At 38.6% G+C, this 112,810-nt stretch overlaps 8 protein-coding genes across 15 annotated transcripts; 2 read left to right on the top strand and 6 right to left on the bottom strand.

Annotated features, from left to right (window-relative positions):
- Positions 1 to 856: 856 nt before the first annotated feature.
- On the bottom strand, positions 857 to 20,728 carry adar (adenosine deaminase RNA specific). 2 transcript variants are annotated; one of them, XM_044116782.1, is made up of 16 exons: positions 20,592 to 20,728; positions 15,773 to 17,495; positions 15,178 to 15,482; positions 14,272 to 14,467; positions 13,943 to 14,139; positions 12,249 to 12,384; positions 10,930 to 11,168; positions 10,611 to 10,767; positions 9,357 to 9,525; positions 9,066 to 9,159; positions 8,822 to 8,938; positions 8,594 to 8,721; positions 7,207 to 7,389; positions 6,985 to 7,097; positions 5,219 to 5,346; positions 857 to 4,377 (listed from the first exon to the last, which is right to left on the bottom strand). In XM_044116782.1, exons 2-16 carry the CDS (start codon positions 17,369 to 17,371, stop codon positions 4,053 to 4,055), a joined length of 4,086 nt encoding a protein of 1,361 aa, XP_043972717.1. In that variant the 5' UTR covers positions 17,372 to 17,495; positions 20,592 to 20,728; the 3' UTR covers positions 857 to 4,052. The 2 variants fall into 2 exon arrangements, with proteins under 2 accessions (XP_043972717.1, XP_043972718.1); XM_044116783.1 differs by lacking the exon at positions 20,592 to 20,728 and adding an exon at positions 18,487 to 18,887.
- A 1,724-nt stretch (positions 20,729 to 22,452) lies between these two features.
- LOC122830950 (neuronal acetylcholine receptor subunit alpha-7-like) lies at positions 22,453 to 40,398 on the top strand. The gene is made up of 10 exons (XM_044116781.1): positions 22,453 to 22,704; positions 24,612 to 24,751; positions 26,567 to 26,611; positions 27,019 to 27,128; positions 27,585 to 27,664; positions 27,899 to 28,066; positions 28,396 to 28,590; positions 29,467 to 29,553; positions 29,638 to 29,747; positions 36,721 to 40,398. Exons 1-10 carry the CDS (start codon positions 22,653 to 22,655, stop codon positions 37,594 to 37,596), a joined length of 1,863 nt encoding a protein of 620 aa, XP_043972716.1. The 5' UTR covers positions 22,453 to 22,652; the 3' UTR covers positions 37,597 to 40,398.
- An 11,298-nt stretch (positions 40,399 to 51,696) lies between these two features.
- snx27b (sorting nexin 27b) lies at positions 51,697 to 63,571 on the bottom strand. 2 transcript variants are annotated; one of them, XM_044116780.1, is made up of 13 exons: positions 63,078 to 63,571; positions 59,319 to 59,550; positions 57,920 to 58,112; positions 57,509 to 57,573; positions 57,312 to 57,416; positions 57,156 to 57,234; positions 55,505 to 55,668; positions 55,333 to 55,422; positions 53,347 to 53,496; positions 53,120 to 53,248; positions 52,812 to 52,871; positions 52,667 to 52,729; positions 51,697 to 52,586 (listed from the first exon to the last, which is right to left on the bottom strand). In XM_044116780.1, the coding sequence occupies exons 1-13, from the start codon at positions 63,407 to 63,409 to the stop codon at positions 52,542 to 52,544; spliced, it is 1,707 nt and encodes a 568-aa protein (XP_043972715.1). In that variant the 5' UTR covers positions 63,410 to 63,571; the 3' UTR covers positions 51,697 to 52,541. The 2 variants fall into 2 exon arrangements, with proteins under 2 accessions (XP_043972715.1, XP_043972714.1); XM_044116779.1 differs by having other exon boundaries at positions 52,681 to 52,729; positions 63,078 to 63,549.
- An 18,900-nt stretch (positions 63,572 to 82,471) lies between these two features.
- s100w (S100 calcium binding protein W) lies at positions 82,472 to 87,238 on the bottom strand. Its single transcript, XM_044116773.1, has 5 exons — positions 87,222 to 87,238; positions 86,933 to 87,091; positions 83,308 to 83,380; positions 82,933 to 83,081; positions 82,472 to 82,830 (listed from the first exon to the last, which is right to left on the bottom strand). The coding sequence occupies exons 2-5, from the start codon at positions 87,011 to 87,013 to the stop codon at positions 82,639 to 82,641; spliced, it is 495 nt and encodes a 164-aa protein (XP_043972708.1). The 5' UTR covers positions 87,014 to 87,091; positions 87,222 to 87,238; the 3' UTR covers positions 82,472 to 82,638.
- Positions 87,239 to 91,248: 4,010 nt separating this feature from the next.
- Positions 91,249 to 92,395, bottom strand: s100a10b (S100 calcium binding protein A10b). The gene is made up of 3 exons (XM_044116778.1): positions 92,264 to 92,395; positions 91,596 to 91,750; positions 91,249 to 91,497 (listed from the first exon to the last, which is right to left on the bottom strand). The coding sequence occupies exons 2-3, from the start codon at positions 91,731 to 91,733 to the stop codon at positions 91,336 to 91,338; spliced, it is 300 nt and encodes a 99-aa protein (XP_043972713.1). The 5' UTR covers positions 91,734 to 91,750; positions 92,264 to 92,395; the 3' UTR covers positions 91,249 to 91,335.
- A 573-nt stretch (positions 92,396 to 92,968) lies between these two features.
- On the bottom strand, positions 92,969 to 96,068 carry krtcap2 (keratinocyte associated protein 2). The gene is made up of 5 exons (XM_044116776.1): positions 95,935 to 96,068; positions 93,999 to 94,153; positions 93,769 to 93,832; positions 93,514 to 93,580; positions 92,969 to 93,424 (listed from the first exon to the last, which is right to left on the bottom strand). Exons 1-5 carry the CDS (start codon positions 95,936 to 95,938, stop codon positions 93,304 to 93,306), a joined length of 411 nt encoding a protein of 136 aa, XP_043972711.1. The 5' UTR covers positions 95,939 to 96,068; the 3' UTR covers positions 92,969 to 93,303.
- A 574-nt stretch (positions 96,069 to 96,642) lies between these two features.
- On the bottom strand, positions 96,643 to 99,461 carry tmem107l (transmembrane protein 107 like). Of its 2 annotated transcripts, none has more exons than XM_044116775.1 (5): positions 99,013 to 99,461; positions 97,862 to 97,929; positions 97,689 to 97,789; positions 97,237 to 97,333; positions 96,643 to 96,955 (listed from the first exon to the last, which is right to left on the bottom strand). In XM_044116775.1, exons 1-5 carry the CDS (start codon positions 99,097 to 99,099, stop codon positions 96,886 to 96,888), a joined length of 423 nt encoding a protein of 140 aa, XP_043972710.1. In that variant the 5' UTR covers positions 99,100 to 99,461; the 3' UTR covers positions 96,643 to 96,885. The 2 variants fall into 2 exon arrangements, with proteins under 2 accessions (XP_043972710.1, XP_043972709.1); XM_044116774.1 differs by lacking the exon at positions 97,237 to 97,333 and adding an exon at positions 97,080 to 97,176 and having other exon boundaries at positions 99,013 to 99,460.
- Positions 99,462 to 100,590: 1,129 nt separating this feature from the next.
- trim46a (tripartite motif containing 46a) lies at positions 100,591 to 112,289 on the top strand. Of its 5 annotated transcripts, XM_044116767.1 has the most exons (12): positions 100,591 to 100,817; positions 102,882 to 103,140; positions 103,545 to 103,695; positions 105,161 to 105,359; positions 105,457 to 105,603; positions 105,702 to 105,797; positions 106,496 to 106,749; positions 106,850 to 106,971; positions 107,087 to 107,407; positions 108,189 to 108,418; positions 108,526 to 108,593; positions 109,666 to 112,289. In XM_044116767.1, the coding sequence occupies exons 1-12, from the start codon at positions 100,758 to 100,760 to the stop codon at positions 110,108 to 110,110; spliced, it is 2,352 nt and encodes a 783-aa protein (XP_043972702.1). In that variant the 5' UTR covers positions 100,591 to 100,757; the 3' UTR covers positions 110,111 to 112,289. The 5 variants fall into 5 exon arrangements, 4 of the variants coding, with proteins under 4 accessions (XP_043972702.1, XP_043972706.1, XP_043972705.1 ...); XR_006370622.1 differs by lacking the exons at positions 108,526 to 108,593; positions 109,666 to 112,289 and adding an exon at positions 107,499 to 107,847 and having other exon boundaries at positions 100,619 to 100,817; positions 108,189 to 108,220; XM_044116771.1 differs by lacking the exons at positions 108,526 to 108,593; positions 109,666 to 112,289 and adding an exon at positions 107,763 to 107,847 and having other exon boundaries at positions 100,619 to 100,817; positions 108,189 to 108,326.
- The last annotated feature ends 521 nt before the right edge of the window (positions 112,290 to 112,810 follow it).

The raw sequence follows: 112,810 nt of genomic DNA, 5'->3' as shown, positions 1-112,810 counted from the left end.
GATTTTAAATGACTATAAAGACATATAAATGTACAAGCTGAATCTAAACTTATAAATGATTATCTACTCAGGAACGTTGCTCGATCTGCACTGAGTGTAATGGTTGCCTGGGCTTTATGTGTGCACGTATCTCCACCTGCTGATTCGTTAGAGCATTGTACTGAGATCTGGACTTATTACGAGTAAGAAACAAGGCACATTTTCCTTGAACTCCTGGAGAAACTTTGCGTGAGCCAAAGTTGTTTCTCAAGGTTTTTATGCTTAAGCAAATCATTCTTAGAGTGCTGAAAAAAAAATTAAAAATACTTGCCCACTTACAGATTTCTTCTTTCATTCCAAATCAAACAAACTTTAAAACCAGGCAAAAAATTACCCAAGTATATGAAAGAAGAATTGTTCCAGAGTATTCCACTCATCCAGCCAACCTGGATTTCTAAATGTTGGATGGTGAAACATCTTCAAGAAACAAAACATACAGTTACCTTCCACTTAAGCACTTAGGACTGTCCTGCTTTAGGAATTTTGGCTGACTGTTTTTGGATAAATTGAAAGCATCTTAAATTTAAATCCAGACTCTGACAAGGCTGTACTGAAGGCTTTTAGTTTCCTTTTGAAGTCGGTCAGAGTTGGAGTTGCTGCTGTGTTTTGAATCTCTGCCTGGCTGCATAGGTCAGACTGGTTTAGACGTCTTCTAAACCAGTTCAACAGCTTCATGCACTTTGCACACTTCAACAGTTTACATTTAATAATAAATGAGACAGATTTCCATTTTTATTATCTCAATTTCCCAAAGTCCAGTGTTCAAAAGAAAGATATAATTCACTTGAATCTAAAAAAAAAAACCAAATCATGAAAATAAACTGTAAAAAGCCATTTTATTTTATTTTTAGAAAATATATACAGTATAAACACAAATACATACACACACAGACATGCTGTGTGTACAACCACCAAACTCCAAGCATCTATTGTTGCATACAGTGGGATCCAGAGGTCTGAGTCCAATTCAAGGACCTACATCATCTGACATCAAAACTACTCGGATTTCTATTTCTTTTGTATTCTTGATATTATTTTATTTTACATAAATAGCATTGCTACATTGTGTTTAATTCACAAGTTATAGTCCCTCAGTTACAGCTGAAATATAAGAACCAAATTAAAAGTTGCAAAAAATAAAAAATAAAAAGGTGCTCTCTGTTTTAAAACAGAAACTTAAAGCTTCAGATAATTAAAAACAAAGAGAAGAATCTAATAGTTCTGTAGAGGCAGCAGACCAACACAAAACAGCCTGGAGTATCACTTAGTGCTTGCATAGCTCTTCCTTCCTGGAAAAAAAAAGAAAACCTCCAAGGCATATCTGCATATGAGTATTAGTTAAAGCAAATACTGAATAATCTGATTAACAAATTAAACGAGGTTCTGACACCAGGCTCAGGCTTCTGAAACCCACTGCATGTCTGTGTACTCATGTATTTGTGTACAGCTTATGTATATATATATTGCATCAGCAGTTGTATTTAAGAAAACAGCGCCCCTTACAGACAGTCACGTTTCCCGACTTTGCAGTCCTCCCGAGAGTCACGCTTCAAGATCTCCCATGCAGAAGCTAAAAGCAACATTTGAGGCTTTCAAAAACATTACGAGAGAACAATAATTACAGATTTAGAAGAAAAAAAAAAAAAAAAAAAAAAAACTAGAAAGACTCAAACCACATAAGCCATAGAAACAGTGATACTGTACTTGTTTCAGACTGAGACATGGTAATTTCTTTATAAATGTTTGAAGGACAAGACAGATGAGACCAATTAGAGGTTTTTACCTAAACTGAGGAAATGAAAACTATGAACACAAGTTGTCAAAGGATGTGCAGGGAACTAACAAGCTGGTAGAACTCCTATCAGCAAAAAAAAAAACAACAAAACAAAACAAAAAAAGCACAGAAGTTTCAACCACAATCTTAAAGTGTCTGATAAAACTTGATCCTATGTACAGTTAAAGTATGGGGACTTTACTGTAAGTTTAAAACAAGGATTTCTGTCCTTTAAACCAAATTAAGTCAATGCATTGTTCAAATCAAATGTAACTAAAATAATAAAACCCCAGCAGCTCAGCCTTAAAGGGAGATTAATGTAAATATATATTTACAAAGAACAATCTTTGTTTCTGCCGGTCAGAGCCAATGCAATGTATTCAGGTTTATACAGTGACTGAAAACATAAAAATACAAAGACGACCTGCTGTCAGTTTGCAGAGGTTTAAAAATAAAGACAAACACTTAACCATAAAATTATCTTTGGAAGTCAAACACTTGACTTTAAAAATAGGGAATTAAATCCTGCAAACCTCTATTGTAGATTCCCAACATATAATTATACTGTACTTTTATCTCCATATTCACTGACTGTCAGATGAATGACCAATGACGGAAAAGCAGTTTTAAAGTATATCTTCAACTTAATTAAAGTAGCGTATGCAGCAGGGTGAGCTACTAGTCCTAAGTTGGCATCTGATCTCAAAGGAACCAGACCTTCCAACTGGGAATGCACAGAGAAATTGACTTTTGGACTAAAACCGGTTGAGTCAGGCCTTCCTACTCACTCTTCTGTGGGCACACCATTACTGAGTGGAAAACACCTACCATCAGTAATGCATTTAAAATAATTTCACGGAAAAAAAATAATAAAAAGATGCAAGGAGCTATTTGAAAGGAATTATTGAGAGAGATACTTTCAACACGTTCAAAGGTGCTCTGTTTTTTTGTTTAGGTCTCTCAACCGTTCTCAACAGAACATACCACATTTGGAAACAGCTGGGTTTCGGAAACCTTAAATATGTGGTAAAGATCCACATTTTCTTGGAAAGCTATATGAAAAATATAATTTTTGTTAAGCCAGTCACATGTTGTCTTTTGGGGCAAAATCTACTTAGGAAAAATTCCACTGTATTTGTCTTGATTAACTTTGTTTTTATCTTATGTCGCTATAAAGCAGGGTTTTATATCAGTAAAGCCCTGCTTTACAGTGACAGTTACCTCCCAGATTGGTGTGATGTCCCATATATAAATAATTAACGATCCCTTAAAAGAGGTTTTTTTTTTCTTACATCAGATGTTACCAGTTGTAAAAAATATCTATATCAGTAGGTCAAAGCATTATAAAACCTGCACATCATAAATTGGCAAATTCTCATTGCAGATGAGTTGAGAGGATCACTTTTTCCTTAAATCTTTCCCAAAAGCTGCTTCTAAGCCACATTTTTGCCGAACTTTAGCCAGAGCAAATCACTAACTTTAATTTAACCATCCCTAGGTCGTTGGAGACAAGGTCTTTTGGACCAAACAGCACAAACGCGCCAAGATCGCGTGAGGGTTAATGCAAAACCACTATGCTGTTTTCTTTGTTACTTTTTTAAAAATGTTGTTTTACCTTCATTGCAATTATATTCACTGCTACAATGCAGTGACACTAGGCCAGATTTACTTTGTTTCTTTTGTTGCAAGAAACAATTTATAAAGCAGAAATAATCTTGGTCCAGATTGTTTTGCAGTTTCCACTTAAAGCAACAGAAAGCATACTTTACAAAAAAGTTCCAACAATACAAAAAGAAAACATACTATGGTCTGCACCAACAACAGAACTATTAACATTACAGGTCTGGAATATAATGCAAAGAACTGCCACAAACAGCTGAAGTTGAGCTGTGCAGCGCTGATAGAGATGGAGACTGACTGCAGAAAGTTCCTCTTGCATGTAGTGTTTACAGTGGTCTGTACAGCCCCCGGACCTCCACCCAGCTCTGTTCTGTCAACTGTGACCTCATTCATACTTCAGGCTTTGACCTTGACTCGTCCCGTCCCTTCCCATCAATCTCACTGCAGCCTTCAACCATGTTCCGTCAGAAGACACAGTTCTGGCCACTGGCTTTGTGCTGTTTGATTGTACTTTTACTTTATTACGTCTCCATCCCCCGCCCACTCTCCCTAATCTACCCTTTCTTTCCATTTCCCCACAGATGAATTAGATTTTTGAAGTTAAGCCCCCTGCATGGATCTACGCCTCCGCCTGCTTGTACTCCACTAGCCCTCCGTTTTTACTGTTCCCAACTCCCAGAGGGACGCTCCCACCATTGTTTCTGTTTCCCTCTGACACCTCAAAGCTCTTCTCCTCCAGCGGCTTGCCAATCCAGGCTCCGTAGCCGTGGACGCAGAGAGCTTCAAAGAACTGCTGCTTGGCAAGTTGGAAGGGTACGGCCGCTGTCTTGGCCTGAGCGTAGGACGGCAGGGAGAGGAGGTCTGTGCGGCCGCACCGCTGGCACAAAGAGCGAAACAGGCAGAAGAGGTTGGACTTGGACACGCGGGACATGGCCTGTTTGTTCCTGAAGGGAGAAACATTTGAGGATTCTTTAGCTTTGTACGGATGAAAAAAAAGAGAAAAAAAAAGAGACATGGTGGTTGTGGAAAACAATTTTTTTTTTTACAAAAACTACACATGATGGTTTTTTTTAAAGAGGACTAAGGCAAAGAAAGTCATACAGACAGATGACGTAAATACCAAAACAAATAAAAATCGTTTAAAGCAGTTATTATTTTGAATGTATGAATCCAGGGTACCTTCTAACAAACTATTGCTCTCCAATAATCATGTAAATAAGTAATTATAAGCATCATTATGAATAAGAAATAAATTAAAATGTATTCCAGCATGAGATTCTAATCCCAGTAATGCCACACGATGGTGGTGGTATGATGATTTGTCTAATTTTTTCTGTAAGTGGGCAATGTTGCACAAATATCTATAAAAATCTTAATAATACCAGTGACTTTTACACGTAAATAAAGAGAACATGTTTGGGACAATAGTATAAGAACGAACACATAATTATTTCTACCATAACAGCTGTTTAAAGTACAGATGGGATGGGCAATGATTGTATTATTTCATAGGTTATTGCAATAAGACAATAACCTATGCTAATGTCTTATTAGTCATCCCACACTGTTTATTACAATCTTTAAATGAGTTTTGCAAAATCCTAAAACAACTACACTCCTGAATGTAACTGGCCCAGAGAAAGATTCTGCCTTCATGATGCTCTGATTGTAAGCAGTGATATAATTTAGCTTTTCGCTAAAGAAAAAAAAGAACAAGGGAGGCTACGAGACAGTGAAGCACCAGGTGTGTACAACAATCGGGAGAGGTAACCGTGTGACACTTACCCATCTAGCTTCCCTTTAGTCCCATCCAGCACCTCCACGTTGTGCTGGTCTGGAAAGCTCCAGTTCACACTGGACTCCTTGGTCTTGCCTGTGTGCCTGGTGGAGTCGTACACACTCACTCTGCCCACCTTTCATTCAACAGTGAGATAAAAAAAGGTCTGGATGTAAACATTTAAAGCTAGTCAGGAATTTCTAACACTAATTCTTAGCCTCTTTTGTAGGGATACATTTCTTTCACTTCCAATAATGATATCTGAGGTTTGGTATCTGCTGATACCAGTCCAATACAGAAAAGCAGCGCAGAATTAACTTAAAATGCTTCTTTTATTTTTTTTAACACAGACATACATGCATTGAACTACAAATTTATCTGATAACTCTAAATCAGAACAGGTGCAACATTACCAAGTCTCCGAAATAATTAAGACACAATCTAGATGCCAACTGGTTGACTGGGAGTCATAACAGAGAAAACCATTTTCCATTCTACCATCACAAACATAAACATGCTAAGCACCAAAACTCAGCTTTTCCTCTCTAGGTGTCTCTAGCGAGAAACAATGGATGAACATGAGCTAAAGCCCCCCAGGGCATAGCGAGCCAAAGAGGAAAGTGTCAGAGAAGATTTGTGGAGATCGTGTTAAGAGGAATGGTCAGAAATCCCTCAGTGTGCATCTTCCAGCCTTATGAAAGGTTACAGGACAGGATGAAATTTTCTGCTATTGGCAAAATGCAGAACAAACTAAAATAAAATGTTAAAATATCCTTCAGAGTTCAACTTTAACTGACCCGAGAAAAAAAGCAGCCAACCAAGAAATTAATAAAAAAGTTAAAAAGTATTGATCAAAAAGCAATCATTTAAAATGCATATTTTAAATGATTGTTTCCAGTTCAGTCTCAATTTTGACATTCTGAATACACAGCGTGTTTTTCCTGACCTTTTTGAGAGGCAAGTTAAAATCTGTTTTCATTTCATTCCTAAATCCCATCTAGCTGCACTTTCTTTGGATTATCAAATTTGTTTACAATATTTTTATGTTTACTTTGAGTTTATAACTTCTTTCTTTTTCAAAAGAAGACTAAGCGTATAAAGAGATTTTAATTTAATTTCTAAAAATTTAATTATATTTATTTTCGTCACACTGGCGAGGGCTCTACATATAATTCAGACGTTAAAGGACAAAACCTTCTTCCCATCTTTTTCTGTGAGATGCAAACAAATAAAAATATTTTGTATAACTATTAACAGTAAACATTGATGAACAACGTTCATTCAAAAATGTAAAAAAAAAATGTTTAAAGGTATTTTTCCCTCAACTATTGAATAAATGAACTAAAATAAAAAAATAAAAATGTATATATTTTTTTCTCTCTAGGATTATATCACAGCAATAAAATATTTATTTATTTCGCTTTAAAAAATTCATGGCTGCCAATAAATGTGGGGTGATAGTTAATTGTTAATAGTGGTGCCCATTAGATCTTAATTGATATGTATGACAGGCTTAGCAAACAGAAGGATACAAGCGATGAGTTTTACTGCCAGCTACTGGATTTTGGACTTTTTTCCTGGCAGCACAACAGGAACCCTTCTGCTTTTTGTTAATTGATGGATGAGTCCCATTTACATACGACGAACAATGAAAAACAGCTGTGAAGGCACAAATAGGAGCGCTGGCCGCTTAATGAATTAATCTAGTGAGAATAACCTCCATGTTTCTGATTTATGTCTGCGTGCTGACTTTGAGAACAACTTGGATACTCACCTCAGGGTGGTTCAGGGTGAAGAGAGGAGGGAGATTCTGGGAGAAGGCTTCGCTGTCCCTGGCCAGCCGGCAGCAGACCGCACGTGTCAGGTGACCATGGCTGTACAGATAGCCTGTCATGATCGAAGACAAAAATCTGTCAGAGTGGGAGTAATCTGATTTACTGTTAAATCTTACAATTGTATGAGATGGTGACGATGGCCGTCCAGCAGCATGATTTACCCAGGGTGATGGACTTTAAGTAGATAGGGTGCAAGAAATGAGAGAGCAGTGCCCCCTGCAGGCCCAGCACGTTCCAGCGCAGAATCTTATCGCTGCAGCTCATGGTCCGCAGCCTTTCACCATGCTGGATGCCGTCCCAGGTGGGGACAATGGCACTCGACTCCACTGGGATGGTCCCCTCACCTGCAAACAACAAAAGAGAAGCTGTATCTCCTCCAAACAAACCCAGAAGCAGGACTTCGATGTGAATAAAATGTCTTACAGGAGATATGAAAGGGCTATAGCTGCATGTTTTTGTGATGTAAAATTTGAGACCTGGATACATTTTTCCACCTTTAATTTGACAAATGACCTGTACAACTGAAGTCAAACACAAACTGTAATCTTCTCAGGGTAAAACAAAAAGCTCAGCTAACGTGACAGCGTAAATTTAAACAGCCCCCGTGTTCAGAATAATCCAAAATAAACTTCAGCCGCTCTAGGTTTCCCTGACATTTCCTTTGTTGCACCTCTGAGAAAATGCTGCGATCTGGAAAGAGCCTCTTAAGCATCAAAGGGATTTTAATGTCAAAAAGCATCAGTCAGGAGAAAAGAATAACAGAATTTCCAAAGCATAATAGATAACACTGAACAAACTTAATGCAGTCATGAAGAAGAAAATATATGGGTAACAATCAAATTGCCAGGAGCTGGAGATCCAACCAAAACTGATGAAAAACTGCATTTCTGTGAAAAACATGTAACTGTATCTCGCAACAATATAGAAGACCTCTTTGAAACAAAAACATCCAAGCAAGACCAAATTCTGCAAAGACATATGGGAAATGTAGTATGATCTGACGAAACAAAGATAAAACATTTTGGCCGTGATTCTAAAAAAAAAAAGCATGTTTGGCACAAAAACAACACTGTTCATCTGCACAACAGCACACAACCACAAGTGAATCATGGAAGGGAAAGAATCGTGTTTCAGGGGTGATTTTCTGCAGCTAGAGCTGGAGCCTGTAATAAAGGTGAAACGAATCGTGAAAAGTTTTAAAAACCAACCGAAGGTCCAAACCTTCAGTATTGTACTTGGAAGCTGAAAATGGACTTCATCCTTCAGCAGAAAATCTAATTTAAAAAATGGCTACATCAGATTAACATTGAATATTTGGAACAGACCAGTCCAAGGTGAGGTCTTTTATTATGAGTGAAACTTGTAGAGTGATGAATACTGCAAACATACCGACACCAATAGAGGTCCACCCAAACAGGGAGTATTCAGGAATTATTTCTATTGGACTCATTTTTAAAATCACAAAACCTGGTAAGTTAACTAGAGCAGACTTTTTCTGTCCACTGTAGCTTTCCACGTAGCCTGCTTCATTTTACATTTTTGTCTCACCATTTTCCACTTTAGTACGAAGCTTGCCCTGCTTTGCATTCTCAAAAAGCGGCTTGTGGCCCTCGATTTCATCTCCTGCCTCACTGCATGACTTATCGAACAGAGCTCCGTCCCCACAAGGTGCCGTGCTGTTGGAATACAGGACAGAAAAAACATAAATCAAGGTAAGAGCCATTCAGGATGAAACACAAATGTGCCAGACTAAAAGGCTTTGGAAGATTTCCCAACCTGATGTAGAGGTGAAAGGTAATGTCAGGTTTGATCTTGAGTTTGTTCTCCTGTGCGGGCTCAAAAATGCTGTCGTCTGCTCCATCATAGTGCTTGAGCAGCTCGCTGTACAGAAACCTGAGAAGAAAGGAGATGGCGGGTTACATCTCAAAATAAAGTCACGCAGGCTGGTTCTGGGAGAGGAGAGCGTATTTTTAGAAATGAGGGAGAAACATCAATGAAGAAGCGTGGTATCAATTTCTACCGGATAAATCCTCTCCTGGAGATGATTTCAGCATGGCAGTCATTTACTGTCTCCCCTTTGAGGCTCAGCTCCTCCCCTTTGACACAACGATTTCCTGATGGAAAAAAACAAAAACAAAACACATTCAGTGTTAACCAACACAACAACCAAACGCCTCTCAGATCTTCTGTGACCCAGTTCTGTTTTATTTGTTACACTACACACCTCTAAGCAAAGAAGAAACAGACAAAAACGCAGGAACAACACTTTGTTTACATCCAACCTGATGATTGTTATGGGTCAGGGATTTACCAGTTCCAAGGCTGACAACAGTCCCCAGTCCTTCCCCTCTTCTCATGACGATGGTGGCCAGAATCTTCCTTCCCAGAAGGCTGTGCTGGATGCGGGTGGTCAGGGCGTTGAAACGCTGGTGGCTCAACATGGCTATCTGGTCGTGCAAAGTGCTGCCACTTACTGGCAGCTGGAAAGAAAGAAACTCAGCTATTTAAACTGTAGCTTTTTCTACATACGATTCATTTCTTGTGTACTGAAGATACACTGTGAATATGATTCGTTCACGTACAGTGCAGCCAAAGAGAATGAGATCAGGTAGGCTTCAAAAAAGTAGATGCAGCCTTTACTTGAATGGGCCACATCAGAAAATCTATTTACAGTATGTCAACAGGCATTACATCACTTTTGGTAACCTGTTGGAGGTAAAGGTCTCTTGTTTGATCATTTCTAGTGGTTCCACTTGAAGATGTAACCGCATTCATATGGTAAGGTTGTGCAATTAACAGTGATTTATTTTTGCAGTTTATGTGAGTTTTGAATGTAACTAAGAAGTACACTGTTCATCATTAATGAAGGAAAACAAGATCGATCCTAGCCAGACTTAAAGAGTCACAGTTGTGTTGAGCTACCCATTCTCCAGTGATGACTAATCCTTGGCATCCTTCTGATGTTAACTGGGTTATCGGTATGTGCAGTAGCCGAAGAAATAACTGCAGAACCAGATTAGCGATAAGCATTCTGAGTCATCAAAACGTTTAGCCTCAACTTCTAAGTTCAACCCTAATTACACTATAGCATGTTTGTTTCTGAAACAACACTGGTGAAAGTCATTGATAGTTTTCTCAGGGCCTCAGAGATAATGGACGTGTCTGCACTTGTCCTGTTGGATCATCTCAGCACCACTTTTTATAAAATCAGTCAAAGCATTAAGCTGCAAAGGCTCAAAGGTTACAGTGTGTTTATAATAACAAGCTTCAGTGTAAACCTGCGGAGTAGCACAGGGTCCAGTGTTTGGGTCAATTCTCTTTAAAGATGTAAAATTATCAAGTGTGTATACAGTTTAATTACTACAGTGGTTAAACTCATCCACATTTATCCATTAAGTGTACTTCTATATCAGATGATATGCTTATAACAGCTTCCAAGTTGAACAATTATAAACTATCCATTAAAGAACAAATGCCCCATGTTGACTCAATATCAACTCCTGTGAAGCCGGAGAATATGTTTTACTTTTGGGTTAAATAATTCATGTGTCTTAATCGTAGATACCTCAGTTGGGATAAGCTCTCCAGTGCGTGCTGCCCTCTCAGCTTCACCAATCAAAACCCGCAGCGCCGCGTCTGCTGCTTCCTGCTTTCCCTGTTTCTTGTTGGAGGCGCAAACTGGAGGAAACCACCGGCCGCCCAGCTTCGCTTGATAGGTAAACCTGTGCAGGGAGTAGAGGGAACAAGGAGAACCTTTCAAAGTCCTATAAAGAAATATGTACAGCTAAACCTACATCTAGGAAACAAAAAACCTACATTCTCTGATAGAATGTTTTTTTTTTTTAAAGCTTTTAATAATTGAAAACAAAAACGTTTGCTCTTACTTAGGATCATGTGGGGGTCCAGACTGGCTCACCAGACGGATCTCAGCAGCAAAGCCCCGAGCTCTGGCATATTCCAACAGACCTGACACGGCGTTGTTGTTCAGGTGATTGATGAGGTCTCCGACCCCTGCCTCATGGGCAGCTTGCAACTCACTCGCAGTTAGAGGAGGCAAAGAAGGACAGGTTGCTCTGAAAGCACCTCCGTCTCCTTCAAAGGACGGGCCGAGGGGCAACTGAGGCTGGAAGAAACCAGAGAGAAATGAGGGGCGAGGCAGGGGAGATGTGAAAGAGTCAGCAAGGAGAACAGATTTCACCATATCCTTAATAAATACAGTTTATTACATTGTTTGGTACCTTATAAAGCAAATATAGCCCTCAGAGTTTTCCATTGCACCGTCTAGAAATTTCCATGTATTTGACTGTGATTTTATGCAATAGACTCAGAAGAAGTAGTGCATAATTGCAAAGTGGAAGGAAATGACACAAGATTTTAAAGATCTGAGAAGTGTGGTGTGCATTTACATTAAGTATGAAGAGTGTAGAAGCCACTATCTCTGCCTCCAGGCATTTTTAGAGGCAGAGGTAGCGGCAAACAGGAGTCTCTATGGAAAGTCTCTGTTTGCATAGAGGCATTTACGTACCTCATATGTCTCTAGGAGGTATGCACATCTAGAGAATTGAGTTTTGTACCATTATTCCTTTAAAATACCGTATGGAAAGTGTCCTATGAAAGATTCTCAGCTTTTCAAAGCAGCTCTGGTTAAATGTTTAGGGATGTTGTCCTGGGCAAATGTGAACCTCAAAACCAGTTTATGGCAACATCTACCTGGTTTTCTCCCAGGATTTTTCTGGATTCAGCTCTATCTGGCCCTCCATCAGCTGTGATTACCTCCTACCATCATGTTTCACCTTGTGGAGGGAGTGTTCAAAAGGAACAAGATCTACTTTTCCACCACATTATTATTTTTTTTACATTTGGCGTGAGACGAAATGTAAACAAGAATTTCCAATTGATTTCCTCTTGCTACGTCTAGATTTGCATGAAGCACAACCAATAAATTGTCACATTGATACATTTTTCCACCAGAATGGGTGCTCTCTATAACTCTTCTTGTTATAGAGAGCACCCACAAAAATGCCCATGTAGGTTTGCAGTTGTTCCAATTCCCTTTTTTTTTTTATTTCAGATGGCAGATTGAACAGTGGTGTACGGAACATTCAAAACTTGGAAACTGTTTTATAAACCCACCCTGATTTGAACTTTTCTACAACTTTAAGTGAACAACAATATGAGCTCTTTAACGTCCTGCATTTGTTACCTTGCTGACTTGCAGTTTTCCGTCAGCCATTAACTCTTTAACCGCCTCCTCTGCTGCCAGCTGACGTGCTGCCTTCTTGCTTGGAGCTGAGGCCTCGGGAAACGTCGTGTCTCCGACTTTCACTCTGAACATGAACCTGGAAACAGGACAGAAAAGGATTAAAATGGGGTAATCAAGAACATACAAAACTCCTGTTTGAACCAAAAACTTAAACAGATGAGTTAGTCTCACGGTACCTCTACAGGTTATGATACCTTCATTTTGTTTTTGTTTTTTCTTTTAGATAGAAAAGGCAGCAAGCAAAGAGAGGATGAAATGTGGCATTCCATCTCAGCTTAGAGGGATGGATTAAACAGAAAAGACGAGATAGATAAAGATGGTATTGTCTTCATCAGATGACTAACATGTTAAGAACAGATTTAATAGATAGCTGCTTTTATGAGGCTGAAATGTGTGACTGCAAAGGAAGTTAACCTCCGGACTCGGCAGGAAGATCTGCTTCAAATTAGGGGTTGAACCAATTAGTCGACTAGTCGACTCTAGGACGTCTCGCGAGTTTTTACATTTCATGTCGACTAGTCGCAGTCATGTGATTGCCGGTGGTGACAGCCTATGCTGATCTGACAGCACAGTATACGTCACAAGACACAAGAAAAATAAGTTAATACATTAGTTTAAATGATAGTAGATGGATGCATATTTGTGGTTTTACAGTGTTTTTAAAAGGAGATGGAGTTGCAGCTGCAGTCAACTACAAAACACGAGCCCCCTTCCCGCTAAGGATGTCACTTAGCCGGCTCGGGAGTGTCTTTGTCACAACGATCTAACTAATACATTATGATGTTATGTTGCTGATTAAATAAAGATCTGTGGTAATGCCATCTAAAAGATGTGCGTTTCCTTTTGAATGTTGGTTTCCCAGCAACTTATTATTTATCATAAACTATCCCGATGTTTTGTTGTTTCACTTGTTGCTGTTCTGTGTAAATGCCGTATTTTTCCGTGAAAACGGGTAATAAAGCCTGTACGTTACTCCAAAGCTTTGCGTCTTGCGTTGCTATGACATCACAACGACTAGTCAACTCGACATCGACTCGACTTTCATCATGTTGACGTTGACTAGAAAATATCTTAAATCGTTCAATCTGCTGAGTCAGCAGAGCCTCCTGCCGCGCATCGGGCGGAGGAGAAGCAGGTGGTTTCGTTGAATTCAGCTGTAACCAAACGGGATCCGTTCATAACAAGTTTGGCTTGTGATGTTCCAAAAGCACCATGTAGTCAGTGTGATAATTTGACTCCTATAGTAACTATCCAGAGATCATCAGCATCAGCCGGTGTTTAGAAAAAAAAAGTCAGACCCGACTTTGTGCAACAAACTTTTCCCCGCTGCTCACGAAGAATGATCTGTTTATTGATCTTTAAATTCACCATAATAGAGTTAGTAAAAGCAGGAGAAGGGGAGTGTGTGTGTGTGTGTGTGTGTGTATGTGTGTGTGTGTGGGGGGGTGGTCAATATTTGCCGTGAAAATAGCTAATAAAGCCTCCAAGTAGTTGTGAAGGGTTTTTACGCTTACGTCACTATGACGTCACCGCGACTAGTCGACATCGACTCGACTATTATCATGATGTAGTCGACCTTAAAAAATATGTAGTCGTTCAACCCCTACTTCAAATAGAAATGAAGGAGCCAGAACCTTGGGTCATGTGGTGGGCCTGCCTGCCCAGTGTTGATGAATTCGATTGAGTTTCCACTGCGCTGGCTGTACTCCATCAGGACAGATACTGGATTCTTCCCACCAGGCAGAGACCGGGACAGCGGCTGTCGAGGTCCTTCCCCTGGTGCTTCGACACTGTTCGACCCAAAGGTTCCCGATATATTTTCAACTGAACTCTGGTGAAGAGATAGGGAAAAAGAACTTCAGACACAACATTTTAAGGACAGTTTTGAAAATATTTAGTATCCAGAACCCATAATAGATTTATACACCAGAAATTCTTTTAACAAAGTTAAAAAAAATCTCACGCTTGTCTCTGGAAGTATATCCAACATTTGGTCAACACCGGCAGCATTTCCCTCCTCCAGCGGACCTGGTCCTCCCTGAATCTCTCCGATAAGTATACGCAGCGCAGCGGCTGCAGCATCCTTCTTAGCGACCTTCTTACTGGAAGCTTCTGCAATGGGAAACAGCTTCCCATTCAACATCACCTGCATGCGAAATCTAACCAGAGCAGAAAAAAGAAAAATCACAAACACGTTAGACACCCAAGCTATCGACATGCAGAGTTGCTACACGTACAGCATTTAAATGCTTTTCCAGACTGAATGTTAGTAGTTTTTCCAAGATGTTTTCTCAAAATTATGAGATCAAAATGATCACCTTAATCTGCTTATATAGTAGATCCAAAACCAACAAGTTGCCGACTTTGGCTTCCGGCTTTTAAAACATGGTATTGCATCATTTCACAGTTCTGTTTGTTTGTGGAGTAACTTAAGACTAGCTTTCTTTCAAAATCGCAACTCTTTTATCTACCAAAATGGACTGGGATATCATGAGAGGCTAGTTTAAAAGTGCAAAATTTTTCTGACAGAAAAGTATAAACATGTTTCTTTATTTTTCATTCCAGACTATGCAAAATGATTAACTGAAGACATCGGCTCCTCTGATGAATAACAATTAAGTTATTTTCATTCTTAGCTGCACTTCTTGGAGGCAGGCTTTCCCTCCAAAGATTTTAAGAGGTACTTCAAAGCTATAAACAAACGCAGGTGCAAACACAAAACTAAAATGATGGATCTCACGTTGCTCCTGGTGATAACGAGCATCAATCCAGACTTTGCTTTTCCAACTCTAACTCAGGCATATCCAAGTAATTAACAAATTATTCCTGCAGAAGGCAACGTGATGACATGAAAGGTCGACTGACTAACCTTGGGTCATGAGAGGGTCCTGACTGGTCGAGGAGCTGGAACTCGCAGTTTTGGCCCAGATACTGGGCATACTCCATTAGGCCACTGACAGGGTTCTTCAGCCTCACTTCCTGTAATTTGGCCCACAGATTTTGAGGAGGTGGTGCAGCCACCGACACAGCGACGGTTCCCACAGCACCGCCCTGCTGTTCTGCCATTTTCTTTGCATCGGTTTCTCGCCGGATTGCATTGAGGTACTCTGGGATTTCATCAGAGGCCCACAGTTGCTCACCAGGAGCTTTGTCCTCACTCAACAATACAGGTAGCTATTGAAATGAGGAACAGAGGGTTAGGTTTTAGTTCATAAATTTACTAAAAATGAACTAAAATCTACTACTATGCAAAATTAAACAGCTATGACATAACTTGAAACTTGTTTTAAGAGGGAGAGGCAATATTTTACTTTGGCCTCTGACTAATTTTCCACAGGATCAACTTATCAACATTTGTTCCAAATGAAAACTCCAAAACAGATCTTAACTTTTCAACAGAGCCTCTGGAATATTCCTTGAAAGTAAAAATATAACAATATTAGAAAGGGTGAATCTTGTCGTACCTCAGTATGTTGATTTTGCTCTGGCAGCAAATCCTCCAACAGTGGCAAAGGCTCAAGTCCTGGTACAGGAGGTAAGGTCGATAGGAAATCAGCACTTGCAGTATCATCCTCTTTACAGATTTCCATTGCCATATGACTCCCAAAAACAGAGGCACTCTTTGCAATTTTTAAGCTCCTTTCCATCCTCTCTTTGCGGTGTGCAGAAAGCATCCATTTTGGAGGAGTAACGTCACTATCCCTATTGACTTCGCCTTGCTTCGCCAAAGCATAAAGGGTGGGGTTGATCTGCTTGGCATTTTTAAGACCCAGATTTTTGGCTATGACAAGAGCAGTTGCCTCTCCTACATCTAGAAGAAATTGTAAAATCCGCTCTTTGCAGTTTGCCATGATGGGAAAATTAGCCTCCTGATGGGCGGAGCTGGTCGTGTTTGGACAATCTTTTTCGTTCTGACTTTCTGCTGCTGACTGGGCTTTTTCAGAGTCAGAAGATTCTGAAGATGAGCTGTAAGAAGAATTTGATTCTGTATCAGAGTTCTCTTCTTTGACCTGCCCCTGGTTTTCCTTTTCTGGGTCGACCTCTGTTTCAGCTGTTTGTGGATGTTCTGGACCAAAACACAGATAGGAAGCTGGACTTTTGCTGTCAGAGACGTAATCTCCTTCTGCCCTGTACAAACTCCACAGAGGAGGTAGGACTTCTTGCTTAAAAGCTCTTTGTGACCGCTCCAAAGAGTAGAGAGCCTTGTTTACTGTCTTTTTGGGTAAATGGAGTTTTTTAGCTAATACTTTAGCAGAGATCCTCTCACCTGACTTCAAAGCAGCCAAAGCTCTGTGCACCTGCTCCTGTATGTCTGGCGTAAAGCTGATGTTAACTCTTTCAAACCTCGACTCTGTTGAGCTGCTGGGGAAAGGGTATCTGTCAAACCTCTCTCTACCTCGGCTAGACTGATCTTGTGGAAGAGACAGATTCTGAAAACGGTCACAGAGAGACTCTGTCTGGGGCCAAAATTGTCTGTTGGATGACTGATTATAGCTGGTTTTGCTTTGAAACTGGTTTTGATTTTGTAATCGAGGGCCCAGGGCCCCTCCAGTTGCTCTCGGACCTGAAGAGTATCGAAAAATCTGGTTAGGGCTGTAGCCCCCTCGACCTCTAGGACTGCTGCCTGGGTTTGAATATCTAATATAGCCTGATGGCGACTGGTATGTAGAACTAGGTGACCTGCTGAATGGTGCGCCCCCACCTCGTTGGCTGGATCTAAACTGTGGCGCCTCGGTGCTCTGTCCTCTTAGAAATTCTGCTTGTTTACAAAGGAAGGAATTTGGAGCTGGGCTGCCGCCCTGACCTTGGTTATGTCTGTAGTCAGAAGCAGCAGCCAATCTAGGGTGGCTTGGTAGAGGGGGAACCGATGGGAGGAGAGGAGGTGGCGGCTGAAGGGCCCCTCCAGGATAGTTGTAGTAATTTGGGTTTTGGATCAGATCTGGGTTGTCTCCATGAAAAAATCGGGCCTCAACTGGTCTGTGGTAGTTCTCCTTAGCCTGTGGGTGGGAAGGTGGGCGTCTGTTGAAATGTTCTTTGTAAGGCCCTCCTCTACCTCTGCTCATAGCGCAGGGGTTGAGCTAAAAAGGGGCGCCGGAGCAACTCTCTGTTCAGCTTAAGGATCACGCCAACCACTTGGATTCCAACAGAAACACAGAAGATGGAGCCTTGGCTCAGGATGGACACAGTCTGGAAGTGAAAAACAAAGTCAGAAAAGACAAAATAAGTAGACAGGTTAAAAGAAACTGTCACATCAGTGAGCAACCCTTCAGCCTGCTTAAGTGTCCTTGGACAAGTCGGACAACCTATACTCCAAGGACGCCACTGTTGTCCTGAAATGCACCACACAACAGAGTGGATAATCTGAGAAGGTTTAAACATAGACAGTTGAAAAGTATATGGAGAGATTAATCTGTGCTACATTTATTTTCATATTGTAACACAGTAAGTCAGCAAAGAGACTGCAGAGGGACGTGTCACGTTGAAAGGTAATCCCGAGGTAAAAGTGAGTGGTTTAATAATTCAAAACTGCCTGTAGCAGCTCTTTATTATTTCTAGCATTACAAACTAATATGGCTTGAAATCTCTCTAGTGGAGAGTCAAAGAAACGTAACGGATAACCCAGCAACTTTTCATTTTCTGTACAGACATTTCATTTCTCTGCCTCGAAACAAACACCGGGGATTATGATCTGAATTTAAAATTACACGGTTCGGATTTTTATAAATATCGATTCTGCGTCCAGTGTCATACCCGACAACACTCAATGATGTCTGCATCAGCCAGCGACAACAAGAGGACACCCAATACTGAGTCAGGTTTCATCGCCTGTGGTGTGGTCAGCACCGAGCCGAGCAGGCCCATGATAATGGAGCACAATGCGGTGTTGGTTCATCAGAGTAACAAGCAGCGACAGGGTGGGGGGGAGCGCGGCAGCCTGGGAGCCAAACATGGGCTGGAGCTGACTCACTTTGATCCTGATGCAAGGCAACATGTGACAGCCAAAAATACAACTATGTATTTTTCAGACAGAACATGTCTCTATGCTTGCAGCCAGGCCAAATTTGTGAACAAAGAGTGATGAACCAACATCTGAATACTCTATGCTGAATGGTTGTAGAAGCACAGCAGTCTCTGACCAAGGCCTCCCGCTACTAGTACACGTGATTATGAATCTCACCTTCAGACGATCAGAGGAAGAAGGTTGTTTTTTTTTTGGTCACGTTTAGGCTTGCTGATTTCGAAGTCTTCCAATGCTCAAGTTATTTACATTTTTTGACAAAAAAAAAAAAATAATACTAAGGTTACAGATAAAAACTAAGCGCAGCGCTAGGTAGCTTAAATGAAGAGTGAAACACGCTGGACCATCTCAGAGTTAGATCAGTAAAGTCCGCAGCCTTCCAAAGCCCGCTTGTAAATACTGCATGGATGACGGTAATGTTGCACCATGCGCTCCTGAGCTGCTATACACAGAACACGAGGAGAAATATGAAAAAGAAAGGAATAGGGGGCAACGTGGGAGACACTTAGTTTCGTTTTTTGTTCTTGGTAAAAGTTAGGTTTCTATTGCGGGTCATGTGACCACGCCGGTTTTCCCCCTACGGATATAAACACTGCTCACTCTCAGAGCGAGGCAGAGGACATTCACAGGCTGAGCTCAGGGTCTCACAATAAAATTAAACAATAAGGGGAAAAAAGATCGACTCTGATAATCAGGAAGCGTATTCTAAATGACATATTTCACATTCAGACTGGCATGCCTAGGCGTTTTGCCCCACCCAGCTCTTTTGATTTCCCGAAAGGTCGTGCGGTAAACAACAGAAGATACGAACTGAAATTCCAAACGCACATCGGAACATGCTCCTTTTATTTTGAAAATCCAGGTTTCAGTCCGGTCTGGAGAGGTCATTAACACAGAAAGCTCCGGGTCCATTTCTAACCGCACATCTAATTTTATTACACGTTTTATATAATTACAATAAAAATTAGTATTATCTGCTTATTTATCCTTGTGGATGGATTTTGTCATGAGTGATAGAAACAACGAGCCATAGTAAACCCTTACGTATAAATAGATTTTACACTTAAAAAAAAATTTATACATCACATTTGTGTTTATTTCGGCTCTGATTCATGTTTGGATCAATCTAAACGACCAGCACATGTCATGAAAACACTCTGAATGAAAGTGAGATATCCAGGCAGCAGGACACGTTGCCACTTCAGCATTTGTCCTAAGCTGAGACAGATGATGTTGTCTAAGATATTAGAGGCAGCAAAAATGCAATCCAGATTGCTTTATTTATAATAAAAAAATCTGGTGTCGTAGTCAAAGAGGTTTCAGCTTGTCGCCTACTAAAGCTCACAAGTTTTCCTATGCCAAATGCAACGATTTTTATTAGATTAGGACAAAGTTTACACACTCTAGACGTCATAGATTAGCCACGTGGTTGCGTCAAAGACAGACATTACACTTAAATGCCTTTAAAACAGGTGCTAGGCTGTTTCACTTTTGAGTATTTATGATTGTAATTATCAAGAAACATAATTCATTGGAATATTTCACAGCAACGTAACTGCAATGAATTGAAATGCATTGTTTTTCAACGAAACTGTTAGTTTTAGAATAAGTAAACATAAGAAGAGACGAAATGTGGGGTAGTTGACCTGGGACCAATAAACACAAATAACTTTTTCCACGTGGAACCTGTAAAATATCTGGATAAACTAACTTACAATCAACGTATGCCGATTTATTAGTTGCTGGCAATTTTATTCAAATACACTGAGAAAATATTCTTATTGGACAGGGGCAATTAAAATCTAACTTTATTTGTAGTTTGCATAACTTTAAAACGGAATCAAATTTAAATCTGAAATTCAAACTACATCTCTTAAAAAAAACCTGACAAATACATTATATAACACTAATTTTCCCTTTGATGTTTTCGTGTTGTACTAGACGCTTTTAAGCGCTAAGTGTGCATAAAGTTTTCAGTTTAATGCTTGAAGGTCACACGCGCCTCCGTTTAAAACTATCAAGACACAATAAACTGTCTGAATAAGAAAGATGAATAGGTTTTAAATTATGGCAAAAGCTCGCAGCTGCTAAATGAACATCGGTCCTTCACCAAGCTAACGTTAGCCATCCTGCTAGCTCCGAATTCTGCACCATTTCCATCCCCCGCCTGCTGCCTGTTCTCTCTTAAATGTTTGGAAGCCCCCAAAAAGCGAACTACTTCTCAACAAGTCATTTGCAAACATAAACCATCTTTAAACATTTACCTGAGCTCCCCTCACTCCTCTCACTGCGGCTTGTTGTTTCAGTGAACTCAGTGACAAAAACAATCAAACAAGCGATCCACGGAGATGCGATGCTCTAGTTTGCAACTGGAGCGAACGGTAACACCGTCGCATGTGAGTGACGTAACTGTACGGAGCAAGGTTCCAATAATTTTCTACTGCGTCCTCAGCAGGCATCTCAGCCCCTCGTGATGCTCCAAGCAATATTAGAAGAATGTATAGAAACAACAACAATAATAATAATAATAATAATAATAATAATAATAATAATAATAATAATAATAATAATAATAATAATAATAATAATAATAATAATAATAATAATAATAATAATAATATATGCATTAAGTTTGATTACTTGAGCTGTCTTAGATTTTAATTGAAACGTGCAGGAAGCACACACTCTGTAAAAAAAAAAGTATACAACTTGAGCCACTAACACGCTTTGAGAGTAGCTTTTGAAAAGACTAAAAGTGAGACAACCATAAATAAAATTCTTGGGAATTACATATTAATTGATAACATCAACCACATTGCTTAATATTTCCACACACATATAAAACATGTAGTGAATTCTTTTGTTTGCTATAATCCAACATCCAAAGTGAAAAGCCACAGACACAACAGGGGCATATTTTGTATGCAGCTGAAGAAGTCTGTTGTCCAAGTAAGAAGACTCCTTTTGATGGTTTATTAATCCACTGAGGCAACCCAGAATAACAATACTCTCTCACTGTTTTCCGGTACTGCTACTGCTCTGGGTCAAATTTAAGCGCAGCCTGGTGTGTGCCAGTCCTTCACCTGTTTAGGTACTTTTTAAATATTGAATTATATATTTTTATGATAGGTACATATAAAATAAGTACAGAAAGTGTATTCATACTTTTGAAAACCATCTTTTGCACATATTAAAATCAATGTGAAATTTATACTGATTTCTTCATTCCAATAAACTGACCAATTCAAGAGACATGCACTATCCTGCATGCATGACAATCTATGCCTTCTTCTTCTACAAGAAGTGAAAAAAATGACAGAAAGTTATGTGTTTATCAAACTGATATAATTACTGCCAAAAACAACATGAATATTACAATTATATATAGTACTATAAATTAACTTACATCAACATACATCTGCCTCATTTCTTGATGGACCCCAACCTTCTCTAAAATCTTGGGAAATGAAGGAGCCTTGTGATTTAGGTGGACGGCAATCTTAACTTTTGCTTGAGAGCTCCTTTAATGGATTATGCATTGCAATTAAAAATTGTAGGTGCATCATGAAATTTAACGTGCTATTCTAGGTCTGTCATAGAATTTAAAAAGAAAGTCAAAGATTCAGTGGAAAAGATGAACTTCAAATATTTTACAGACTGTACTTACTGCCTTATCCAGTTGGGGTCAGTGTTGTGTTCTGAATGTAGTGATGTCAGTTTACTCTTTTTCAAAATGATTTTAATTACCACTCACTACTTGCAATTATTGATTCCTGCAGTAAATGTAAAGCACTGGAACAAACTCACAATACCATATATCTAAATGTATTTAAGAAGCTGTTAAGTGAAAACAGAAATTCATTATCTGAACTGATCTGGATGGTTACTTAAAAAAGTTAAGCAGTTTAGGAGATAGTCAACAAAGGGCTTCAAGATTGAGGATCATTGGCATTCAGTTGCAGATACAGTAACTGCCATGAAGTCTGCAGAAATGAAAGCTCATGGAAGCACAAAGGATGAGTTTGACCACAGGCTAAGGTTTGCCCATCTTTGAATTTGATCGACTCCCACACAGCATCTCCCTCTTTACTGGAGTGTTCATTTCACTGCATGTCTCACCCACTCTGTGTCTGCTGCTCCCTCTTCCTTTTCTCCTCATTTTTTCTTCCTCTGCCACTGCTGACAGTACTACAAATCTCTGCCTATTTTCAGCAGGCTTTCTTTTCTCCACAGATGCCCATTTTTACACTAGTTTACCATTTATTTCCCTCCATCTCTATTTCTCCCTCTGCAAGTCTTTCTGTGCTCATATTGAGGAATGCAGCATGAGGCAAGCGGTGGCTTTTTGGCTGTTGATACTTGCGACTCTGCTCCGAGGTGAGTGACTTCGACGGGTGCTTTTGAGCGGGACTGTGCTTGAACAAGAATAAGTGGGTCTTTTGAATGTAAATTTTGTATGTTTCTGTATTTGCACATGAAAATACAGTGCAAATATATATATATCTACATATATATATAGATGATATCTCTATAAAATCAGTGGATAAACGTGCTGTTAACAATTTATATGCTGTATAAATGTATTTTGTATTGATTTACCATTGTCTTAAAATATTGTTGTAGGTGCAGCAATTTTGTGACAACAGTATTTGCCACAACAATTTTTGTCCCAAGCTTTTACTGTCACATCGTGCTGTCAGCCCATACTTTAGTGGGAAAGGTTCCCACTAAATCTTTCCCACTAATTTTTGTTTTTCTTAAACTGCACTCACATTTGCTACCGTTTTTTGCATATGAGTTAACATGGAGTTTCTACAGTGAGTTTACAGCTTTACTTGGACTCAGGGGTTTGTTTGTGAATATTAATGAAGAGGAGGATGCATCATGAAGATTAAGGAACATAGAAAACAAGTCAGGGATAAAGTTGTGGAAAAACTGAAAGCAGTGTTGGACAATAAAACAATTCCCAAGCTTAAAACGTTTGACAGAGCAATGCTGATTCCATGATCTGAAATTCAAAATTGAACAGCACAATTGCCCACTTTCCAAAATGTGATTTGATTCTTGCTTAAATTGAGAGGTAGGTGAAAGAGAACATAAACCAGAGAAGCAGCTAGAAAGGCCCATATTGACTCTGCAGGAGCTGCAGAGATCTACAGCTCAGGTGGGATGGATCTGTTGACAGTTGGTTACCTATTTCGAGTAATACAGCAGGAAACATGGCTTGCTAAGTATAACTAAATACTCTGATAAAATAAAATAGTAATGGGTGAACAATTACTTATTTAATAAGAATTGTTTGCAGTGCCAGTAATTGTAACAGCAATGACAAATATTTCAGTCAAATTTGTTTCCAGCTGAATGAATATGTTAAAATTGAAGGTTCCTTTTTATTTTTTTAATATAATTTCCAGTGTGAGGTTAACCACCGCAACAAAGATCAAAACATTTTAAGGCTGTTAACGCATCATTACAAGGTGTGGTGAAAAATGTGAAATGCACTGCGGATGTGAAAGGTAAAGGAAATGGTAATTACCTAAAGAGGAACATTATGAACACAGAGAGACTATTAACCTGCATAAAGGCATTCCATCTGTGAAGTCAGAGTCATATTCAAGGTTCTGTTAGTGAATATAGATTTGACACCCCACAGTGAGAGAATTAATCATACACTGTTTCCAGGAGCTCTCCCACTGTGAAGTCTGGCTACAGAACAGACATTGTACAACTACTCCTTGCTCTCTGCAGTTGTTTTTAGCATATTTAGTGCACCTCTTACGCCCACCTTTAACACATCTCCCCAAATCAACTGGGATTACACAGCAGAGTTTGAATCGAGAGTGATTTTAGGCTCTTAGCTTAGTTTCGTGGCAAAGAGAGAGCGCTTCCTAAGCCCTCATTGTTGTGAGTGCTGTGTGTGTCTGTCTGGGGTGTTTCAGTGTTTAATGGCCTCACTATTTCCTGAATAAAATGAAGCTGACGCTTTTATGGCAGAGGGAAGACTCCGACTGGGTGCTTGTGATCAATCAAAGACGTAATTGATTAAGAAGAGCGGGACTATTTCTGTCTTCCTACTCGTATTTTTTTTTTCCCTGCCTGGGGCACACTCTCACATTTCTATCCTCTAACGTCCTTCACCAATGATTGTGTAGTGTTTTTTTTTTTGCCTTCCTTCCCTTATTTTCATAAATCCATCACTATAATTGCAGTACTTGCCTTCTTTTGTCAATTTGCCTTTATTTTGTGATCTGACAGACATTTTCTCCCCACCACCCTCTGTCCAGGATCAGTGCAGGGTCCACACCAGCGTTATCTTCTCAAAGAACTGCTGAGGGACTACAACCCGATGGAGAGACCAGTGGCCAACGACTCCCAGGCCCTCACTGTTCACTTCTCCTTCACTCTAATACAGGTCATGGATGTGGTATGCCTCAGTAGTCCTAATTATTATTATTAACTCAGAAAATACTGTTAACCAAGAAAAATCTAGAGGAAAAGTCAGAGATGTTTATATGGTTACCCAAACATTTTATTTAATTTTACGTTAGATCTTTCAGGCGTTTGATCTGTTCATTATGTAAAGGGTTTGTGTTTTTTTTTTTTTTTTAGTAGTATTTCATCCATTTTCAATCCACACAGCCTATCCATTACCTGAAAAACCTTCACACAAACAAGCCTAGTTAAACTGCTGGATAAAAGGTATTTCCTTTAATAAATACCTGATTATTTTTTCACATACTTGGACTTCTTCCAAAAATGTGTCCTTGGTGGCAAAGAGCCCACTCTTCTTGAATGAAAATTGAAGCTTCTTGAGCTTTAATGCTCTTCTTGTGGATCATGCCATAGCATCTTAGTAGGGTATTAACCCAGACTTTGAGTAGGCCACTTGAAGATCTTTATTTTGATATAATTGATCTGTTTGGAGCTGAGATTGCTGCCGCGCTTTGGAGTATTGTCCTGATGGATAACCCAAGTGCTCTTCAGTTTGGGGATGTTCTCCATCATGATCTTCTGCCAGAAATGTTCTCCATGAGTGAGTTCTTGATTCTAGAGGTCAGGCAGAACTACTAGTGAAAATAAACCAAATAACAGAACAGAAGAACAGTTCATTCACCGTATAACCAATTAAATTATACAATCTTTAAATTAAATAATGAAATTATTATATTTTTATGTTTACAATAAGTCCCACTTAGTTAATAAACTTGCTTCCAAGGGAGCCAGTCACAACAATGGCAGAACAGATCGTAATTATGCAAAAAAGAAATTATACATATATATGAAGAGCAAAAAAAAAGCAAAATAGAAGGAAGAATAGATCTGTAAAGGTGTGAAGACTTTTAGCATCTCTGTAGCTTAAAAGAGGTCGCACTTTGTTGAGCCCAGAGGATTTTTCTCATGGTTGGAGAACATTTCAAGTGCTTCTGGCATTTTCTCAACAAGCTGCCTTGTGCTTCAGGGCAAAGCAACTGCTTTTTTTGGCCACCTTATGATGAAAGACTGATTGGTGAAGTGTTGCTTTGATTAGTGCCCTTATGTAAAGTGTTCCCACCTTGCAGAGCTCTCTTTTGTAGGTGGAATTAGCTTGTGAGCCATGCGTCAATGCAAAAACTTTTTTTACTCTTGATTTCTAAGTAAGGCAGCTGTTGGGAAGAACATTTGGAGAAGGTTATAGACTTCTTCCACATACAGAATACGGAAAGAAATTGTTTGACAGCTTTAATGATGAAGACATTTTTAGCTTGCTGCCTCAAGTTGTGACTTGGATGCAGTAATGCCTCTCAAGTCATGGTTTAACCCTAACTGAACAGCGCATCAAAACTGGAGGTGTCAAAACAAAGGTTCTAAGATCTTCAGTAGCTGCACTTTTTATACATCCACGTCATGAATCTCAAACATTGGGTGAAGAAAATTGCCTAACCCTAAAAAATCATGCTGAAATTGCCTTATTCACTTAGTTGTAACAGAAAAGTATTCTGATGGTGTCTCTGGGTGAATGAGTATGAGAAATTTTTTGTTGTTTTGAATGCTTTATTTTTATTCTTTGCTTTTTAAAATGCAAAGAATAAAGAAGAGCATGTAAATTACCAACACTACTACTGTATGATGAAGTCTAAATGCAAAGTGTAGGCAAAACCAACAAATGTAACATTTTAAGGCAGTCTTAAAAAAGTGGAAAAATTATTTTTTTTTCAATTGCAAAGTCCTTTATTATATTATTTGCTTTGTGTCATGTAAGGATGAGAAGAATCAGATCCTCACCACAAATGCCTGGCTGCAGATGGTGAGTATAATAGATAACATTAATAATGTGGTATCGATCTGTGTTGCAGAAAGCTTTTTTGCGGGCTGCTGCCCATTGCAGTAGTATGCGCAGTGTCATCCCGGGTGCTGTTTGGCTTTCATTATCATGATAATGGCTTGCTCACAAGGATGACAGCTTCTTTTTCCTCCCCTAAACATGGCCTTATGAGAGCTCAATGAATCTATTTTTACTTTATTATTATAGCTCAAAATTCTAATATGCACCATGAGACTTTCTAAGCATGAGCTTAAATGAAGACGATGCCCCAGTACAGAGTGTGAGCTGACAAGAAACATGTTTCCCTCAGGAACAAAAGGATGTAGTATGTACATAATTTAGCAATGTCCTTTCACTTGTTTATATCATTTTGTGCTTGTGCCTCATAGCAGTGGTATGACCACTATCTCCAGTGGAACCAGTCAGAGTATCCTGGAGTCAAGAACCTGCGTTTTACCCCTGACCAGGTCTGGACCCCTGACATATTGCTCTACAACAGGTGTGGGACTCATGCATTCACAAAAACCCATTTAAGGCTCCTGCAGCTTGGAAATGTATGAAAATTTCTTTTATTGTCATGCAAATGAGAAAAACATAATACCGAGCATGTTTTTTTTTTCCCCAAAAAAACTTGATGCCTTGGTGCATTATCTTAAAGACAAACAACTAAACAAGACAAGAGATCTTTGGGGTTTGAAAGGGATTTTGCACAGGACCTTAATCAGATTCAAGTATGGATGTTGATTTCATTATTTGAAAACCCTGTCCTTTTTTCACATTGGACTTTTCACATCGACTTATTTGTAATTTTTCTTAACATTTTTTAAAATAATTTCTAATATCCAGAATGTCACAAAAATGAACAAGTCCAATTACTTGACTTTAATAAAGGTTGCAATTCAACCCAAATTTCTGCTGCTGCTTAAGCCTTCATCACTTTACTGTCCTTTTTCAGTGCTCATGATAAGTTCGATGCCACGTTTAAGACCAACGTTCTGGTTAACTCAAGTGGCTTCTGTGAGTATCTGCCTCCAGGTAGGTCTGCACAGCTGGAGCCTCTGAATTTAACTTGTTTATTCATTCACAAAATATACTCATCCGGCAGAAAATTAATTTAGAACGTCTGCTGCGTTCAGATATTTTTAATTTTCCCCTTCTTCCACATGACTGCCGTGAGAGTAAATTATTAATCACATTCTCTCTGTGTCACATATTGGGGGTGTTACTGTGCTGTAAAATAAATTTTCCTTCTTGTCTCTGAATCTTAAGGGATATTTGTCAGCACATGTAATGTGGATGTGAGATGGTTTCCATTTGACATCCAGCACTGTGAGCTGAAGTTCGGCTCATGGACTTTTGATGGCTGGCTGCTGGACATCCAGATGAGGGAGGCAGATGTGTCGGGGTACATGCCCAATGGAGAGTGGGACCTTATGGGTATGACTGCATAGAAACTGGGCTGGAATATAATGCATCTGTAAATATTCACAAATTAATTAAACCTGTCAGAATTCAGAGTATCTTCCCTCAGTTTTGCATTAATTACAAAAGGCAGCATCTTAAATCCTGCTGCATGCACGGCATTTTAATAAAAAATTTATATTCAGCCATATTTTTTGATAAATTCCGCTCCTGCGCCACATTTTTTCTCATGCCTCGCCTGTAACCGCACAAAACACAAAACATTTTATTAGTTGCATCAGTCACGTTCTGCTGCAGAACAATAAAATGTTGCGCCGCATCTTTTTATTTCCGTGTCTTTTCAGAGGTCCCCGGAGGTCGTAATGAGGTTTTCTATGACTGCTGTGCAGAGCCGTACCCCGATGTGACATTTGTGGTAACGCTAAGAAGAAGAACTCTGTTCTATGCTCTCAACCTGCTCATCCCATGCGTACTGCTGTCCTCCATGACCCTGCTGGTCTTCCTTCTCCCCGCCAACTCGGGGGAGAAGATCAGCCTCGGTGAGATACCACAACTGAAAAGAGGCGGTGGGATGGAGTGATGAAATGAAAAGGACACACTGTGTGTGAGAGCATGGATCTAATGTCTAATCTCTTCATGTCTAGCTGTGCGTACAGTGCCTTGTAAATGTATTTATATCCACGAGCTTTGTCACAGTAAACCTATAAACCTAATATATTTTACTGGGATTTTATGTGAACAACATAAAGTAGTGCAAAAATGGTGAAGGTAAAAATAATGCTTTTTTTCCCTCAAATTTTAGTCACTAAAAAAATTAAAACGTCTGGTGTGCATTTATATATATTTCTCTTTACTCCAAAACAAACATGCACTCAGAAGTTAAGATAAAACTGAAAGCACAATACAGTTTTGTTTCTAGATAATTCTGCAGTAGTATAGAATAACTTCAAGCCCACCAAGACATGACCATCTATCTAGAGTAGCAGGTTGAGCAGAAGGGGGCATGTTTTACGTTCGAAAAAACACAACAACACACCACTTTGTGTTGGCTTAAGAATAAAAAGCCCAAATAAATATACTCATGTTTTTGATTGCAACCAAATGGGAATGAATGCAAGGAACATGGATACCTTTGAACTATTTTAAATTGTTTTTGTTCTAATCTTTCCCCAGTAACATTAAATCAGAACTTTGTACCAGTACTTCATTAAAGCATAATGAACCAACAGAAGGAAAGTGGAAAGGTTAAAAAGATGAGCTAAGTACAACCTTTCGAGTGTCAGGAAGATGGATAATTGAGGCAGATAATCAAACACATAATAAATATTTCACTGTGGTCCATTCCTGTACCTCCATACTTAAAGGATGGTATTCTTTCTCACTATGACTCCCTGGTGTCCTGTGTCTGCCTTCAGGCATCACCGTTCTGCTTTCTCTAACGGTCTTCATGCTGATGGTCGCAGAGATAATGCCCGCCACTTCCGACTCTGTGCCGCTGATCGGTTAGTTGTTTCTGTTTTTATGATTACCGGTGCATCATATCCGGATGTTGTTGTCTTTTGTGGTTACTAACATGTGTGCTTCAGGTCAGTACTTTGCCAGCACCATGGTGATTGTTGGCATGTCCGTGGTAGCCACAGTCATTGTCCTCCAGTTTCATCATCACAGTCTGAACAGTGGACAAATGCCACGCTGGGTGAGTTTTTCCACAACATCAGCTCGTTAGATGGATGTCTCCACTAACATGGAGGAATTTTCAAGTCAAAAATTTGAATATTTTTGCAAGACTTTTGCTTGTTTACTTGTTACTGCAGAAATAAGACAGTGCACCACCACTGCAAAGTCTGCTAAATCATCAGGAGGACTATTTCCTGTAAACTCTGAGTTTAATTTGCCTCATCCTATAAGAGCAGTTTTCTCATAAAGGGCTTTTGCTCTTTCATTGACCTCAATGGTTCCTATTAACTGCAATTTCTTAATTACATTAAAAACTCTGAAAATGGCCACTTGAAAACACTTATTATCCTGGTATGATGGACATCAATTACGCCATTTTACTGTGCCAGCCTGGGCAATGGTTAAAAGGAACTCATAAATGCTGACTGATAAATATAGCTGATGTTGTATTTTGTAGGTTTTAAAATCACGAGCCCTTCTTTGATGGAAATAGTGGACAAATCATACCCAACTACTTAGGTGCCCAACTTTATTTATGTGGCTTCTTTCTGTTTTGTAATTTGCAATGGACAAATATAAAAAAACAAAATGTTTCTTATTCAATGATAGACATAGGCAGTTTTTATATAAATCCCTTTCTAATGACCTAAGGCAACATTAGAAAGAGGTCCAGAAAAAGGAAATATGTTATTTATTTGTTAGTTGTGCCATGAACAAGTTTTCTTTTGCTTGTATACATAACACACTATGGTGGGTGTTAGGATGGCCCTTAGCGGCTGGTTTACAGAGGAGTCTTGAGGCAGAGAAATAGTGCAGACCAACCAGGTGTTTATTTTCCAACATTTAACATAGAGACAATCCTGCTTACAATGGCCCTGGGTCTTAGCAGCAGCCACACCAACTAACTTGCAATGTGGCCAACATACAGGTTTTTATAGTCCCTGGCTGCTCCCATTAACAACCCCACCAAGAAACAGGGTAGGACAAAATACCTATATACAGACAATCTTAACAAAACAACTAAATCTTCAACATAATCATAACAACACTCTTCATTTTTAAGCTGCCCTTTCATTTCTAAAATACCTTTCTATAAATATAAATTCAATCATTACACTTCTAAAATACATAGTTTCATCGCTCCCCCTCTTCCATCTGCATTTGGTCTCTTCCGGAACCTTTATAAGGTGTTCAGGCCCCCGGGGAATCTTTTAGCCTGAACACCCTGCAGAGGAAGAGACAGAGGTAAGCCATTTCTACAAACATTTCAGTTTATTTCAGACAGTTACAAAACCCATCCATTTGTTTGTTTTATTTTAACAGGACACCATCAGTTCCAGCTGAGGTGCCACTGGACAAAACACAAACAATAAAATACTTCAATTTGTATTTGTCTCCTCATTCAACCCCTTTTAAGTGTTTTTATACAAGTAATGAATACCTTCATTACATTTCCTCCCCCCTCTCCAGAAGCTCACAGTACCTCAACTTTCAGGAATCCTAGACAAACAGTCAGCTGCAGTGTTGGTTTTCCCAGCCTTGTAATGTACAGTGAAGTTATATGGTTGCAGAGCGAGGTACCATCCCGCAATCCGTGCATTTGCATCTTTCATCCGATGCAACCACTGGAGGGCCCGGTGGTCTGTTTCCAGAAAGAAATGACGCCCCAGCAGGTAGTATCTCAATGACTCGATGGCCCACTTCATTGCTAGACATTCTTTCTCCACCGTTGAATATCTGGTTTCTCTGTCCAGAAGCTTGCGACTCAGAAACACGACTGGCTTCATCTCTCCATCCACTTCCTGCAACAAAACTGCCCCAAGACCCACCCCTGAAGCATCTGTTTGCAGTGTAAAGGACTTCTCAAAATCTGGGGTGTGCAACATAGACTCTGTGCAGATTGCGTTTTTAAGATCTTCAAAAGCTGTGTTGCATTCCTCAGTCCATTGGATCTTATTTGGGGACTTACCCTTCGTCAAATTGTTTAACACAACTGAGCGTTCTGCAAACTGAGGAATAAACTTCCTGTACCATCCAACCAGGCCCAAGAAGCTCCTCACTTTCTTCTTAGTTGTAGGTACAGGGAAATTATGAACAGCATCCACCTTCCCCACCTGTGGTCTAATCTTGCCAAAACCAATAATATAGCCTAAATAGGCCACCTCCCTCTGGGCAATGGCACATTTCTGGGGGTTGATGGTTAGCCCAGCTGCTCTGATGCATCCCAACACTTGTTGTAAATGGAACATGTGGTCCTTCCATGTTTGACTGAACACGACCACATCATCCAAATAGGCTGCTGAAAAGTCTGACACATCCCTCAAAACATGGTCCATAAGTCTTTGAAAAGTGGCAGGCGCTCCCTGCAGACCAAATGGCATCACTTTAAAATGATACATACCAAATGGTGTCCTGAATGCAGTCAGCTTGCGGGCCTGTGGTGCGAGTGCCACCTGCCAGTAACCTTTACTTAAGTCCAGTGTAGTAATGTATCTTGCACCTCCAACTCTTTCCAACAGGTCATCTATTCTGGGCATAGGATATGGATCAAATTGAGACAGAGAATTCAGATAACGAAAGTCAATACAAAATCTCAGTGAACCATCTTTTTTAGGTACCAGAACCACAGGGCTGCACCATTCACTGGTTGATATTTCAATGATGCCAAGTTCCAACATAAAGCTTATCTCTTTCTTTAACTGTGGCACCAACCGCTCTGGAATCCTGTAACTCTTCTGCCGAGCTGGTGCATCCTTCTTGAGACAGATGTCATGTTGTACCAGGTCTGTAAAACCTGGAGTCTCTGAAAAGAGTTCATGATCCAGCAGAGCAGCAACCTCATCCTGTTGGGCTGCTGACAGATGAGACAGATCAACCACACTGAGTTGTGTTTCATTGGAGGGCAAAAACTTCTCCTTCACCTCCTCGTCTTGAACCTCACAAATCAAGAGCTGCGGCACTGGTCTCTGACGTACCTGAAATTCTTTCAGCAAATTCACATGAAATGTCTGATGTTTTTTCACTCTGTCAGGCATAAACAGTTCATATGTGACCTTACCCACTTGTCGAATCACTTCATATGGGCCATGCCACTTGGCAAGCAACTTGTTATCTGAGGTTGGTAACAGCAATAGGACCTGCTGGCCTGGTTTCAGGACCCTCTCTTTAGATTTCTGGTCATACCACCTTTTCTGGCTTTGTTGTGCTGTCTTCATGCTCTCCTGTGCCAGAGCTGTCATTTCTTCCAACCTCTGTGTCATCTTAACCACATATGCCACGATGTTCTCCTCCGCTGATTCAGGGTGTTCCCAGTAGTCCTTCAGGAGGTCCAATGGTCCTCTCACTTGGCGTCCATAGAGAAGTTCAAAAGGTGAAAATCCAGTTGAAGCCTGTGGGACCTCTCTGTAGGCAAACAGCAAATAGGGCAACCACTGGTCCCAATCTGCTCCTGTAGTGGAAACAAACTTGCGCAGCATGTTCTTTAAAGTCTGGTTGTATCTCTCAACAAGCCCGTCCGTTTGAGGATGATAGGGGGTGGTCTTAATTCCCTTCACTCCTAGCAACTTGTAGACTTGTTGCAACAGCTTAGACATGAAGTTTGTTCCACAGTCTGTCAAAACCTCTTTAGGTATCCCTACTCTGGAGAACAGTTGTATCAAACAGTTAGCCACATTTCTGGCTTTCACACACCTCAGGGGAAAAACTTCAGGATACCGAGTTGCATAATCACATATAACTAAGATGTACTTGTTGCCTGCTGAGCTTCTCTCTAAGGGACCCACTACATCCATCCTATTCTCTCAAAGGAGTGCCAATAATGGGTAGCACTGAAGATGGGCCTGAGAAATGTTTTTCCCTGAAGTGAGTTGACATTTAACACAGGACTTACAGAAATGTGATATTTGCGTATACATTCCTGGCCACACAAATCTTCTGGCAATTCTACACAGTGTTTTCTGAAATCCCATATGTCCAGCCCATGGAACTGTGTGTCCCAGATCCATTACTCTCTCTCTGAACTGTTGTGGTAAGGCCAAGGCCTCTACATCCCCTTTACACTGATACAAAATTCCCCGTTTTACTACATAAGTAGCTTCATCAAGAAATCCTGCTGTGCCCTGTGTGTTTCCTTCCACCTCTATGACTTTCTCAAACCAACCTTTTAAAGTTGGGTCCTGTCTCTGAAGCTCACCCACATTAGCTGGAAGATTGATATCTAGCAGCTGCAATGGTTTGAAAGTGTTATCTGTTTGCCCAGCAGAACCTCTCATCTTGTCCCTCCTTCTCTCAGCCTTGGTTTTATAAGGTTTCATTGGTCCCATTTCCCATACTTCCTCAAAAAATGGTAACTCCCTCAAGGTGTTTTGAGCACTTTGAGCCCTTGTAGTGACCATGTTGTGTCCTGCAGATGACACTTTACATGGGTACTCTATGGTTTGGGCTAAAAGAGCATCAGTTACTTCCTGTGATGGAAAGTTTTCTGGGTGTGTGGGCATCAGTAGTTTGTGAGGATGTAATTCTGCTTGCTGAATGAGGTCTGCAATAATGGGGACATCATTACCCAGAACAACAGTATAAGGCAGCTTTTCTGCAAGAGCCACTGACATAAAAAATGTGTGCCCTCCCACAGTCAGATATATGTCAGCCATTGGATATTCATGTTTATCGCCATGTATGCAACTTATGTAACATTTCTCTTCCGTCCACCTTTCTCTAGGTACTAAGGAAGATAAAACCACAGTCTGAAACCCCCCAGTATCTAGCAAGGCTGTCTGTCGCTGCCCATTAACCAGAACTGGTGCAGTACAAGCAGCATCATGAAAAACACCTGTAGTGGGTCTGGGGACTGTGCAAAACAGGGATGGCTTAGATTGATTAGTAAGGGGGCAGAAGTACTGAGTGTGGCCCAGTCCATTACATAAATAACACCTTATGTCTTGCCTGCCAGAACGAAAAGGGCATTCTTAGCAGAATCAGGTTTATATTTACTAGAGGAAAGTTGCCTACCACTAGAAAATGTCCTGTTCTCCAAATGACCACCACCCCGTTCATCCCCAAAGGACTTACTTTTGTGGGCAAAGTTGGAGTCTCGGCCAAAAGAGCGGTGTTTCGTCCCTCGCCTAGCTGCCGTGAAGACATCAGCCAGTTGTGCTGCTTTTTCTGCTGTCTTTGGGTCATGCTCACAAGCCACACCTCCAGTTCAGGGTTAACCATCCTCAGGAACTGTTCCAGGATCATTGTCTCTGCAATTTCTTTTATTGTTGCCTTTTCCGGTTTAACCCACTTGAAAAACATTTCTTTGAGGCACATACAGTTCTTGTGGAGTCTCTCCAGGAAGAATGTCCAAAGAACGGAAACGCCGACGATAGGTTTCAGCTGTAATCTCATACTTTTGCAATATGGCTGCCTTCACTTTGTCATAGTCTTCTGAGTCTGCAAAATCCATCAGAACATAAGCACTTCGTGCCTTGCCAGTCAATAGGGAATTAGCGGATAGCCCATTCTTCCCTTGGCCATCGACAAACCTGGGCCATTCTTTCAAAAGTGGTCAAGAAATGTTCGATGTCATCATCAGGTAGTAGAGGATGTAGCTTAGGTTCTCTGTGCATGCTGAAATCCCTCTCAGGTCCAGCATCCGAAGACAGTTGACTTGTCCCCTCTCCTGGATCCTCTCTGTCCTCTTGAGGTCAGTGCACCTGACTGTAGCTGGTCACCTCCAGAATCTTGCCTCAGATCATACACTTGTTGCTGTATTTGATGAAACTGATGCTGCATAGATTTCCATCTATGGTCTTGACGAGCAGCTTCTTTTGCCAGCTGTTGGTCTCTCACTGATTGAGACTCAATGAGCGATTTCACCAAATCTGCAAGCTCCTCAATCTTCTCAGGGTTGCTGGGTGCCACGCCCACCTGATCAGCAGATGATTTTGCTCCCTCATCAGGCTCCACCTGTTGGTCTTGCTTCCTCTTTTCTCTGTCTTTCGTCATCCTCAACTCCACTTTGTGACTCCGCACAGCTTCTGACACCACTTGTTAGGATGGCCCTTAGCGGCTGGTTTACAGAGGAGTCTTGAGGCAGAGAAATAGTGCAGACCAACCAGGTGTTTATTTTCCAACATTTAACATAGAGACAATCCTGCTTACAATGGCCCTGGGTCTTAGCAGCAGCCACACCAACTAACTTGCAATGTGGCCAACATACAGGTTTTTATAGTCCCTGGCTGCTCCCATTAACAACCCCACCAAGAAACAGGGTAGGACAAAATACCTATATACAGACAATCTTAACAAAACAACTAAATCTTCAACATAATCATAACAACACTCTTCATTTTTAAGCTGCCCTTTCATTTCTAAAATACCTTTCTATAAATATAAATTCAATCATTACACTTCTAAAATACATAGTTTCATCGCTCCCCCTCTTCCATCTGCATTTGGTCTCTTCCGGAACCTTTATAAGGTGTTCAGGCCCCCGGGGAATCTTTTAGCCTGAACACCCTGCAGAGGAAGAGACAGAGGTAAGCCATTTCTACAAACATTTCAGTTTATTTCAGACAGTTACAAAACCCATCCATTTGTTTGTTTTATTTTAACAGGACACCATCAGTTCCAGCTGAGGTGCCACTGGACAAAACACAAACAATAAAATACTTCAATTTGTATTTGTCTCCTCATTCAACCCCTTTTAAGTGTTTTTATACAAGTAATGAATACCTTCATTACAGTGGGAGACAGCATTTCTGTGTGCTGAGTAGGTGTCTCTTGCTTGCAATCGAAAATTGGAAGTTTTTTTGCAGGACTGTGCTACAATTTTCCCCTCATCCAATTTTTGCATCTTAATTAGTTTTGGGGCAGCAAAAGGAGTGTCTCATTTATGCAGGATCCACCAAACTAGAGATCATGCAAATTTAGGCAGTTGCTTAAATTTGTGATTGTACTTGTCAATCACATATGTATTGTGATTGTGTTGTGGTGTCATTGACCTTCAGGTGCACTTGGTTCTGCTGCAGTGGGTTCCTTGGTTTCTGCGCATGAAGCGACCAGGAGAGGGAGCAGAACCCACTCTATCCTGCAGCCAAGCAGACTCTCGCAGCAAGACTCTTTCCTCTCCGACGACCACCACCACCACCACGATCCCCATCCCTATCCCAGCTCCTTCCATCCTGCCACAAAGTCTCGGTGCCCTGCAGGTGAGCTTGGCACAGCTCAGCCACCCTCTGTCCCACCAACTTCCTCAACGCCCCCAGGTTAATATCCAGCCTAACCCTAGCTCCAATCCACCACCTCAGCCCAATGGTCATCTGCCTTACATGGGCTTTCAGACCTTCCAGACCACTGCTGAACTAGAACCTGTTCAGAGGTGCCGGACTACCAGCCATGGGCGGGCCAACAGAGGATCCAGTGGAGGAGGAGAAGGAGATGAAGGGGCAGCAGTAGGAGGAGGTGCGGTGGGAATGATTGGAGATATATCAATACATCAGCACCTCCAGTCTTCAAAGTTTGTGAGCCCCCCACTGGAAACGCTTGTATCTCCTGACCCTGAGCATACAGGCGCAGCCACTGGACCCTGTGGCTTAGATCCTGGGGGTGGGAGATCAGCTGCCCTACAGAGTCACAGTGGGATTATTCGATCTGTTGCTGTGGACAACCAGCTACAGGCTCTTCTAACGGAGGTGCAGTTCTTAGTGGAGCGCGTTCGAGAGCAGGACCGTCAGCTGAGTTTAGCAGAGCAGTGGCAGTTTGCTGCTGCCGTCATCGACCGCCTGTGCCTGGTCGGATTCAGCGTTTTCAACATCATCTGCACAATTGCTATCCTCATGGCTGCTCCTAACTTTGGGATAGCTCTATCAAAAGACTTCCTCTGAGAGACAAAGAAGCAAGTCTGAGAAAGAGGGTGGTGCGATGAGACGCAGATGGAAGCACAATTTTGATTTTAAAAGCGGGAAAGGACTATTATCAGTGACTCAGAAACTTTAGGGTTAATTTTCTTATGGGACATATACAGAACTCATAATGTAGCATATGTGAAAATAATCAAATCAATTAAACTTGTATAAAGGCTAGCATTTGTAAGATGATGCCCAGTTGAGAGCAGTACAGGGTTACATTTATTCTTGTGTGCATTCATTTCAACTATAAATTGTGACATTTTGTAATTATGTAGTTGGTTTGCCTGCTTCCACTGGGCTTTGAACTTTCTGAAGGTTTTGGTTTAATCTCTACGTCGAGGCCTGCCAACAGCAGCCGTCAGCTCTTACTCATTAAGCTAACTTGCTGAACATGGCAATCAGCCACCCATCAGTTAAAGCCAATGCTACATGTGCTAATGAACAGCAAAACTTTGATCCATCAAGATGGAAAACCTGGATAACTTGTGTCAAACTGTAGAGATTGAGGAATGTTTCCTTGCATCTGGTATAATGAAGAAATAAACACATATCCACTGCCTTAATGACTATTAAGATACTGTTTCAAAAATAGGTGTTGAACTCATCTTTATTTTGTTGCCACTCTGTTATAGCGCTGTCCTAGAGTCACAGACCACATACAGAGAAGCTTAGAAACACATGGAATCGTGTAGGTGTAGCTTTTCTGTGAAAATGACAGGTAAAGCCCTCAACTGCAGTGGTATCTATACATGCTCACTGTACACAACTCCATTGGTGAAAAAAGCATGTTGATGCTTGTTGGAGTATATTTAATATTTTCTAGGAACATATTTTAGTAATGAAAGTGTCTTGATGTCTCTTGTAAGTAGAAACTAGCTGCATAAACTGTTCAGGTGTGTTTTTGAGCAGTTCTTCAATATACCGGTAAATGTTCTTCATAACTTGGAGCTTATGGAGAGCTCTTCGATGCACTCTAATTTTCAATTGAGTTTAATTCAAGTGATTGATTGGGCCACTCTTTCAGTTTTAGTTTTTTTCTCTGAGACCAATTGATGGTTTTGTTGGTTGTGTGTTTGGGATTACCTGACTGGTAAAGTATCTGTCCCTATTTAATATTATCTGACCTTCTTATTAATAATGTCTGTGTACAATTACACCTTTTATCCTTATAAGCATCTTTTAGTTCCATAGGCTGAAAAACAGTCCCACACTATGATTTCATCACCTACCAACATTAATATTGCTATGGTGTTTTTGGGGGACTAATGTGGGGTGCCACTCCTTCCCCAAATTAGGTATATCAGATTTTATCTGACCAGACTATAATTTTCCAGTATTTCAAAGACTTATCCAAATATTATACAGCAAACAAAAATGCTTCAGAATGCTTTTCCTTCAACAGTGGAGTCTTGCACAGAGTGGACAAACAGTCTGTGACTGATTTTTGATTGTTGGACAGCTTGGCTGATAATTGTTTTTGACTCTGATTAAATTATATTGTTTCCACGTTCAGATTATGCTTGCTCTGCTCACAGGAACATTCGGATGTTCAGATGTATGTTTTGATTGCTATTTGTTTGCTCTGCAACTAAGGTGAAGGGACAAAGAGAGAGCTTTTCTCTCAACAAAGCATGACTTTTGTGCAATAACTGAGTGATGACGACCTGTGAAACACTCAATTAAAAATACAAAAGTTAAGATTCAGTAGTTCTGACAGAAGCAGGGCTGCTTTTTAAATACTGACATAGTTCCGATTGTTTCTTGGCGTCCTGTTGTGTTCTGCTGTTCATTTTCTTCATGTTTTTAACACCTACACCCTGTTTCACTCTATTTTTTTTATACAATCTAATTTATGGCAGTTTTTGTTTTTATCTATTTGCAGGTGTGGGTAACGTCAGTTGCTAATGCCATATGTTGAGAACATATCTATTATGAAAAAAATGGAAGTGTTCAGTGGGTGTTTTCACATAAGCTGGCAATTTGAATGACTGACCCACGGGTTCATCCATAAATGGCCAGGGAAGCTATTACAGCATTTGAATCTTGGTCAAAAGTTTGGTGTCTGTATGCCAAGAGAGGATTGGGATGTTGGCTGCTAGAAAAATGCTCTCTTGCACTATTTTTCACCACTTTTTACATAAATATGAGGGTATAAGCAGACATGGGTAAACATCTTTTCATAAGCTGTGCTTCTAATAACAAAAGTAAAAGCATCGTCTACATTTTTTCTATACAAAGAAGGGAAAAATTAGACTACGCTCAGCACTCTGGGTGTGCAATTATAATCTGTTGAAAGCAGGTCTTCTATGCTAACGGGGTCTGTAGTGCTAACTAAATTATTAAATTACAGTTCATATTTGTATTAGTACATAATACATTAAGTATTTAAGCCTAGCTCTGGCCTTGACTCATTTATTTAAAAAAAAGCTTTACAGAGGAGTTTATATGTTAAAAAGCTTTACTGTGAACCTACATATAAAGTTTGATCAAAACAACAAATAAAAGTGCTTAAAATTACCATATTGATTTATTGTTGGGACGTGTTTTGGTGCTTTCTTTACTTAAAAAGTGATCTAAAAGAAGGGGGAATGTGACCAATTTAAGTCTGTCTTGTTGCTTTCAGTTTGTGAATGATAATAGCAGTACTTCTAACAAATGGGCAACATTTAGAACGTTTGGCCTCCAAGTCACTAAAATTAGCTCTTTTAAATACCAGATCTCTCTGTGCTAAAGCTCTATTAATCAATGATTTCATCACTGAACATAATATTGATGTTATGTTTCTGACAGAAACATGGTTGAATGACAATAATGAACCGATCGTACTAATTGAATCTGCGCCTCCTAACTACAATTTCTTAAGTGAGAATAGAAAACATAAAAAAGGAGGAGGCGTGGCTTCAATATTTAAGAATACCGTAAATAGTAGTAAAATTTCTTTGGGTCACTTTACTTCTTTTGAGTATCTTGGAATTGAGATTAAAGGCCTCAAACGGACTTTAACACTAACTTTATACAAAACTCCAACATATGTGGAAAATTTCTTTACTGAGTTGAATGAACTTCTATCTCTCGTATGTATTAATTATGAATGCTTAATAGTTGTTGGTGATTTTAACGTTCATGTTGACAACCCCCAAGACAGAGGGGCTAAAAAGCTCTCTAATATCTTAGAGACTTTTGGTCTAACACAACATGTCAAACAAGCAACACACACTCAAGGACACACACTGGACCTGGTTATCAGTAAGGGTGTGAATATTTCCAATGTTTCTGTAACTGATGTCGTCCTGTCGGATCACTTCGCTGTTATCTTTGAAAGTTCTTTATCCTTTAATCCACTTGGACAAACAGCAACCATCACAAAACGTTCTCTCACTGAAAGCACAGCAGAAACATTTAATCAAATCTACTCTTCTTCCTCACCCTTAAGCTGTAATGACGTAGATAAGTTGGTAAATGATTTTCAGTCTAAAGTTTCAGATATCATTGATTCCATTGCCCCAATTAAAATGAAGGTTGTGTCTGGTAAGAAGAAATCTCCATGGAGAAATGCACAAACAGTTAGATCTGCAAGACAACTCTGCCGTAGGGCAGAACGAAAATGGCGTAAAACTCAACTTCACGTTCATTATGACATCTATAAAGAAAAACTACGTTACTATCATTTAACACTCAAACATGCAAGACAGGCCTTCTTTGCAGATGTCATAAACAAAAACATTAACAATGCTCGAGCTTTATTTGCAACAGTTGACAGGCTCACAAATCCTCCTATCACGTTACCACCTGAATTTCAGTCTATTGCTGCCTGCAACCAGTTTTCCAGTTTCTTTTCAGAGAAAATTCAAAAAATCAGAGGATTAATCTGCACATCCACTATAAAGTCAGAACCAACACTGAACCCAAACAAAACAAATACAGAAAAAATGACCCAATTTCAACTACTTAATTATAAAACCCTAGAGGAAATTATAAGTCAACTCAGCTCCAGTTCCTGCTGTCTGGATGTTCTACCCACACATTTCTTTAAGAAAGTTCTGCCTGTTGTTGCTACTGATCTGATCCAAATAGTAAACTCATCGCTCTCATCAGGCGTTTTCCCCCAGGCTTTGAAAACGGCAGTAATCAAACCACTGATAAAAAAGAACAATCTAGACAAATCACTACTGCAGAATTACAGGCCGATCTCCAACCTCCCATTCATCAGCAAAGTTATTGAAAAAGTTGTGTGTAAACAGTTAAATAGCTTCCTAACGATAACCAACCGCTTTGACTCCTTCCAATCTGGTTTCCGGTCTCACCACAGCACAGAAACTGCCCTCGTAAAAGTGTTCAATGACATCCATATAAATACGGACTGTGGGAGAACCACAGTGCTGGTTCTGTTGGACCTCAGTGCAGCTTTTGACACTGTTGACCATGACATATTACTGAATCGACTGAGAGTTGGGTCGGACTCTCCGGTCCAGTGCTTAACTGGTTTGAATCGTACATAAAGAACAGGGATTTCTTTGTTTCAATTGGAAACTTCTCATCAAAGAGGTCAAAGGTCACATGTGGGGTACCCCAAGGTTCAATCCTAGGACCCCTCTTATTCAATATCTATATGCTCCCACTAGCTCAGGTTATAACAGGAAATAATATTAGCTACCATAACTATGCAGATGATACACAGCTCTACATTACGATGTCACCAGGAGACTCAGAACCCATCCAATCACTGAACAGATGCTTAGAACAGATAAATGTGTGGATGTGCCAAAACTTTCTCCAGCTGAACAAAAACAAAACTGAAGTTATTATTTTTGGACCTAAAGAGGAACGATCTAGAGTCAGTGCACAGCTTCAGTTATTACAACTGAAAACCAGCGATCAGGCCAGAAACCTGGGAGTAGTGATGGACTCTGACCTGAACCTTCAGAGCCACGTAAAGACAGTCACAAAGACGGCCTTCTATCACCTGAAGAACATTTCCAGGATTAAAGGACTAATGTCTCAGCCAGATCTAGAGAAACTCATCCATGCGTTTATCTTCAGTCGTATTGATTATTGTAACGGCGTCTTCACAGGTCTGTCCAACAAATCAATCAAACAGCTGCAGCTGATCCAGAATGCTGCTGCTCGTGTTCTCACTAAAACCAGGAAGATAGAGCACATAACACCAGTTTTAAAGTCCCTCCACTGGCTCCCTGTAGCTCAAAGAATAGACTTTAAAATACTGTTGTTAGTTTATAAATCACTGAATGGTTTAGCACCACAATACATTAAAGATCTGCTGCTGTTGTATCAACCTTCCAGAACTCTCAGGTCTTCTGGTTCTGGTCTGCTCTGCATCCCCAGAACCAGAACCAAACGAGGAGAAGCGGCATTTAGCATCTATGCACCAAAAATCTGGAACAAACTTCCAGAAAACTGTAAAACAGCTGAAACACTGACTTCCTTTAAATCTCAACTAAAAACCCACCTGTTTAGAGTTGTATTCGAAACGTAATCAATTGCAAATTTATTGATGTTGTGTTTTTATTGTTGATTCTATGTTGCATTGTATTTTGTGTTTGATTTGATGTAAAGCACTTTGAAATGCCTTGCTGCTGAAATGTGCTATACAAATAAAGTTTGATTGATTGATTGATTGATTTACCAAATACAGTCCAGCCGCAGGTCTGTATGTACTGAAATATCCAGTCAAGATACCCAGAACTCTGAGTTTGGCTCCATGTGCTGTAAATAATTTTTCAGGATGCGTATCAGATTGTATAAATCCCTGAAGTTATTAATGTGAATGTAAAGGGCAGAGGAGATGAGACTAGAACACATTTTAGTTGGTTTTGGTGCAGGAGTCTCATTTCTGTGGAGTAAAAAGCAAAGAGATGCTTCCTCTAAAATGTTCAGTATGCTGCTATGGAAGGTGTTGTTTATTCTATTCATTAATGTGAGTCAGCGCCAGACACTATTACTGGCATGCCGGGAAAAGATGCGTGCAAAAGCCTTAAACTAAAATAGTGTCATGAAGACGTTGTGAAGCAAATCTTTGCTGTGGTGATGTCAGAAGACTACACCGCACAAAGTGAGTGTCAAACTTTGGTTGTCTCCCAGTCTTACTTTTCACAGTTTAGGTTGTTTTCAGATTTGATAGTTGTGGATCTGTAGGTATCGGTCAGTTTCCTGTAGATCAACATGTCTATGGCCTATTTATGTCAATTTTTTGCTTGTTTTTTTCATCTTGAAGAGTAGTAAAGGCTAGCTTTTGTAACATAATACACCTTAAGGAAACAGGAAGTGATCGATGGCCTGTTGAACTTTCCTATCAACTTAATAAAGTTAACAGGAAGTGTATAACAAACAAACCCATGGTTTCACTTGTAATTATTATATTATCAGTGGTATAAATGAGATGGACATTGTCAAGTCAATTTATTTGTATAACACATTTAGCAAACAGACATTTCAAAGTGCTTTTCACTTAAAAAAAACATAATTAACTCATTATGAAACAACATAATCGGTTACATTTTGTCAAATACCATCGTCAAAATAATCAAGGAAATCAAATATGTTGATCAATCTACTACTATCAATCAATTACTATTAGTCGCAGGCCACTCTAAACATGTTTTGCAGTTTTCTGGAAGTTTGTTTCCAATTAGTGCAGCATAGAAGCTGAATGCTGAATGGGGGTGATTTTGTAAAAAAAACAAAGAAAAATAAAACACAAAATTTCAGGTTGGGACCAATAAAGTATTTGCAAATGTATGATACCAAAAGAAAATAAAATATTTATAACATAACTAAGGCTTTATACACTCTTGGCAAAGATGTATAAAGATGCATCTTGAAACATATAAGGATACATCTTTGCCAATAGTGTCAATGCTTGTTGTAGAAGGTGCTATATGTAAAAATAAGATCTAATAAAGATTTCAGTTTAGCTCAGGGGTGTCAAAGTCAAATGGACGGAGGGCCAAATAAAAAATTTAGCTACAAGCCGAGGGCCGGACTGATCGAAGATTTTTTTAAATGACGCATTTGGTCTAGTGCAGCGGACCGGCCCAAGCCTTCGTAAATTTCCTGCGGACCGAAGTGCGCGAGGATCGAGCTGAGGCGCGTGTTGTGAGGATCGTACGGAGGGGGGGGGGGGTGCGCGCGTGTTGTGAGGATCGTACGGGGGGGGTGGGCGAGTGTTGTGAGGATCGAACGGGGGGGGGGGGTGGGCGAGTGTTGTGAGGATCGAACGGGGGGTGGGGGGGGGGGGGTGCGTGCATCTCGCATTTTTTTTCAGACGGCTTGCTGCGGGCCGGTTCTAATAATAAATCAAGATCATCCCAGGGGCCGTAGAAAATCTTCTCGCGGGCCGGATGTGGCCCGCGGGCCTTGACTCTGACATATGTGGTTTAGCTTATGATAAATGCTAATAATCGTTAGCTTAGACTATCATTTGAAATCACTCTTCCTCTAGACTCTGGGTGTCATGGTGGGTGGTAATTTTCTGACCCAAATGTAATATAAAAATTTGAAATATTTCACTCAATGGTAGAATATTCATAGAATAGAATATTTTGTGAATGGAAATAGAATATTTTATTAATATCCTGTTCATACAATATGTGAATTTCACTTTCTGAAATGGGAGAAATTTCTTTTTAAACTTTTTTTTTTTTAGGTATTTACATTTTTGAGACGTACCTGTAGAGCATATTTAAGTGGTGGAAGGGCTCAGAAAAGTTTGGCCACAAATCAGTTTAAGCTGTCCATTCCATTCGACAGCTTGAGCAGTTTTGGGACAGGGACACACATGCATTTAAAAAGCTGGTAGACATTTCTTCCAGTTCACACTTAAGGAAACCTCTTGGTGCTGGTCTATCACAGAAGATTGCAATGAAATTAATTGAAGTTTGCAGTTTTAAGGTGATAAACTGTGAAAAAGTTTGGAAAAGATTATTACTTTGGTAAATGCTTAGACACGGTGCAGAAGTATTCAAATACAGACTGAGATGTGAATATTCCAAAGTACTGTCTCCTCAGTTTCATTTTCTAACTTGGCTTCCCCATGAGCAAAATTTTGAAAGAGGATGCAGAATTGGGACAGCGGTAGTGAGGGAGAGGAACATGAGGCTGAGAGGAAAGGAAGGACAGAGGAAATGAAGCGCAGCAATAAAGGAAAGGCAGAAGGAAGAAAGAGCTTTGCAGAGATGGACGGAGACGATGCAGAATGAAAGGAGGGAACGAGGTGTCTTCATGGGTTGGTTGATAGAAAGAGACGAGGGAGCAAAAAAATGTGCTGATGGAGCAGGTTGGGACCAATAAAGTTTTTAACTGATTGGTCATTAATGAGAGAGAGAGAGGAGCGGAGAGGTTGAAAGGAAAAGGAGAGACTCCGCCTTCCCTCCTCCCCTGTCTCCTTGTAGATGCTGCAGCTGCTAAACTGCGCTTAGACCAGCATTTAGGGGTGACTGGACATATATTCAGAACTGATAGAGGCTGTCTTTAACAAGATTTATGCATTGGACACTGGCAAAAATTCCAGTTTTAAAATGATTGACTGTGAAATGATGCAAACACTTTATGATAAAAGAATTTGGCTAATTGACGTCTTGGCAGAGCCACATTCATACCTTTGACTTTGATGCCATTAATTTGACTTTAAACCTCTTCATTTCAAGCATGCTGTGTAAGAGATACCCCGGGGGAAGTCAGTGGCCTACTGAACTCCTTTTGACTGCATACGACAAGTGCGGCTGCTGAGAATTGCACCACAGCAGAGGTAATAAATTTTCAGAGGCTCTCCTCCTCCACAGACTCAGTCATCCACCTGCTCTGTGTCGACAGCTCATGCAGAGCTCTTTGTTCAGAGGAGTAGTGAGCCGAGTCGTGCAACACAGTCCAACAAGCAGGAGGGCGGGACGCAGAACATCTGTCTTTGGTGTCGGTGGCCCACTGCGATCTGTGGCTGCAGATGTCGCACTCATTTGCACAAATAAAAAGCAGAAACTAAATCCCAGAGTTGGTGTTGAGAGTGTGGGGCCCCTGCTGCAGGCTCAATGCGGTAATCACTAAAACTCCTGAAGCCGACTCCAGATTTTATGCACACAACCTGTTAACACACTGCTGTTGCTGCTGTACAGCCCTGTCAGTTCTGGTGCCGCTGCTGATGCTCATGTGGAGAAAATAAACACAGAGAAGAAATTTAAAAATATACAACAAATGGTCCAAGGTGCAAACAGCACATTTATAAACGCCTTGTTTTCTTCATTCCATACAAAATCATTTTGACCCACTGTGTGTCTGTTCAGCAGTGTCTTTATTCTTGACTGAACCATTTCTTAAAGAAAGCACCTTTTGCTCAGTCTTTGTGTTTAGTTTTGTGTCTTTGCTAGATATAACTTTAGCGTTGGACAATAAATCGGTAACACTATAAATCGCGCATCGTGTGATTGATATCATAGTCAAAAGAAGGACGTCCTTTCAGCACTGTACGGATTATGGCCCCTGGACACAATTCTCAAAATCTAGAGTTGTTAAATCTTATATAAACAGTTTTATTCATCATGGAAAGCAGCTAAATTTTAGAAATCCAAGTTGGCAGCGAACTCAATTCGCTTACATGACACCTCACAGTACAGGACCCACGTATCTGAAATGTTTGCTGATCAATATTCAGATCTTCAGGGATAATATCCCACACCAACAACAGTCAATAGCTATTAATTACCGGGTGCAGACACTTGATGCAGATCGATGTGGAACAACCATTTTGCGGCCTGTTGGGTAATTGTCTCCCAGATCTCATTAAAAGTCGGCAGGATTGGGAGAAATTAAGGAGGGGCAATGTGATGAAAGGAAAAGAGAAAACAGATGTGGGCACACAAAGTAGAGCAGAGAATCTGCATAAAATCAACTAACTGCACGCCAGGTGAAAACTGTGCATAACTTTGGGATTATGGCAGTGCTTCTCTGCCAACCTACTGGTTTTCTCTCGAGCTTCAACGCAAAAAAAAAGAAAAAAAAGAATAACATTTGCATCAATAAATCAGTTTATTTAAAAGAATATGTTACAATTTATTTCAATAACTGATGCCTCTTTTTAAACTTTACATTTCAGCATGTCAAAAGATTTGCAGGTTGATCTCCATACCTAATTACCTCAATTTAACACTGCCGTAGTATAAATAAAGTAACATTGTTTTGTATACAGAACAACAGAGAGGAGAACGTAGAGAGTGCACACTTGAAGGTGTCAGACAATTGACTATGTCAGACTTGGTTCAGTGAACAGACAAGAAGCCAACGAAATGTTTTCGGCCTTCAGGGCTGCACATTCAATCTTTCAATTGGAGGAGGCGCACTCTAAATTAAAGCCCCTGTACGAACCCACAGAGGTCTGCTTAAACTCATTAATCACCTAGAAAGGCTTTTGTGAACAGCATTATCACTATAACAAACAAACTTAACAAAAGCCACTGATGTGGATTGTATAAATGCTTGTAGAGAACCAAAACAATTCTTACGTCCTGATTAGCTGATGAAGTCGGGTTTGGGCAGATCATCAACTGTTTATTAGCGTTTAACCTTATTTAGTGGACTGAGAATTAGTTTCAACAACAAAATCACAAACGACAGACAGAGCGGAAGTGGCAATACAAATTTAACCCCGATTGGTGAACAGTGACCTCTGCATTATTAATATGATCCTCTTAATGTGATCTAATCATATACACCAACAAAGATGCATTGATCAGGCTTTTACTGGTCACTACAAATCTGACCCACCATAGTTGATTTTTTAGTTATTATTTTAAAGGCTATAACACATGAAATAGAAAATAAGATGTGCTGCAGGTTATTTGGTAGAGGTAGTAGTTTTGAATCCAACAGAGCATGAGGGAATAACAAGACAAAATGATCCCTACTCATTTATTGCAGCATACAGGTCTAAGCTGTTAGATAATGTGTTCATAGACTCCTAAAGGTGGGACTCATATTTTCAGTATTTAACCTCCCAATCACTGACCAGCGTAGATCTGATCCCAATCTTGGGTCAACTGATTCATCTTTCTTCAGTACTATGCAAAAATAAAATCCATAAATCATCTCTTCAGTTCAGTTCGATCAGCCAGGCTTTCCTGTAGTCCTCCAAAGTTTTTTTAATTAATAATTTTCCAGACTTTCTGAAGGTCATTCAATGTTTTTCCTTTGGATTTTGGCTACTTTGTGTCATTTAGAGTTTAGCTCTTGTACCCAATCATTGTGCAAAAAGGAAATGAGTAAAGTGGACAAACAAAAGTCTTGGAAAAACAAAGCTTGAGAAAAGATAAACATGTACTACAACATCACAAAACAATGTTCTTTCTCTTGTTTGTTTAAAAAGCACAGAAACAAAATATCAAAAGATGTTACACAGAACATGAAAGATTCATCCTACGTCCATCAATCATTTAGTGAATAAAAAAAAAACAAATACTGTCAATAAAGGTGTTTTCCAAACAAATCTATGAAAAAAATCTATTACCTGATCAATCACTAAGGTAGTATCTGTTCATGAAACATCTATGTTTACTAGGACTATGATTAGAGATGCATTGTTCATAATCTTTTGGTTGATCACCAGTTTTTGTAAAGATTTGAGTTGCAGACATTCTGGATGATTAAGCACTTGTAATAACACTTAAGAACAGTGTACAAAATGTCTCTTTAGTATTCCTGCCATGAATAGTTATTAAGTATTTACATATGAAGCAAAGAGTTAGGGTGAGAGCAGTCAGTATAACTCAGGGTTTATATTTTTAAAACATGGACAAAATTACTATGGAATTGATATTTTCTACTGTTTTAAGCATCTCATATCAGCAGTTAGCATGTTTAGTGTTACTAAAGCAGAAGTCACCCTGATTATTCCTTACAAAATGTTGAGCTGGGACGTTTCCAAAAGACAGCAAGCATTTCCAAATCCAATGTGTAACATTTAAGACAGAGGTAGACATCAAAGCAGAGTATCTTCATTATACTACTTCCAGCCTTCCTGTTATCTGTTTAAACTCTTACACTTTCTTGCAGATGGTAAAATATAAACATTTCTCAACATATAGCTAATTCAGTAACAGTTTTATTTGGTGATAATTTTCACACTTAAAGAGTAACCTGGTAGCGGCTGCATATGATGTGTTTAATAAAAATAAAAAAAAATGCTTGGAATTTTTAGGTTTTAACAGTCAACTGAGCAATAACACTGAAACCCATAAGATACATGTCACATGTCATGTCGATGCATCTTAATTCAAAATGTTAACATAATTCCAACAGCTGTCTAAGGTAGAGGTAAAAGACAGAGACAATCAATGTGAAGATTTCTGGTTGCACATACTTATTTTGGGAAAATCTGATATTTTGCTAAAAAGTATTGAGTCTGGTAATATAAATATTTGCTATACTTGTATTTCTTTTTCCATGGCGTAAACTACAAAATTACATTCCACGGATTTTGAGAGTGCTTTGGAACCCTGTATATGTTTCAGTCTCTTATCTTTGGTATTCAATTAATTCAGTCACAGAAGGTGGGACAATACTTTACACACTGTGAAATGACATTTTATCTGAATTATTCTGAGGTGGAAATTAAGTTGCTTAACCATCTAATAAATATCTGAATGGTTGGACACAAGACTGAAAACTTACAAAAAGCAGTCAACATTCAAAGAAAATCTCTTGGGGAAGCACCAAAGAATTACAATATCTCTAAAAGACTTAAACAAAATCTGACTCATTGAAAGTACAATGTAAAAAAAAAAAAAAAAAGTGACGATGGAAAAACTCACAAAACTAGTGCCAAATGACTGGAAACTTTTCAAATAAGATGAACATGTCAAAAGGATTTTTAGTTGCAATTAAAGTCAATAAGATTAGATTAAAATACAACACAAACAGACCGACATTAGACTGGGGAGACAAAACTTAAAAACCAGCAAATACTATCAGCTTCTTACAGAGTTAAACAAAAAAACAAAACAAAAAAAATTACATTCCAGTTTAGTTTTCAAGTTGATATCTGTACTGGAGGATCCCATTATTAGCTTTTACTTGATATTAAAGTTCATATTTCCATTATTAGATTTCAGCAATAAGATCAGTTGCAAGAAAGCCTTAATTGATGGAGCCTATTTGCCTTATTGTTTATAGATGAAAACATTTCCTTCTGATAAGAGACTGTCGCATAACTAAGCCTGAATTCTGCTGTGAATGGGTGGCTGACCGTCCACAGAGGTCAACACTGTGGTGTGGAAAAGCCGCTTGAATTTCAAGCTTAATATAAATCCTGTGGGAGCGCCCAGAGACAAAGTAATCACTGTGAACCAGAGGGCAGGAAAGAGCAGAAGGACCCCTGCTGCTTGTTCTAGGTAATGCACCCTGAATATAATTTTCTACAGTACCATAAACCTAAAACATTCTGGCATGGATGTTTCTCCTAATACTGTAGGTACAGGGTCATCTAAATAAAATAGAGTCTCCTCAGGACGAAACATGTATTTCAGTAATTCACTTGAAAGGATGAAGACTCATTACACGCAGAGTTATATCTTTCAAGCATTTATTTTAGTTAATTTTGATGATTATGGCTTAGAACTACTAAAAAAATCTAAAATTACGTTTCTCAAAACATTTTATTATGCTATAAGACAAATAAACCGGGAGTTTTTAAACAAAGAAATGTTATTTTATGTGTTCCACTGATATTTCTGAAGAAGCTTCACAGTGCATATCCAAGCATATTAGGAATATTGTGACTTCATCCGCTGCTTCACAAGCTAACACACATGTCAAGATAATGTCTTCCTTCCACTCAATGATCCTATATGCTCGCACAGCGTCGAAAGCATTAAATTCAACACTCAGAACAGCCAACGTCATCTATGACTCTGCAGGCCGTGATTTGAAATGTCTGATACAAAAACTTTTTTTTAAAACAGAATTTAGAGTCTTCAAGCCACCGTCATTAGAATTGACAGAAACTTTTTATTTTTTTTAACTGAAATACTTTCATAAAAGAACTATTTCAAGATATTCTACTTTATTGAGAAGAACCTGCACACAAAAGTTTAAGTCATGGCTTTAACACCAGTTGGGAAATCAGTTTATAATTCAGTCGGTCAAAATGTCACATCCAGCCTAAGCTGATTCCAGTATTGAAGCCATGTGTAATGTCTGAGGTTTCAATCTGTACATCTTGAAGCTTTATGAATACAGTTTGATAAAGTGCAACGTTAGTGTAAATCCAAGTTCCAGCTCCATGTGCATCCCCAAAAATAAAACTGACAAATGCATTTGTTTTACCTGCTACGTTCAGGCTTTTTGATTCTTTCTAGAGGCAAATTCAGAGTAAAATGTGTGAAAATTGTCGACATGTAACCTGATTTGACTGTAAGTTACATTCCAGGATCTTTGACTCTTCTCCACCAGATGTGGATATCATGCACCCACAACGGATAAGAATAGCAAATTATTCTTGTCTTTGCTCCTTCCTCTGAATGCTTTCAGTTGTCCTTGTTTTTGCACCGATTATTCACTTCAATAGTTTCTCTTCAGCTCAAAAACCAGAACAAAACAAAATGTTTAAATCATCTTGCTTACAATCCACTTCTGACCAGGAAGAACACCTTGAATGAATCCTTCACTTTAGGCCTGCCAAAGCTCTAGTTGAACACATGTTCATAAAGTTCTGGCTCGTGAGTCATGTAGTTTCTTTGTTTGTTTGTTTTTTTTAATGCTTGTGTTTTCATGTTTTTCAGCAGATGGTTGTTGGTTAACATGTAGGGAGCAGCGTACTGTGTTGTAGCTAATGGAGTGTAAATGATGACCATGTAAGTTCTTGGCTGAGTGAGACTGGGTCAGGGTAAACACTCAGCTGAGTCGGTGACAATGTTCTCCCCCTACGTGCCCCCATCTCTTCTGTGCCTCAACAGCTGGAAAATATTCTGAAACACAAACGTGGGTCAGGGCCGAGTCTCGCCAGCTTGTACGATACAAAAATGCTTTTGTAGATTCAAAGCCTTACCTTTCCGCACATACCATCTTTACTGCAGTTTTTGTTGTCCTTGTCTGTGGCCTCCTCTTCCACCTGAAAGCACATGGGCGAGATATGAGTGAAGGACCTAGAGCAAAGTCTGTGACCGAGGTAGTTGCAAGTGGGCTGTGGTTACCTCTTTCCTCCACTTCAGCTCACAGAAGACTCTCTCGAAGCACTCATGCATGTAGTTAAACTGAACATCATCCATGGAAAGCAAACACAGAGAGAAACAGATTCATGTGGAGGAGGCTTCAAAAGTTTTTGTGTCACATTTAAGTACATGGAAATCCTGGAAGAAAATTTAATAATAAATTATTAAATTTTCTTCCAGGATTTCCATGCACTTAGCTCAATCTGTAAAACTCTGTCCAGCCTTCATCATTTAAGAAAGGTATCTCAGCAACAAGGACATTTAAAAAAAACAAGCCTTCTAAAACTTACATAAGGAGTAAAAATCTTCACCCAGCGCGGCTTCTTCTCTCCCCGTGCATATTCAAAACAGAAAGCCATGCCCTCTTCATCTGTGTCCCATCTCTGCATCTCCCCCCATTCGAAAGCAATCACCTGGTTCTGTAGCGACAAGGAGTCTTTGTTTTGCTCGCCTTCAACACACGGGAAACAAATACACAGAAATAACAGAACGGGAACTAAGAAGCAGCTGCACTTACCTCAAGAGTGCCTTCTTCTGTACAGGCGTGCAGCTTAAAGTTGTGTATACTGATGGCTGTGATCACATGGCCTTTACGTCTGGAGTCACAGGAACAATGAGGGAACACGATCTCATTGTAGCCCTCACAGCTCCGTAACAAACTCAAGTACTGAGAAGAAATACACAGCAAACAGAAGTAGTGAGCTGGATAGCATTCACAGACCTCGTTAAGTACCAATGCCTGCAAGTGACTTTTATTTTTAAATTTCAGAGGAGACACAACAATGTTTTTAATCTGCTTAAACTTTTAGATGGGATGACAATAACCATATTTTTCCTGCAGACAAACAGGCAGAGATAGAAGAGATTTAAACTCCACTCTACCCAGTCTTGCCCGATCACAAAACAGAACTACTGACGGCCCATAGATTTGCAGCAGAAGTCTTCTGATGCAGTTCAACCTCTGCAGAGCGCGACAGAGAACGGCAATCAGGAGAACAATGAAGCGAAACTGAGAAGTAAAACATTTTCTCGTTGTTTCACAACAGTTACATTCTCAAGCACAAATCAGAGAGTTCACACCTCAGCAAAATCCTGCAGGGAGATGCCAGTTTCTGTGTGAAAACGATTGAAGTTAATTCTCCTCTTCCAACTTTGGGCTCGCTGCTGTGTCTCAGCCCTGCAGATCAGACTCACACCTGCTAAATCTCTGCAAGCACTGGGCCATGAACAAAACAGCTGAAGAACTTTTAAAGTTCCTTAAATTACTGCCTTTACTTTAAGCTCCCAGTAAGTCAACACATATTATTACTGAAGCAATTTTGTCTGGGACTCGTTCAAGACATTTTTTAACACAATAACACCAGGGATGTTTTGCCGAAAGTGCAGATGGATAGGATAGCCTGAGTTTTTTAAAGTTGCTCTTCACACATGTGTGTCACAGGAGGATATTTTCAGCAGAAGATAAGCTCCCACTTCTAGAGATGTGAATAAGAAAGTCCCAGACTACCCGTCTCCAGAGTACAAGAGGCAGAATAAACCTAGTTATGCTGTGTTGTTAATACCGCCTACTTCTGAAAATGTTCAGGGAGTGAAATATAACATAGAGTAAGAACAGAATGAAAGAAAAGTATGAATAATAAAGGCAGTGAAGGGTGCAGTTTGAGCTCCTGCAACCTTTATTAGGTGAACATAGTTTTAATGTCGCTCACAGCACAGCATTTTCATAAGCTACCTTTTGACATCACACCTACATTTGGTACAGATGACCTCAGTATCTCCATACACACACTGTGGCATTAGAGATATCTTCCCCAGATCACTTAGAACTAATTGTCATGCTCCTTCATGTGGCGAAAGCTGTAGACAAATGTAAATTTGCAATAGAGCTCTAATATGGAGAGGCATAAACTACCTCTCCATATTAAAGAGATTTCAACTCTTGCTGTTTTTAAATCTCATTTTATAACTTATCTGTATTTATTGGCTTTTATTTCAGCAGAAGAGAAGAAAATGTCCATTTTTATTGTATTTTTTCAGCTTACTTAAATCTCGTAATTATATTTTGTTAACCTTTATATATATTTTGTCTTTCATAATTTATTGTACAGCACGTGTTTTTAATGTGCTTCCATCTTTTTTTTAGTTCTCACGTGTTCACATTCAACCATTTTTGTTTGAAAAAGTATACGGCCTTTCTTGACACTATGTGAAGGTGACAGGAAATGTCCTCATGAATTTTTTAAGAAAAGTATGTAGAGACTTTGTTTTACATGCTAAATACCACCAGAAGTATCTAGAGTGTTTAAAAGTATTTCAGCACTAATGAGCATGGATAATATGGTGCAAGGGGAGCCGATGGTGAGCATTATGCAGCATCTTTTACAGTTTCTACTTTATCAGATAATAAACAAGCCACCTACATAATCCAAATCTGTCAATGTAGAGAGACTGAGCATTGAACTGTGATCAGTAATTATATTGAGATGTTTTGTGTGGTACTAACCATGGACATCTTCTTCTGCTCTGTCAGTTTTTGGAGCTGGTAAGACTTCTGCTCAACTTTAATGAAGCCTTTCTTCACATCATCAGCTGCCTGAAAAAGGTTCACACACATGGTAATATTTAACGAAAAAAAGAAAAAGAGGAAAATACACGTTATACAAGTATGTACTGACCTGGTGAAAGAAGTAGCTGACAGCAAGTTGGTTGTCATTGAGCAAGATCTCTTCTTCTGTGGTGAAGAGCCACTTTCGCAAAGTGAGGCAGGTCCCTGGGATGGCTGAGGTATAGTTCTGTACATAAAGTTTGTGGGGGAACTCGTTGGGGGCCAGTTTACGCACTGAGGAATGAGGTCCAATGGCAGAAAGAGGGAGAAACAAAACCTGTTACTACAATGCAACAAAACCTGATTTTGACTGAAACTGTTGGAACACAGCAAATCAAAAGTGGATGTTGCTGCTGCTGGTGGCAGATGTGAAATAGGAACAAGGGTATGTTTACCACCGTGTTGCATCATCTGTTCTTTTAATGAAGCTGCTTTTGAAGCTCATGAGACTATTTGCTGGCATTTGACACATGAAATGTTTTATTTTTTTTGTTTGTGTTTTGCTTGATTTAAGATTGCGGTTGCTCATTTTTGTCATGTTTTTTGAGGAAAATATCTCTAATTAGTCAAAGATCTAAACAAAACAAAATAGCTTTAATTATTAATAGATAACTTCAAAATCAAATATCTTGTGTTCTCCATCACTCAGGTGCTCTTCAATTTTAAAGTACTAGTACAATAGGATTAATTAAACACAATGAATTACTAAAGGTTGACTATTAAATTACTACAGACAATTCTAGAGGAGTCGGGTTTTAAATTACCATGCAAAAACCATCTGCTGCTGACATGTTGTTCTCTTATTAAAAAGAAACATGTTTGGATGGAAACATTGAGACAGCAGTAATGATTAAATCAACACCTCCTAATTACAATTTCCTAAAGGAGAGCAGAAAACATAAGGACAATGGAGCTGCTAAATTATTCTCTCATTCACTAAAATGTAACAATGTTTTCCTGGGAAAATTTGACTCTTGAATATTTTAGAATCGAGGTAAAAGTCCATAAGCGAGCTCCGCCTCTACAATTGCACAAAACTCCACAATATGTGGTCAACTTTTACACTGATTTCAGCCACCTTCAATCTGTGAAAACTCACCACTTACGTTTCAAGTTTTGCGCCACGCAAATGGCAGAGAACTCAACTGAAGGTACTAAAAACTGGTGGTTGATCACATTTTGGTGCAGCGGAAAAACGTTTTCTCAATGCGTGCTTCATTCAGCACTGAAGCATGCATAGTTTCATGTTTTTATTGTGCAAAGTAATTTTAACTGTCTTTTTGCTGACATGTGCTATACGAATCAACTGGATTGGACATAAAATACTATTTGACATAAATAAAAGATTGCATACTGTGTGCCTGACAGCAACAAGTCTGAACTTTCTGAGCTACATATTCAATTAAACAAAACACTGCAGACTTCTTTGCAGAAAAAGACATCACATAACCATGCTGAGTACATGTTTTAGAGCTGCAGTTTACTGTCTAGTACAATTTTAGTCAATTATTTTTCCATTCCGAAACCCCCTGAAATCTGACTCATTTTAAAGCAGTTGTGGAAGTGAAACCAGCCAGAGTGACTCTCCTTTAAAAGAGGGCGTTTTTCTCCTTTAATATAAGCAGAAGTGGAAAAACTGACATGGACATTTTAATTAAAAATCAACATGCCAGTGTCGGGAAAGAAAGGCGCAACTGCAGTTTGTTTGAGTCCTTACTCACCGAAGGTATGGTTGATGACCTCAAACAGAGCAAAGTAGCTAGCAGTTATACTGTCCATGCCAAGCTTCATGACCACGGCCTGGAAAGGGAAGAGCAGATGGAAAGGGAGTGTAACAAGGAACAAGAACACATGGATGAACGCATGTGTGTGTTTACCTGATAAACCTGGTCTGTAGTGGAGTTTTTGCGAACTCTAACAGTGAGGGTAGTATTATCTGGCATGGCTATTCTCAACTCCACGTCTGAAACGCCGTTATAGTTCTAGGTTGCAAGAAGGAGACAGAGACCGTCACAAACAGGAGCAGCAAATTATTTGTTGGAACGCAAGTTTTAACGTGCTTTATTCTTTTTACCTCATCCGATTCAGACAAGAACTCCTGCATGATGTCGCTTTCTCCAATTACCCGTACTGAACAGACTGCAGATAAGAGACACAAACATCAAGAGTTAGGTTCTGTGGGAAAGTAAAGCATAATAGCACACTTTGATATACACAGCGTCTCTGCTAAACTTTCCCACACACTATGTTCTCAGGCTTGTTTTAGGAGGACAAAAAAAAGTTAGATTTGCCCTGCAGGGCTTTTGGCACTGGAGGATGAGCAACCAGGTAAGTAGTCATTATAAAAATATGTGACTCTGCCCGACATAAAAGAAACCTTCCAACCATAAGACATTAAACTCCCGACTGCTTTACAGTTGTGTGGAGGTGAGAATAAAACTTTTCTGGATGCAGAAAACACTGCAGAACTTGAGCTGTCCTTCACCTTTTTCGAGGTATTCCTCCAGGCCTCGGCGCCGTGCATCTAGCTGCTGCTCAGAGAGGGAAAAAGGCCACTTCCCAGGAAGTTTGGGGAACGTAAAGTTGGCAAATTCCCTCTTAAGGTTTTGGTGTAAAATCACAAACTCCCGATAACGCTTGGAGCACAGCTGCCTTCCAGCCATATAGACATTATATACCTGGAAAGGACAGGGAACCAAAAACAGAACATGTTAACGTTCTAAAACATAAATTCTTAAAACTTTAGTTATTGAGAACTGATTATGATTTTTAAAGTTTGAGTTCATTTCTTTATGTGTAACTCCTTTATTCTAGTTAACAATTTAATTTTAATCCATCATTAGAACGTGTGCAGTTCCTTGCAAAGGTTTCACCTTTTGCTGTACAGGATACACACTGCAAAGCTTGGAAGAGTGCAATTATGAGTTTCATCACAAGGAGCGCCAGGAACGAACACGTTGACTTTTGGAGCGGCATGACCGTGATCTCACAAGGAGCGCCAGGAATGAACACGCTAACCTTTGGAGCGGCATGACTGTGATTTCACAGACCTGCCAGCAGAACGTCTCTCTGACGAACGGGCAGCACTGAAGAAGAGAGAAACGGTGCAGCTCTGGTCAGCGTTCTGAGTTTCAGCATTGCAGGGGACGGTTCAAAACACCAAAACTACATGAAATGTTTTATAGTTTGGTGTGAGGTGCTTTTTATTTTTTGTACGGGATCATTTTTTTCTTTTAAGTAAAGTTTATGAGTTGATATTGGTTTCTATCTATTGACTGTATTACCTAAATTCAAAATGTTGCACATTTAAAAAAAATAAAGTATTAGAATATAGATATATTTATATGTACGGCAAAATAATCACCTGATCTAATTTTTTTTTCATTATGTTTGGGCCAGTAATTAAATCCCATAAGACAAAATGTAATATCTGGGTTTGAGTCCATCAAAACCAGAAAATCTAGGTCCTAAAAAGGACAGGTAGTGTTTTTTGGGGGATTTTATGTGATAAAGAGAAACCATTAATAAAAGTCTGGAAATTGTGGCCTGTGTATGTATTCTCCCTATTGATAATTTGCAGAACCACCATTTGGCTCTCCCAGCTTTCCACAAAGAGATGGATAGTTTTGCTTCTTCTTTCTTGTAAAATACTTCCAATGTATTCTGACTAATTCAAGAGCACAAATGAACATCAGTTTTCAATTTTCAAGTCTTACGGTAAATTAACTGGATTTTGATCTTGTTTGGTGCCATTTTCACTAATTATTGTATTTTAATGTAAATGATTCCCTATATCTCTAGCTGCACGTTTAGATTTTCTGCTTATCCATGAAGGCCAGATGAGACCGAGGGGCATTCATTTGTTTGCGAGGCTCTGCACCTACCACAAACTTTTCACTATTGAGTTCAGTGTGTTTGTAGCTCGGAATGGAGATCGGGACGGCCTGCTTGTCAGAGTAGTCGTAACAGCACAGGGCCGACACGTCGTCACCAGGATCCAGGCAGTCGGCTTCCTGCGGTGGGACGGACAGAACTGCCAGCACCAGCTCCTTCTCGCCAGCTCGGATCAGGTCCACCACCTGCTTGTGTGTGGCTCCCTCCACATTTACACCATTGCTGTAGGGAGAAGAAAAGAATGTTGTCACTGGGGAACTGGTACCGTTGTGAGTGCTGCACCTTTCTAGAGATCCGAAGAGACATGCAAAATCAAGCTCAGACCAGTAGTTTCAGTTTCTCACTATTTGAGCCGGCACACATCCCAAGCGGCAAGTGAACCACAAAATGAGTCCAGAATTAATAGTAGCATGAACGATAATAAAGTAAACAGATGAAAGTTTCTCATTTTGATATAAAAACATTGTAATCCTCTTCAGTAAGTATTTGTTGATTGCATTTAGCCCTCAAGTAGTAACTGCCTGGATCTGCTGAGAGTAGAGCTGAACAAGAGCAACGTTGGGTGTGCACACTTTGGCAGTAATGTGTAAGAGGAGAAGCAGTTCTAATGACAGAGCTGCAGCAACTTCTCCTGTAGTTAAGCTGACTGAGAGCAGCCACAGTGTCTCCTCTACAAGGTCTCAGCATCACCTACGGTTATTTCTGACACTTTTAAAACCGAGCCCAGGTTTTATAGACACCCCGACAGTGAAGACGAAACATTCACTGCATTTATTCAGCACTTAAAAAAAATAAAAATCTTTGTGCAAAAGGTTGAGGTTATCTGAGCCATAACTTGCATACATTAGCAAAACATATGTTCTGAGCACTTTTCCAAAGTTTACAGAAGCTACTCCTGTAAAACTCATGAGCAAAATATTATCTCATTTATTACTTATTTAACCAGGGCTTCTACAAACTTCAGCATGTTAAATGTAAGAGTTTAAAATATAATTGAAATTTAAATATAAGACCAATTAAATTACGTAAACGGAACTAAATATCTAACACCAACTCAGCCCTCAGAGCTCAGTTGTTCTCTTAAAAAATGTTATTGTAAACTTTATGAGGACATCAAATATAACTTTGGAAACTTAACTTGGAGGGGTTTTTTTAGTTCCTGCATGTGACTCCTGTAATACATTGGTTATTGTCGTTCAATCCATTTTTGGAAGGCACTGAACCCAAATTTAAGCCAGCAAGTCAGTTTCAAAAGCAGACTTTCAAAAGCTGAATGTCTAGGAATAAACTACTTTAACCTCTTGTTTCGCTCCATCGTGGAGTTTGCAGGTATCTCACTGCATGATGACATTACCTCAGATATAATCATATACCACAAAAAAATTTGCCTTCAAGAACAAAAAGTTGATGGAAGAAGAAATGAATGAATATTTATTAAATCTTTCCACATTTAAGACTACGGCCTAAAAGACATTTTATTAAATTTAACACTATTTAATTATAAGTCGTTGCTTAACGACTCCATCTACATAAAATCAAGTTAAAAACTATATTTTACATATTACATAAGATCAGGAATTAATTTTAATTGGTGAAATTGGGATTGGCTTTTTTATTATTTTATTGTCTGATTGATTATCAGCATATGATATTTTTTTTATTAATTAAATTAACCAAAAATTAAAACTCATTTTTTATCTCTAAACACATAAACCAGTAATGTTTACTTTGATGTACTTTATCAGAGTTTAATAATCCTAAGATAAAGGTTTTTTCAACAACCTCTAGCAAGTTGGTCAATGTTGTAATTGACATGTGACACATCAGAGAAAACGGGAAATCAATTTGTGAATCACGTGACTGGTGCAGCTCTAATTCTTTAGGCAATGATAAATAAAACTTTATGACGATGCAATATATTTAATATTCTACTTTTACTGTAAAATATTTCCAGAGATCTTTAAACGTTTTACCCCGTCGTCATGACAACGGCTATTGTTCTGAAAGCAGGAAAAAACATGAATTTCCACATTTTCAGATAATATGCGACTGATAAGATCACATTGTGTTACTGAAAATAAAATAGAAATAAAAACAGCTGTTAGGCTTGCTGTTCTCTGTGATAGGACTTTGACAGGGAAGAGGACTTTTTTTTTTTAAGAAGGTTGTCGATTAGGAGAGAAGTACAAATACTTAACTATAAACTGTCAGGAAACTTAATGACAGCTACACACAAAAAATAATCGCGTAATGCTCCTCTAACAGCCCTAAGACACATAGAAAGCTTCAACTACATAAGCCGCAGAAGATAAAACATGTATGGGAATGAGTAAGCAGAAGATTAATAGGACTGAACCATATGCAAACATCTTCCAGGTGTGCTGGGAGCAGTCTCCAACAACACAAAAATGCAGACCGAGCATTTTGGCAATGCTTTCTTTACTGCAGCTCTATGATGATATAATAAGCATCAGTGTGGCCTTTGCACTCACACTGTCAGCACTTTTGATAGTGATGGAACAAGCTGTAAAACACACTTTATGTGTGTCTCATCTTCCTTCGTTTTGATTTAATGAATAAATGTGCTATTTATTAATTTGAGAAATTAAATGCATGAATATAACCAATCAAAAAGTAACAGGATCACAAAAAGAGTATAAGGAATATGATTGAAGCCGTTAGTGTAGCTTAGAATGTTTTGCCTGCAAAGTACAATTTCAGTAATAAACACTAAAAATATTAATACGGTAAGATTTTTAAGAAATATCTGTATCAGTTATCTAGTAAAAATATCTTCAAAGAAAATAGTTCTTTACAAATGTACACATAACTTAGCATAAAGAGTTAAAGTAACAATGATTTCCTCTTGGCACACACACTGTTTTGACAGGGAGGTTATACACTGCACAGGAGCAAACTTTAAATCAAGGAGTGGAAGCTATATAAGCTTGAGGGTACAGTGAGGGAGAATAATCAATAAGAAGCAATCAAATGCTGATGTTGACCTAAGTAACAGGCACACAGATGAGTTAGAAGGGTATGCCAGGATGTCTAATGGCAAATCAGACTGCATGCTTGCACACAGCAATAATGGGGTCAACCAACTGCCAGGTTACCGCAGGCCACCCTTTCACAAAGCAGCGTGCAAAAAAAAGAAATAACCAATCAGACTGAGCATTTTTGAGTGGCAAGCCTATCACAGCTGAACCTAGAGCATGTCGTCTGTGCATCGCCTTATACCATACACAGAAACACTGAAGAGGCTTTGCTTATGCTGAGCTCTAGGATGTGTGCTCTTCTCCATAGCAACAGAGTCTAACATCAGCATGCACACAGGCTATTGAGGATGGCGACTTCTATCCAAAAAGTAGCAGAAACCTCACTGCTCTAAACTAAAAACAAGAACATGTGATCAATGTAGCCAATACTGCAACAGTGCTGGTACTTAATATTGTTATAATTTTTTTGAATTAACTGGGAATTGCTTTGCATTTCACATGTAGAAGGGACGATTCAAGGAGTATCTGTCTGACATCAGTGTGAGAGGAATTTCTAATGATTCCTGACGCACACAAACACTCCTTTCATTTGGATAATTCTGCATTCAAGATCAGCCAGGTTGGTGGTGATCCCCTGCCAAAGGGCAGTGGAAAAGGCTTAAATAGAGAGCGCATTTTGTCCTAATTACAGTGCAAGCCAATTACAGTTGAAAACATTTTTCACTTACGTAGAAACATTTTTCCACTTACACTTCCAGGATCCTATCCCCCTTTGAGATACCGGCTCTGTCTGCAGCTCCCCCGGGGAGAACAGCACTCACATGCTGCAGAGGAGCGTACAGTTCCCCGTTGATGCTCCGCAGCTGCCCGCCTTCGCTTACTTGCCCCCGAACGTTGAAGCCGTAGCCCGAGTCAGACTTCACTATCCGCACCAGCCTGGGGCCTGAAGTAACGGTGGTTGACGTCTGCCAGCTGCCGCCGGTGTCTGGCGTAACGCTGCCGCAACCGGAGCCGTTACGAGAGGAAGGGCGAGGTAACGGAGGGACCGAGGAGCAAACTCCTTGTCCCTTTACGTCCGCCATCTTTCTACACTGTTTGTATCATTCAGCCTAATTCCCCGAACGTTAAATTTCCTACAAACATTAGCTGTAGTAGCCTGGCTAATCAGCCTGGCTAGCTAAATGACTGGTATACGCCGGAAAAAGACGAGCAATGCCGATGATTGCCGAAACCAAAGTCTGGGGAGCATTCCATTTCTAACTCCTCTGTTTATCCCTGAGCGCGACAAAACAATAATTGCTTCCTGAAACTCATTTAAACCTTAGATTAAACCATAATGCTAATTAGAATTTAGGAAATATTTGAAGAAGGAGCCACACGGTTATCTGTTTCAACAAATTAGTTTAATTAGATTAATAAATGCATTATTAATCAAATAAGTCACTATTATTGCATTAAAAGGAAGATTTTCAACAGTCAAAACAAATAGGTTTGACAAAAACGTGTATGACAGAAAACACTTTCTGTATGAGTTTGGATAGTTTTTTTCACTCGTTTTGATTGGTTAACATTTTTGTGTGGAAATTATTAAGCATGGTGAAACTACCCAAACCTAAAACAAACAATTTAACATGTTTAAAAACTTAATCCTGCAATATACATTGTAACTTCAAGATAAATACATGAGCAACCAGATACTTTTTTTTACTCTTCTAAGCATAAGTTAATCCATCTACAAGTGACATAAAAATCATGACAAGTAACAATGAGATATATAAAATTCTCACAATTTTGTTAATGTACAAAATAAACCTAAATCTTTGCAGTCAATCATTTTCAGCATTTTGACATACAAATACAGAGCATGTATTCCAGTCATCCAGTCACAAGGGGGCAGCATGGTAGAAGATTGTTTTTCAGTGGAAATTTGAAGTAGCGCTTCCTTTATAACTAAGGGCATTATTGTTTTGGGAAATCAAAACCAAAAGTCATATATTGCATAGGGAATAAAACTAATCGGACCTGAAGAAATTCAGAGGAACAACAATATTGTAATAGAAAATGTATTATATTATGCTGAACAGAGAATCTTTGACCACAAATTACCACAGATGCTAGCATGTTTATTAATAGTAATAATAAGTTGACAAATTTCCATCAAATTTAACATAAGTATTCTAATAAATATGGCAATAACGTTTTTTTTAGATTTTTTTTTCTTTTTCTTTTTCTTTTTTTTTTTTTTTTTTTTTACAATATTTGCAACATTGCTTGATTTTCTGCAAGCTAATTGTTTTTCTGCCAAGGTGGATGACATTGTCATTGTCATCAATGGAAGAACTAATAAATTTGATTCCTGTTATAAATACTTACCAGAAACCCACTGGATAAAGTAACCCCATAATAGTTTGCTGTTTATTGCAAACTCTTAGAGACTGCAAAACATTTCAGACAAGAATGGATGTTCACCTTTCAGCAGAAAATTACCCTAAACCAAGTGACAACATAGTAGTTTAGATCAAATGTATCAGAATAGGTCAATTAATGTCCAAAACTAGATCCAATTAGGAATCTGTGGCAAGACAGCAAAAATCTGGAAGTGATGTTTTCAGATCCTGTCCATAACACACTAGAACAATATTTTGACTCAAAGAGTGGAAATATTTTGATAATTTTTAGACGCATTACTTTGTAGTCATGTTATTTCACAGAACTTTCTACATTTGGATATTCCACAACAACAAAGTGTGATTCTGGTTTGTTGCTCTTCCCCTCCCCCCAGGTGTCAGTGTGCTCTGCATGTAACAAGAAGAGAACACTTTCTGAAGCAATCAGAAATCTTGATTGATTCAGGATCTCTGACCAATTCATTTTTTTCTTACTACTTGTGGAACAAACCAGGATAATTCTGGTTTATAAAATTAATTTGTAAACAAAAAAGGTTAAAAAACAATCAATACTTAGTATAGTGCATAAATGTTTGCATGAATGGGTGAATGACTGAATGTAGAGTGAAATGCTTTCGGATTCTTCTGGACTTGATGAAGCTCAGTACAGGCCATTTAATAGTGACAGATGTCAAACTACAGGCTCCGGATCCTGGAACTTTCACGAGTCTTAGCTCCAACACACCTGAATCAAGTGTTTCATTAGCAGGACTCTATGGAACTTCACAGTAGAGTTTGACACATTTACATTTTTTTTCTCTTGTGGTCTTTAATGTTATGTTATAAAGTAATCACTGGCTTTAATCCGCTTGAGCTGCTTGCAATATAAATATGTTTCAGAAGGAAGCAGGTTAAAGCTTTTCCGAAAGTTTGACACTGAAATTATTAAAGCCAAAAAAAATCCATCTTTTATCGAACATGCTTATCCCAGGGGTGCTAGTGCCTATCTCCAGGGGTCAAGTGGCGAGAGCAGCAGTTCTCCCTGAACAGGTCGTCAGTCGATTGCAGTCAAAAAATCCAAAACACAAATATGTGAATTTAATTCTAAATTATTTCTACCCCCCAAAAAATATGCTGCAACACAAACTATAAGCAGGAAATGTTTCCTCTGTTTTCTCAGTTGTATTATTTAGTACAGAAAAGATTTTATGTACTGAAAAATGTTCACCAGGGGGCAGCATTGAAGAAGCTGCATGGAAATTCTGAGCATCTTAAACGTTTTAGTTCCCAATTCACATCTGGAAATACCTTTAAAAACGGTCCTCATTTGATAAAGGTTTACAAAAAAATTTTATAAAAATAAAAATAAAAGCTTGTAGGCCTACCATTCCATTTTAAATTCCATTCCATTCTAAAGAAAAAAAAAGAAAGAAAACACACCCTGACCCCAAACAAAGCTCATTTAGCAAGAACATTTGCATAATGAAACAAAACTAGAATACTTTCTATTTAGATGCAAGATCTCCGAATTTCATGTGTCGAATTGTCCAAGTAACCAGTCTTGGCTTTTTACATTGGTCAGCATTTTCCTCTGCTTGGCTGCAAATCGCCATTTGCTTTTTGACAATGCAGTCGAGATGTGATTAGTTTAAAATTCTTAGTCTTGCAATCTTAAAATCTGAAGAAAGCATTTGTGGCAAATCATGGGATACAAATTATCCAGCCATAGCAATATTTTTCACTCCAGTGCCTTCACCTTTTAACAATTCTGTCTTGTGGTCCCCATCTAGTTCTGCCATCCTGGGCAAAGAACCACATTGCCCATTTGTCTTGAGAGATTTAAAATTTCTAGCAACACTTCCAAAAATTCTTGATTTCATGTGTAGCCAGTTCAGAGCCCGATTCTCTGAAGTCAGAACACAGTTGTGTTCCAGAGGTTTATAAAAGGCAGTCATATGCAGCCATTTTTTCTTGTCCCAGGCATATAAACAGAAACTTGCTAGTTAAGGTTTGAACTAGTTTTATGAGAACGAGGCATTTCAAGCTCATTCCCATTTCTGGCACAAATGTTTGGTTTTATTAATTCTACTTGGTTCAAAAATGGACAAGACATTTAGGTGTGAAAAAGGTTTTATTTTCCTTGTTTTAACACAATTGACATCACATTCACTTAAGCTTTTTTTAAAACCACAGACAGTGCAATTGGACAAGTAGAATCCATTACATATCCTGAAGCATCATAGCAAGGGTGGCAACAAAAACGATGTACTCATTGAAATTGACTACACCATTGCCATCATTATCCAGCATCTTGAAAAATTCATCCACTTCTGCCTGTTTATCACCCTGTGGGAAGAAAGGCTGATTTTAGAGAAACTTGAAGAATTCACAGCTTTTCCTGAAAAGCAATTTGTGCTTTACTTACTCCTGCTCCAGGAATCTCAGTTTTTAGCATGGCTGCGAGTTCCTTCTTGGATAGGGTGGTCTTGTCGCCATCTGTTCCGGCATACTTGTCGAAAGTCTTCTTAAGACTGGCAATTGCGCTCAATAGTCCTCCAGACATGGTGACTGAAATGAAGGAGAGATTTTTTAGGTGTTTGAAGTAAATTTTTATATTGTAGAAATAGAAACAGCATACTCTAGGCCAGTTTGCCCTCTACTCCCAAACGTGGTCCTCAAGGCACACTGCCCTGCATGTTTAAGAAGTTTCCCTTTAATACATCTAATCTAGCACAAGCCTGGTTGAAATGTGTGCTGAAGTACAGGTACACCTAAAAACATAGTGGACACTGTGCTTTGGAGACCAAAGTAGAACAGCGCTCTAAGGGCGTTGGCTGTTCCATTTAAAAAAAAAAAAAAAAAAAAAAAAGCCACACCCACACAAGCTGCTTTGTGTCTGAGTCAGAGCAGGAAAAGAATTGCACTGGAATACACAACTCCCTTGTTTAGCGTGCCATGCTTCCTTCCTACAGGGGCAGTATTGACTAAGGCACACAACTGTTGGTTTTAATCAGGGCACAAACTAGTGGGCGGAACAGCAAACTTCAAACTCTCCCCAGCAATAAATACAAATAATAAATTTTGTTGCATGTATAACCCTCGTTTCAAGATGGCATTTCAAACAGTCCTTTCACAATATGAACTTCTCTCGTTGCCTGGCTATTTTACAAACAAATTGTGCAGCTTTCTATAAAAAGCTACATCACCTTAAAGGACTTGAGTTTCACTCAATTCGCTTATAAAACTCATGAAGTTCTACAAGCGTGTTGGAGACACACACATGAATGGCATATAAATTTGCGTAAGACTTAAAATCCCCTCCCGACTAGATGTAACTTGCAATATGAACAAAGTCTAAGAAAAAATTATTCCTCTTACCGGTACGTGCGAAGGAGTTGTTGCACTTCAGCAAGAAAAAGAGACGGATGTGAGAGGACTACACGGACACAGCCCTTTTTAAACAAAAGTCCGACACACCCATCTTCAAAGTACCAACCCCTTCATCGCCCCTTTTCCGTGATATGCCGTTGTTTTTTTTTCTTTTCGTTGTGTGCAAAGACACGAGGCCTATTTTTGTACCAGTAAGACCAGTTGAGAGAATATTTTAGTCACTTCTAGGAGAATAATGGCCCTGAATGTAGTGATACGTTGGTGTTATGAAACCCGGTGCTTAATTAGTGGAGTAGGAGGTAATGTGAATGATGACTGAGCCTCAGGTGGAGCCAAGCAGGGTGATGACAGTCAGGGCGATAGGGGTTTAATAGGCTCCGAAAAGACAAATAAAGAAAAAAAAAGAAAGATAAGAGAAGAAAAGAAACAAAGTGAAATGCATAAAACAAGAGTGGGCTTCAGTTTTTATACGAAAGATCAGGAGCGCGTAGACAGAGCGCGCGTTCACCCCGCAGCTCACCACACCCTCGGTCTATTGGACTTTGGAGACTCTGACGGTGGCAGCTGACTCAAACTGCCATATACGTATTCATCAGCACACTCTGTAGAAGCTCTCTGCACATTTTTTATGATTGTTATAAAGTGTGTTCATGTGTGAAAAATAATAAATGGAGCATAAATTTAAGCTAAAAACTTGGAGATCACTTTAAGAATTTGGTATCCCTAACCAGATTCCTAAACATCAGTGCTTTTATATGTAGGAATAAAAAAAACTTTTATTTTATTCTCCCACATATTTCTTGCTATATAGTTCTGCCAATGTACAAGATTTTTATGTGCCATTTGTGCAGCTCCAAGAATAATCTTATTGTAATAATCTGTCAGTGCACTACACTACTAGTAGTCTTTGTGGAAACACTGGTATGCAAGTATTTTATAACTTTTTGTGTTGTTGTTTGTCATGTCTTATTTTTTATGTCTATGTAGACCTGATGAATAAGTCAATCATCAATTATTCTGAAACGCTTTTTTCTTGGTCTTTTCCTCATCACTCTGATAGTTACAAGGTGGTGAATTGGTATCACATGCAGCACCATCCATTTCATTGCATGTAATGCTCAAAACACCACTACCTTTCCCACATACAATTTGCAACAACTATTTGTTGCAAATTGGCATTGAAATAAAAATCAGTGCTTCAAAATAACAAAATTACCTTTTATTCCTGGAGGGTTGGTCAGCCAATCACATGACAGTAACACATTGTGTTACAGGGCAGACGACTTGCTGAAGTTCAAACCTTGTATCAGAATGGAGAAGAAAAGGATGAAAGCTGGGCAAATTGTACAAAGATTAAGTTTGGGTGAGGGAGTTGAATGCTGCCTTTACCCAGTGGGTGAAAAGTGTATTTTAGTTTTTATTAAAGAAGAAATACCAAACATACATTTGGTTGTGGAAGACACTTTTTTTTGCAGGTGAGTGATTTCCTTCTTGAGTTTTCTCAAATCCCTCTCGTCTTGATAACATTAGAAAAGTTGACGCAAGAACTAAAATTGCTGTTAAACGGTCAAGACACAGTACCTGAAATGAGAAGGGATTACATTTCAATCACTACCCTTGATCTTGGAAGCATAGTTCTTTGGCCTGCGTAAAAGACACATGGGTGTTGGCTGTTGCTCTCTATTCTGGTCTCAAGCCAAACCTAGCCATCTTGTTTGTTTAGCAATCGATCTGTCTCCAAGGCCAACTATGACTTAGCCATCCTTGCAACTGCTGGTTTTAATCATGAGACAAGCTGCAGATGGTATAATAGACCAGGAACTTGTTTTGCTGTTGCATGCAAATACCATTATTATTTTTAAGAGAATGCGGTTCGTGCCGGAGGAAAGTAAGGGGAAACACTCAAATACCAAGGATACTTAAAGCAGAATGAGGATTCTTGCCTTGTGCAATAACCGAGTCTGAGTCCTGAAACTTAAGTAATCAGATTTGTTGTGGAGAACAACTTGAACGAAGCTGTTTAATACAGGACTCCCACCAGCATTCAAGAATCAATGCTGTTGTGTGCCAAAGAACTAAGAGGGATAAATTCCTCCAAGTTGATGTGCAAGGCTGATCCACAATTACTGGAAACGGTTCAGCTGTGGTTAATCTTGCCCATGGGTGGAACATCAAATGCAGTGAACAACATTCACACAGAGATGACTCACACACACATGTGCAACTATTATTTATCAATATTTAATTGAACAAGTATACTATTTTTATGTTATTAAATAAGCAAACTCTTCTGTGTCCTGCTTTTGGATTTGTGCGAATAATTGTAAGATGCAACAGAAAAAAATATTTGTGGTTTTCTGCAACAAGCTTGAGCATGCAGTGGCCCTCAGTGGCATTCAGAGATAATTACACAATGTTGACAATTCAGGCTTTATTATGTGGTGCTCTGCAGAACTCTGTCTGGACTTGGTGAATAAAAACTGCTTTAACAGAAGTCTAACCCACAGGAAAACACATGAGGCTTAATTACGATTGACTAAACAGGATGTTAGAATCCAAGATTTTGATTCCAGCAGGGAACTAAAAGAAGTCTAGAAGATTAACATGGAGTGGGGAAACTGTACTAAAACCTTTTTACTATTATGCAAGTTACTTTTTATTGGTAGATGGAATGGTTATAGTGCTTCAAAAGAAGAATGTGGATCCTGATAGATTTAGATTTTTTGATTTTTCCTGCTTTTAGCCTTCTTTCAATGAATTCAGGCCAGTTTCCCTCTCATGCCAAAAGCATGGCACTGCCACAATGTTTCATTCTTGTAAAGCACTTTAAACAAACAATTTCTTGCCTTTCACAAAGGCCAGATATTTTGAAGTACTGCCAACAAATTCTCCTCCTGAAACCTTTAAACTTGGCTCATAATTAATGGTCTCCTTATCCAAACTGTCAATTTAGCCAGACAGCTATAGCAACATAGGTACAGTTTAGGTATGCTAATTCATTTCTTTGGATGATGGATTAAACTAAACTCTATAAAATCTTATGATATCAAGTTGTTGTTTTATAACCTAAGCCTGATCTAAATTTCTCCACACCTTTCTCTCTATGTACTTTGGCGTACATGATGCTGTTTGCTCGACAGCGTTCTCTAGCAAACCTCTGAGGTCTTCTTCTTCTTCTTGGTTTTACTGGCAGTTGGCAACAGACCTTTAATAGCATTACCGCCACTTACTGGTATGGACTGTGGTTCATGTATATATATATATATATATATATATATATATATATATATATATATATATATATATATATATATATATATATATATATATATATATATATATATATATAGTTGTTCCCATATCTCAATTACTATACATTCAAATTCTTTCCCTTTCCCTAATACCTGATGTTGTATCCCTTGCTTTATAAATATTCCACACCCTACTCCACCTCCCTCCTGCCGATCTTTTCTTACACTATCATATTCTTTAATCACAAAATCTAATGTTGTTTTTAACCATGTCTCCTGAACACAAATAATTAGACTTAGACTTAGACAGACTTTATTGTCATTTTGTATGCACAGGGTGTATACATAACGAAATTTCGTTGCATACGGCTCAGGACAATGTTTTGAGGTTCCAGTGAGGTTACTCCAGAAAAAATAAAATGCAATATAAAATATAAATATAAATATTAAATATAAAGTGCAGGAATGACAGTAAAATAGAAGTTATTTAGCTATGTACATGAAGAGAGACCAGTTTTCGAGTGCAGTCCAGTTTTCAAGTGTAGTCCAGTTATGAGTTTAGCAGTCTGATGGCAAGTGGGAAAAAGCTGTTCCAGAACCTGGTGGACCTGCACCGGATGCTGCGGAACCTCTTTCCAGAGGGCAGCAGGAAGAACAGTCCATGGTGGGGGTGTGAAGGGTCAGTGGCTATGTTTCGGCCTCAGGACACAGCGCTGAGATGAAATGTCCTAAATGGAGGGAAGGGGGGCCCCGATGATCCTCTCTGCTGTCCGCACCACTCTCCTCACGTTCTTCCAGTCGGAGGCGCTGCAGCCTCCACACCACACAGAGAGGCAGCTGGTCAGAATGCTCTCTATGGTGCTTCTGTAGAACGTCTTGAGGATGGGCGGGGGAATGTGTGCTCTTCTTATCCTCCGCAGGAAATACAAATGTTTCTGTGCTCTCTTGACCAGAGATGTGGTGTTCACAGTCCAGGTGAGGTCATTTGTGATTTGCACCCCCAGGAATTTGGTGCTACTGACCACCTCCACAGCCGAGCTGTTGATGAGCAGTGGAGCGTGGCTGGGCCGGTTCTTCCTGAAGTCGACAATCATCTCCTTCGTCTTGTCAACGTTCAGGATCAGGCTGTTGTCTCTGCACCAGTCCACCAGCTGCTCCACCTCCTCTCTGTAGTCCAGGTCGTTATCATCTCTGATGAGGCCCACCACCGTTGTGTCGTCCGCGAACTTCACGATGTGATTGGTGGCGAACCTGGGGGTGCAGTTGTGTGTCATCATCAGAGTGAACAGCAGAGGGCTCAGGACGCAGCCCTGAGGGGAGCCTGTGCTGAGGGTGATGACATCAGAGGTGTGTTGTCCGATCCGGACTGACTGAGTCTGGTTGTTCTTCAAGGCTATCAGTATAAGTTATCAATATAGTTCCTGTCCGTTAGCAATTCAACTTCTTGTAATATTAACATGTACTACTTTCACTGTTGTCATGACAGCATGGTATGAGATAGATAATCTGAGAAAAAAATCAAACTCCTTATCTTCCTGCCGGAGGTACAGTTGCCATTTGTAGCAACGCACCACTGCCGGTCAAAAGTAACCATGAGTGACTAACAGTGTGAATGTATCTCTGAAGTTAGTCCTGGGAGCACTGGGAAGAAGTCATAAGAGCTAAAATTTTTTATAGATTATTTGTCTTATACTGTCATGACATAATCACAACTTTAACAGATATGTAAAAAAAAAGAAAAAAAAAGAAAAAAAGAAACATTGTTCTACAGCTTTAAGAACAGACTCCATTTGGAGTCTGTTTGGAGTCCATTTGGAGTCTGGTGGAAAATGCTCCAGCTGGTTTTTATCCATTTACATAGATTTAAATTTACAAAACAAATACTGGCCAAAATATTTGCAAAGTAAAAGAACTGTGTGCCGCGGGGAATAGCTACTACTTAACTGAAGAGGCATAATTTTGTTGTTGCCTACAATGTAATTATAGTTTGTAGGCAAGTAATTGCTGCGATATCCACGCTTTCTCTGATGCTCAGTAATTTAAAAGTGAGGTTTAATTTTTGGCGTCAAGCAGCAAAAAGTTACGTGATGATAATGTCTAGTGAAGTAGCCCTAAATGTTCTTTTTCATCTATGTGTTTTAGGTATTCGTATCTTAGTCAATAGGGGTAAAAGCTTCAATTTCCTGTACACCAATGCCTTTATATATATATATATATATATATATATATATATATATATATATATATATATATATATATATATATATATATATATATATATATATATATATATATATATATATATATATATATATAATTTATAGTTTGGTGTGGAGTTTCATGATTTCTCCTGCAGCCACACAGAGCCAAACATTTCAAGAGCCAAACATGGCAACTACAGTATTTATTGTTGCAAAAAAACGTAGTGTAAGCCATGTATTCAAATTGTTGCTCATGGACACCTACAACAGGGAGGGATTTAATTTGAATATGTGAGCCTGAGATAGACCACAACTTTGAGAGAGAATGACGTCTGAATAACATAGCTTTTTTTTTTGGCTGAATTGGTAGCTGATACACTGTCAGGGTAGGCGGTTCTCGGTGGGGGTCAGCCTCACTGTGAGAACTTTCATCTCATTATTTTAAACTTGTAGGGCGGTAAGTATTATCAACCTGAATTGAATAACTCAGGTTATTGCTTTTTTTTTATTGCATGTACTGAGTAGCTAAACATAAAGTTATATTTTCATTTTTATTTTGGGAAAACAAATATAAATGGAAGGAGTCATGGGTTGGGGGGTGTGGTTTGACAATACTGTCTGTGAACAGGAGCTAGTCATTTTGCCATTTTACGATTTTGTACAGATTCTACGACTTCCTGCCAAACTTTTTCAGATACAAAATGGTGCCACCTGCCACTGGATGGTTCTATTTAGTCTGTCAATAAAGGTGCGTTGCACCTCTATGAACTCTATTTTCATTCTTGTTCAACATGTGCTCTCACCTTTTTATGTTCAGAATAACAAAAAAGTAAATATATGTTTGTCTTTCACTGGATCCCAAATGTCACTGATGTCAATGCAAGGTCAAGAAAGCCTGAAATGTGCATGTAAAGCAATAAGTAATGATTTGTGCTCTGGAGTGTAACCCAGTGCACAAGTTCCACCTGTCCTTTCTCTGTACCACTATTTAAACACTGTATGTGTGTTTTTATCTCATCAAACAAGATTTTTGTTTACTCAGTGTGCGTTCCTGTGAGACAGCACAGAGACAAACAGAAGAGGGAAATTCCTTTTGCTTGGGAGAAGCTTTAAGGTGGAGCTAGTTGTAAAGAAAACCAAGTGTGAGTCACTGGGTACCCAACAAACATGACGAATAAAAGCCACTTCTCCATTGCTGTGCTTATGCGCAGCTTAACTCTATGAATGACAGCTGCAGCATAGCAGGAAAATTCTCGAGTAATTCCCTGCAAGCAGGTTGCTTAAAATTATTTGTTTGTTTTTTAATAAAACCGAGAAGGTTGCCAAACAAGAAAATTGAAAGCTAAACTCCCAAACTGCTGGCATGATGTCAACGAAACAGACTTGAACAAAAACACACATAGAAACAAAACACATGAAGCTGAATTGGTTTGCACTAAGCAGAGTAAACTGATTAGATTACTCATGGATTTAATAAGATGTTTTTAAAGCTTATGTTAAAATGAAATGCATGTGATTTGAGTAATACTCCTGTTATGCTGATTTCAGTTTGTGGTTCTCAAAATATTTAATTATGAATCAGACTGAGCTTTTGTAAATGATTATTTTATTAATTGAGTAATTTATTGAGAATTCTGATGGTTAATCAAATAATAGAATGAAATATCTGATAAAGTAAGATGTTGGTAAATACTGCAATAACAGCAGCATTAATATAACCCATTGGGGGTGAAAACGTTTTTGTGCACTCCTAACAATTCGGTCATTTAGAAAATTAACCTATAACAATAGTAGTTCCCTTTTTAAGTTAGACTAAAAAAAGGTTATGCAAAAATTTTAAATTATGTTCAATTGAGTGTCTGTGAGCAGGCTCACAAAGACACTTATAGAAAATGTCTAGTTTTTAGTCTTTAGCCATTTGGAGCTTTTGTGTCCATGTTAGCGTTTAGATACGGCACCTTCTTCACACGCAGAAAAACGGTGGGCCACTTGTTGCGACCGAGATGGTAGGAAGTTTATTTTCCGGTTTGTCCGTAAAGCTATGCTGAACATGAGCTACAGCAGCTCACTGTGTTCCAACTATCTACATGAGTCTCTGCTCCACCTGCATACATACATCTGCCACGGATCTCGCCCCATTTGCATGATTCAGCCACTATTCAGCAGCTGCTTGAGGAGAAAGACTGTCGTATGGGTATTATAATGGGTATTATAAGCATATTGCTATGGTTATCACTGTTGTTTGTGCATCTTTTACTATCACACTTTTTTTCTTCCACTTAATTTTCCAAAAATATGGAGGGATCCAGCTTTCTCTGAGAAGTCAAATCTTTAGCAATGCCTTTGAGTTTTACCTTTCAGTGGCTATCTACTGGTCAAATGTTAAATCAGCAGACTTTGACATGATTACATTTCTGTAATAAAAATCCACATTTGTTTGAATTTATTGAATATTCTAAAATACAAAAGTAATAGGGTTAGGGTGAGGGTTTTGAATAACAGAAAAAAAATGGAATACCCTGTATTCTATCTAACTATTGTCTGCAGCTTCTTATCATTGCAGGGACACAGGAAGTGTGGTACTTATTCCCAGCAGTTACTGGGAGAGAAAGTGAGCACAGGGTCACAGGTCCATCATAGAGACAAACTGGACAAACAACCATGTCCACACATAGTCAGACTGAAGAGCCATTTAGAATAACCCATAAACCCAACAGCATTTTTTGTCTGGACCGTGATAGGAAGCCTGGTGCAAACCTAGATTCAAACTATAAGTAAACTCCATACACAAAGAAAAGGCAACGGTTCTCCCGGATGAGCCTCTTTTCAGCCCATCAAACTACTTGTTTGTCCTGAAAATGTCTTTTCAGCGATATTTTCATGTATTGAGACTCACCTGCTCATTCTTTATTTCCTTCTCTTCTTTCAGGATTTTGTTTTTAAAAGTGTTTGTGTTCCCGGTCGATTGATTAGTTTTGCTTTCTGCTTTCTGCTTCCTATTATCTGCCTTGCTCACATATGAAAATTCCTCTTGCCCTGACTAAAAACAACAAATTCAAAACAAGACACAAACAGCTCCATAACAACAAGACAGAAATGCATTCATTTACAAATGCCAGAGGGAAACATAGTTTTGTCATTTGATTAACTGCTTATAATGGTCAGCAACTTTTTGTTAAGCAGTCTGTTTCTGCAGTTGCCAGAAACAGAAGAAACAGAAGAAATGAATTTATGTTTATCCCAAGAAATAAAAACGTCTACTGGATGTTGCCCATTTTGTTGTGTATGAAAAACCTTGTGCTTAGTGGTGCCTCCATGTTTACCGGAGTTACCGAAGGCAGCAGACACATTTACCATAATCATATCTTCACCTCAAAACAGTCTAAAATGCCAAGCAAGCATGTAGAGACAGCGGGGAGGAATGGCTCGACCTGCAGAACCAGCAGCGATAATGGCCACATGCCCAAACCGGTTGGAAATCAGGAGGATAAGAAAGAAAACCGTTGAACATTGATGCCATTGGCACAGAATATTTCCCAAGAAAAATGTATTATTTACGCAAAACAGCCACTCGTGTGGCAACAACTTTGTACATTTAGATTTCATGTACATGTTTTGTAAATGAGATGAGAGGAGACGTCTGTCACTTTGAATGTGGTATGGTTGTTGCATTTTACTGTCAAGTAAAGTGTATTTGTATAGCAACAAGGCAGTTCAAAGTGCTTTCATAACAATATACAATTACCAATTATGAAACAAGCAACAAACATTATGTTTAAACAAGTGTCAAGTAAATACACAAATATGTTGGTCAACATTCCACTTACTTCTCATTAAAGTCAAGTCCAGTGGGATTTTAATGCACAATAGTTTCTCAGGTTTACAGAAATTGTTTTCTAAGATAAAAATATTCAGTAAGTTGTTAATCACAGAAGTGAGAAGAGAATAGGCAGACATTTTGTGAAAATGTAGCTTGGTCAAACAAATCTCAATGGATGATATTGTCAGAATTGGGCAAAAACAACATGAAAGCATGGTCCACCATATACTGTAATGCTTTGTCGCTTTTTGTGCTGTCTTTAAATATAGTTGTTTTTTTTTTTTAACAAAACAAATATGTTAAGCCTGATCTTGAAAATAGACAGGAGTCTGTTTCACAAACAAAACGTAGGAGTAGGGTGTGCTGCGGAAGAGCTTGATAACCGGAATCTCTTCATCTTTTTGGCAGACATGAACGAAATTCTTAACAGTAAATCAACACCCCTGTCCTATGCTTTTATTACTTTTTGCCTTCCAGCTAAACTGTAAAACAAGTTTACAGTTTTACATTTGATCTAGTTATTCCCACTAACAAACAACCCAAAAATGAAACTACCTTCATTCAAGCGTCACTGAAAAAAGAAGAGCACTCGCACAGTTGTGGCAGAAGGGAGGCTGCCCAAGGCCTGCTGTACCTCTGGTGGTTGCTAAAGAAACAGACACTCACCCTTGAGAGAAACTCTGTTTTTAAAAGTAATTTGATTGTAACTTGAATTTCTTTGTTATTGCTGAAATTTCCTACTCTAATTTTTTCGTTTGAGTGACAAATTGAGAGTACATCTAACAGAACCAAAATGAATCTGCTCGATGTTGCTGCTTACCATTAAGCTAGAGTTGGAACTGCAGCAAAGCTATCTGCTGCAGGAAGTTAGAAGGATAAGACAACTGCATCAGACTGAGACTTATGATAAAATGTAATGATTACTGGTTTTTGCCATGTGGCAAAAAGGCAAGTAGTTTAGATAAAGTAGGGTCTATGTTTTAAAATGTTCACTTTCTACTTACCATATGCCACTCACTAACAGGTGCCATGACAATGAGGTAATTATTAATTTCATAATGCCACACCTTCTATTCTAATAGAATAGAAGTGTAAGTTTTTTAAATCAGATGGTTTTGTCTGTGAATATGAATAAGGAAGTCATTGTTTCCTCTTCTGATTCCTTTGTCTTTACATGTGAGCAAGCTTTCATAAATGTTTTCAGTGGAGCTTTTTCACGGGACAAAATTAGTGTAATAAAAGACGGTGACCTATTTTATTACATGACTTCACTTGCTCCTGTGCAAGTGAAGTCATATTACAGCGGGTTTAAAAGCTGACCTGAATGAGATTATTATAACCTGCTGATTTAGGTTTTTAGTTTTAACTATATGACAATTATTCATATGGATGAATTTATTTTCACTTGGCATTAAAACAGAACTCAGGTGAGATTGATGGCTCAGGTGCCATTTCACTTTGAATAAGATGTCTGTGTTGTAGTTTTTCTTTCCTATTTAAATTTGAATACTAACTATTAATTATGATGAATACTTATTACGTTTGTTTCTTATTATGCAAACAATCTTTTGGTTTCCTAAACACACGGTAGTAAGCAAGTGACTCTTCTTTCAAAAGGTTGTTAGCTTTGGGTTAACCTGCCAAACGTGCCAAACCTGTACTCGTACAATGTGTTTCCACGAAAAGATAAACAGCTATTCAAATGTCAAATGTCTTTTGTTTGCATTTTAAAATATGAAAAGAGCATGTAGAAATGCCTCCCATTTTGTGGAACTCAAAACCTGTTTCTGGATTTCCTGGTATTTTTTCTGTTAAAGAAGAATAGAATATATTAATCTTTTAATCACAATTTGCTCTTGCTTCGGGAGATGGTGGTTGAAATTGCACATCTGATGGGAGAGCGATCATTAATCCAGGTGTAGCTTATCTGTACAGCTTCCACGTTTTCATTAAGCTCAAGCAATTAAATGCAAATAGGCCTTTTGATGACTTTACAGCAAAAGCTGCATAGTATTTCCACAAATTAATGGAATGAGTTGTCATTTTATGTATTCCTTGGATTAAATACCTGAATAAAATGAAATAGATTGCAAATATACAAAAGTTGGCAATAATTTAAGAAACAATGAGTATATGCTTTTTTTTTTATCAGCTTTTGTTTTTCCTTGTAATTTTATCATGAGATTTAGTTGTAGACATGTCTCACATTTGTGACACCACAAGTGGATCTTCTGTAGTACTTGCAGCAGTTTAATTTAGCAGATGAGTGAAGACATTATTCTACTAATTACTGTCCTACATTGTTCTGATAAGTACCAAGATTGTATAGCTTTCATTTTGCACTAATTTACTAAGGATCTTGAACATGGTTTCACTGTGTTACACATTAACTACAAATTTCAAACAAAATAGATACAAACTTTAGAAGAATTATATGAATCTTTTACATATGGGTGAACAAAGAAAGAGGGAGAAAGAGTAAATGTTCTGCTATATTTGCTTTCAGATCTTACACACTTAAATGCAGCTCTCACACCATCACACCCACAACAACACACAGGTTGTAAAATCCCCACTCGCACTCTGCTGCTTACCAGCTTGGTGTAAAAATGTGGCCTTTAAGAGGCAGGAAGCATACGGGCTTTGTGGGACTTACAAACTGACCCATATTATTAGACTAAATTTGGACTAAAACTCTTATTCTACGATCCATTTATTCTGAAACTACTCTTGGGGCCCTATTGCGTAAGTCTCTTACTTTTAAAGAACACAATACATTTAATGCAACTTAGGCCTGTGCATTGGAGCAACCATTTTGAACCTGTGTTCTTCGTACTGAGCAGCTTCTTACCTGACTTCAAGTTTTCTTGCAATAAATGTTGATTTCTGAGAAATGTTACAACTAATAAACAATCTTAGATAAGCAACATATAAAATCAGTAATACCTGGACATGTTTTATGACACCACTACCAACTGATAAAGCTGTCAAACGAGTATTGTTGTTAGATTAGTTTTTAATTAATTCCACTGCTTAAACTACTGTGTATAATGGCAAAACCAGTTCTGCATACAACACTGCCTCCACCTGGCAGGCAGGATGGAAAATGCAGTTACAAACCAGGAGAAAATTCTTTCTATAGATGAAGGTAATGGACTTCTCATGTTTTGTGCAAGTCTACATAAAATACCAGACAAGTCTTAACCTAAAATACAGATACATAGGTTTACATAAAAGTTTCAGAAGTGTTAAAAATATGCAAAAACAAAAACCAAATGTAACAAGACTAACAATTACAATAATATTAATAATAGACTGTACAGGATTATAACATGGAATATTCTGCACAGTTGTTAGAAGCAGAAATGTATTAAAGATCCAAATATGCAGCTGAGCAGGATGACTTGTTTTAATGTAAATAATGTGCATTAATATTTAACATTAAAATGACAAAAGACTTTAAAACACAGTGTATCAGTGTAGTGTGGAAAACAGATAAGCAATAGCAGCAGAAATGTTACTTAAAAGTGAGTAAGACTAGTTTGGATAAATGTGCATCAGGAGTGTAAAGATCTAGACTTTTTTTGAGCAGTGAGGGTTATAAAGTCTTACAGTCGCAGTTAGGAAGGATCTCCTTTAATATTCCTTTGCACATCTAGGGACTTGTACAGTGTATCTATCTACTTAGGATGCAGAAGTCTGTCAGTGAAGCAACAGCTGAGCAACAGCTTCATGCATGGAGTGGGGGACACTGTCCAATTATAGCCAGAGTTCTTCTGTCTCCCACCATCTGAACCTCCTAGAACTGAACTAGCCTTCCTCGTGAGCTTAGCTAACCATAAAGAAGGAGACATATTGTGAAGCTGGATTAGATTATGAACCAACTGGAATGGACACCAAAAGACAGTGATGCCTGGACAACACCTTAGCTCTGCAAAGTATTCATACCAATTCAAAGCTACAACCTGTTTTGTTGGTTTCTTTTATGAAAGACAAAAACAACATAGCCTTTGATTTAAGAGCAGAAATAAAAGCATACAAAATTTTAAGATTATTTTTATTCATATAATCCATTTGGTGTATTAAGCAATTCTATTCATCTCATAAGCCCTTTAATTAGTCAGCATCTATCTATCTATCTATCTATCTATCTATCTATCTATCTATCTATCTATCTATCTATCTATCTATCTATCTATCTATCTATCTATCTATCTATCTATCTATCTATCTATCTATCTATCTATCTATCTATCTATCTATCTATCTATCTATCTATCTATCTATCTATCTATCTATCTATCTATCTATCTATCTATCTATCTATCTATCTATCTATCTATCTATCTATCTATCTATCTATCTATCTATCTATCTATCTATCTATCTATCTATCTATCTATCTATCTATCTATCTATCTGTCTATCTATCTGTCTATCTATCTGTCTATCTGTCTGTCTGTCTGTCTGTCTGTCTGTCTGTCTGTCTGTCTGTCTGTCTGTCTGTCTGTCTGTCTGTCTGTCTGTCTGTCTATCTATCTATCTATCTATCTATCTATCTATCTATCTATCTATCTATCTATCTATCTATCTATCTATCTATCTATCTATCTATCTATCTATCTATCTATCTATCTATCTATCTATCTATCTATCTATCTATCTATCTATGGTTGCTAATTACCAAAAATAAAACGTGTATAAACATGTGAAAACAGTCTGTGATCATCTTCAGTCCTAACAGCTTGCAGCACACATACCTGCTCAACCTGTTCAGACTTTTGCCTTTATTTGTTTTCCTCTGTTCAAACAGACAGTAAAAGCTTGTAGTCTTTGAGAAGACTGAAGTTAAGATTTCTTGATCAAACTTTCAAAAAGGGGTGTTTTTCACTCTTTGAAAAACACATTGACCAGGTTCCAAAGCAAGGCATTTTTCAGGACAACGTCCTTCCAGAGATTTGAAAGAAATAAGAATAGATCCAGCTTAAGCCTGTGAGGAGGGGCAGACAGTGATGTGTGCACAACAATGCCCTGTCAAGGTGTCCTGTTGAATAAATGCTGGACGAGCTTCTCTTTAAACACGACAGAGTCAGACTTCATAGCTATAATTTATTTTCACACATTATGCACGTTTGTTTGGAAACCAGTATACAAGGAATCTTTTTTTTTTCAGCAGCTTGAAGAGTCAGCAGTACCACCTTTGAGGAAAACATTACATCTAGACAACATTTTTCTGTTATTTGGTCGGACCTTTTAGTTTCGTCAGCCTTCTCCCTCCTCCCCCTCCTGGCCTTTCCCCTTGCCTCTCTTTCCTCCCCTTCCTGTCTTCTTGTGGTAGTAGCATTTAGCGAGGTCGCACACACACCGACAGAACTCGCGGAAGTTCACCTCTCCATCGTGGTTCTTGTCCAATATCTCCATTGCTTCCTCAATGTCACCTGCACTGATTTTATCCTGGAGAGCATTCAAATGTAACGGCGTTAACAGCAGCAGGAACAATGAAAACAATGATGTGCACAAATGGTTGCACATATTTTCTTAATTAAGCTGCTTCACCTTTAAGTCGGGACTCTGGATTTCCTGTTCGAAGAGCTTTTTGAGCTCCTCCTTGTTCAGCTGACGTTTCTTGCCGCCGTCATCAGCATACTCCATAAAAATGTCCACAATGTTTGTGATGACCTGGTCCAGGCGGGCCATGGTTGAGACTGGACAAACATTTAAGGTTGCAAGAAATGTAAGGAAAAGAGTGAAATACCTTTTAAATGTATTCTAGCAATGTTAGATCATGCATGCAAGCATGGGAACAATAATAGATAATTAAAGGCAATACTATAAGATTAAGTAACTTTTTATAATCAGCATTAAATAATTTTCATGCGTTTGTTTCATTGTCTTTTTTTCTTCTCCATAAAGCTTTCTCTGAGTACTCACCTGACAGTTTGTGTCCGCCAGGTGAAGAGTGTGTTTGTGTCAGCAGCGTGGTCCCAACTGAGACTGCCGCAGGCTTGAAAGGAAAGATGTTCTCTTAAACAGTGGGTCCACTGTGTGTGTCTCACACAAACACACACGAATGGAAATAGCCATACACACACCGTGAGTGATTCATGCATGTAAAATGTGCCTCACTCCACCCCTGCCAGCACCACAAGCTCTGTCTTTTATGTGTATAGAACACCCCAGCAGAAACTGGCAAATATTTATGTCTGTGTACAGAAATAACTTACAGGCTTTTTTTTCTTTCTTATAGGCAGATCATTTTGAGTGTATTGCTCTTAAACTGCTGCATGAGTTCTGCTACAAACTGAGTTGATCACCTAAGGCTGGAAAATTCCTTTTTTAATGAAAACCAGCTCAGTGTAATCTTGAAGAAACGAATGGGAGCTTGTTGTTCAGGGTTTATATCAGTGCAGAACCTTTGTGTGTGCATGCATGTGATGAGTACATTTCTTTCTGATTTAGACCGGAGATTTACTAATAAATCAGGGTTGTGTTTTATTTCAGGTTTGCTGCTTCCAAGAAATTGTAGTTCTGACTGTGATTCTTTGTGCATTGGTCTCTGGTGGTTTTTATTCATTTCCTCGTGATCGTTTCACAAGAATTGGATCGTTGTAACAAGCGACACATCCAGGCCTCAAAAAAGGATTTGAAACTTAAAGTAGGCTCATTGAGCAAGGCTATTTTTACAGTGATTTAGAAGAGTATGCATATCCTTTTCATTTTTCTACTGTTTATTATTAAAAAAATTCTGAAAACAATGTGTAATTTTTTTACGGACTGCGTTATCTTGGCCAGGCAAAAACATTAAATAAGTTGAAGCTTGTGGCTTTAACATATTCCTAAGTGAAAGTAGGGATTAGGAGACTTTGCAGAAAGGTGTATGTGTTTTGCTGCAAGTAGCCTGCAAAAATACAATTTTGTTACAATAATTTTAAAAAATGAGACAGTTCAACACATGCATCACTGTCATGGTGGTTCTCAAATAACTGTAAACAGATAAACTTACATATGAATAATAATCTGAAGGACAATGCATCTCAGCTCCTGTGTCATTGGTTTGCTAGATTTTATTCCTGTTTCTAAAAGACAGACTTTTAAACACAGTTTTATGCTCCTTATTCCATGTACACACTTCTTCTTTTGGTAGGCTTCTGCACACTTATGACTTTTAAAAACATCCTTTGCATATACGTAGTTAAGGTTTGAGGAAAAGCAAAGCTGTACCCATTGTGACTATTTTAAGAAAATGGGGCTGATTGGAAGCATAAAGTAAAGAAAAGGAGAATGGTTTAATACCTTTTCACAAAACTGTAACTCAGAAGTATTAAGAAAAATACTTCTTTAAAATACAGCTTTCATGTTACAAAATCTGCCATACATGAGTGTCCTGACTATGGCCGTCTGCATGTATGATTCTGATCTGAGTCTTTTTGCTTTCTTCTGCTTGGTGTGACTCATTCTTGTTTTTCCACTCCTCTGTTCCAAGGCAGTGGGCTGGAAGCACTTTTCACTTCAATTTAACCCCCACCAAGTTCCCTCTGTGGATCAGTTCACTCTTTAACCAGACCGTATTACCTTCACCTATTGTGGACTGATCACATTTCCCATGCAGGAGAGGGTAAGGAAACTAAGCCTTCATATCGTATGTTGCTGAAGACAAAAACATTAAACTTTTTAGCACCATATTGTGCAGGAGATGCTTTACAGTTTCACTGGAGTAGGACTCCTGCACCTCCTCAGGGTTAAATCCACAACCTGAACTTGTAAGAGTTTTTATCTTTATGTGATTCAGAATTTAGGATTACACTTATCAGGGCAGTAATTTATATATATATATATATATATATATATATATATATATATAAATATATATATATATATATATATATATATATATATATATATATATATATATATATATATATTTATTTTTTACTGCGACAGACTGGCGACCTGTCCAGGGTGAACCCCGCCTCTCGCCTGGAACGTTAGCTGGGGATAGGAACCAGCAACCCTCCCGACCCCATTAGGGACAAAGGGTGATTAGAAAATGGATGGATGAATATATATATATATATATATATATATATATATATATATATTTATTTTTTTTCAAAAAGTGATGCTGTTGTTATGCTAGCACAAATGCATCATGTTACATTACATACTCGTTTCCCCTCAGTGATTCACAGGTTAAACTTCATTTCTCTGTTGATGAGTTCTGGCTGCAGCCAAAGGAGCAGGTCTATTTTAAATGAGTTAAAGCCTGATTTCATTGGTTTGGGCTTTAGTTTGGGTTGAAGCCATCTAGTGGAGAGCATCGCTTTTTTGTTCAGTGACCGCTTAATTTAACAGCACTGGCAACTTATCAGACTTCTCCAGTATTTTAAAAGCCCCTGAACCAAGCACAAGCGATGCAGGAGAGCTGGAACATAACCCTATTTTTATATGTGGATTACTCAGTTATTACCAGGAAAGGCAGCAGGTTTATATCCAGAGCTGTAGTTTTAAAAATGACAATACTGTTGTCTGGTAAACTAAATAAGATTTTAATTCATAGGAGTTTTCCTAGTAGATCTTGAAATACATTAAAACTGTGTATGTGAATATTTAACAACATATTATTTAAAAAAATAACGTGTTTGCTTTTATCTAAAATCTTTTTGTTTAATAAAGCTAGTTTTACTTGGGTATGAGTTTAAAGCCCTTCGGCCTCCAGGTTCTGTTTTAAGTCCCTGCCTGTGAGAGGGGCCACCTTCCCACAGGCAGGGATTGCAATATTATTGTGGTCAGGGGGTTTGGTGCCTCAGTGACCCTAAGAACAATACAGCAGGAGCGTCAGGTTCAGATGGACTCCCAGGCTGGACAAGTGTTGGGGGAGAGGCCTGATAAAACGCAATCAACTTTTGTGTTGTTGGACACAGTTTACAGCACAGATGTCAAACTCCAGTCCTCAAGGGCCACTGCCCTGCAACTCTTAGATGTGCCTCTACTGCACCACACCTGAATAGAATAATTAAGTTGTTAGCAAGGCTCTGGAGAACTGATCAACACAATGAGGAGGTAATTAAGCCATTTGATTCCAGTGTTTTGTGCCTGTGGCACATCTAAAAACTGCAGGACAGCAGCCCTTGAGGACTGGAGTTTGACATTCCTGGTTTACACCAATACCATAAAAACTTCCCATGAATAAAACACTACTCAACAATAACAATACATAATGTGTAGGCTTATGCATGTTCCCTTTACAGTTCTTCCTGCCCCCATAGAAGTTGCTGGAGGGACAATTTTGTTTTAAGACTACACAATCAGGTATAAACCCACTCCCACAGAGGGTGAGTCATCAGGAAACACCTTAGGGAACGTTGTCATTCTGCCTGAACATGAATTGCATTCCATGTCTGAAACTGAACAGTATGGAAACATTGCATGACAGCAAATCACACCACTGATTTGATTAAAATTCAAGTATACTTTTTTGATCCTGAAGGGAAATGAAATCTAATAACTTCCTGGTACAATTTTGTCCCACCTCAGGATTAACATACCTAGCACTTACATGTTTCAAATGGTTGATTCTTTGGTATTTTCTGGAGAACATCGGTCTGTAAAGTGAAGCTTCGAGAGTAAAAACAGACATCAAAGGTGTGGAGGTTGTTACCAGAAGGAAATGGTAAGTGAAAAAAGGTTCTCCAGTAATCTCCAGTCACGTTCAGACCTAAACCATTACACCAAAACAAAAATTAGAAGGAACTACTAAAGCATAAATCTTTCTGAAGTCCCTCCATGTAAAGACTGTGGAGCAACTTATATAATAAAGTGAAATGCATTTTAATTTAACTTCTTACTTGAAGCTTAGAGGTTGAAGAAGCTTTGATTTGTGATGATGCAAATCTGACAGGCTCTTTATTTGGCATGCTTTGTTACCGAAGGTAAAGACTTCAACACTTGAAGTGCTAGAAAACAGGTTTATTAGTCGAACACATGTTTCACCTTGTTGCCTTCACCAGGGACCTGTTAGGTATGTCACAATTTAAAAAGAAACAAAAACAATAAAGTGAGCACAGTCTTTCCTTGAAGTGAAATTGAAGTTGCTGAAGTTGGTGCACAAAAAAATTGCCTGAACAACTTTTAGGAATTACCTGCCATCTAGTGGAGAAAATTAGCTACAAAACATCTTGCTACCGAGGATTAATGCTTTTATTAACTAACATCTGAATTGCTTAGCTTCCACAAAACCTGTTTGATGGCCCACATAGTAGAGTCAGACATTTTCCAACTTCTTAGAAAATAAATTAATATTAGGTTTTGCAAACAGAAGCTAATTTTTTTGTACCACATAGCAAAAGTAGGAGCAAAGACGTTCTAGATAAATGCAGCACAAGTGGCTAAAAACTGATTCCTATTATTTTAAAAAAGAAAAGCTAACATATTACATAGATCCATCGCATATAGAGTGGAACATTTCAAACATCTTGTAGTTTTGATGAACATAGCCTATATGTAATGAAAACTAAAATTTCTGTTTTACAGAAAGTTATAATAATTTTAATATATGTTTTTTAAAAATTATAGCATATTAATAGAAGTAATAAAATTATAGTGGAACCAGCCACAGGGATAACCTCACCCTTAAGAAGATTGTCATACAAAATCCATTCAAGAAACTAGGAGGGCTTCTAAAGAAGTGGACTGAAGCTGCAGTCAGTGCATCAAGAGTCGTCACCCTGCGATGAATCCCACCTGGAACCAGAAACAGAGCCAGGAAAGTATCAGGAGTACTTTATGCTTTCTTCTGCTGATAAACTTTAAGGAGTTGCTGATATCATTTTCCTGCAGGACTTGGCACCTGTCCATACTGCAAAGGCTGACTTAATGATCTTAGTGTTCCTGTTTTCGGTTGACCTGAACTTCCCTGACCTGAACGCCATAGAGAACCTACAGAGTATTGTCAAGAGGAATCTGAGAGACACCAGACCCAACATTGCAGACGACCTGGAGATAGCTGTCAAAGCAGCCTGGGCTTCCACCACACCTTTGCAAAACCACGGCCTTATCCTCTCTGTCGCACTGCATAATGAAACCAACCAATAATTGATTGCATAGGAATGAACCTTCTTCTCAGAAGACTGACATGTTGATTGCAAATATAATTTTTTTTAAGATCCCATGTAACATTCACATTATATTTGAAACACTGAATTTTGGGGTTTTGTGATTGGCCTTCCAAAGGCCTAATCATGAACATTACAAAAACAAGCCAGGGTTTGAAATATTTCACTCTATTTGTAATGAGCTTATCAAAATAAGAGGTTCACTTTCTGAAATGAAACAGTTAACTTTTAGATATTACATTCTTTGAGCTGCACTTTATACTTAAGCATTTCCTCTGCACTTTATAACTTTATTTTGAAAATCCCACCCCCACCACTGTATGGTTCTATTGACAGAAAATATTTCTTTATTTTTACAGCGTAGTTGTCTACGTTTTCTTTTACATGTTTGGACACACCTGTAGCTAAACGCTAGGCTGTTTAAACCTTTGGCCAAACATTTTCTTTGTTTTTCTTACGTGTTTCTTTATTTATGTTACTTCTTAAAGTGAAAATATAAGCACACAGTTCAACACCTCTTTATTTCTTTCTGTTCTTTTTGGGCGGTGGAGGAGTTTCATTTTCATTTGTATGAATTTGACTGATTCATGCCAATGAAATCAGTCAAATTCCTGTTAAGAATTAATTATTTAAGCAAATCTAACAGTTTCTTTAACTAATAGGTATTTTTACTTCCATAATCAAACACCTCAAAAGCCATTGCCCCCGAAAGACTGAATACTTCACTTTTTTTATTTAACCTTTATTCTACCAGGATAAAAACACCAGTTGAGATTAAAAACCTATTTTTCAAGGGAGTCCTGACCAAGACGCAGAAACAAACATAACAGTAATTTATACCGTTTCTACAGGTGTCTGTTTCCTTCTCCAAGTTTTGTGGCACCATCTTCTGGCCTAAATAAGAATATTTAAACCACAAGATATTAATCAGGGTTTCTATTCCATAACAGCTGGAAAATGTAGAAACTTGAATCCAGGTTTTGGTTTAAAGCTTCCTGAGTTGTCTCTTTCAGTCTGTGCTGAGCAAAGAATCATCTGCACAGAAAACCTGAACAAGTCTTTGCTTTCACGGTTCTCAAACAGGTGTGAAAGTTCCCCTGGTGGTATTTGGGCTACGTTTTGATATTATATACGTAAATACAAGGTAAATACAAATGGATAACCTGTAGTACTGAGTTTGTTAGAACAAATTGACAATGTGAAAAACTTCAAGAATATTTTACCAATACGTAAAAGCTGCCGGCTACATAGGATGTTTAGTTTATATTCCCACCTTCTGGGAAATATATCCTCCACCTTCACTATGGTGAAACTTGGTCACTGAGGATGAACTGTGAATTCTACAGCAACAGAAGCTTTGGCTTCCCTTTTCAACAACAAAAATAAAAATGGCAATATGATTAATGAAAATGATTGAAAAATAATGCAAAGCAAACTAATAAAAATGTATTTTTTGCATTTTATGCTAACACTGTGGCAGATTTACTAAAAGAGGGTATGCGGTACAACACTTTCAAAAATGCAAATGCCATTTTGTTTTAATGTGACCATCAAATCTATGAATGCAGGAATCTATAGAGTCTTGGATTAGGTGAGAAAACGGCCTCTTTTCTGAGTTCTGACTTAAGGGGAACTTTCTATAAAGTTAACCAACTGTGTTTGAAATATATGATCAAACAAGATCCTTTAACCAAATGCACAGCTTAAATAAATACAAACTTTTTGCCAATTTCTGTCTTTTACTTTTAACACGCAACACATGAATGAAAATGTTTGCAATTGTTTGTAGAATGGTTTGACGTGTCTATCAGCTTTGTAATACTTGGACATGTAATATTTACAGAGGAGTTTCTTTGAGAACCACTACTGACATGTGCTGAACAATGTTCTTTCAGTTTAAAATGACTAAAAATGTCTTCTTTTTAGCCATCTGGGTTAATCCAATTCAGTTTATTTATATACAGCGCAAATTCACAAAGAATGTCGTCTTGTTATTAAATAATGGAGTTAGGTTCCGTTTATTATTGAAGTCAGTAAAAAGGTTTTCTGTCTAAGGAAACCCAGCAGGCTGCATCACGTCACTGACTTTGCACCAATTCCTCCCACTGGACAAGCATGTTGCAACGATGGACAGGCGACTGCATTGAGTCATGTGTTTTGCAATAATCCATCACTGAGAATGAATTTGGCGACAGTGGAGAAAACGAATCCCCTTTAATCGGGCAGAAAAAAAAAACTCTCCACCAGAACCGGCCTCATGGTGAACCGCCATCTGCTGCAATCAATTGGAGAATTGAGAAAACAGAGTAGAAACTGAACAAGTATTTTCTACATTAAAGAAAAAAAACCATCTTTCTTTCTCACTATTGGGATAACATATTCTGGATTTACATACCCGTCTTCCATCTTGCTGTGTCCTGACACAACACCCAGAAAAAGCTCCATGGTTTATATGTTCCTTGTTAAAACTCAAGCATGTAAGGTTTTTATTGGCCTACTAGAATTTAAGCCTTTTGAGCCCTCAATAAGTAAATTCCTGCAGCTTAATAAAGAGCTGCCTCAGCTAAAGACTGAAGACGGATTTATGCGTAAGATGAGTATCAGATGTGAACTTGTCAAAGCCCCAAGTTCTTTCAAAAGTATTTTTCAGCACTGGGAGAAGTTATCCATCCTAAAATGATAGCACGTGCCATTGCGTAAAGCTACAGCAAGATGCAGGCAAAAAACGCAAAGTAAATAGAGTAATCAAGCAAACAGTAAATATTTTTCAAAGGTTACGTTTTAATATGTCATACAACTCAGAAAAATACTCTTAGTCTTAAACAATCATTGGTCTTTTGTTAGCCCTTCACTTCTTGCCCTTCTTTTCGTGGTGCAAAGCGTAATGCTTTTCACAGGCGATTGTCAGTCCAGCGACGAAGGGAACAAATTCCTCAAAGTCCAGCTCATCGTCCTTGTTCTGGTCCAAATCCTTGATGATGCATGACACTGTGTCGGGGTTTTTCTGGGTCTGAAACAGAGTCAAGCAGAAAAGCAAGAAGTTACATGCATCCACTGATTCATCATATTGACAGATCCTAGCCCTCATGAGAGACAAAAGAGCCTTACTGTTAAGAAGTTGGGCAACTCATTCTCAATCAGCTTTTTCAGCTCCTTCTTGCTCAGGGTCGTTTTATTCCCACCTTCCTTGGCATAACGGTGAAACACCGTGATCAGGGACTCCATGGATTTCTCCAACTCAGTCATGGCTGCAGCACAGAGATCTGAAAGGAGGGGACAAAAAGGAGTGGAGTCAAATTTCAGCTTTCTGAACTTATCTGCACTTCTGTGTCAAAGAGTTTATTTCAAGCTTGAAAACACATTAATCAAACCCATTCTAGTAACTTTAAACTTTATTTAGCATGCCTTTAAAGCAGAGTGAGCATCTATATTTAATTTGGCTATAAAAGCGAGGTTGCAATAAGCTTTTAGTGCTTTCCCTAAAACCAACATACTTCAGTGAGGATGTGGGTGTTGGTTCAACTGGCACTCAAACCAAATTCCTCTGGACCGATATCATTTCTGGCACATAAAGTTAAACTTTCTTCCTTCATTCTCCTTCTTCGTTTTATTTATTCAAGATTATTTAATATAAAATTAAAGGTGAAAACTAGACAAACAACAAAAGCACTATAAACTGAGACTATTACTATTGTCAGTCTCTACATAAAAGTCTGAAACTACTGGAAGAAAAAGGTACTGACATTTTTATGTTTGAATAATTATAAAGGCCTTACCAGATCAGGATGGAGCAGAAACGTTGCAGTGCAGTGTGCTTGAGGTTTGTGATAGTTTATACAAGGAGTTACAGTCATCCAGGAAACGCCTAACATGATGAGGGAGAGGGAGGGGATACCGGAGGCAGAGAATGGAAAAATTGTAGGAAGCACCATCCTTGTTCGTGTTTTTCCACCCAAATGCAACAGCAGGAATGAAATCTTTAAAGTAACTCTGATATTTTAATATGTTCATTCTGATTCAATAAAATAAAATCCAGTGAAACAAATAAGTCCTTGGTTCTTATTTGTTACGCCTAAAGTAACGAAATATAGCTAGCTTTAAGAGTAATTCTTTGTAGCTGTAATTGAAATACAAGCACAGGTAACACTTATTTTAAGGTTTGCTCACTAATTTTCATGTTAATATTTCAAACTAATCAAGTGAAAAGCTGGTGTTTTTCATTTTGTTATGGAGAAACCTCACATTCCTGTATCAACCCTGCTGACTAGATCAACACATTCCAAATGGAAAAGAATGTTTGAACAAGAAAGTATTCAAAGACAGAAGATCTCTGACAGTGGGAAGGGCAGGAAACATGTGCAGAGTGGTCATACATGCAGGAAAGTCTGCAGATTAAGACCAGACTTATCCTGCTACATATCCTCTGTACGTCCCACCCAGCTCCATCCACACACCACCAACCCCGTGACAGAAGAACAACATTTTCATCGTTTTTCACAATGTTTAATTACAAAATATGACAAAACAGCAGCTTGAGGTGCTGAGAAGTGAACAGGAAACCTGACGGGTTGTGTTAATCACTTCATAGCCGCCAGCACATGGAAAAAGCAGATGAATGGAATGCAGAGAGACACTTTTAGATTTACTCTCAGGCCTTTCGTTTGACCTAGGGACACTTTCAATATGTGTGAAAAGAATTGGGGAATTCCAAGAGAACCTACAGAGAATTATTTCTTGAATTATTTTTCTGATTTAAATCTCCAAAAGCAAACATCAGCACCAGATCTATTTTAATTGGCTTCTTTCTTCAGATTCATTAGTTCTTCCTTTTGCTCTTGCTGGCAGACTTGGCCGGTGTTACAACAGGAACGGCTGCTTGGTAGAGGGCGGCAGATATCTTATTGATGTAATACAAGGCAAACAGGGAGAATATCAAGCTAAAAATAGAAAAAGGGCACAAGATTAGGTGGTAACTGGTATAAACGTGATATAAAGAAGTAAAACAATTGAACAGAAAGCCACTCACCAAGTGGTGACACAGACCCGATGCACTAAACCAGAGGCGAACAGTGAGAGAAACAGGCACAGCAGGACTGAAAGCAGAAGAAAAGAGAAGTGAATTTTGATATAAATATCAAAATACATCATTTGTTATGTAATTTTAAACTTAACTCTTATTCAAAGGAAGTTGAAACATAGCAAAGCCACAAATCACATTACGAAGAAAAAACATAAACCCAGTCCTGATTATGAGTCAAGCTTTAATTCTTTCATCACTTACTCTCTGGGAAAATCTTGGCTTGGAATCCCTTCCCAAACATCAGGTTTTCTAGATTGTTGAATGCCTGGAAGTGAAGTTAAGTTGAAAAAGCCCCAAGGAATTTGTGCATTCATATGCTCCAAAAAACAAAACAAAACAAAAAAAAAACAGGAAGTAAGTTACAGAACCACTGTGAAAATTTGAAATTCACAAAAAGATGCATTTAAAACTTGCTTTCACCATAAGGATACAGTGAGAGAGCAGATGAAAAGGACAGAGCCCAGGAACCCTCCCAGGATGGTGAGCCACTCTGTGGATCCCAGCTGTTTACTGAACATCTGCATCCCAGCAAAGACCAGCACTGAGAGCAGACTGGACAGCACCAGAGAAGTGCCTGTGTTCACCGCTATAAAAGAAACACAACAGATGAGGAAATAATAGCACTCCAATTCAAACCTTATGCATAAAATTTATTAAGTATAGGAGGGGATGAGCCAAAATGTGAAACTTAGGTTTTGATATTATTGTGTGTCGTATCTCTGAGGATGAAAAACATCTGTTGACTGCAACACCTTTCACTGTGCACGTTCTACATTTAATTTCTCAGTGATCTTTGGTGGAAGGTATAGAGAAGTAAGCACAAAAAAGTTACATATATATATATTTTTTTTTTCTTTAAAAAAAAAAGACTAAATATTTGGCTATGTCAATTGTCAAAATATACATACACCTTTGCTATGCAACTGATCAGCAAAAAATATGTAACTATTTCCCCCAATAATCATTACTGGGGAACATGATAACAGAGTGAAAACACTATTAAACTTCAATGGAGCAACGTATAAATTATGCAATGAAAAGAAACAATGGTAATTTATTAATGCTTCATTCAGCTACAAATAGAGATCTGTTCTCATGAAATAGAGGGGATAGATTAGTCTCAATTAAAGCACAGTGTATGATCATTTATTTTAATGTATGTTTTCATCCTCCCGCAGTTATTGACAAAAAACATAAAAGATCAAACAAACAGCATTGTAGCACAGGTCAAAATGAGATTTACATTATTACAACATTATTAAAACGACTTCCACAAACTAGGAAAGGTAATGAGCGAAAGACAAATACAATTAACCTACAATTAGTACAAAAACAAGAAACGGTAAGGGGTACATTAACTGATACAGTCAATAAAAAAGACACATTTGCTACTCTTTTTTTACCTTGTTGTAAAGGCAATATAAAGGGATCACAAAAGAGTTACATTCAGTGGAAAAAGACAGAAAATTCAGGGTAAGTCAGCAAAATTGTGTATTTGTATCTACTTTGAGTTATAATATATAGGAATCCTACATATTTTAACACCAAATATATATTTGTAAGATTCCTTAGTAATATATGGCAGGGGTATCTGTAGTGACTAGACTTTTAATAAGGACCCTCCAAAAGCAGACATAAATTGACATAAGGTAACTAGATGGATTGATTTAGACTACATGATATGTAAAAGTCTGGAATTACAAACATTAATACTCAGCTTTCAATTTTAATCCTAATTTAGACACGCAAAATATCTAATTGAATCCCAAACTTTTTCCGATTTCTGCAGTCTGGAACTAAACATAGTATGTTTAGATCATACTATGACTGAACACCAAATCTAAATTTTATGAATAGAAAAATAGCTGCTAATTAGAAAGTTAAAGGAAGATTGGTATATTTTCGTCCAGACCTTATAGCCAAGTACGTTTTTTTTAAAAAAAAAAAACAGTCGTCACAATAAAAATCAAATATATTGTTTCATTACATCGTCTGGGTAGTACAGTTTAATTTTAATTTCACTGCTCGTTCTTGCGCCACGTCAGTGTTCGCACACAAACGTCTCCGACGTAGCAGCTAGCTTCAAGCAAGGATACAGCTTTGTTCAAACTAGAATTTGAACAAAGCTATATCCTTTTACCACAACTCTGTATACACAAAGCAGCACAAACACACACTTTATTTCTTATGTAGAAACGTTGATTAATTAAAATAAACACTGCGGGTTGTTCTATGAGCCATTTTAGTTAGCATAAAATATTAGCATTAGCTAGCTTTACTGTTGCAGCACCCACTATTTACAAACCTTTGAAAGACTGCACATCTACAAAACTATTTTGTCGATTAATATCAAGTTTAAATACATACCCATGGCTACAAGTTAATTATAAATTCTTGAGATGAAAGAGGAGTGGGAAGATTTACTCTCGCAAAGCCAAATAATTTAACCGGCACTAGGAACTGAACTAATCCGGAATATAAAACAGGACGGACCTGTGGGCGGAGGACTGATTTTGATCATACTGCTTTTTAACCTCATAACTAGAGTTTTAGCATAATGCAGTACAGTATATCAACGGTGCAAAACTTACGCTTGATTTTTTATTACTTTTGATGCATTATAAAACATGGTATTTTTGTTAGCCTTATTTCTACACAAGATAATTTGAAGTCCTAAATAAAAAAGAAAGGTGCATGAATACATCATTCTATGGGTTTGAGAACAAAAATATTTAAACATTAAATTATCCAGTTACAGATTTTTTTTTTCTTTTAAAGTTGAAAGTTATGAGATTACGTATTCCCTCCAAGAATCATAATTTCAATGCATCAGACAGCAACCTAACTTATTAAAGTCTTTGGCCATGGATGTTTTCCTTCTCCAACACATCTTCATCAAATTAATGGGCTGTTACTAGACCTCTGCAGAGCGGATGTGGGAATCCAGCCATTTGATTTAGTAGCGCTGGAGACGAAAAGCTGCAAGATGGTCAATCTCTAGGACTGCACTTAGGCACCCCATCTCCGGGAATAAAAATAAAAATAAAATAATAATAATAATAAATAAACAATATATTGAAAGCAGCTGTTTCCAATTTTATTCAAAATATACAAAATATGTACAAAAATAGCTCCTGTAATGTAATCTACTACAATTTGCTAAGAGCAGTGATTTTTAACATGAGTACAATTCATTTTTATCAGACCATTATTCTTTACATCAATTATATATCATCTGCCAACTGCAAATGTTATCACACTGAAACTTGTCTATTCCCACACTAATGTTACTTTTTCAATGTCACAAACAATTTTTTTTTATAAGGGTTTCTTCTTCAGTCCAACAACTGCTATAAACAGAAGGATCTCCACGAAGGCCGGTACGACGCTGCAAACAAAGATAGGGACATCAATGTAAGCCAAGAGCACTGCAGAACCACATGGCTTGCATTCATTCAAAATTAGACTCAAAACTGAACCATTAGTTCACTACAACTCAAAGCCACACCAACCTGCAGCAGGCAAAGATCACCCAATAAGTCCAGCATTCCCACTTCTCAAACACAAAGAAGGACAAGGACACAGATGCACAGCAATGGGCAGCCAGTGCTTGGGGGAAACATTTGTCAGGGAAAAACTCTCCTTCAAACATACATCTGACACACTAACCTGCAAATGGCAAGGATCCACCAGTAGATGTCACAATTCCACTGCTCAAATAGAAAGAAAAGTAGAGCCACTGAGCCACTGGCATGGACTCCTGTTGCTATTGTAGACAAAACGTCAAACAGAAGCAAGATGATAGTCATGGATTTTAACTTGCTCATAAAATGACTGAAAAATATTTAAAGTTGTATTTGTTTTGCTTTATTTCTAAGGAGATGCTTTACTTTATTGTATCCCTGCTGGTTCTAGATTAACCCATCGAGGCAATGAGTTTTACTGGACATAAAATTTTAAAAAGTCACTAATAATCACAAGCTGTGCCAGGTTGAGAGTTGTTGAGAAAATAGAGCAACTAACAGAAGACACATTATTCCAAAAATATATTTACTTATGAGTATGAGTTTTACGACTACAACAAAGGTAAAAGTGGAGCCAACTATCAAAGTAAAGGATACAAAGAAGACTTTGGCTGGAGTTAAACATGGACACTCCTGAAAAGAAACCAGTCAGCTCTATTGCAAACAGACCGAGGGTGACTGCCAGCCCCACCACCAACCTAAAAAAAGAGGAATATATTAAAAGATGTGTATTTAATTGTGTAAAGTTTGTTTGTTTAACTTTTACTTACTTTTTGTCCTCAGTGTCATACTGCTCTTGGGTAAAATCCAAAGGTAAACAAGCTTTCACATTATATTCCTGCAAGGAAAACATTCAAATAAAAATACGTTGAATTAACAAATTGTGCTTTAGTAATAAACTTGCCTTGTCTAAAAGCTAAATGAACATTTCTAAAAAGTAGTTAATACAATGGGGGGATTAAGTTAATGTGCCTCTGTATTTCAAACATTTCTCTCATACCCTGTTTTAAATTCCAACATAAAAGACATTTTGTGACAAGCTGCATTGTTTTTTATTCTCTACAGATTAATTCTGCTTTTTTGTTTGTTTGTTTTTTGTTGTTGTTTTTTTGCTTCAATTTACATTATTTTCATTGCTTTTATATTGGATAGATTTTTACTGTAATATGAAGTTTGTTATTGCTTTAACATTTTTAAAACTATTTATTTCATTTTTTTTATTAAGGATGTTGGTCAATAGAAATACACACAAGCTGATGTGGTTAAATCAGCTACTGTATGTGAGAAAATAGAAAAAATATCTCAGGATGGTCTTAGGAGCTTGAGACAAGGTTAGAGTGCACATTCCCAATATCTCAAATCAATTAAGCATCACTGGGAAGTACAGAATAACTTAATCCACAGAGGCATCACTTCATATGTTAAATAATTTAAAGAATCTGCTGCCACATATCACAGTAGACATGTAATGTGTCCACTCTTAGCAGGGCCCTTTTGCTAGCAAAAAAGGGGCCAACACATTATTAAAAGAGTGGGTGTCATATTATAGATGGCCATTAATTGACGGTGGGACAAAATGCTTCCACTTCTGAGTATATTTATTAAGCAAAAACGTGTTTTGCTCATTCGCTGAAAACCTTTAAAGGAGAATGTGGGTCTATGAACTTGTTCTGTAATGAAATCGAACATGCAATATATATAAACCAATCAAGCCAACAGCACAACAGAACAGCATACACAGATTTTTACTAAGTATTTTAAAAATACTTTGTCAATGCCAAAGGGAAATTAATTCATACTAGATAGTAGTATTTTACATTTTAAAAACATATTTAGCAGTTTTGTTTAGTTTTACTGGTAAGATATACATAATAGATCGTAAATAAAAACAACAACAACAACAAAAAGGTTTCTTACTAACCCTTGACCAAAAGATGGTAATAACGATGACAAGGTGAGCTATGAGGGTGAGAAACCGGGCAGGGACAAGACTGCTGACAGCCGACATACTAGCACTGTTGGCTTCAATTTCTACCGAGTAAAGACGAACAACAGCGAAGCAATAAACACTTACTAGCGCCCGAAAGCCAAAGCTCAAGTTACTAAACACTGCGGAATTCCGTAAAGCTACATTAGCACATTGCTAACATTTGTAGCTAACATTTAATAAGTAAGTAAATTATTAGTTTAAACTCTTGTGGTTCCACAAACAATAGCTATATTTGGTTTACATCTCGGTGATATGAAGTTCTGGTTACAATATCCTTCGTTTACGAAAGAAGCTAACTTAAATTTTTCGCGTGTTTGCTACGCTGACGCTAACAACCGTTGCTACAACAACCACTACATTTGTACGCTCGGTATTACTGACCGGACTTAAAACACATATTTAAACGTTCCGGTGTTCTGCGAAATTCTGTTCCCGTGTTAAAATATGTCCCCTAACCCCCCTAGACTCTGATCGATTTCTCGGTCATATGACTCACATAATCATGTCAAAGCTGTAACTTTCAGTTTAATCGACACCTGGTGTTCAAAACATAAACAAACACAAAACTCTAAAATAAATAAACTTGGTCTTGTGTGGGGTTCTTTTTACACAGGCTTCTGGCAAATCCAGTTCCAATGTAAAATATGACACATAACTGAAAATAAATAAATAAATAAATAAATAAATAAATAAATAAATAAATAAATAAATAAATAAATAATTAAAAATTTTTGATAGCGAATGTTAGTTTGGGCCGAAAATAATATGTTCGAGCAATTATGTTAAATACCTTAAAATATTTCTCTATTATTCTGAGATTTAAGATAACATACTTCAAATGAGAAAAAAAAAAAGAAGCTTTTTGGATACCATTGGACAGGAATAACCAATCATTTTGAGATTTAGGTCGCTCAATCATAACATCACACACAATTATCCTTGAAAATTTGTAAACATTTGCTCTTTAATTGCCAAAGCTATCTGAAAGGAACCAAATATTTCAGCTGTTTGAAATGATCTGCAGCGGATCCATAACATGGGGACAAATTAATTTACCAGCAAGTCTTTAGCTTTTTTTAATGCCTCTCGTTACGAACAACAAATCCTGTATGTTTGGAAACATTTACTCTTTATTTTCAGTGTTGCGTTTAATATTTTGAACAAAAATAGAAAAAAGGAATATTTTAATGTTCTTTATTGAATTGTATGATTCTGTTGCAGTTTGACACAGATTATTTGAAACTGCATTTTAAACATTTATGGGTACATTTAACGATATTGATTCTTGAAAAAGAACAATCATTAGTGTCTTTGTGTATATTTTTAAATAAAGAATATATTTTCTAATTTTAATATTCAGATTTCACTGTATTACCTATACCGACGTATTTATTTTGTTGAATTTGTGCCTCCACCTCTGTTATATGATAGGTGAAGCCAGAGCCCTTTTATGCTTCAAGCCCCCCATCTTTTTTTTTTTTCCCCCATTAGTCAGGCCAGTCCCTCCTCACAGACATACCGAGGGACTCGGCGTGTACAGCACAACATTGTAGCGGTGACGCTCCGTTAAAGGCCTGGACTGTGCATTACCGGCGGAGTAGCCAGGACAACCTGTCGGTGTTTTCTCCAGGAAAACGGGTTGATTTTACCGCAGAGACGCTTTATTTCGAAGCAGGATGGCAGAAGCGGAGTTAGAAACCTTTACCTCAGTCATGGACGCGCTAGTTCGCATCAGTGTGAGTGTGACGCTAATTTCATTAGCAATAGTAGCTACATGTGCAGTTTAATTACATATTACATAGGGCTTTAATACCCTTTCTACCTGTACTTTTAGTTTACCTCTCGAACCATTGAAAGGACCGAAAGGCTACTACATTGACGGAATGTGGGGCATTTCTCTTTTTGACATATTTTCTTGCTTTTCTATGAAACCAAACGTAAAATCGCTGGTATTTTGTCAGAAACATGGTAACACTGGCAGAACGTTTAGAAAAATCCAAACCCAGCTGCCGATTGGATTGGTGTTTGATGGTTATAATTTGCTGAATATGTTGGCAACTAGCGTAAAAGGCTCTGGGCCGCACACAGCGAGAAGGGAGAGATGATGCACGTTGTCATAGAAACGGGAAGCTGCGCTTTGTAGCTGCAGTAGCAGGAAAAAAAGGATACAACAGTGCCAGAGAACCGAGATTAACCATCCCTACCATTTGTAAGCAATCTGTACATTCGTTGACAAAACAATTAACTGAGATTTTAAGTCAATTTGCGGCTGGAAGATTAATTTACATGGTATCATTCCCATAAACTCTAAAAAACAATTATTTTGCTCGAGAGCCAGCCCAGAAGGGAACATCTCTAGCAAGCTGGACTTCTGACAAACATTTCAAGACTGCCAGTTTGCATAGAATGAGTTTAATTTGACTGAGAAGGTTGAAAATTTCAAGCCAATTTGAAATTCTAAGAAGTCAGGAGCTGACTACATGTAGTCACGAAGAAAAAATCCTCGTAATTTGAAAATGAATAGTCATATTTTAGTGTCCGTTCATTTATTTCTCCTGCTTACTGTCTATGGAAATATTCAACGTCATGACACTTGCTTCTCCATCTAACAACCACCTTTCAGATAGCATGATTTGAATAAACAAACAATTGTGTTATATAGATATTAGGTGCAAAATGTTTTCCCAGAAAAGGCAGACAGTTATATCACATTCCTGCTGATCACAGCAATTTACCACAGTAAAACTCTGAACTAGGACCAACGTCTGTCATTTCAGACCAAAATCCTCTGAAGTGGATAGAACTGAAGCAACAAGGCTCATTTGTGGGCATAAGTGACGACTCTTAAAAGCAAGAATTTGCTTGGAAGTGTAGTAAGATTTTTTACATACTTTAGCACATGATAGTGCACTTGGTTTGTTTACCTGCTGCAACAGAGATAGGTTGACGAGGCAGACTTTGATCCCTTTAAACTTTTTTAAAATTGGTGACCTGAAGAATTGCTAGATGGATTTATTTTTTCTTCAAGGATGTCCAAGCACCTTAGACTCGCAAAATACACTTATTTGCTCATTTTATGCTTTGTTTACTCCAAACAATGCATAAAATAAAGCACTGTCTACTTTCCACATAAAGGAGCAAGAATATTGGGGCATTTGTATTCAATCTGTCTACCATTTACTGCTACAGTTATTGAGATCTTCATAAGGATGGAGAAAGAAAATAGTGAATTATTCCACATTGCATTGTCTAAATGTCATCCTTCCTTTGTTATTATCTCTCCTCCTTTCTTTTCTTTCTTCATTGTGTCTTTCTATCATGCATTCCTCCCTTGTGTCATTCATTCTTCCCTTCCTTTCCTTCTCTTGTTCTCCTGCTGTATCTGTCATTCTTTATTTCTTTGTGTCTTCATTTTCCTTTATTCTATTTGTCCTTTCTCACATCTTACTGTGCTTCCTTTTTGTTCCTCTTACTCTCCATATTTTCTTTCTTTCTGCCCTGCCTTTTTTCTTAGTTCTGTTTTTAATATGTGTTTTTTGTTTCCGTCCTTCCATCTGTGTGCCCCTCCCTCTCTTGAAATATCCGCCATAAATTCCTAGTTAAGGAATACATGCTTATATATCTAGAAAGGTCTGGAATTGTGGGGCTTCTGGGGTTCTAGATAACCTACAATCTCCTTTCCTATTGCATGTGTTTGCATCCTCCACATGTTGTTCACAGTTTATTTGTGGCTTGACTCAGCCGTTTTTAAACCAGAACCTTTTCTCATGCTATTCTTTTTCCTCTCTTTCCCTTTCCAGTCCAACATGAAGAGTATGGAGCAGGAGTTGCATTGCCCAGTGTGCGATGAGATGGTGAAGCAGCCCATTCTGCTACCGTGCCAGCACAGCGTGTGTCTGCTGTGTGCGGCGGAGATGCTGGTGCAGAGAGGTTATCCTCCCCCGGATCTCCCTGCGGAGCCCATCTCACCAGGCTCCACGCCCAACTCCCGCTCTCCACGGCAAGCACGCCGACCCGTACCCAGGACCCCTGACCACCTGGAGCGGGTCTTCAGAACAGGTACGGGGGACCATTTGTTAATGTCTGTGTTTGTGTAGAGGATCTTAAAGAGTTTAGAAGGAAGCTTGACTCATGTAACCAAGCGATATCAGCAACTGAGTGAGGAGAGAGTGAAATGTTATGTAAAAATGCTAGAGACGATGATGCATTATGTTGTTCTGGTTGTTGTTCCACTGAACATTATACAGCTTTATTTATTCAACTCAAGGTTTATTCATTCATTTTAGAGAAAAAAAAAACCCACAGAGACTGCAATAAAGGATTTCCACTGTGAAAATGATCTATTCCTATAATTCTGCAAGCTTGTTACTTGTCAGCTTCATAAACCGTCTCCCTTTCACGTTTCCTCTCTGGATGTCTGTCTTTTTCTTTCATCTTCTGTACACCTGTTTTTCTTCCCCCAGTATGTGGGACATACCCAGGGAGAAGGCGGAGGGAAGCAGCCCCTCCCCCCATGCTGTTCCCCTGTCCTTCCTGTCAGCAGGACGTGGAGCTCGGGGACAGAGGACTCACTGACTGCTTCCGTAATCTCACTCTGGAGCGCATCGTTGAGAGGTTTGCATGCACAACAGCTTCAAAAACAGAACCTTGCAAGAGAATCCATCCCTCTTTTACCTCATCACATCTTATCACATTGGAGCTGCACATTTCAATGTATCTTTGGGGTTCGATTTGGTGACAGTAAGACAATGGATAAATGTGAAAGGCAAATCATTTGCAGTTTTTGAATAGATATCAGTGGGAACATCATTTTCTGTGATTACAGTAGAGCTAGTGACTGAAAATGTGTGTATTTTCTACCTACAAAAATGACTTAGCAAAGTCAGATTGGATGGAGAACCTCTGTGAACATCAGGCTTTAAGCTTTGGAACTTGCTCCCAATTAGTTTTGACTGATATTTGTGTGATTCTAACACACAAATATTATTGCATGAAACAATCCATTGTAACTCTGGACATACGTTGATGGCTTACCTTTTGGAAGGTGAATCTTCCCCCTGATTACATTTATTTTCTGTTCCTCTGACAAGTTTACCTGTCTCTGTTGAGAATCATGCTGGCACTGCCATGTGTCACAGTTGGTGATACATATTTGCAATGCTTTTTTTTTTCTTCAAACATGCATGAGTTAAAATCTCACTTTTGCAGTGTCACCTCCATGTTTTACATGTCCTGGTAGATACAGTGAGTCTATTTTCAGGTAAAGAACAGTGAACCATGAGATGGCCAAAGCCTGGAATGTTGTTTTCTAATCTAACTTTGCTTTAAGACTTTGTCTTTGTCTTTGTGCTCTGTTCCTTGGTCTTCATAATTGTGTTTGATCACTAATATTCTCTAGGATTTCTATGAAAAAGTATGCAGAAGTTTGTGGTTGCAATGTGAAAAATTATCTGTATATTTTTGTAAAGCACTAAAGGTTGTTGTTTTAACCTTAAACAACATTCATAAGCAACAAGGTAGGTCAATGAGCAACCAACTAAGGCAATACTGCTGTATAAATGAGACAGGAAATCATTTGCTGGAAGGAGTTTAAATAATGAATTGCTCCTTTAGTCCTGATCAAAGGCTAAGCCAAAGAGCACTTTGCAGTGAAAGCTTAAAAACTGCAGTGCTCTGTGGGACAGCAGACCATAAAACTGTCAGTTCAGCTATTGTTTGTAAACTTTTAGGCATAACTGTGAAGTAAATTGCCACACACAATTTAAAAAAAAAACCCATTTTATTTAATCAGGGTCATCAACTTTTAGTTAGTTTGAATGAGAAAGTCATGGAGGTCAGCTGATTCGCGGGCATCCCGTTGGAGGCTGCAGCTGCTCACCCCTCATCAAGCCGCAAACTGTGATGCTGCATGTTTTACTGCATTAACATGGCGAGTGCTGTCGATGTATCCAGGTCAGCTAGTTAAAATAGTGGTTTGCCAAACGGAAAAGAAAGCAGGACACTCTCACATGAGCTCAGTCTTTCTCAGGTGTGCTGATTTTTCCCTGGATTTTATCATGACCTCATTGTTTGTGTTTAGGTACAGACACACAATGAGTCTGGGCAGTGTAGCGATTATGTGTGGCTTCTGTAAGCCTCCCCAGTCTCTGGAGGCCACTAAAGGCTGTGCTGACTGCAAGTCAAACTTCTGCAATGAATGTTTCAAACTCTACCATCCCTGGGGAACTCCAAGAGCTCAGCATGAACACATTCTACCCACCAACAACTTCAGACCAAAGGTTCGTCTCTTGTTTTTTGTTTTTTTTTCTCGGTCCAGCTTGCAGTGGCTGCATTTCTCATGTCTGACGTGCTTTTAAACCCATTTTTGGATTCTAGGTTTTAACATGCACAGAGCACGAGCAGGAGAGGCTGCAGTGGTACTGCCGTAACTGCCAGCGGTTGCTGTGCCAGCTGTGTAAACTCCGTCGGGTCCATCATGGACACAAAGTTTTACCCATAGCACAAGCCTATCAGGCCCTCAAGGTGAGTGTTTTTAGTCTTTAACTTTGTTTAAGTTTTCTTTTTGGGTGTGTGTGTCTTAACATTTTGCCACTATCACATGTTTTATTTTGGCTTTACAGGACAAGATTAGCAAGGAAGTCAACTTTATCCTGGCCAATCAGGAGACGATTCAGAGTCAGATCGCTCAGCTGGAGGCTGCCATCAAACAGATGGAGGTATCACTTTAGCTCACCAGCTATATTCCTTCAGAAATGTTCTTGCTTTGTTAAAACCAACAACTACTCAACATTAAGCCATTGTTAATCCTTCCAAAACTGTCTCTACCTTAAATTTGCTTTAGTTTATCTTAATTTTATGCCCTTTCAGCTTAGATCTTTATTCTATCCCCATTTATTTGTAGTTCAGCTCACAAGTTCTAGACAACTGGAACTGTGACAAACAAGACTTAATAAGGATCGAGGCTTATTGTTGTCATCTTGCAAACTAAGCAGGACAGTAACTGATGCTAGAGTACATGCCATTGTGTACTTTAATGCACAAAAGAGATCTGTTGCACTCTGCCAGAAAACAACTGAACAAAGGTTACCAAGGTAAAGCAGTAAATACTCAGGAGTGTGTGTCAAGCTGCCCTCATTAGATCTTTTTATGTGATTATGATCTAAAATATATGATCAAATCAGAAATCAGAAATAAAATCAGTCCTCCATGGCTCCTCAGGACAGATCAGAAAATCGGAATCTGAACTAAAGAGAACATGAAAGTTGCTGTTGTGTTTAGAAATAGTGAGCACAATGCCAACCAGTTTTCCTTTAGATGGAGTGCTTATGTACAAAGCCGTCTACGAGGAGCAAAGGTTTCTTTGATCTCGGTTTGTCCTGTCCACTCATGGTACTGTTCCTGTGCTTCTCTGCAGGCTAACAGCACTGTGGCTCTGCACCAGCTGACTCACTGCATCCGAGAGCTTGGAACAGCCGTCGCCGAGCGTCAGGGGACTCTAGCCATTGCCTTGGAGGGATCCCGGAGCAGAAGAGAGGAGGCTCTGTCCGTTCAGGTCTTTGAGAAGCAGGGGCTGATGGAGCAGGCAGGTCTGATGGCCTTCACCCACGAGCTGCTCAAAGAGACAGACGCTCCCTGCTTTGTGCAAGCCGCAAGAGTAACACACAGCAGGTGGCACACAGTTATTTGGGTGAACCAGGAGCTCAGTGGAAGTTATTTGTTTGTTAATGTGGCTCTCTCTTTTTGTTTCTTTTCTGTCTGGTCTCTTAAGGCTGATTAAAGCCATAGAAAACCTGCAGTGTTTCTCTCTTGCTGCTGACACCTCCTTTAGACACTTTCACCTTGATGCATCCAAAGAGGTCAAGCTCATCAACAGCTTGCAATTCATCCAAGGTGGGCTCTCATCTATTTTGTAAAAAAAAAAAAAAAAGAATCATCTGCCCCTAAAATTCCATTAAAAAGGTGAAAAAGATCAACATGATCTCAGTCCCTTTTCTCTCCTCAACAGCCCCTCAGGCTCCAGTCATCGACACTCAGAAAACGTTAGCTTATGACCAGCTGTTTTTATGCTGGCGCCTGCCTCAGGACTCGGCCCCGGCGTGGCACTTTTCTGTTGAATACCAGCGACGAACGGGTGCCACCTGGGGCGGCATCAGCTCCCCAAACTCTTCGACGCCGTGGCTGCGTCTGAATGAAGTGAAGGGGACCAGCGCCGTGGTAGACCGGGTGCAGATGGACAGCGTGTACGTTCTCCGAGTGAGGGGCTGCAACAAGGCTGGGTTTGGAGACTACAGTGAAGAGGTTTACCTCCACACGCCGCCCGCACCAGGTTAGATGTGCACACAGGATCTGGTATTTGTTTCCCAATAAGAACGTCTGCTAAGATGCTTGTTGGTTTTCTCTGTTTCTGTTTTTTGCAGGTTCCAAACTTAAATCCTGATCAGTGCAGTTGCATTTGTCATTCTTTTTTTTTTTTGCTTAAAAATGAGTGAAAACTGAAATCTTAGTTTAGAAAAATGTTGACATTATATTAAACTTTGTGAAACAACCGTGTGGATTAGAGGCTGATGTATTTTGATTCCCACAAAAAGATTTTAGACTGTTGCCATGCTTCACTTACCTGACTAACCCTTGATATTTTCTGTTCTCTCATCTCTTGATTTCTTCCATTCCTACTTTTTTAGTTTCTGCACAAAGACTTCTTTATTTGCTCTGCATTCCAGTGTCATCCCCGCCATAACATCTCTGCTTCTGTCTCTCATGCTGCAGGTCTGTCTTGATGCACTTTCAAATATCTGTTTGTGCTTAAGAGATTTTTTTTCTCTTGATATATTCATCACTTTGTTAAACATTTACTCCATTTTATATTTTGAAACATTATACACAGAGTCAGTGTTGGCTTTATTTCTTTTGTTTTCTACCAAAGTTATTCTAATTTTCCAAATCAAATATGTGCTTTTCTCCTGATCTTTTTTTTTCCAGTTACTTGTAATTAATACTTCTCATAGTTTGTCTGAAATCCTGTAATTTCTTACTTGTTTAGCTTACTTTTCTCTTTCTTTTTACCTCCCCTTTTTCCTGGTTCACCTCTTTTTTTCCTGTCTGTCCAGTTTTGAGTTTTTCCTTGGACTCTCGTTGGGGTTTACATGCTGACCGTTTGGCGCTAGGTAAAGGCCAGACTTATGCCCGAAGTGTGCCTGGCCTCTCCCTTCTACAAGCCGCCGACCGAGCTCTCACCTCTTGTCACTTAACCTCTGACCTCCTTGTGGCCGACTTGGCCGTCACTCATGGCAGACACTACTGGGCGTGCTCTGTGGAGCCTGGGTCCTACCTGGTGAAGGTGAAAAAGATGTTTCGAGTGTGATTTTTTTTAATGTCAGGTTAAATGTGTAAATTTATCATATTTTGTCAGACCTCTTTGTGATATCTTTCTTCTCTCATTTTCAGGTAGGCGTTGGACAGGAGACTAAACTACAAGAGTGGTTCCATCTTCCTCAGGACATGGCGAGCCCACGGTAAACGTTTCATTTTTACCACATCCATGTCGGTGTCTGTAAAATGCAGTCACTTAACTCATGCAATATAGTCAGAGAGTCAAAAAAAATTATGTGGAGGCATTTTCTGGGCTACCAGCTTTGCCCATTCTCCTAAGGTCAATAAGATCCAGAGGTTACCCAGAAGTTGTACTCAAATAAGAAAAACACTACTTTAGTATATTTTTATGCAAGTAAAACTAAAAAGAAAGAAATTTCTTAAGGAAGACTAAAAAAGTATTCGGTAAAATTGCTACTTAAGTACTGAGTAACTGATAACAACATTTGACATAATATTTTACAATAATGTCATCATTGTGCTTTAGCTCCATCCATCTTTTCCATCCTGACCAAGATCCTGTTTGCTGTGTTCCTTAGTCTTCATAATGACTTGGACTCTTGTTTTGTAAGCTGCTCATCTCTGATTGTAATTGGTTAAGAACAAATTAAACTTCATTCACAGATATTGAAAATTAAAAAAAAAAAAAACAATTGTTTTCCAACTCAAAACAATCAATTTTCTTCTGCTTCACAAATATGCTCTACTTTCTGTTAGTCTATCACATAAAATATCAGTCAGATTTGTTGCATTGTAGATGCCAAACCAGACGGACTATTTCGAGACTTAAGTGAAACATTTATGTATTTAAGTTCTCCTGGCCACTAGATGGCAGCACATAGACATAGACAGAAGTTTCTTTGTCTACACATCCTTCCATGAAGAAGTGAGTAACTGAGTGTGGAAAAGTATAAAACTTTGACATTAAAATGTAAGAAGTAGACAGCCAATAACTCTGCTTCCTCATCTACTTTTAGCAGTTCTCAAAACCAAACAAAGGTCTCAGTTATAGTAACATATGTGTGATGGTACCATTTTGTCATGTTTTCTTTCTTATGTGGAGGATGTGTACGTGCGCATTCTAAAAAGAGAATAACTATATTGATCTGTATTTTAAAAGGACTCAGAAAGTGATATTGTAGCTAAGTTTGATCAATCTCCCAATTCTTCTTTCTTCTCCCTCGCTCATCCTGATGGCGTCCTCTCCTCTACCAGTTGTGATCCAGACAGTGGCCATGACAGCGATGCAGAAGACGGCCAGGACTCCCCTCCCTTCTGCTTCCTCACCGTGGGCATGGGTAAGATCCTACTCCCCAAAGGACACGTTCCCTCTCACAGCCAGTGCGAGAGCCACAGCCAGGCAGCATTGCACTCTCAAAGCAGCAACTATAGTAACAAACCTCACTCCCACACTGCTCCCCTACCTCCACGACTTGGAGTCTGTCTGGACTGTGACAAAGGCCAGGTTGCCTTCTATGATGCCCACTCCCTGCGTATGCTATGGGAGGGACACGTGGATTGCTCTGGTCCAGTTTGTCCAGCTTTTTGTTTCATAGGCGGAGGAGCTCTACAGCTGCAAGACCTCGTAGCCAACCGGAGCATAGAGGAGCCTCCGCCACGCAGGGTTACCATTGAAACTCGAGTAAAAAAATTCAAGTAGATAAACAGTGCAAGTCATTAAAACCCAGTTTGTCCAACTTGTAGAGCTAAAAACTATTTATTCTATCTCGTCAAATATGGTTATGTCCTGTGAGTTAACATACAGTCATCATGAGCATGAAAGTCAGAAGCCCCTGCTCTAAAATTGACACTTTCAATCGCGACTGAAATTTTCAAAGAACTGTTCAAAACTGTTTACTGTTTTTTTTTTTTTTTTTAGCAGGGCTGGTGTTAGAATGGGTAATAGTGCTCTATATGTAGAGCTTCAGCGTTGTCTTCTCATTCTAGCCTGCAAAAAATAATCTAACTAAATCAGTAAAGCAGCAAACGTGATGACATTCATGCCCTTCATGATGTGTGTTAACTTTCCTTGTAACTTCCGTCCCTGCAAATATATGGAAAATGGTATTTCAGTGCAATTTTTGAAGTAGACAAGAAATATCTGATATTCTCTTACCTTTACACTTAAAAAAAACCCCACAATTTATCTCTTTTGCTTCTTGTTTCCTAAACGGACAAAAATATCTAATGGACATTGTGGTTGAAGTGGTGTTAGACTATGCAGAAATCTGTTAACCGGGTGAGTCAAACCCCTTTATCATCCTTTAAAACTCTCACACAGAAAAATACAGCTTGCTCTGTGTTATTTCGTCCCAGACTCAAGGGACAGCAAAGGTTGCATATAAGTGTAATTTAGCTTCCTTATGCAGATATTTCACTGTCACCTTGTGAAGATACCTGATATGCTGTATGTCTAATTTTCTGCCTTCGTTTTTTTACCCAGCTTAAGAAATGGTTAATGTGAAATCACCGGGATTAGATAAATGTGAATATTAGGAGTTGCCTCTGCCAGAAGCACACGTATCAGTATCTGGAAAAACCACCTTCTTTTCTCTCTGCATTTCGAAAGAACTTGTGAAGCTGCACAATAACGCTCACGGCTGCCTTTGAGTTTTCAGATTTCCACAGAGATCAAAGTGAAGGATGCTCTGAATGAGTGATGTTCTCTTTATACTGCTTGACTTTTAAACATATGAAAAAACTTTGGATTTTTGATTTTTCACAAACCTTTTGATTGTTCAGCTTGGAACTATGAGTCATTTGCACATACATAATAATGATTACATATTTAAAGAATAATAACGAGGGGCTTAACCAGCTGGAGACTTCAGTTTTGTAACTTTCATCAACTAAAATGTATTTGTTTTCTCTGTATTAAATTACTTATTTGATTACAAAAATAATCTAATGGTATGTTTGGTCAATGAGCAAGTTTTGTTTCCTGCAATATTTTAATGCTATTTTCAAACTGACTGGCTCAGACTGTATTTTAATGATCAATATGGGTGTAAGATGGATGCATGTGAGCTCTGGCTTTAACTTTGATATTCTTCATAAACCCCGTCTCCTTCCGCTGAAAGAGATACTATTACAATAAAATTATGTATACAGATTGGAGTGGATTATGTGTTTGTTGTACAGATGTATTGCACATCTCTCACTTTGAATAGTGTGTTGTTCTGGTTTTGAAGGTTTTATATCTGGTGTGGTTGCTTTGTGGTGCAATTTCAGCTCTCTTCATTTTAGGCATTTTTTAAAATTAATTTTAGGTGTCTTTCTTCACACATACGTTTTTCTTCTTTGAGATTTACATTGCTGATGTTTTTGTCTCAATTAACTATTTTATTTTGGAAATTTTGTTTCATTACAATATTTTGTAAGTCTTGTAATAACTCTATAGCTCTGTGTCAGTGAGGGCCTTTAACATCTTGTCAGTCTACATCAGGGCTCTCAAACTGCTATCCTTAAAGTCTGAGTCCTGAAACTTTTAGATTTGTCGCTTTTCTTATGTCCTCCTCACTATTAATATTAGCCATGTGTGCTGGAATAGAGAGACATCTAAAATTTGCAGGTCTCTGTCCGTCGAGAACTGGAATTTGAGACAGGAGTTTCAGTTTGTTGTATTTTGTCTCTTTCTTTGCTGTATATTTCTGTCTCCCGTGTTTCTTTTGGATCCTTCTGAATCTGTCCTCACGTGTTCTTCTGTTTTGAATGGATTACCTATTGTATGCCAGCACAGCACTCGAATGGCTTTAGATTGTAGCATTCTGAATTTTAAAATTGCCTTGCTGGCAGATTGCTTCCATGTTGTTATGAGAAAAACAATAAAAGACTGAAAACTGCAACACAATGTCAATATTTTTGGCTTTATCTTAAAGCCATAGCCATCAATAAATTGCTTATCTTCCTTTCCCCTGTGCTAAGATGTGTGCACAGATGTAAGTCATAAATCATTTTTTGAGAAATATTCATAATATATTTCATCAAAAAATCTCTGTGTTCATTTAATTTCTGTCCTCAGTGCCCTCTTGCTTATCAAATATTTTATATAGATAAGATTTAAAAAAAACTTTATTGTTCATCGAAATAGAAATTTGGTTTACTTATTCAGTCATATGCGTCCCTCGAACAGCATCACAAATATTCATAATCATAGTTTAAAAAGAAAACCAGTATGTGATCTGCAAGAATGTATTTCTATTTTCTATAAAGACACATTGCCTTTTCTCATTGTTTCACATTTAAACAGATTAAACTCTACCTGGTTTCAGTTATGATTACCCTTTATTGTACACAATGCTGTAATAATTAAGAGAGAGAGATTTTTTTCTACTTACATGAGGTTTATATATTTTCATAC

Source organism: Gambusia affinis, linkage group LG05 (assembly GCF_019740435.1).
Source record: "Gambusia affinis linkage group LG05, SWU_Gaff_1.0, whole genome shotgun sequence".
In the NCBI taxonomy this organism is placed as follows: Eukaryota; Metazoa; Chordata; class Actinopteri; order Cyprinodontiformes; family Poeciliidae; genus Gambusia; species Gambusia affinis.
Note: the sequence above shows the minus strand (reverse complement) of the source record. Positions and strands in the feature narration are given on the sequence as shown.

Bases quoted from the DNA above. Each gene is read 5' to 3' on its own strand.
- trim46a (XM_044116767.1), top strand. From the start codon at position 100,758: ATGGCAGAAGCGGAGTTAGAAACCTTTACCTCAGTCATGGACGCGCTA. The intron at 103,141-103,544 runs GTACGGGGGACC...TTCTTCCCCCAG, and splicing joins GGAGCGGGTCTTCAGAACAG to TATGTGGGACATACCCAGGG. The intron at 105,360-105,456 runs GTTCGTCTCTTG...TTTGGATTCTAG, and splicing joins CCAACAACTTCAGACCAAAG to GTTTTAACATGCACAGAGCA.
- tmem107l (XM_044116775.1), bottom strand. From the start codon at position 99,099: ATGTCGGCTGTCAGCAGTCTTGTCCCTGCCCGGTTTCTCACCCTCATA. The intron at 97,930-99,012 runs GTTAGTAAGAAA...TTTTCCTTGCAG, and splicing joins TTACCATCTTTTGGTCAAGG to GAATATAATGTGAAAGCTTG. The intron at 97,790-97,861 runs GTAAGTAAAAGT...CTCTTTTTTTAG, and splicing joins TATGACACTGAGGACAAAAA to GTTGGTGGTGGGGCTGGCAG.
- s100a10b (XM_044116778.1), bottom strand. From the start codon at position 91,733: ATGACTGAGTTGGAGAAATCCATGGAGTCCCTGATCACGGTGTTTCAC. The intron at 91,498-91,595 runs GTAAGGCTCTTT...ACTCTGTTTCAG, and splicing joins AGTTGCCCAACTTCTTAACA to ACCCAGAAAAACCCCGACAC.
- LOC122830950 (XM_044116781.1), top strand. From the start codon at position 22,653: ATGAGGCAAGCGGTGGCTTTTTGGCTGTTGATACTTGCGACTCTGCTC. The intron at 22,705-24,611 runs GTGAGTGACTTC...CCCTCTGTCCAG, and splicing joins ACTTGCGACTCTGCTCCGAG to GATCAGTGCAGGGTCCACAC. The intron at 24,752-26,566 runs GTATGCCTCAGT...GTGTCATGTAAG, and splicing joins TAATACAGGTCATGGATGTG to GATGAGAAGAATCAGATCCT.
- snx27b (XM_044116779.1), bottom strand. From the start codon at position 63,409: ATGGCGGACGTAAAGGGACAAGGAGTTTGCTCCTCGGTCCCTCCGTTA. The intron at 57,417-57,508 runs GTAAAAAGAATA...CTTGCAACCTAG, and splicing joins TCTTGTCTGAATCGGATGAG to AACTATAACGGCGTTTCAGA. The intron at 57,235-57,311 runs GTAAACACACAC...TTCCCTTTCCAG, and splicing joins CTACAGACCAGGTTTATCAG to GCCGTGGTCATGAAGCTTGG.
- krtcap2 (XM_044116776.1), bottom strand. The intron at 93,833-93,998 runs GTATCCTTATGG...CTTCACTTCCAG, and splicing joins TTTTCATCTGCTCTCTCACT to GCATTCAACAATCTAGAAAA. The intron at 93,425-93,513 runs GTGAGTGGCTTT...TTCTATTTTTAG, and splicing joins CGGGTCTGTGTCACCACTTG to CTTGATATTCTCCCTGTTTG.
- adar (XM_044116782.1), bottom strand. From the start codon at position 17,371: ATGAGCAGAGGTAGAGGAGGGCCTTACAAAGAACATTTCAACAGACGC. The intron at 15,483-15,772 runs GTACGACAAGAT...TCATTTCAATAG, and splicing joins AGCAAAATCAACATACTGAG to CTACCTGTATTGTTGAGTGA. The intron at 5,347-6,984 runs GTGAGTATCCAA...GTTGAATGAAAG, and splicing joins TCACCCTGAACCACCCTGAG to GTGGGCAGAGTGAGTGTGTA.
- s100w (XM_044116773.1), bottom strand. From the start codon at position 87,013: ATGTCTGTTTTTACTCTCGAAGCTTCACTTTACAGACCGATGTTCTCC. The intron at 83,381-86,932 runs GTAAGTGCTAGG...TTTCCTTTCAAG, and splicing joins GAATCAACCATTTGAAACAT to CCTGCGGCAGTCTCAGTTGG. The intron at 83,082-83,307 runs GTGAGTACTCAG...ATGTTTGTCCAG, and splicing joins TGGCGGACACAAACTGTCAG to TCTCAACCATGGCCCGCCTG.